This window comes from Mustela erminea, chromosome 4, assembly GCF_009829155.1.
Source record: "Mustela erminea isolate mMusErm1 chromosome 4, mMusErm1.Pri, whole genome shotgun sequence".
In the NCBI taxonomy this organism is placed as follows: Eukaryota; Metazoa; Chordata; class Mammalia; order Carnivora; family Mustelidae; genus Mustela; species Mustela erminea.
In genome coordinates this window covers 70,934,440-71,062,393 of record NC_045617.1, presented here as the reverse complement: position 1 = coordinate 71,062,393, position 127,954 = coordinate 70,934,440, and the positions used below count along the sequence as shown (strand labels likewise).

Below are 127,954 nucleotides of genomic sequence, written 5' to 3'. Positions count from 1 at the left end.
TATGAACTCTTAACCTTCTCAGCTTCGTGTTTCCGGCAGAGCAAGTATTTGAAAATAGGAATACACTTAACGTCTGTTGTGTAAGTGTCCAACATATAAGCAAATTAGTTTTAAAAATGATTTTCATTTTCTTGCTGTTGTTTTGTGTGTGTATTCCCTTTTCTTCTCTTTCCAGCCCTCTAAGATAACTCTTAGGCAGCTGAGCCAAACCCAGAGCATGTTCTCTCTGCTACTGTTGAAACCAGGGACATTGACTCTCCGTGGTTTGCAGATAACAGAATTATTTCATTTTGAAAAACTTTAAGCCAGTCATTCCTGCCAAGTCTGTGGAGGGTGAATCCAAGAGGCACTCATGGCTCAAAGCTGGGCCTGTGAAAATCCATACAGAACACATGGGTGAGCTGAGAGTAAGGTGTTTCTGGAATCCTTACCAGGTATTACCTCGGCCCATTGATACAATCCCTTAGGCAGGACAATTCCTTCTCTCGTTACTCCCCCTTCCTCTATCCTTTGACCACCTTTTCTTAAGGTAAGAGTCCGAGTCTCCTGAGTGCTTCTTGAGTCCAGAACATTTCCTAGCTCCCCTCTCCTATGTCTCTCCAGTGCAAACTTTTATAACCAGGCTTCCTGGATTGTCCTCAGCTAAATCATGCCTCACCTACCACCAGTGGTGAATTTTTTTTTTTTTTTTTTAGATTTTATTTATTTATTTGACAGAGAGAGATCACAAGCAGGCAGAGAGAGAGAGGAGGAAGCAGGCTCCCCACTAAGCAGAGAGCCTGATGTAGAAGCCGATCCCAGGACTCTGAGATCATGACCTGAGCCGAAGGCAGAGGCTTAACCCACTGAGCCACCCAGGAGCCCCCAGCGGTGAATTCTTTAAGGACTGAAATAATGCTGGCTTTTGGCATCTATACAGTTGTCTACATTTGCACAATTACTCGTTTTACATGTTTTCAGATTAGTTGAGGCACCCTAGGGAGTCCTTCTAATTGTACTGATCAATTACAAAATTGGTGGAGTTAATTTAGGGATATTTCCTAAAAGTGATTCCAGAATGAAAAATAATTTTTTCAATCAAGCCAAAGACTTCATAGCTGAAAAAGCAGATGTAGGCCTATTTGTGCAGACCCGATAAATATAGATAACTAGGGTAGAGTAGTTTGGTCTTTAATTCCTGCTTCTCTACCCCAAATAGTAATAGAGATGGAGGCATATCTATCCTTACCACGGGTCCTATGGATACACACATTTTATTTCATAGCAAAAATTCCTTATACCGTCTTTCTCATTAATGCCCTACATTTTTTTTCTTTTTGCTATTCATCATTTTGCAGTGAATCTTGTTCTCAAAAACTACCCAACCAGCCCCTCCGTTTTAGTCCCTTACTCTTCAATTCTTTTTCCATACTTCCCCTAAATTCTCTTCCTAAAATTCCTTTATCATTACAGTGAATTTTGTTAGGTGTCTTGGTAAGTCCTCCCAGGTTTCTCCTAGTAGATCTCCAATTATGATTATTTATTCATTCGTTAAATAGTCCATTTGCCCAGTAATACCTTGACTGGTCTAACTGGTCTAATTTCCCACACCTTCACCATTCATTGGTTAAGAGATGGGTATGTGACCCAATTTTAAGCCATAAAGATGCTAAGAAAGTTTGCAACAGATGTCAGAAGTGTTTTTCTTTTCTCATAAGTGAGAATTATGAAAAACACTAATGTCTCATTTTCAAACAGGTTAAGCATGCAGCCCTTAATGTTACTGGGAATCATTCTTCTACCTTGAAAAGATTGTACTTGTAAAGAACCAATGCTGGGGGTGCCTGGGTGGCTCAGTGGGTTGAGCCTCTGCCTTCAGCTCAGGTCATGATCTCGGGGGTCCTGGGATAGAGCCCCCCATCGGGATCTCTGCTCGGCGGGGAGCCTGCTTCCCCCTCTCTCTCTGTCTGCCTCTCTGCCTACTTGTGATCTCTGTCAAATACATAAATAAAATCTTTTTTTTTTTTAAAGATTTTATTTATTTATTTATTTATTTATTTATTTTTTTATAAACATGTATTTTTATCCCCAGGGGTACAGGTCTGTGAATCACCAGGTTTACACACTTCACAGCACTCACCAAAGCACATACCCTCCCCAATGTCCATAACCCCAACATAAATAAAATCTTAAAAAAAAAAAAAGAAGAAGAACAAACGCTCTACAAAGCAAAAGGCAGAGATGAAAAACCCAGGTCCTTGATGAATATCATTAAACTGATCCACCTACACAAATGTCTTCTTTACCTCACCTCTTGGAACGTGAGCCAATAAAATCTGTTGAAAGCCTCCTGCCTGAGATAAACTTTTTTTTTTTTAATTTCTTATTCAAAATCCTAAAATGATTAAGAAATAACTAAATTTCTTAGCATAGCATTTGGAGAATGTTCTCCTGGTCCCATTCACATTTGTACATTTGTTTCCCATTATTTTCGGGTAGGCATTTTACATTTAAACTACTAGATCTAACCATGTCGTTTGCTGTCCCAGAGCACAGCCTGTCTTCGTCCTCCATTTTCTCCTACCAGTAACCAACTCTTCCTTCAAGGTCCAGATTAAAAGATGCTTTATCTGAAGTGGATTTTCAGAATTAATATTTCAACCTTCTATATTTTCATACATGTCACATGTACCTCTGTGTGTAACTGTGGGTCCCTCAAGAAGCCGAGCCAAGATGAGATTAAATGTGCAACAACTTTATTAAGGAAAATATCTGAAAAAACAAAATAGGAAGAGAGCTGGACAAGACCGGGAGCCATCAGACTACAATCAAGTCTGACCCTGAGTGGAGAGAGAAGGAAGGGAGGAAGCTGGATGCAGTGTAGTTCTGTGGAAAGTTCAGGGAGGCTGTTGATGAATCCTCAAGCCAAAGTCTTCCCTTGAAGGGATCCAGCTTCTCCCAGAAGTGAGCTGCTTCAATATCATTGCCACCATCGGTGGTTGCCTAGGAGAAGCCTGTGGGATATGGGGCTTCAACAAAAGAGCTATGTGACTGTCAGGGCATAGGAGCTGTGGCCTTAGTCACCTATGCTCTCTGTGTCTGGAAGGGTAGAAGGCACTTTCCCATGGCTGCCATGCTTTTCATTTATCGCTCATTCGATCTTGTCCTACATTCTATCTGTCATGTAGATGAGTCTCTTCACTAGATAATAAATTTAAGGGCAGGAATTGGGTCCATCTTTGTTCCATTATATGTTTCACATAGTAGGATCCCAGCAGTTTGTTACTCTGTTACTCAAGCTGAATTCTAGAATATGTGGCCTCAAACTTCTGTAATAATAACTCCTTACAAAAGTAATAGGGAACAGGGCGCCTGGGTGGCTCAGTCAGTAAGCATCTGCCCTCGGGTCAGATCGTGGTCTCGGGGTCCTGGGATCGAGTTCAGTGTCAGGCTCCCTGCTAAGGGAGGGAGCCTCCTTCTGCCTCTGCCTCCTCTGGTGCTCTCTCTTCTCTCTCAAATGAAATAAAAAAATAATAGAGAGAATGCTCCCCTAAAGTCTATGAGAATTTGCTTCCAGGAGATATTAAATACTATTCCATGACTAATACTTTTAAAGAGAATGAACAGTCTCAGTCCCCTGGCTACTAAACCCTGCAGGTCCACAAGTCTTCACACAGAAGTCCTACTCTGAAACTTAAGGGCCACAAGGCAGGGAAGTTGAGTACCTGCTGACTAATGCCCCATTTTTCACAAACTCAATCCCCAAGGCCCGTGGATTCCTGAACTTTTAGGTTATATTTATAATGCGCTTGGGTTCTTGACTGGGAAAATAAATTCCTCTGCCAGGTTACACTTTGTACTAATTCCTCAACTTTCATTTTTAGGTGATATGAGAATGGATCTTTCAGGTACCTTTTCCAGGTAAAAATAAGTTAAAAGTGATTCACTAAAGGGGGGAAAGATTAGAAAAATCTGTGATTACTTAAGGTAATTAAGTATTATAATTAAGCAAAGAGGAAAACATGTAAATATATGTATTTTGGCATATTATTACACTCCATCTTAATAGTGTCCTATGTATCGTTGTTAATTAGGGTCAACCAATTTACTTATGGTTAAGATAATAATAGTAATAATAATAATAATTAATAATAATACTTATAAGTCAGGGTCCAGTAAGGAGGCAGAAACCTCAATAATTTGAAAAGAGAGAGCTTACTATAAAGAATTATTATTGATTTTCAAGGAAAACTATTACAATGGAATAAAGAGCACTTTAAAGAATATCCTGTAGGAGACTAGGGCAGGCTGCTCTGGAACAATGATTATTTGGAGTTAAAAGTAATCAAAACCCTGCAAATGCAGGAAAAGCTCTCTTGCCTCCCCATAACTGTCTGAATTTACATAGAAAAGGAGAGTTTGCACCAGGAGCTATTAACAAAGACTTCCCTTTACCTAAGAAACTTATCTGCATAATAGGACAACTTGTTTTTCCAAATACCTCCTTTCACCTTCCTGCTAATGAGATTTCTCCTCATTGTATCCTCAAACCACCCGCCCCCACTTAGCCCATACAAGCTTCCTGTTGCCTCTTTGCCTTTGGAATTTCATGTCTATGTGTATTTCCCATATGTACACCCATTAAATGTGATTTTCTCCTTTTAATCTGTCTCATGTCAATTTGATTCTAAGTCCACCTAGGCGGACCATAGGTCAGAGGGAAATTTTCCACCCTGACAACCCCTAGGCTGAGGGGGTACCCAAGGAAGGAGGTCCTCCCCGAGACAGGGACCCAGCCTTTTTAGGATAGCTGTTGCCCACTGGAGGGTAGAGGAGTTTGCTGCTCTTCCCAGGCCACAGTTAGTCCACACCAGCGAGCTGAGGCTGACGGGCATGAACCATAGGGGCTGGGATTCCCATGCTGGAAGCTTCCTGCAGCAGTGCCAATGGGCTAAGCCTTGTATAAGGATCTCAGCATTGCGCACTGGGATACTGACATTTGCTGGGAGGCTGTGTCCAGACGCTGCTGTTGAACAAAGTGAGACAGATACCAGCTGAACTTACCAGAAAAGTCACCTGTAAGAGGTACGGTTGAACTCTCTGAGCACCCACACAATCCAAGTAAATCCATAGGGTGAGGATGCGCCACTGAACTTCCTGATCTCGCGCTAGCTGGAGCGCCTGCAGAACTCATCTGGGAGACGTTGCCTGGAGATGGCGAGCTGCCCCTGGATGATGGAGAGCCTGCTCCCATGAACGCAGAACTCACCTGCTAACTCCTGGGGGTTACCGCTGTACTTACTGCTGGAAAGCCTAGTGATACTTTGGGAACATACTGCAAAGGTTTTTATGGGAATGTTGCTGAAACCCATGAGCTCCCCTTAAATGCTCTGCATGCCAGCCTAACACTGGAGAGCAAGAACACTGGAACACTCGCTTCCAGGAATCCACAACCCAAGAAGGGACCTCCCTACCTCCTGCAGTGTCCCTCCAGCACCCTCTACTGACAAAGCTTAACAGATAGCAAGAGACAAATGTTCCGGTGTCACAAGCAGGCAATGAAGGATGGATTGGGAGCTGAGAGATAATAAATTAATAACTGACTGGCACGGTGCTTTTGTCAAAATCACTACTTTATATTGAGATTATCTCTTTATTCATTTATCTCTTCCACAGGCAGCTGATGGGTGTCTCAAAGGTAAGGATAATTTTTATATTTTATGTGTAGCATTGGGCCTGGCACATACTGTGTGTTTAACAAACATTTGTCAAAATGTAGTACTGCATATATAAATATTACATCCTGCAATAAAAGACTCACTTTGTTTGACAAGCATTGGGTCTACCCAAATTTAATTGGCATGAAGGGAGACCATTACTTTCATTATTTGGAATAATGCAATAGTGTTAACTGACACATTGCTCACCTGTAAAGTCACCATTTTCTAAAAATGAAATTTTTGTAGTCCCTAGGAATTTTGGTTGGGATTTACTGACTGGAAATCCTCCTCCATGAATCACTAGAGAGAAAGAAACCTCTTCTCTTTATAGGCAGATTATTCTATGCAGAAACTTACTGAGAAAATGAGAAAAGTAATTATACTTGTAAGCTACATGATGTCCACCTTACATAGACACTAGTAAAATGGAATAATAAAAATAAAATGATTCAAATATATAACAGAAGTTCATTGTGCTTAGGTATGCATCAACAAGATCCATTTTTGGTGATGTTCTAATTAAAAGACTAATTTTGTCTTATGTTGAAGATAGTATCTGTACTCAATGAATCTGGGAGTTGAATTGAGAGATGAATTTGCTTAGTTAATATCAAGTAGTAAATCAGTGCCTCCTATAAAACAGGGACCAAAATATAACTAAGGTATAGACTTAGCTATTGTAGTAATGGGACCCAATGGAACCCCAAAAATACAATGACTCAGAAAAGATATAAATCAATTTCTTTCTGGTTTTTATGGGGTAGACTTTGTTCCATAAAGCCTTCCAGGACTCAGGTTCCTTCTTTCTTATTGTTTGACCATTCCTTAGAGTATGGTCTTGTCCCCATGGTAGAAAATGGATCAATGGCAAAAGTCAGACCATGCTTTTCTATCACACTGGCTTAGGGATTAAATGAGAGACACAGCAGCTGTTTATCACGAGTCCATCCAAAAAGATGATTTTGTAAATTCAAAAAGATGATTTTGTAAATCATCTCTGCAAGGTGAGTGTTTTTATTCAGTTCAATGACAAAGCAAAGGCATCTTCAGTTTCCCAGAGCAGTCACTTTTTAAAAATTTGAACAAAGATATGCTGTGTTTATATTGTCTTGAGCAGTGTCTCTTGGTTCTAGCCACCTAAAACAGAAAAGAAAGTAGAGGATAATAATTTATATATTATAATAGATACATATTATATATCTATTATAATAATAATTTCTAATTCCCTTGGAGAGAAATAATGTTGAGGTTATACTTCCACTCAATTCCCTTGACTAGAGACTCACATGGTCCTAACTCTTCAAGGCAGGATGGGAAACGTAGCCTCTAGCTGATTGGGGTTTGTCTTAAAAGAGAGGGCAGAAGAGAGAAAGAAATTTAGCAGTCTTTACTACACAGAAATCTTTATTCTGATAATATTAAAATTGTTGCTTAGTGTTAAATACTTCTCATTTTAGAAACATGTTGAATACTTCTGTAATATTAGCTATTCTGAATATGTTAAATGGTTAGAGAATTGAGGTCGGCCTTTATAGTTCCTATTACCATATTTCATTAAATTAATATATATAGTCCTCTAAAAAATATAAATCATTCACCTTTACACAATAAATTGTAGTAATGTGCCAGGAAATAAACAAGCATATTAAAAAATAAATTTTTAAAAATTGGATATTTCTAAAGAAACATAGCAGACTAGGAGCAGAGGTACAAAATTTAACTTGAAAGACAGAAATTATTTAACAACAGCAAAAAGTACACCAATATGGAGGAATGGGCTATAACATCATTCACTAATGTTTAAAAATTGTCATCCAGGGGAAAACAAAAGATATTAAGAACTAATAGGAACAAAGATACAATGTAAAAGTGTTTTAAAATCTCACTCTGATACAGTTAGTTTGAGTGAAAAAGTAATGACAGGAATAACCACAATTGAAAAAGCAGCATAAAATATTATACGATGATAGTTTAGAGACCTATGCAAACAAATGTGAAAACTTGAAATAGATGATTTTCTAGAAAGGTTAAAAAACAATAATTAATGACCCCAGAAAAGAGACAAGACCTAACAGATGAACAACCACACGAGAAACTCAGAAATTAATCAGATAAACTCCAAACAAAAAATGGTCCCATGGATAATAATATTTTTCAAACTTTCCGTATGCAAAGAATTTCAGTGTTATTTAAATTGTTTTAGATACAGAGAAAGAAGGAAGTCCTCTGCATTATTCAAGGTTCTCCAGAGAAAGAGAATCAACAGGATGTATGTATTAGTCAGCTCAGGCTGCCATAATTAGATACCATGGACTAGATGATTAACTAGAGCCTGGAAATCAGAAATCAGGGTCCCAGCACAGTCAGGCTCTGGTAAGAGCCCTCTTCTTGATTTACAGATAGCTGCCATCTTGCTGTGTTTTTATATAATGGAGAACAATGATGGAGAGAGTAAGCTTTTTGATGTTCCTTCCTTAAGGCCACCAATCTCATCATGATAACCCCACCCTCATGACCTTAATCTAAACCCTGTTACTTCCCGAAAGTCTCATCTCCAAATATCATCATAATGAGGGCTAGGGAGGGTTGGATGGGGCATACAATTCAGTCCATAGCAATGTACATGGGGAGGGGGTGAGAGAGGAGAGAGAGAAAATGTTAATGCCAAAATCCTACACAAAATATTAATATATAGAATTTAAGAGAACAGTAATGGTGTAAAATAATATAACCAAGTGGAGTTCATTGAATGAATGCAAAAACAGATCAAAAATAGAAAATATATTTAATCCCATTTATAGGTCAAAGGATAAAAAGAAAACAAATATGATGATCTTAATAAAAGCTTAGTAGGACCATTTTTTTCTGGCGGGAAAAACAGAAAAGGGGGTCTTAGGCGCCTGAGAATATCAAGGAATCCCTGAAATGACAGAGCTGGAAAATGAGACTCCCTAATTATGTGTCTAGTTTAATACAAACCAAGTTCACACCTGATCTATGTACAAAACAGATAAAAAGAAACACAGCAAGGGCTGTGATGATATAAAATAGCACCCAATCTCCAGACTGGCCCAAGAGTGGTGTGTGCATAGGGCAGACCATATAGCATCGCTTAGATTTGAAAACTGAACTGACAGTAGAACCACAGCCCATGGATTGCAATAGAGCTTTCAATCTGATGTTGACCAATTCCAGTCAACATAGTCCACAGGATTTTAAGAGGACCCAGAGTCTCAAAGCATAATGTTCAAAATACCCATGATCCAACACAAATTTATAAAGGGTGCCAGGAAAAGATACGTAAAGGATAATATGTAAAAGACACATAAAGGAAAAGATACATAAAAGATAATCATCAGGGACGCCTGGGTAGCTCAGAAGGTTAAGTGCCTTCGGCTCAGGTCATGATCCTAGAATCCTGGTATTGAGTCCCACATCAGGCTCCTGGGGAGCCTGTTTCTCCCTCTTCCTGCTGCTCCTCCTGTCTGTGCTCCCTCTCCCCGTCTCTTTCTGACAAATAAACAAAATCTTGAAAAAAGGGTGCCTGGGTGGCTCAGTGGGTTAAGCCACTGCCTTCGGCTCAGGTCATGATCTCAGGGTCCTGGGATCGAGTCCCGCATCGGGCTCTCTGCTAGGCGGGGAGCCTGCTTCCCTCTCTCTCTCTCTCTCTCTCTCTGCCTGCCTCTCCATCTACTTGTGATTTCTCTCTGTCAAATAAATAAATAAAATCTTTAAAAAAAAAAATCTTGAAAAAAAAAAAGATAATCATCAGATGCCAACCCCAAGACAATGAGATATTGGAATTAATGGACAAAGACTACGACTCAGGGATAAAACCAACAAGCATAGTGAAGTATGCAACAATGTGATGAATTTCAACTGCATATGTTAAGTGAAATAAGCCAACTCAACGGAGTGGGATCTGTGTGATCCCATTTATACGGCAGTCTGGAAATGCAAAACTACAGAGATGGTGAACAGATCAGTTTTTGTCAGTGGTCATCAGTAGGGAGTGGGATCCTCCACAAGAGAGGGGCACAGTGGAATTTTTTGAGAAATGGAACTGTTCTATGTGACTCCATGACTCTATGCATTTGCCAAAGCTCAGAACTAGATAGCAAATTGTGTGAGTTCACACTTTGTATATTAAAAAAAATTTCAAAATATTTTTAAAAATTGCTCTGTTTTCTCTACCCAAAGAATAATTTAACTGTAATGATCCCACCTGTCTTACATGAGAATATTGTCCAGAATGTTCATATCGCGTTGTTTTTACAGCTACAAACTGATCACTGCATTTAGTGTTTTATATACTCAATTTTTAATGATTTACCAAAATGTAAAAAATTTTTTTTTCCTTCTCACATCTTATTGCCTTCTGCAATTACTGTTCTTCTGAAATACTTTCCTTAAATAATTCATTCAACAACTTTTGTTAATAGTAAATTCCCTCAGGTTTTGTTTATCTTAATAGCCCTTCATTTTGACCTTACATTTGAATAATAGATTGAATCTAGCTTCTCAGTTTTTTTCCTCTGAACATTTTGAATATATTATTCCTTCTTTTTGCTCCTAATGATGCTGTTTGTAAGTCGGTTTTTGGTGCCTCAGTGCTTAACATCTTCTTGTTTCTGACCTTAACTGATTACTTGTTTGACTTACAAAGGGTGGATTCCTATGTACGTTGAATTTGGAAAACTTCCTTATATATATTATTTAAAACCTTGCCTCTCTTATATTCTCTGTAGTGTCTTCTCATGGAATACCAGCTACGCATATATTAAACATTCTTATTCTCTGTGTCTATTCACTACTCTTTCACAGCATCTCTTTTTTAATTGTGTTGCTTCTGGGATAGTTTTCTCAGCAGAATCTACCAACTTGCCAAATCTCTTTCTATACTCATCAATCTTATGTTTAATCCATTTAGTCATTGTTAAATTCCAGTGACTATTTCTTTTCTACAAACTTGGTTTTTTTCTTTATAAAATTTGTTTGGCAATTTTCATAGTGACTTGTATAGTTTTCTCATGTTCTTGTTTGTTTAGTTTATAATATCTTAATTATTCAAACATACCTAATTTATGCTATGTACCCAATAATCCTATTCTCGGGGGTAGGGTCCAGTCATCTTTTTCTCTGCTAATGTCTTTCATGGTAGATTGTGTCCATGTGTGTTTTACAATTTTAGATTGTGAGCTTATCTTCCCAGGACTTTATGGATGGTAATCCTTGTGACTTGATCTGAGGTATCTCGGGTTTATAACTAGTCTAGAATGAAAATTTATGTTGATTTATTGGTATATAGTTACCAGGCAACAGATGGTGGTAATTCACATCTCAAACTTGTGTGATCGGGTTCATGATTATAAATTTTCAAGGGATTGTCCATTTTTTTCAACTAGAGACTTAGCTGAGTTTTACTTGTCACCTACCTGTGATGGGAATGGGTAATTTTTAGTCCACCCTTCCCCATATGCGTATATGAGTTCTAACTCCTTATCCTTCTGTAGGACCAATTCCCTACATGCTATTTCAGTATGGATTTATGCTCAGTTAATTTCCAAGCCTCTAGTTTATCAAGAGTATAAAGGGTATGGGGATTGAGTATCAAACTTGAGTAGCAACTCACACTTACTTTTTTTGTGGTCAGTTTCCTTCATGTTTTTATCCTTTGAAGATTTTCCTCTTTCTTGTGAATATTGTTGTGTGTATCAAAATGATGTTTGCTATATTTATCATTTCTATTATATTTTATAGGAAAGATTTTCAGTTTATCTTTACTACCTTAATTTTCAGGAAGACTTTTTTATATGATATTAAAATACATTAATTTTCTCACATCTTTCAATCTCCTCAAAATATTTTGATATTAATTTTGAAGATATTTTAATGGTTCTGGTTAAAGATGAAACCATATAACATGACCAATAAATAGTTAATGTTAAAAGACTAAAATGCTGACATTAGGTTTATAAACAAAATGGTAATCTAGAATTTTTGCAGCTGATTTCTTTTAAAGAAAACTGTGAACACAGAGATGATTAGGAAGGGATAATTGTGTAAATAACTTGAATTCTTCTCAGGCAAAATTTTTCATTATGAGAGTCTAATTCTAGGAAGAAAATTGACATAGAAGTTTGAAAGTCCAGTGTGCTAAATTAATGGTCCTGGATGTTTGCTATGCATCATCAATTCTTAGAGACATAAAAATGATTTAGTTAAATTGTTGGCAGGGCTTCAAGGAAATGAGTAAATGCTTTTATGACTGATGGTAATATAAATGGGTACCACTTTTTCAAAGAGCAAAAGGGCAATATGTAACAAGATCTTAAAAATATATTTATATTATTAGACAAAAGTATGCTACCTCTGATTATATAGCTTTCTTCCATTTTTATCCATTCATTCCTTTCTTCCTTTGTTCATTGGCCAATAGTGTTTAGGGAGCCAATTATGTGTAAAATATTATGATTATTTGGTGAATAGAAAGATAATCTAGACATGATTCTTTCCTTTGGGAAACCACAGGCCTAATTATCTAACAGACTTCATCTCCTACCTTACACTCATACCCTGCCCCCAAGGAGAAGCATTACATACAAAGATATTAAAGGCTTGAAAATTTATAATAGCAAATTTTTTCTGTATAAGTTGCTCTATCACTACAAAGCAATACAATAAAAACATGCATAATGAATGTGTGGAATTCTGTTTCTTCTATGAGGGAGTAATAGAGTCAAATTAACTTCCAGCCATAAATATCTAAGTAGTTGAAGATTATAGGGGAAACTATTTTTAAACATTGGAAAACTGCCAACAGAGGACTGTAAATTCCGACCTGAAAAAAACTGATGTTAAATTTACCATCACCTGTACTTTCTGCCAGAGGTAATTCTCTGTAGCATAAGTAAGGGAAATTTTGAAAGGTCTGACAATCATTCTGAGTTGGGTAGACCAAGGTTGATGGTCTAAGAGGATGAATTGAATAGAATTCATGGACAGCTTACCCTAAAGAAAGAAGGTTCACACACAAAAAAATCTCCAGAAGTCTACAATAGGGAACCCTTGAGTCTTTATCTGAATACCAAGGTGTCCAAACATAGGGGGAATGCACCTAAAGCCAGACAAAAATAGCTTTCAAGAAAAAAGCAATTATTGAGAATTTGAAAGACAGACAATCCTCAGAGACATAGAGTCAGAAATTATTGAATTACTGAATGGAGAGTTCTCATTGAAAACATGAGACTAGAAGGGCTATATCTTAGAAGTAGAGTAAAATTGTTCTTAGAATAAAGTTTACTCTAAACTTAAAAGAGCTTAAAAACAAATCCCACAAGGAATAAACTTATCTAATGGAAATTTGACTGCTTTCCAGAAACTAATCAAATGGTGTTTAAAAAGTACAAAAAATCTAGTAGTCAATGATATAAAATTCATAACATTCAACATTTTCTCAAAATTAGCTAGATGTGAAGACGGAAAATGTAACTCTTAACCATGAGAAAGTCAGTCACTAGAAATAGAAAAGAAATGACAGAGATGACAGAATTTGCAGAAAATTATATTAAAGCATTATTGCAAATATGATACAAATGTTCGAATATGTGAAAGAAAGTAGGATTATGAGGAGGAAAGAAACTGAAAGTATAGAAAAACAATGAAATTCCTAGAGATGAGAAACACAATCTTTGAATTGAAAATACAAAGGATGGAATGAACAGCATATTTGACTTTGCAAAAATAAAAGATTAGTGAAATGAAGGACCTAGTGACAATCTATTCAAAATGGAGTACTGGGGTGGGGAGGAGGGTGAGAATGAAGTACGGAAAGATAAAAGAAAATAATAATCAGAGCACAGTGACATGAGGAAAACTATTGGTCTAACATTTATGCATTTTGAGTCCCAGAAAGGGCAGGATAAACAACAACAACAAAAAAAATCAACAAAAATTTCCAAATTTGATGAAAACTGTAAATCCACAAATCTAAGAAATCCAACAGACTCCAAATAGAAAAAAATAAATCAAACCATATAATATTATAATCAAATTGCTAAGAACCAGTGATAATGAGAATATCTTAAAAGCAGCCAGAAAAAAAGGCATGTTAGATGTAAAGGAATGATGATTAGAATTTCTGCAGACTTCTTGCCTAAAAACAATGTAAACCAGAAGATGATGAAGGGACATCTTAAAGAGCAGGAGGAGAAGAGGATACTGTCATCTTAGAATTCTTTACTCAGCGAAAAGTGTTTTCAGAAATAAAGGCAAAACTGTCTTCGGCTCAGGTCATGGTCCTGGGGTCCCGGGACTAAGCCCCTCGTTGGGCTCCCTTGAGCAGGAAGACTTCTTTTCCCTCTGCCCCTTACCCTGCTCGTGCTCGATCTCTCTTGCTTACTCTCAAATAAATAAAATCTCAAAAAAAAAAGGGGGGGGGCAAGGTAAAGTCTTTTTTACATGAGCAAAAGCTAAGAGAATTTATTGCCTGCAGAACCTCATTATAAAAAAATGTTAAAGGAAGTTCTTCCGGTAGAAGGGGAATAATGCTGGACAGAAATCTGGATCTATACAAAGGAGTAAGAACACCAGAAATTGTAAAAGTGTGAGTAAATATAAAACACATTTCCCCATTTAAAAAAAGAATCTAAAAAAAAATTGATGGTCTAAATAAAAAATAATATTGTGGGATTAATAATAGAAGTAAAATGTATGTAACAGCACTTTCCTACAAGGGCTAAAAAGGCAAGATGGAAGTATACTATAATAAATTGTATACTATACTATTATAGTATAAATAAGTATACTATAATAAAAGTATACTATAATAAATTGTTATTTGGAGGTATACTGTGACTAACTCTAGAACAAATACTTGAAAATACATTAGTGTTAATAGATCAATAGAAAAATAAAATGGAATCTTGAAAATTATTATATTAATCCAATAAGGAAAAGAGGTAAAAAGAAACGAAGATCAGATAAGACAAATAGAAAACAAAGGGGAAAATGGTAGATTTAAACCAATGTATTGATAATTTCTATAAATGTAAATGGCCTAACACTCCACTAAAAAGCAGAAATTATTTGATTAAATAAAAAAGAAGACAATAGCAGCAATGTCCACAATAGCCAAACTGTGGAAAGAACCTAGATGTCCATCAACAGATGAATGGATCAAGAAGATGTGGTATATATACACAATGGAATACTATGCAGCCATCAAAAGAAATGAAATCTTGCCATTTGCGACAACATGGATGGAACTAGAGCGTATCATGCTTAGCGAAATAAGTCAAGCAGAGAAAGACAACTATCATATGATCTCCCTCATATGAGGAAGTGGTGATGCAACATGGGGGCTTAAGTGGGTAGGAGAAGAATAAATGAAATAAGATGGGATTGGGAGGGAGACAAACCATAAGTGACTCTTAATCTCACAAAACAAATTGAGGGTTGCTGGGAGGAAGGGGTTTGGGAGAAGGGGGTGGGATTATGGACATTGGGGAGGGTATGTGCTTTGGTGAGTGCTGTGAAGTGTGTAAACCTGGTGATTCACAAACCTGTACCCCTGGGGATAAAAATATATGTTTATAAAAAATAAAAAATTAAAAAAAAAAAAGAAGACAATTACATGCTGAGTGCGAGAAAAACTTGCTCTAAGTATAAAGACAAATGACACTTCTCGTTTTCTTTTTAAAGATTTTATTTATTTATTTGAGAGAGAGAGAGAGAGTGAGCACCTGCACACACACAAGTTGGGTGGAGGGGGGCAGAGGGAGAAGCAGACTCCCTGCTGAGGAAGAAGCCTGATGCAGGGCTCCATCCCAGGACTCTGAGATCATGACCTGAACTGAAGGGTCTTAACCTTAACTGACTTAACTTAACTGACTGAGCCACCCAGGTGCCCCACAAATGACACTTCTACCAGGTAAAAAGTGAAATGATGAAGAGAAATATATATCATGCTAACATTTTTCAAAAGAAAGAAGAGATATTTTTCTTTTTTTTATAGATTTTATTTATTTATTTGACAGAGAGAGACAGTGAGAGAGGGAACACAAGCAGAGGGAGTGGTAGAGGGAGAAGCAGGCTTCCTGCTAAGCAGGGAGCCCAATGTGGGGCTTGATCCCAGGACTCTGGGATCTTGATCTGAGCAGAATGTAGACCCTTAAAGACTGAGCCACCCAGGCACCCCTTAGAGATATTTTTCTATTAGGTAGATTGCAGAGCATGGAATATAATAACCAAGGATAAAGGTGGTTATTTCTTAATGATAAAGAGAAATATTTTTATGTTTATCAAGAACATATAAAATTTTTGATATATTCATTTAAATACAGAACTTCAAAATGCACAAAACAAAAATTGATAAACCTGAAAGAAAAAATACAAAACAACAGCTATACTTCTCTTCCACAGTTGAGAGTACATAGACAGATGGTCATAAGGATACAGAATACTTGAACAATGCTATCAGCCAACTACACTTGACAAATAGAATACACATTCTTTTCAAGGGCAAATGGGACAGTCACCAAAATAGATTATATTCTGGGCCATATAACAAGTTAGTTTTCCTTCCTTCCTTCCTTCCTTCCTTCCTTCCTTCCTTTCAACTTATTTGTTTATTTGAGAGGGAAGGAGGTAGAGAGAGAACATGAGGGTGTAGAGTGACGTGTCGGGGGTAGAGTGGTGTAGGGGGCTAAGGTGGGTTGGAGGGGCAGAAGCAGACTTCCGGTAGAACAAGGAGCTAGACCTGGGGCTTGATGCCTGGACCCTGGGATCATGAACTCAGGCAAAGTAATAAATTATGGTATCTAAAATCAAAGATATTAAACTGGAAATCAATAATTGAAATACACAGATAGAATTTAAAAACACATTTCTAAAATTCTAATAACCCATGAAACAAAAAGAAGTCACAAAGATAATGAGAAAATTTTTTGAACAAAGTAAAAATTAAGATCAACATCAAAATTTATAGAATGTAGTGAAAGTAGTGCTTAGAAGAAAACTCAGAACATTATATGTTTACAGTGGAAGAAAAGAAAGATCTGAAATCAATTACCTAAAACACCACCTTAAGAAACTAGAAGAAGAGCAAATTAAATCTAAAATAAAGAGAAGTAAAGAAGCAATACGAATAAAAGCAGAAATCAATAAAATAAAAATGAAGACAACACAGAAAATCAATGAGACCATTATTTTTTAAAAAGATCAATAGAATTGCAAACTTCTAGATACATTATTTAGGAAAATAAAGGAGAGGTGACAGAAATTGTCAATATTCAGAATGAGAGACACCATTACATGTGCTACAGATATTAAAAAGGCAGTAAGGAAATATGATGAAAAATATAACACCAATAAATTTGATAACTAAGATGAAGTAAATTTGTTCATTGAAAGAAGCTAACAAAACCTACTCAAGAAAACATAGATTACATGAAAAGCCCTACAGATGTTGAAGGAATAAAATTCATGGTTGATAACGTCCCATAAAGAAAATTCGAGGTTCAGAAGTTTCTTGTTGAATTTCATCAGGCATTTAAGATACAAATAATCTAATTGTAGCAAACACTTCCAGAAATTAAAAGAGGGAGGAATGCTTCTTAACTCATTTTATGATACCATCATTATCCTGAGACTAAAATTAGACAAAGACATTATGAAAAAAGAAGACATTTTAATATCCTTCATGAACATAGACTCAGAAACATTAGTAGAATACTTGCAAAAAAAAATTTAGCAGTGTTTCAAAAGGCCATCATGATGCAAGTTAGGTTCATCCTTGAAAGTATGGTTTAGCACTCAAAACTCAACTTCACCACATTAACAAACTAAAAACAAACAAAACTGTCATTTATATACACCAAGAAATTCTTTGTTTTCTTTTATTTGATTTTATTTCATTTCTTTGGGGGAGAGAGAGCATGAACAGAGGTGAGGGGAGGGGAAAAGGAGGGAACAAGCAGATTCCCCACTGAGCAGGGAGCAGGGAGCAGGTTGCAGGACCTAGGCCCCTGGGATCATGACCTGAGCTGAAGGCAGATGCTTAACAGACTAAGCCATCCAGGCGCCCTAAGAAAGTCTTCATTTAAACCACTATTGTTCCTTTTATTTTTTTGATGACATGGAATGCTTTGGGAAAAATGGACAGACTTCAGCATGGTATAAAATGTCCAATGGTGTTTGTGTAAAAACCAGAAATGTGTATTGAATACATTAAGTACTCACAAAATTCAATAGAACACTATTTTTATTAATAAAATTCATGTGATTTTTAAATCAGTAGAACTTAAATACAGATGATAGCAATAGCTAAATCAAGAAAGGGGATGATACACTGCCCTCAACATCACTATGACCTATTATGACTCCTTTTTTTTTAAAGTATGCTATCTGATTTCTTTTCCATCTTTTTTATTTGGCTAAAATGATAACATAAATATAACTGATTTCTGGACACTTACAAAATTAGCAAATTTATGTAATTATTCATTACAGTTTTCTTTTTAAAACTCTTCTAAGTAAAATGAGATAATTATTTTAATAAAGTGCTTTATTGCTATGATTCCAAAGATAAATTGCCCTCAGAACTGGAGTGACCTAAGGTCGTCAGTCAAGAATTTTTCTGCACTGAGGCAGAAACTTCTAGAGATGGGGTACTGGGTAGCTTACAAAATAATTTAGGATGTCCTTATTCTATCTCACATCATGTGTAATGTCAGAGAACGAGAGTGAATTTCACAAAGGTATTAGGGTCACAATCTCTTCAGTCCCTTGAGAACTATTACCTAGAATGTGACATGTAAACAAAACATTAATTTCAACAAAGCACTGACTTGAGATGACTCATATCCTCTAGTAATTAAAAGAATTATTACCGTTTAAGAAAAAACACACAGTTGCAGCATTTGGGGAGAAATTTTATTGATGTTACCTTTTTTAGGTGGGAATCTATGTATGAAACATTGAGTTGTACATCATTATCACTATTTTATTATTATTACCACTTGAGGAACTACGCTTTTAAGTTGGGTATCAAGATGCAAGCTAACTAGATTCTCCCTAGTTGGTGTTTGAATCGGCGGTGGAGATACAACAGGTAGGAAAGAAAGCATAATGAGTTGCTTCAGATACAGAGGACCATGAGTTCCTGCTAAAATGCTTTATTGGTATTTGTTTGCAGAAGCATATATCTCCCTTCATAAATACTTTCCAGATGATTCCTCTTGGTCATAATCTAAAATATGCCCGTTTCAAGAAAAAACGTGAATGGGGTAATATCTTAACTAAAAATGATATCATACTGCCATTTATTAAGAACCTAAAATGTAAAGCAGGCTTCATATACAATCTATAACTACCACAGCATCCTCGCTAAGCAGATAAATGACCTTCCTTGCAGCAGAATGCAAATACTTCATCCATTCTGCATCTTGAGTCTTATTACAGTCTCTGCCTCCACATAACTAACTTGCTGTCCATTCTGTAACTTTGTCCCTGTGTTTCGCAGTCAGTTTCCTCTCTCCTGACTCAAAACACTGGCCCGGGATCTTAGTTATGTCTTGACTTATTTGTAGGCTCCCTTCAGTTACCCCTCCCAGTGCAGGCTTGCCCTTTGCTGGACTTTTCCCAATCACAAGTAGTATTTGTTCATTCAGTAAGCTGGAGGACAGGTCCGTCATCTGTTTAAGAAAAGTCAGCTCCACTCCTCCATTCCATGTGGCTCAGCAGCTATCTCTCACTTACCCTGGAGAAATATTAGAGGCCTGTCCCCTGGAGAGAAGGTTTCTGGACTGGAGACACCCAAGCACAGCTAAGAAGAAGGAGTGATAGAGTCCAGGTCTGGCTCCGCACTCAGCAAGGAGTCTGCCTGTCTCTCTCCCTCTGCCCTTCCCCGTGCTAATCACAAGTAGTACTGGCCATCCAGTTTACTGATTTGGCCTTAAAAGCAGTCCAATTAGAAGATATAAGGAGATTGGATTCCGAGACCTGGTTATTTTATTCTCCACTCCTGGAGTGTTGAAAGCCAGGCCTTTGTTCATAAGGCAGGAAGTGCAATGGCTTCCTTCAGGAAAACTTCCTGGCTCCAGGAAAAGTCCTAAAAATACCATCATTGTAGGCTCCATCATTAAAAGGCCCAGTCAGATCTCATGACAGGTGAAGTTCACAATTCGTAAGCCCCACACATGGACCCAGAGCTTCTAATCATCCCTCTCTCACCAACACGCACAGACAAGCAAGTGTTAACAAATCTGATATGAAAGATAAAGACAAAGGGGCGCCTGGGTGGCTCAGTGGGTTAAAGCCTCTGCCTTCGGCTCAGGTCATGATCCCAGGGTCCTGGGACTCGCTCAGGTCATGATCCCAGGGTCCTGGGATGGAGTCCCGCATCGGGCTCTCTGCTCAGCAGGGAGCCTGCTTCTTCCTCTCTCTCTCTGCCTGCCTCTCTGCCTACTTGTGATCTCTGTCAAATAAATAAATAAAATCTTTAAAAAAAAAAGAAAGAAAGATAAAGACAAAAGAAGTAAGAAAGGGGAGAAAAAGAAAAACAGAAACCACTTAAGAGACATATATGTTAAATAGGAAGAAAAAAACCTATCATTAATATCATCAACTGTGAATAACCTTTATGTAGTTTTAATAATATACAACACTGAATATCAATCCAAAAATATCAAGCCAAAATTAGGATACAAGAGTTTTGGGGTGGAGGGGATGGCGCAGGTATATATATGAGTAGGGAGCAGAGAAAGGAAGCCAAGTCCTCATCCCTTCCAGCGGGAAGTCAATAGGAAATGCCTAAAATTGAAAAATAGCAAAGAGCAGCAATATACCATATTCGCTGGGAGATAAATACCTAAATAATCAGTTAAAATTGGTGGTGGTAGCTGCCTTTAGGGAAATGACAGAAGGATGAATAGGGGACAGCTACTGGCCTCCATAACAAACCTCATGAAAACTTTTGTCACTTTCTGTACATGTATCACTTCAACATTTTTTTTAAATTAAAAATAGAGGACAAAAGAAAATAAATAGCAGCCAAAAGTTATGTATTAGTAAGAAAATATTTTTAGAAGTCTATGCAAATGTGATGTAGGCTTGACTTAAGATCATGCTGGAGGTCATCTCAGAAATGGACAGATGAGGGGCCTCTGGGTGGCTCAGCCGGTTAAGAGTCTGCATTTGGTTCAGGTCATGATGCCAAGATCCTGGGATCAAGTTCCACACCAGGCTCTCTGCTCAGCCAGGAGCCTGCTTCTTCCTCTTCTTCTGCCCTCCCCTGCTTGTGCTCCCCCTCTCTCACAAATAAATAAATAAAATCTTAAGAAAAAAAAAAACAGTTGAGCTATCAATTGATTTCTAAATTTTATACTATTGCAATCAGAAAAGATTTCGATGGATAACTATTTAAAAGTCATAGCACCTGAAAATCACTTAAATGTGGTTGTCTCTCTAGCTGGGGAGAAGGAAGCATCTAGGATGACTACTTGGTAGCTGGCTTGAGCAGCTGGGTGGCTGGAGGTGCCATTTGCTGAAGGAGAGGATTGAGAGGGAGAAGCAGATTTTAGGAGAGAAAATAATGAGTTTGTTTCTTAGGAACTGTTTAATTTCCTTATAAATTTTCAAAAAAAAAAAAAAGGTAGGGCTACAAAGTTTTTGGATATGAAGTTCTAGAGTTTAAGACCCAAAATTAAGCTAGAAATAGAGGCAGGAAAATTACTGACAAAAAATGATAAGGCAATGGGTGTGTATTTTGTTTTCTTGGCTACTATTTCTTCCTCTTCCTCAGAGGACCTTTGAGGACACTCAGGCCTTTTGGTAGGGACTCACTTTGCCCTATACCTACCACAAGCATGGGACCCAGACTGACTGTCCAAGTACCCCATCCCTCTGGCCACAGTACTTGGTTCAGGGTGAGCGTGTGCCAAAGTGAATTCATCAGAACTCTCTTGGGAAGAGCAGGAATAGATACAAGAAGAATGTAGGTCTCTTCCCTTCTAGAATCCTGGGCCTGTATGTCTGGAGCTGCCAGCGACTCTCCTGGCTGTTAAGAAAGCCTGGCTGAGAATGAAGACAACATTGTGGAAACCAGGGCCAAAGAATGGAGAAAACAGTTTCTTGCTATCACTAGTCACCTTCCTGGATAAAGCTAAGTTTCATCCTTGGAAATCCCCAGGAATGTGAGCTGACAATTTCCCTTCCTAAGAAGGTTTGGGTTGCCCCTGACAGTGTCTTGCCTTGGGGGCAGGAGTCGGTAAGGTTGCTATATAAGAACGTGAGGGGTAAAGTAGAAACATTATCGAGAAGAGCACCCTGAAAACCTTGGAACCAAGTGGACGAGAAGTTGCCAGGGAAGACAGAATAGACACTGCTGGGTAGATGACAAAGAAGGTAAGGCAATTCCATGAAAGTCAAGAGAAGACTGTTTTTTTTTTTGTTTTTTGTTTTTTGTTTTTTTTTTAAGATTTTATTTATTTATCTGAGAGAGAGAGAGCAGGAGCAGGGGAGGGGCTGAGGGGGAGGGAGAGACAAGCAGACACCCTGCTGAGTGAGGAGCCAGATATGGGGCTCCATACCAGGAGATACCATACCGAGATTATGAACAGAGCTGAAGTTAGACACTTACCCGACTGAGCCTCTCAGGAACCGCAGAGAAGACAGTGTTCTAAGAAGCAGAGAGAGATCAACAGTATTAAATACTGCCCACAGTCAAATCAACACCTTGAAAAATTAGCTTTGGCACCATGGAACTGCCTTGAAGATGTTGATGAGAACAGTTTCGGTAATGTGGAATCTGATGGAAATGGTTTGAGGTATGTGTAGGAGATAGAGAAATTGAGACAATGAATAGAGACAACTCATTTAAGAAGTAGATTTGTAGAAGAGAGATAACATAGATGCTAGCAAGAGACAGGTCTAAGCAGTGTTTCTTCTTGTTTTTTTTTTGTTTTTGTTTTAAGAAAAGAGAAGCATGAATATAATTAAATAGTGATGGGACAAACCTAATAAGAAGAGAGATATTGAAGTAAAGGGATCTAATAATTTGTGATGAGAAATCCATGAAACATCAGGAGAAGTGTGCTCAGGAGCAAAAGTAGAAGGGGCACTTAGATAAGAAGTCATGGAAGGGTACAAAGAAGTTAATTTTATAGGTTTGGTGAGAGAGTTCCTATCTTATGAATTTGTTTTCTTCATGAAGTAAGGCAGGGTAAGCTGCTGAAAACGAGGAGGGGTAGAACATCTGATTAAGGCAGACAAGATCTGAAATAGTCACTGGGCTAACAAGAACTGTTGGCAGGATTGTTGGTGGGGTTGAGCCTAGATAGCTTGAGTCATGAATTTAAAGAAGTAGGCTCTGCTGTGTCAAAGGAGTTGCTCCAACAATGGGGGGCAGTCAGGGTGCCAAGGCTGACATAGAATGGTAGTCACTGATTTTCTACAACTTGGGGGAAGCAGAATGACCTCCTTGGGCATGGAATTTCCTTCTTTAGAAAACAACCCATCTATTTTTCTTTTCTTAAATCTGAGGTTATGTCAGAAAGAATCAATGGAGCCTATTGGTTAAACAATGGGATAGAGAGTGGAAGGATAAATTTTACATCAGGAATAATGAAAATAGGTATCAGACAGTGAGCGATTTATTTTATGATTCATTAACTCATTTAATCTTTATAACAACTCTAGAAAGTAGGTTTATTGAGCCCATTTTATGGTCGAAGAAACCAAGACTCAGAATTAGTGGGTTGCCTAAAGTTTCTCAGCAGAAAAATGGCCGACAGACTGTTGCATCGTAATAGAAAAGCACAGTGTCTGGTATCAGACACGTATGTAAATCCAGTTACTTCACGTTCTTTTCCCCATGGAAGAGCTACATTTGTCATTGTGTTTGGTCCCAAATACGCCTTGGGCCTTGGCCTCCCCCTTCATAGGACCCCTCAGATCACAAACTTCTGTGAAGGAGGGCATGGTCACTGCTTCTGTCACTGGCGATCCGTGAGGCACTCAGTGCTGACATGGTAGGACGCAGAATCCTAAACATCAGCTCTGGGGACTGACACTTTTCATCCTTGGGTAAACACTTCACATCTCTTTTTTTTTAATATCCTTGAGACAAATGCTGATGCCACTGGATGCCATCAAGTTTTGTGCTTTGTGTCGCTGACACTGCTTCCTGGTGCACGGAAGACTGGGGATGTGGAAGCACTCAGGAAACAGAAAAGACAAATTAACCAGTTTGTTAAAACCTTCCTCTCAGATAAAAAGAAAGTGGTATCAAATACCCATATCTTTTCCTAGTCTTCTGCATTCATGGCATTCATCAGTAATTCGTTGTTGCACGTGGCATGATGGCAACATTTTGCAGTAGTAAACAGTATATATTACTCTTATATTCATGAGTGTATATATCTATATTTATAACCACGTAAGTCTAGACGTGAGTAAAGCAATATCTAAATTCTCTAAATGATGACTAGATGGACATTAAATGCAGGAATTGCAAAATAGTATTGTTCTTTTAAAAGTATTTAATGAGAGTTTATTAATTTTTACCAAAATAATCTAAGATTCATTTAAACAATTCACATTGAAATTTGTATTGTTATAATTTTGTTCTGCATTTTAGTTTGTATAGACCATTCTAAATACTTTAGAACAGAACATTTTTATAAAGATTTTATTTATTTATTTATTTATTTGAGAGAGAGAGAACTCAAGCTGGGGGAGGGGCAGAGAGAGGGACAAAGGGAAGGAGAGATGCAGACTCCTGACTAAACAGGAAGCCTGTCATAGGGCTCAATCTCATCACCCTGAGATCCTGACCTGAACTGAATTCAAGAGTTGGATGCTCAACCAACTGAGCCACTCAGGCACCCCCATTTAAATAAACTTTTATTTTACATTTTTAATGAAAATACATTCAAATTAAGTTCTCTTTGAATATAATTGCATTTTATTTCTTAAACCTTTAGGTTAGTGAGAATGAGTTCATGCTGAGATCATAAGAGAAATAAAAAATACCAAAGTAGAGCTCAGGGGGAAAAAGCTGAAAAACATAAAGAAATAGAAAATGTTCAAAGAGATAGCTTGCCTAGGTTTTTAAAAACTGGAAACAAAAGTGAAATTTATATTGATCATGACCCACATAAAATTTGCAAACAGGACATTATAAATTCTTTATTAGATTCAGATTTAATTGTTGACCAAAATAATGCAAATGAACTAAAATGTTTTTTTTTAAATTTAAAAAATATATTTTATTTATTTGAGGGAGAAAAAGCATGCGAGAGAGCACAGCAGGCAGGCGGAGCAGCAGGCAGAGGGAAAGGGAGAAGCTGACTTCCTGCTGAGCAGAGAGCCTGATGCAGGACTGAATCACAGGAACCTGAGATCATGACCTGAGCTGAAGACCAGCGGCTTAACCAATTGAGCCACCCAGGTGCCCCTAAAATTATTTTTACTAGACCAACAACTTGAACAAATCAAATGAAATCCTTGCAATTTTATATAAATTAGTGAAGATAGTACTCTAAGAGACAGTGAAAATCATTATATAATGGATAGACATTTATACAATGAAAATATTTCATAAAATTTTCTTTAATAACATTTACATTTTGTAAAATTTTTGTTTCATTCCCAAACATATAGACTGCACATTTTATTAATAACTTTATTGGCGATTCCTCAGCTGAGCAGTTTCTAATTAAAAATAGTCTAAGAGCTACAATGACCTGATATAACATTACTGCTAATAGAACACAAATTATGAGAAAATCCTGATTTTAATAACCAAATGGATATTTTTTTTCTGGAATGGAGGCAATAAATAAATTATATAGAATACTTAATAATGATTAATGAGTAATGAAATGTTTTCATTTTGTTACTCACTCAAATATTTCCAGCAATCAACAAAGCACCCAAACTTGTCTAATAACAATAAAATTACATTTTCTTGAAAGATTCTTCTCTTTCAGTTATATAAAATCATGGTTCACATATTTTGAAAAACTTTATTGTCAAGATATTTTTGTCAAGATAGGGAGTAAATATACTGAGCTTAACAGTTTGATAACTTGATTTTAACATTTAAATTAGTTACATTGTGTAAGGGTCTTCATTTGCACTATTTCCACAGATAGTTGAATATTTAGCCTTGGGCTAGGGACCGGTCCACAGTTATTAAGTCAGAATCCATTAACTTAACCACATTAATTTAACCATCATTAATTTAACCAAGGGATTCAGGAGAACTACCCAATAACCACCCTTAATACCGCACCAGGATCATTTGGAAAGCAACAATGCAAGCAAATTAACCTAGGAGATTCAGCTAGGGTAAAAGAAATCAGAAAGGAAGAAGGCATATAAGATGATCTCACAATCACTGGCTCACATCAAAACCTTCATGAAACACTGAATCAAGTTGACAGGACTCATCATAATTTTCACCTGGAAAAGGTTTGGGCAAATTATTTTTAGATCATATGCAAATCTGGAGTGGCAATAAGTTGCTTATTTATTTTTGTTATTATTTCCCCTTCCCCCCCAAAAAGAAAAGAGGGGTGCCAGGATGTGGAAGCAATTGTTTGAGGGCATGCTAGATGTGTCCTAGTGGAATCATCTTCTCATTGAAAAATACCCCAACCTCATCCTATCTGTAATGGAAATAGAGTATTTCTTTAGTGCATATAATGGAAAAAAATTACAGCTGTCAAAAATGATAGCCTGGACTACTCTTATAAAGCATTTCCTTAAAGCTGTAAATCACCAGCGTTAGCACAATGTCATAAATTTTCTTCTCATTCCTTTTCTATTCTTCTCCCTGTTTACATTTCCCCTCCTCTTTATTTCTTTTTATTGTTCTCCTTATGAATGTTTATCCATGCTGTCATTTTGAGTAATACTTCTCATTAAAAATTTAAACTTATTCCTCACATTTTGAACGCATTAGCCCTCAAAAATTTGGGGTCCTTGTGATATAGTAATTTCTGTTTGGATTTAAAACATGTTCAGGGGAAGGATACTTTCAGTTCTGGCATTTGAGAGAGTGTTTACCATGATTAAAACACGTGTGATGATATTTATTAGGATTTTTATATCAACATGAAAAAATAAGAACAAAGAAAACAAGAGCAGCCTCAGTGGAGAGCACTGGTTTAGGTCAAATAGACCTCAATTTGTGTGACATTGGACATTGGCTTAATCTTCATACGACTGAATCTTCTCATCTGCCAAGTGGGTATAATAATGCTCCAATCTCATAAAGATGTGAGAATCAAGGACAATTATCTGTGTAATGTACTTAGAACTGTGTGAGCTGCATCTGACCTTCTTTTATAAAATAAAGGAGTACCTACCCACAATAGAAAATGTAGATAAAATAGTCTTCTTCCCTTTTCTCAGCCATCCCCCACTCCATTAATAGTCTCTCATATGTCCTGTCCCCAGATTAGTTTGGGAACCAGTGTATATGCAGTCCTTTCTAAAACTACACAGAATGATCCCATACCCTTAAACCCCATCTTGTACTTTCGTCACTTAATATTTTATCTTGAATGTCTTTCTCCATCAACACCTATACATCAACCTCATTCTTCATAATAACCGTGTCATGTTGCACTCCATAAATGTACTGTAAGTCATGTAACTGATCTCTTTTGCATTTTTTGTTTTTGTGATTGTTTGTGAGGAAACGTCCTAGCAGTAGAGTTTCTGAATTAGTTCCTGTGTGTTTTTTACTTAAGTGAAGTACTTTGCTGAACTACCCTCCCAAAAAATTTGCACTAATTTACTTATTGATATTTTATGTATTTGGATACAGTCCTGAAGACATGTATATAAATATGTTGTTTGAAATAGGTTTTTAATAACTAAATGTACTGGGGATATAGTTTATGTTTTCGCAGGGTCCACGACCCTTTTTGATCATTTCAAAAAAATGTGGTTGATGTTCATTCAAGAAAATGGTCATGTGCATGCATGTTAGAGGAAACCCATCTATGGTAGGCTGAACAGTAGTTACCAAAGATGACCATATCTTCTCCTTGACTTTCACCTAATGAAACTTGTCTCTCTCTCTTGGACTTTTGACATCCCCAAAGAAGATACTGAATTTGTGTTGTGCTAAGCATTGTTTATGGTCATTTGTTATAGCAGCAATAGGAAACTAATAGACCATACATGTATCCCAGATGAGGCTCCAGTTATGTGGGAACTTGCAGTGTTAGAATAGATGAGGGCATAGTGTTAGAAAGCAAAATAAAACAAAATCCTTTAATACACAAAGCAGTAGAAACCTGAGCAGGCCACTCCATTTCACCAGTCCTCCCACTGGCATAGCCCTAAGCATCTCATTGGAACCTCCAGTGTTCCAAGAAGCAGATTAAAAACTACTTCTTTAGAAAATTAAATAAGCTTTCCTTATGATTTGAGAATGTATATATAAATCATATCTTTAAAAAAAAAACATGTATTTTTTAATTAGTTAGTATTATTGCCGGGTACTTCAGAGTAGCTACTGTGCTAGACCCCAGGACACAGCTCTGAACAAGACAGACTTAGTCCTGCCCGCACAGGTTACAGTATAGTAGTGAAGGTAGCCAGTTTCAATGTAATGTGACAAACGTTTTGATGGGGAAAGACTAGGGAGCTGTGTGGATGCATAAAGAGGCACTGTTGGTAGTCTGATATAAGGAAGCTGTAACATCTGGGGAAGGGACAAACAAACAAACTAAGAACAAGCAGAGTTACCCAGCCAAAAAAGGAGGCTGTGTAGCTGCAGAGGAAGGTGTGGGGTAAGATAAGAGGCATGGCATGTGGAAAACCATTCTTTTAGAAGGTACAGCATTTCTAAAGATATAAAAGTGAGAGAGTGGGATAAATTTGGAAAACTACAGGTAGTTCAGCATGGATGAAACATAGAATACCATGGAAAAATGGAAGTAAATGAGGCTGAAGCTCTTGAGGGGTCTTGCCGTTCAATCTCTAGTCCAGGCAGAGACACCCCAACAAATCTAGGAGGGAGATCCATTCAAATTTAGGAGATTTACCCAGGCCAGAATATGGAGGACAGATGAGAAGGCGTAACACTGGAGGTTATTGCAGGCATCAGGGCCAGAGCCGTAATGGCAATGGACATAGACCTAGGAAGATGAACTGAGTTATTTGACAGGGCCTGGTGATGGGTGGATATGTGGGGGATGTGGCAAGAAGAGAGAGAGGACTGTAGAAAGATACTCAGATTCCTGGTTTGACAAAAAAGCCAGGAAGCTTCCGTCCTTAAGTGCTGAATTTGAGGACCAGTAAGGTTTGTCTTAGAGGGGTCTAGTAAATGGATGCATAAATAGATCTTGAGCCCCAGAAAGTAATTTGGGAAGGAGCTAGAGATTTGTGAGTTACTACTTTATACTTGTTAAGTGTTAAGTAAAGTGAAGGGAGTGAATAAAATCTCCCAGGGAGAGGGTATGCGATGGGAAGAAGGTTTAGGACAGGACCCCGAGGAAAACAAATCTTAAGCAAGGAATGAAAGAAGAGAAGTCCACCAAGAGGCTGAAGAGTTGCTGTCAGGGAGGGAGAAAGAAAGGCAACCAAGTGTGAGAAAGTGGTCAGCCTTGCTGATGCAATGCCATGCAAGGTGTAAGTGAAATTGTTGCTAAAAATGTCTCTTGATTGTATGGCCGAAGAGGGTCTTAGGCTTCATTAGAATAGTTCAGTAGTGTGATGATTGCAACAGATTGAAAAGTGACTGGGAACATGAAATCCAGACCCACATAGAAGGAGGATCCTCAGATGAGAGAAGGAAACCTGTCCCATTGCAGAAGAAAGAAAAGATGGATACATGTGTGTTTTTATAAAGAGAACCTTTAGGCATGTCTTCAAGTATTAGAGAATGATTTTCTGATACCTAAATTATAAGAAAGAGCAATTAGAACTCTTGAGTTGTCTCCCAAAACAGAAACAGGATGAATGAGCAAACTAAGGAGGAACTTGCCAATAATTATAGATACTCAAAGTGGAAGGCTGGTGTTAGTAAATTGTTAGTTCTTGGTCATCTGTATGATTGAAGTGGAGACAATAGCTACTTTAATAAAGAGTAAAGAATAAAATGGAGGGTAGGGGAGGGTAGGAAAGAATTAACCACATGCTTTCAAATACTCTCTTCTGTCCTTGATATTCAACTCTGTAAACTACAGCAAATCTATTATATCTTGAGTACTGCCCCTCAATTCCTTTTTACCAGAGGACTGTCCAATTGATGTTGGTAAAAATTTCATACTGTAGACTCAGCTTCCAGATCCAGAGGCAGTTCCAAATATATCAGACCTCAGAACTGCACTGCCTCCAGAGGGGAGAATGGAATGAGTTTTTTGACCAATGCCTAGTTTTCAACGTGTCTGAATTGAGCCATGTTGGTTCCTGAATGGCCATGACTCTCCTCTTATTGTCATCTGCGCCCATTACAACTAAGCATCTTTTCATTTGTTACTGAGCACTTGCTATGTTTCAGGCATCATGTTAGGTGAAGAATATATAATAATGAATGTATATTCCATAAAGTTAGAGTTTTGTCTGAAAATAGTTCGCTAATGTATTCCTAGCACCTAAAACAGTACCTGGCACAATTCAAGTCTCAATAAATATTTGTTCAGTAAATGACAGACTCTGTTTTTAAGTTGCTTGAATCTAATGTATAAGACAAACATACAAAAATGACCATTTCAGGATAATGTTGCAAGTACAGTTATGGAAAATTGCACAGGAAGCACACAGAGAAGGGGCACCTTCATTGGCCTGGAATATTTGATTTGTTTTTTGATTCCCAATCAGCATTAAAGTTCAGCCTGACCTCAAATCTGTCAATATTTGCCATTCTTCTCTACCTGTAAAGCTGAACCATATCACTCTACCCCAAACCACTGGTTGGGATTCTAGTTCAATCAAGCTTTTCCACCATGATGACCTTGAATGGATATTTCTCCTAACAAGAGGTAGAAATTACATGTAGCAGGGCATAGTTTTTAGAGAGGTATATGTCAGTCACAATTGTACCTTATTAAACATTGTGCCTTGAACAGCTAGACAAGGTCTTAGAGGCCGAGGCATGCTGCCAAGACAGTGTCTCTAGGACTGTCTACACTTCTGCCCCCTATGCTGGCTGCCTTAGAATCCCAGTATGACTCACAAGGTGTTCAAGCAAGTTCTCTAGGAATTAACAACCCAGATGCTAGCCTAGATCATTCCCTCTCCCAAACGTATTACTACAGTACAGAAATGTCATCACAGAGAGTCGGAGAGAAGTATGCTGGAAAGCGCATGACTCTGAGCCCCAGAAAGCTTCTTTGATTCTTTTGTATAATTTTGGGCAAGTCACTTAAATTCTCTGATTATCCATCTCTTTCCTTTTTTAATTTTTTCCCTATTTTTAAAAAGATTTTATTTTTAAATTTCTACACCCAACATGGGGCTCATACAACCCTGAGATTAAGAGTTGTATGCTCTACTGATTAAGCCAGCCAGATGTCCCCCATATTTTTCTCTGTTTTTACATATCAGATTCACAGAAAATTTGCAAAATAATGCAAAATGTTCCATATACCCTTTATCTAGATTCCCCCAATGTTAACAGTTCCTAGTTTCTCTACCCTTTTCTCAGTCTGTGTGTGTGTACTTGTATATGCACATACCATACATATCAAATATTTCTGAAAAGGTTAAGAATAATTTGCAGGTACTATGCTCTCTTTCCCATAAATACTTTAGTGAGTATTTTCTACAAACAGGGAATACTTTGTTTTCAAACAAGGAATTCTTTAATTATAGCACAATGAACAAAATCAGTTAACAGCTGATTAACATTGAAACACTAGTTATTATATAATCTATGGACCTTATTGAGATTTTGTCAGTTGTCTCGGTAATTTTCTGTATAACAAAATAAAATCCCAGATTATATCTCTTATTTATTTTTTTAAAGTGAAGCATAATTGAGATCTAACATGATAGTAGTTTCAGAGGTACAGCATAATGATTCAACATTTGTACGTATTGTGAAACATTCACCACATTAACTATTTACCATCTGTCACCACACACATTTACAACATTATTTCTTGTGATGAGAAATTTAAGATTTATTTTCTTAGAAGCTTTCAAATTTGTGACATAATATTATTGACTATAGTCACCATGTTGTACATTACATCTCCATGACTTTCTTACTTTACAATTGGAAGTTTGGACCTCTTGATCTTCAACCATTTCCTCCACCCATCAACTCTCCTTCTCTCTGGCGATAACCAATCTTTCTCTGCATGTATGGGTGTTGTTTTGTTTTGTTTGTTCTTCTTCTTTTTTTTTTTTTTTAAGATTCTAGATAGAAGTGAAAGATGGTACTTGTCTTTCTTTGACTTATTTTACTTAGCAGAGTAACCTCAAGTCCCTCCATGGTGTGACAAAAGGAAAGATCTCATTATTTTCTATAGCTGATATTTATATATCTATATAGCTATATTTATATATCTATATAGCTATATATCTTCTATAGCTGATAAATATAGTGATATTTAATTGTATATGTATATCATATCTTCTTTTTAAAAAATATTTATTTATTTGACAGACAGAGATCACAAGTAGGCAGAGAGGCAGGCAGAGAGAGGGGTAAGCAGGCTCCCTGCTGAGCAGACAGCCCAATGTGGGGCTTGATCCCAGAACCCTGGGATCATGACCTGAGCCAAAGGCAGAGGCTTTAACCCACTAAGCCACCCAAGCACCCCCTGTATATCATATCTTCTTTATCCATTCAACTATCAATGGACAGTTGGATTGTTTCCATATCTTGGCTATTGTAAGAATATGGCAATAAACATGGAGAGCATAGCTCTCAGATTACTGTTTTTGTTTTCTTCAGATAAATGCCCAGAAGTCGAATTGCTAAGCAATATTGTTATTTATATTTTTAATTTTTTGAGGAAACTCCATACTGTTTGCCATAGAGACCACATCAACTTACATTCCCCTTAGTAGTACATGAAGGGAACTCCCTTTTCTCTACATCTTCATAACACTTTTTATTTCTTCTTGTTTTGATAATAGCCATTCCAGATGTGGGGTGATATCTCATTGTGTTTTCTATTTGCATTTCCCTAGTGATTAGTGATGTTAAACATTTTTTTATGTGTCTGTTGGTCATCTGTATGTCTTCTCTCGGAATATGTCTATTCAGATCCTCTGCCAATTTTTTAATCAGATATCTTTTTAAAAAAATATTGAGTTGTATGAGTTCTTCATATATTTTGAAAATTAACCCCTTGTTAGATATATGATTTGCAGATACCTTTTCCCATTCAGTGGGTTGTCTTTATTTTGTTGATGGCTTCCTTCTCTGTGAAGAACCTTTTTAGGCTGATGCAGTCCCATTTGTTTTAGGCTGATGTAGTCCCATCTGCTTTTTCTGGAGCCAGATCCAACAAAATATCATTAAGACCAATGTCAAGGAGATTACCACCTAACTTTTCCTCTAGGAGATTTATGGTTTCAGGTCTTACACTCAAGTCTTTATTCCATTTTGAGTTAATTTTTGTATAAGGTGTTAGATAGTGATCTAGTTTTTTTTTTTCTTTGAAACTTTGTGGCTGTCCAATTTTCCCAAAACGATTTGTTAAAGAGAACTTCTTTCCCCCATTGTGTTTTGTTGGCCCCTTTGTTGTAAATTCATTAACCATATATGCATGGGTTTCTTTCTGGGCTCCCTATTCTGTTCCATTAATCTATGTATCTGCTTTTGTGTAAATACCACACTGTTTTGAATACTGTATCTTTTTAGTATAGTTTTAAACCAGTGAATGTGATGCCTCCAGCTCCCCTCCTCCCTGTCCCAGGACTGCTTTCACTATCTGGGACCTACATCTGTTCCATACAAATTTTAGATTGTTACATTTCTGTGAGAAATACCATTGGATGTTTGATAGAAATTGCATTGAATCTGTAGATTGCTTTGGGTAATATCAACATTTTAACAATATTAATTCTTTCAAATCATCTTTTAAGTATCTTTCCATTTATGTGTGTCTTCAAATTCTTTCCTCAGTGTCTTGTAGTATACCAGCCTTTCAGTGTACAGGTCTTTCACCAACTTGGTTAAATTTATTCCCAGATATTTTATTCTTTTTGATGCAATTATAAAGGGGATTTGTTTTCTTAATTTCTCCTTCTGATAATTCATTGTTGGGGTATAAAAATACAATAGATTTTGTGCCCTACAACTTTACTGAATTCATTGATTAGTTCTAACTAATTTTTGGTGAAGTCCTCAGGGTTTTCTAGATTAAAAATCTTGTCTTCACAAATAGTGACAATTTTACTCCTACTTTTTCAATTTAGATCTCTTTTGCTTCTTTTCCCTGCCAGATTGCCCACATCATGTCTTTTAAATCTCTTTTAATCTGGAAACATTTCTGAGTATTTCTTTGAATTTTATGAAATTGGCATTTTTGAAAAATACAGTCCAGTTATTTTATAGAATGTGTCTAAATTTTGGGTTTGACTCTTATAACCTTAAGATTAAATCCAGATTATTCATTTATGGCAGGAATGCCATAGATGTGGTGCTGGTTTCTTCCTGGTGCATTATAAAGGAAGTGCATGCTATTAATTAGTCCCATTAGTAGTAATGTTAACTTGGATCTCTTGTCTAAGGTGGTATCTGCCAGTTTTCTGTATTTTAATTATATTATACCCTTTGCAATTAAAGATCTTGTGGGGATATCTTTTTCTCCTTAAACTAGATGAATCAGTTATTTTTATGATGGCTGGCAATAGCAATTTAAAAATCCTTTTCAATCCTTCTAGATTTATGAGTTGGCTTTCTCTTGCGAAGAAGAGTTTTGCTTTTTTCCCCAGTTTGCTTGCTTGCTTGTTTGTTGATTTTACTCATGGAATCTTATTTTATTAAGAGTGTATAACCCCAGGGTGCCTGGATGCCTCAGTGGGTTAAGTGGCTGCCTTCAGTTCAGGTCATGAGCCCAGGGTCCTGGGATCGAGCCCTGCATCACTGTCTCTGCTCAGCAGTCAGAGAGTCTGCTTCTCCCTCTCTCCCTCTGCCACTCCCCCTATTTATGTTCGCGCTCTCTCTCTCTGTCAAATAAATAAATATATATATATATATATATATATTTTTTAGGAGTGTATAATCCTTAAATCTGCTATCTTTATTTTGATACTCAAATTTTCCTGGATTTTGACAGTGGGAGCCCCTTCAGGCTGGTTCTTGTGTCTTGCTGATATCCCCATCCTCTTTTGGTTACTTTCTTATATTTTGGCACCACAAAATGTTTCAGGCTTATCTTATTCTTTCTCTGATCCAGTCCTTAATCAACCATTCCCTCAAAGAACATTGTTTTCTTTTAGTGAAGAATCGTATTTAGAAAACAAGATCTGGGCAGTGCCTGGATGGCTCAGTCAGTGAAGCTTCTGCCTTTTGCATGAGTCATGATATCAGGCCCCTGGGATCAAGCCCCACATTGGGCTCCCTATTCAGCAGGAGGCTGCTTCTCCCTCTCCCCCCTGTTTCTGCTCTTTCTCTCTCTCACTCAAATAAAATAAAATCTTAAAAGAAAGAAAGAAAGAAAGAAAGAAAGAAAGAAAGAAAGAAAGAAAGAAAGAAAGAAAGAAAGAAAGAAAACAAGATCTGGTGCTAAGTGTTCTCATTGCTATTATAGTTTTGTTGCTTCTAGTCATCTTAGGGGATAGAACTGGGAGATATACACATACGCATCACACACACACACATGCATGCACAGTTTATCATATCATATATACATACAGTGTGCATTTATATGCACAAGACATGCACATATACATATACAGACCCATACATAGCTATACCCATTCATATCTATTTATATCCCCATGAGTTCACACTAATATCTACAGTTCCAGTTCCACACATCAGGTTTTCTTCTATCATTTCCCTTCTGTATTTATTGTTATCTTCTACAACAGTGAGAAATCTGGCTTTTACTATAAAAAGTGTGTGTGTGTGTGTGTGTGTGTGTGTGTGTATACATATGTCTACATCAGGGTTTCTTCTATCATTTCCCTTCTGTATTTATTGTTATCTTCTACAACAGTGAGAAATCTGGCTTTTACTATAAAAAGTGTGTGTGTGTGTGTGTGTGTGTGTGTGTGTGTGTGTATGTATTTAATCCTAGAATATATAAAAAGTATTTCAGAATTACTAACCTATGTTTCTGGGGAAAAAAGCAGCAACTCTGGTCACTAATTAGAGTTTAATATCTTGCATGTTTATTTTTATATATGAATTTTATTGATATATTTTATTGAGATTGAGTTCCACTTATGAATTTGCATAGGGGACTGACAATTTCATAATGGTGAGACTTACCATCCAAGAATAAGATTGTTTCTCCACTTGTTCAAGTTTACATTTACATCTTTCTTTTTTTTTTAATTTTTTAAAGATTTTATTTATTTACTTGACAGAGATCACAAGTAGGCAGAGAGAGAGAGGGGGAAGCAGGCTCCCTGCTGAGCAGAGAGCCCAATGCGGGGCTCAACCCCAGGAACCTGAGGCTTTAACCCACTGAACCACCCAGGCACCCCTACATTTATGTCTTTCAAGAGTGTTTAAAATTTTGCTCATATAGGTTTTGAACATGTATTTTTAACTAGAGGGTATTAAGCTGAGCAAAATAAGTCAATCAGAGAAAGACAATTATCATATGATCTCCCCAATATGAAGAATTTGCGAGGCAAGGCAGGGGGTTGTAGCATTAGGGAAGGAAAAAAAATGAAACAAGATGGGATCGGGAGGGAGACAAACCATAAGAGACTTTTAATCTCACAAAACAAACTGAGGGTTTCTGGGGGTTGGGGGTAGGGATAGGGTGGTGGGATTATGGATACTGAGGAGGGTATGTGCTATGGTGAATGCTATGAAATGTGTAAGCCTGACGATTCACACACCTGTACCCTGGGGCAAATAATACATTATATGTTAATAAATAATTTAAAAAATCTATTCTTAAGTATTTTATCTTCTTTGTTGTTATTGTAAATGAGGTTTCCCTAATAATACCTTCTCTTCCTGACTGTCATTTTTATAAATAATTCTTATTGATTTCCATGTGTTAATTTTATAGCCTGCTAAATTCTTTGATTGTTTATCATTAGTTGTCTAGGGTTTTTTGGTTATAAGATTGTAACACATGCAAATAGAGATAACTTTTTTTCTTCTCCAATTCTTATACCTCTGATTTCTCTCATCTAATTGCTTGACTGACATTACTGGCACAATGTTGGTAGCAGTGGAAACAGTAGCCAACTTCTCTTTGTTCCTCTTCTGTAGTGTTCGCCTTAAGTAAGATGTTAGCTTTGGGACCAAGGAATGTATATTTTATCATATTAAGAAGGTATTTATCAAATCCTATTTTTTGACTATTTTTATCAGGAAAAGGTGTCAGTGGTTTTCAAGAGCTTTTCTTTTCTTTTCTTTTCTTTTTTTTTGACATCTATGGACATAATGATATAATTTTTCTTCTTAAAAATTTTGAATGGCACATTATACTAATAAATTCTCTACTTTTGAAACAACCTTCTATTCCCCAGATAAATTTTACTTGGTTGTGTTGTATTTTTAAAATGTGTTTTAGATTCTTTTTGCTAATATCTAGAACTTGTGTATCAATATTCATAAGTCATATTGGGTTGCAATTTTCTCTCTTTGTACTGTCTTTCTTAAGGTTAAGTGTTAATGTTAAACTTGCTTCATAAAAAATCAGGCTGTTTTCCTTCATTTTCTTTTTTTTAAGATTTTTATTTATTTGGCAGAGAGAGAGAGATCACAAGTAGGCAGAGAGAAGAGGGGAAGCAGGCTCCCTGAGGAGCATAGAGCCCAGTACAGGGTTCAATCCCAGGACCCTGAGATCATGGCCTGAGCCAAAGGCAGAGGCTTAACGCACTGAGCCACCCAGGTGCCCCTGTTTTCCTTCATTTTCAACGCTCTGTAACATGTAACAATGGAGCATTGGGATTATGTGATCTCTGAAGTTTTGGTGGTGTTTTTTAGCTCTCTAGCACAAAATGAGATCCGTTATAATATTTCCTTCCAGAGAGTTATGAAATCAATTGTTTTGATGAACTTGGAAATGCTTTGCAAATAGCACATCACTAGCCATATGTTAATTATTATAATATGGGTAAGAACAAAGTATAATGCAGAATGGGTAATTGAATCTGGCTCAGTTGGGAAAGAGATAGATACTTAAGAAGGTTTCATAGAAATTGTGTCTTAGTTCAGTTTTGAAATAGGATTTTGTTGAACTAAGAAGTAAATAGTCTAGGCAAAAGAAAGAGCATAAGAAAAGACATTGAGTTTTATGACTGTAAAATTTACCAATTTTATGATATATAGTAGTGATAACAATAGTTGACACTTTTACATATCGTTTCTTTGATTCTAAGTAGGAGATAGGGTGGGTGTTATCTCAGTCTTAAGGTCACAGAGAGCAATGATTTTATGAGTAAGCGACAGAACCTAGCACAGGTCCTAGCACAGAATGTGTGTTTAATAAATATTTGGAGCATTTTCTGATGATACGAAACTACAGTAGAATGTTCTGGGGATTTTTTTTGTAGTTCCTTCTGTTCCTCTATTATTATACATTTCATAATAAAACATTTATTACCAACATGTAGTATTGTTTTATAATACTATATTGTCCATTCATTATTTCATTTATGTTTACTTTATATTTACAACTAACCTATACCTCCCTTTGCTAGCTAGGCTACATATTTGCTAGTTAAACTTCTTATTTACAAAAACCCAATTTTCATTCTTGTATTCTATTTCCATCAAGTAGCTCATGAGTTTCAAGGGAAGCTGACACTCTTCTTCAACTGCCCTATTCTCCAACGGTGAGCTCAGATTGTCTTATGCCAAACAATGTATCCCATTGCTCTGGCCACAGTGATTGGTTCAAGACACAATGTGAGCCAATAAGACTAGAGATTTCTGGGAAAGAAACATCCTTGCTCTGTCCCACCGTGTCTAACAAGGAAGAACAACCAAATAGGAAACATGAGGTGAAACCTGACAAGAATGGAGCCTCTACAAGGGAGCAGATGAGAAAATAGAGAACAGTAAACTAAATGTTAAGCTACAATTTTAAGCTTACCTGAAGCCAGCATAGTTTTAGATTTTTCAAATATGTAAGTGAATAAATAACAATTTCCTTTGTGACCAGAACTCATTTGTAGGAAAAGTATCAATTGATAACCATGAAAAGGAATTCACATGACCAATCCAAATGACAAAGTCAAAACTTTGTACCACTTATCCAACCCTTTTCATTACATAAGTTGGAACACACACACAAAAATGAACATTTTAATTTAAACTTCCATAAAATTATCAAATCAGATTCTGTTTGGATTTTATAAGTGATCAGAAAAATACCCAAGTCTTTGTATTTCATTATATTTCATTTATACAAATACATTCTGTAAAAATTGAAGTGTGTTTAAGCCTGGCTTCATAGGGCCAAGCAATATATTTGTCCTCATAGCAAAAGAGAATCACATGATGATGACTGAGCTTCCCATGATGATGATGAATTTCACCTATGTTTATTTTAAACAATATGACATATAATCTACCTTGTTTGTGTCATGATATTTTGAAGCTGTATTTGGAACAGAAATTCCAAAGAATTAGAATCTTCAGTGAGTCGATAAAACTAGTAAGTTTTCAAATTATGACAGACCCCTGTGAATTGTCTTTTTATTATAATAGTTTGATCATTCATTATTAACTTTAGATTCACAGGCAACATTAGAAATGCTCTTTGAAAGAGGCTACCTGAGACTTAACTTCATATGCCCAGTCACTAAGTATTTCCATTTGAAAATCCTATTTTCATCAACCTCATAAATTTAGTCATTAAAGAACTTCATTAAGTATGTGCAATGTCTTGTGCAGGCTCTCAACATCATTCTCCATGGGGTACAATTAACAGGGAAATGGAGAGGCATAACTGTTGGTCAGGTTGTGGGGGCACAGTCACCTTCATGTGTTGTTAATGACAGTGCAAATTGACATTAATGTGCCATTTGGCCATGTCAAGCAAAATTGAAAATAGACTTTGATTATATCAAGTTTTTATTTTAGGCATTTACTCATTTAGTAAGAAGTTATGTTTTATAACTATTTAAATTTACTTTTCCTTGATTTTCCTTGATTTCTAATATGGTTGGATATCTTTTCATAGGCATATTGGCTTTCTTTCTTTCTTTTTTTTTCTTAACTTCCAGTTCATATTCTTTTTTTTTTTTTTAAGATTTTATTTATTTATTTGACATAGAGAGACACAGCAAGAGAGGGAACACAAGCGGGAGGGAGTGGGAGAGGGAGAAGCAGGCCTCCTGTGGAGCAGGGATCCCAACGTGGGGCCTGATCCCAGGACCCTGACCCGAGCTGAAGGCAGAGGCCCAATGACTGAGACACCCAGGTGCCCTGAGTTTATACTTTTTGTTCATTTTTTGTTAGGTTACTTGTCTTTCTTTCTTTCTTTCTTTCTTTCTTTCTTTCTTTCTTTCTTTCTTTCTTTCTTTCTTTCAAGTATGTGCAGTGTGGAGCCCAGTGCAGGGTTTGAACTCACAACCTTGAAATCAGACCTGACCTGAGCTGAGCTCATCAGTAAAATGCTTAACCAACTAAGCCACCCAGGTGTCCCTGAGTTACTTATATTTTCTTTACTCAAATGTACAAATGTTTTCTATATTCAGATACTATTCTTTTGTATTTTTATAAACTACAAGTAACTTCACATTGTATTATTTATGTTACTAGATACGTCTCCAGAGGCAAGGGAAACAAAAACAAAACTGAACTATTGGAACCTCATTAAGATAAAAAGTTTCTGGGGTGACTGAGGGGGCTCAGTCCATTAAGCATCTACTTTTGGCTCAGGTCATGACCATGGGGGTCCTAGGATTGATCCCTCCATGGGGCTCCCTGCTCAACGGAGAACCTGCTTCTCTCTTCCCCTCTGCCACTCCCCCTATTGTCCTCTCTCGCTTGTGCATTCTCTCTCTCAAATAAATAAATACAATATATTTTTTTAAAAAAAGATAAGTTCCTGCATACCACAGGAAACAATCAACAAAACCAAAAAGCAGCCCATGGAATGGGAAGAGATATTTGCAAATGACATATCAGTAAAGGGGCTAGTATCCCAAATCCATAAAGAATTTATCAAAATCAACAATCCCAAAATAAAACATCCAGTTAAAAAATGGGTAGAAGACATGAACAGACATTTCTCCAAAGAAAACATACAAATGGCTGACAGACCCATGAAAAAATGCTCAACATCACTCATCAAGGAAATACAAATCAAAGCCACAATGAGATACCACCTCACACTGGTCAGAATGGCTAAAATTAACAAGTCGGGAAACAACGAATGTTGGTGAGGATGTGGAGAAAGTGGAACTCTCTCACACCATTAGTGGGAATGTATTTTTTTATATTATTTTTTTAATAAAGATATTTATTTATTTATTTGACAGACAGAGATCACAAGTAGGCAGAGAGGCAGGCAGAGAGAGAGAGGAGGAAGCAGGCTCCCCACTGAGCAGAGAGCCTGATGCAGGGCTTGATCCCAGGACCCTGAGACCATGACCTGAGCCGAAGGCAGAGGCTTTAACCCACTGAGCCACCCAGGCGCCCCCATTAGTGGGAATGTAAACTGGTGCAGCCACTCTGGAAAACAGCGTGGAGGTTCCTCAAAAAGTTAAAAATAGAACTACCTTATGGCCCAGAAATTCTACTGCTAGGTATTTATCCAAAGGATACAAAAGTGTTGATTTGAAGGGGCACATGCACCACAATGTTTATAAAGGCACTATCCACTATAACCAAAACATGAAAAAGGCCCAGATGTCCATTAACTGATGAATAGAAAAAGAAGTTGTGGTATATATAAACAATGGAATATTACTCAGCCATCAAAAAATGAAATCTTGCCATTTGCAACAATATGGATGGAACTAGATGTATTATGCTGAATGAAATAAGTCAGTCAGCGAAAGACAAATGCCATATAATTTCACTTATATGTGGAATTTAAGGGAAAAAAAAGACAAACATAGGGGAAATGAAGGAAAAATAAAATAAGATAAAGACAGAGAAGGAAGCAAACCATAAGAAACTCTTAAATATAAGGAACAAACTGAGGGTTGCTGAAGGGAAGGTATGTGGGGGGATAGAGTAATTTTTCAGTGCCTTTTAAATATACTTCAGTATAGTTTTATAAGTTTTACACATAATTGTTTAGTTTTATTCCTGATAACTTAAGATTTTATAATTATATTATATTATTTATTTTGAGGATGGGGGAGGAGAAGTAGAGGGATAGGAAGGAGGAAAATCTTAAGCAGTCTTCATGCCTAGTGCAGAGCCTGATGTGGGGCTCTATCTATCAACACTGAGATCACAACCTAAGCAGAAATGAAGAGTTGGATGCGTAACTGACTAAGCCACTCAGGTACCCTGATTTTATTGCTATTTTAAAAAAGATCTTTATTTGAAATATTTTCTAATTGACTCTTAGAGCCAATTCATAAAATTCATAGAGCAAAAAAATTCATAAAATTTCATAAAATTCATAAAAATTCATAGAGCCAAATTTCATTAAAAAATGAATTTTTTTAAAGATTTTATTTATTTATTTGACAGAGAGAGATCACAAGTAGGCAAAGAGGCAAGCAGAGAGAGAGAGGAGGAAGCAGGCTCCCTGCTGAGCAGAGAGCCCGATGCGGGACTCGATCTCAGGACCCTGAGATCATGACCTGAGCCGAAGGCAGTGGCTTAACCCACTGAGCCACCCAGGCGCCCAAAAAATGAATTTTTTTATGTTTATCTTGTTTCCTACAACTTTGCAGTATTCTTTCAGGGGTTCTAATGGAGCTTTGTGGCTCCTAAAAATGAAAAGTTTTCATTCACTTCAGGTTCTTGGGGGATATCCCAAATGACACACCCTGGGTGATTGGAATGGGAGAAGGTAGATTAACCCTTTCATGGGACTGAGACAGGGAGGCAAGCCAAGGTCTTTAGAAGGTCCTGTACCTACAGAAACACTTACAATGACGGCCCATTGACCGCCCATTCTAGGTAGAGTGAAGCTGTTGATAAGCAATTAGATTTGTCCCAAATCTACCGGTGACTTTTGCTAACCTAGACTGTCAAAGGCAGCTTATTCATAGTTCTGCTCTTGGTGCTAACATCCTCCTTTATGACTGGAATTTTCCATGGTGGCTGAGATCCTCTGCCGGCTTTGGCAAAAGTCTTCCTGGCATTTTCCAAGACCAGAAGCAGGCATTAATCTACTTGGGAAAGAATAATCTTGCCCCAAAACCTGGTACCGAAGGATGGAATAAAGAATGGGTAAGCAGTAGTCACTCACTGGATCAAATAAATATAACAATTCCACAGTGGAAGGATGACACACCTTGGGTTAGAAAGCCCACCTTGGTCCTTGTATCTGTCTATAAGCAAGTACTTGTGTCAGTGCACTTATCAACAATGTCAAAAATGGTATGTTGTATTCAGTGCTTACCATATTGTACCATTCTGGTAGTATTTTTCAGGAAGTTTTAAAAAGCACCAAATACTAATTTTTCTGCCTAGTGCCAGCCCTCATTCTATTAGCATCTTAGTCACCTTATTACAGTACTTTCCTAGAAAGAGATGCCTATAATTTACAACCAGGTACCACAGACACCCTCATTAGAAGACTTGCTGACTACTTCGGATTGCTAGAAAAGAAACTGCAAGTCCAACTCGATAGCACCGATATAAATCTTAATTTACTAAAATTCTTTTTTAGTGTCAAATAAAAGACTGACAATATCTGATCTAAAAAGACTGTAAGAGCAAATTAAGAAAATGTTATAAAACATTTTGTAGGAAAGCAAAGATGGTAGTTATTACAATGGGATCAAATATATTTGCCAGTCTCCTCTGGAAACAACCAGTTAAAACCTAAATTATTCTCAGAGCTAATTTAAGTTCTCAAACCATTCAAGATATAGAATGATAAAAAAAAAAAAAAAAAAAAAAAAAAAGATATAGAATGATACACGGTGGTGAAAGCCATGGTGACCATAAAAATAGTTACATAATATGGTATGCCATCCCTCGTCCAATTCCTATGCAGTTTTTTCCATGACTCCGTTAATCCAATTGGAAGCTGATAGCTCGTAATACACTGTTACTAAAGTGCTCCTCACAGTCTGAAAACATGGTATTAGTCATCCAGGGGAAGATCAAGAGGACTTTAAAGGGAAGAGAAAGAGGAGCTAGGTTTCCAGATTACACATTTCTGTGATTTTTTTTTTTTTTAAAGCGTGGCCAGCACAGTTCCACATTTAACAGTTGCTGATACTAGACACTCATGAAAGGACAAAAAAGAAAAAAAAAAAGAGAGAGAGAGAGAAGTCAAATTTCAGTCATAGCTCCAAGACAGAAGTTACATTTTTTATATGAAGGAATATATAAACACCAACACATTGTATATGACTGAACAATGTACACACGGCCTTTGCATATACTGGCCTGGATGACAAACCCTGGGCTTTCTATACACTTTCTCCTTTGGTTCATCCTGAGTTCCAGCAAACTAGACTGGGTTCCATTCCTATTCCCACTTAGGCTTTGCTCATTTACAGTGCTCTGAAAAATGTAGTACATGATGGAAAATGAGTTTTCATAAGCAACTTTAAGATTGCTCGACAACCAGTACGTTCATACCAGACCATGGCGGAGAACATATTCTCCCCGATACCAAGATAGAATCCGGTTTGTATATTTCTGTCTTACTATGGAACTGATGGGTTACTTTAATCCTCTGAATTCTCAGTGCAATCAAACAGTTGATTACCAGAGAATTGTGGTCATCAGATCTAGTGATAACCACGGAGGGAAGCATGTCCTTTACCTCTAACACTTCTTTTTGTGAATGGATCTTTCTATCCTTCATAATAACTTAAAACTCAGCCTGATTGGGTCACCTGGATATCTCAGTTGGTTAAGCATGACTCTCAGTTTTGGCTCAGGTCATGATTTCAGGGTCCTGAGATCATTCCCCACATAGGGTTCCATGGTCAGTGGGGAGCCTGCCTCTCTCCCTCTTCCTTTGCCCCTCCCCTCACTCTTGCATGTGCAAGCTCTCTCTCTCTCTCGTGGGCTCTCTCTCTAAAATAAATTAATAAATCTTAAAAAAAGAAAAAAACTTCAGCCTGATTGGGAGTTATAATATCTGCAGATGGTACTATTTTCACCTTGTAAATGGAAAGGAGAGAGATCTACATTGTCTAGTACAGCTACCATTAGTTTAAATTTAAAATAATTAAAATTAAATTAAAAAAATCCAGTGCCTAGATCTCTGTAGGTATATTCGAGAGCTTAATAACCCCATGTAGCTAGTGCCTATTGTACAGCTCAGCACTGATCTAGAAATGTTCATAGAACATGGAAATGGAAATTTTTGTCATTGCAGAAAGTTGTTGGAACAAACACTCTAAAACATACATACAGCATTTCCTTTCCAGCAGCAAAATTTGGCCATGAGGAGAGATTCGATGTCTTCTGACGAAGTGAAGATTTTGCAAAGCCATGTAGAGAGTTTAGGGTGATAACCAGTAGGAACATGTGAGGAGAACAAAGGATGATTGTTCTCCAAGTAACAACATGGATTTTATTTTGATTGCTGGTATATATTCTCCATGATGAGAACCTGACTGGTATGTCGGGCATTTTGAGAGGCTCTGTGGAGATAAGGTGAGGAAGAAAAGAGAGACCTAGTCATTGGCAACAGATAGGGACAAGAGCCAAGATGTCTAACAAGGGGATGAGTAAGAGTGCTGTGGTGAGTGACACACAGCCCTCTTCTCCACCTCCTCCCCAAATCTCGTATAAAATACACATTACTCACCAATACCTTGGGAGTTGAAAATGTTTTTCTGAGTCTGCTCTAACATGAGTCTGATGAGGGTGTAATGTGTCCAATTATGTTCAGCTTAAACATTTTATTTTCTTGCTACTGGGTATCCTCTTTCTCCAAGGGCAATCTGTGGACGTCTTTTCCTTTTGACACTAAAGACTTTGGCTGGATCAGTACATTGATCAATCCCACCCCAGGTGTGCCGGTGTTGGACACGTTCCCAAAGTCTTCCAACATGCAACTAATTTGAAATGAACTTGTTTTTTTCTTCTCATTTAACAAATATTTATGTGCACATGATATGTCTGATACGTCCCCAACCCTATTCTAGTTGCTGGCTATAGGACATTGAACCAGCCATATCCCTGCCATCAAACAGCTTAAATCTCCTCTTCTTTGGGCTGTCATCTACTCAACAACAGTTAAAAACATAACAAGTGCTAAGTATGTTGCTTTACCTGTGCTTCATTTGATCCCTTCTAGTGCCAAGCATGACAATCCCAAGACCTAGCAAAATATTTGTGGTCTGGTTAGAGGAAAGGAGAGATAGCTGTGTAACTGGTGTCCTGTACCCAGCAGACATTTGATCTATATTGGTTGTTAAAGGCTACTCCAAAAGTAGGATTAAATGAAATTCCTCTAAATTGGAATTGGTTTACTGATTATCTTAATTTAGATCTCAATGATAGAAATAATTTTGTTGTAATAACTGAAGCATTGATATGCACTGTAAAAATATCATTTTAGTAGGCATATACTAAATAGTGTAAAAATGAAAATTTTGGAATTGGAGGAGTACATCAAAATTGGGACTATAGTCAAATACGGACTGTGTAGGAGTAGAGGAAAATAGACATATATTAAAAGTATAAAAATGACAATTTTTGTGTTGGAGGAGTTAGTTGGAGGAGTTAGTAAAATAGGGCTTTTGGTGGGAGAATAAATAAGTTCAGACTTTCTGAAAGGCAATTTGGAGATATTTTTCAGTAATTTAAAGACATTTATACCATATGACCTAATAATTTCACTTCTAGTGACCCAATTTAACAAAATACTGTGAATGCAAGTGAAAGTCTACCTATTTACTCAATGTGAAAGAGAATTATATAGAACTTAAGCATCAAAAAAAAAAAAAAGAACTTAAGCATTGATAATAAAGAAACGGCTGTTGGGGCACTTGGGTGGCTCAGTCAGTTAAGCGACTGCTTTCAGCTCAGCTCAGGATCCCTGGGTCTTTGGATCTAGCCCTGTGTTGGGCTCCCTTCTTGGCAGGGGGTCTGCTTCTCTCTCTCCTTCTCTCCCCCACCCCACTCATGTTCTCTCTCTAACTCAAATAAATAAAATTAAAAAAAAATAAATGGCTATATAAAAGTTTTTATTCACCTATATTACACACACATACACACACACACCAAATTCTGAATTGAGATTATGAATTATCTTTATTTTCTTCCTTCAACCTTTTATATTTTCCTATTTTTAACAATAAATAATATACTACATGATAATTTCTAAGAGTGCTAATATATGAGATATAAGAGATATACAGGAATAATAAGTGATAATGAGCTCAGTTTTAAATAACTATGATACCAGCTAGATTAACAAACTGACACTTTGTGCAGGTTTAATTTAAGGTAATTATTGGAGTAATATTTTTAATTCCTTCCTGTTTGAATTATTGGTCATATGGGAGAAAGTGAATATTCTTCATCAAAAGGAGACACAGTTCGTAATTAACTGTGTTTTTAAGGATGCTTTGGTCCTCTTGTTACTGAAGTACCAGAATATTTAGAGAGGATAAAAGAAAATATAAAAGAATACACTAAGATAAGTAAACCATAATACTTGGAAAATTTGTAACTTTATTTTCCTCTATTAAAAATGTGAAACATTCTCACATTTTTGCATCTTTTATGAAGCCTTTTTTATGTAGTAGAAAATTTCCATAGAAGAATTACATTATCTTCATATGAACCAAACTTTCTACCCTTTTCTGAGATTTTACCACAACCATATCTATGATGCTCTTGTTACAGATTTATTTACCTAGCAATTCAGGTTTCCAAGGTTTATGGAGCAACAACTTTAGGAAATGCCTTTGTTTTTCCTTAAGATGTTTGTCATAAAATTCTCTATCTCATAGTATATATGTTTGTATTTCTTTAAATAAATGAATTTATTTATTTATTTACTTACTTACTTACTTATGGTGAGGGAGAGAGGAGGAGAAGGGCAGAGGGAGAGAGAGAATCTTAAGCAGACTCCATGGCCAGTGCAGAGCCTGACATGGAGCTCAATCTCATGACATTGAAACCCTGACCCTGAGATCGTGACCCTGAACTCATGACCTGAGCTTAAATCAAGAGTCAGATGCTTAACCAGCTGAGCCACGCAGGTGCCCCATTTGCATTTCTGTAAAATAATCCTCATAGATTTATTTATTTTTTTATTATGTTATGTTAGTCCCTATAGATTTAGAGTGATAGCAAACAGCTTTTGAAATTATCAATTCAGCTGCTAGGGTACATTGGCTTTACAAAGCCAATTAAATTGTAGATCAGAGTAATCTTTACACTAGAACTATGAAAATAGTCCTTATTTATGTATATTTTGGGATCTTTATCAGCAAAGGTAAAGATATTGTTCATTCATTTGGAAAATAATTCTTTAAAGTAAAACATTATTAAAAGAATATGCAAATTGATTTACATTATACCACAGTGGTGTAATAACTGTAAAGGATGTTCATGGAAAGGTTATGCATGACATAAAAGTATTACCTTTTAAAAAATATTTAAGTAATTTCTGGGTAGGATTTCACCTTCTTATGATTCTGTGAGGGACACTGGAAAAGTATGTTATGTGGGCATGACTCTTGGTCTTTGAATTAATATAGAGTTCAAAGCAATAAAAGCTAAAGTGGATATTTAGTTGCTGTGTCTGATATACAATATATTTAAGCTAAAATATGTACTCTATATTTTTAATTTTTGTGTGTCAAGTTGTGTCATCAAATAGATAATGGTAATCATTTTAATGAGTAAGAGAAGAAAACCACAGATTATTCTTGTGATCAGGAGGAAAAAAAATAAAGAGAAGGATTCACACAATAGTAATTACCTGAGCAGATGGATTCCTAATCCTAGAAATAAACATGCTAATTAAGCTACACTACAGAATGACAAGATATTATGGTCTTCGGAGTCTGGAGAGATTGTTATTCTAATTTACTAGTGTAACTTAATTCTCAATATATTAAAAAGTACTTAATCAACCAAATCTTTTTTTAATTATCAAATTTACTTAGGCAGTTTTAATGTTTCTGCAAATTTCTTCCATGTGTGAGTTTCTATAGGGTCAGACTTTCTCATCAGTGATTCACTGTTTGATATTTGTATTTTTCAGAGAGCAGGATTGAGTTTTGTTATATATATAAGAAGATACTCTTTTCTGCATGCTGTTGGTGGGGTTTTAATTGAAGAATCAAAGATCATAATGCTGACCTGTTCATAGCTATCCTATGCTGCCTTCCTTTAAAGATGAAAGTCTCTATTAATAATAGGAATTTATAATCGTTTGATTTAGATGAGCTACACATCTTGTTACTTCTATGACTAAATATTTTGGAAGAGAATAATGGGAAGATTGAGAATAATGTATGGAAGACAAAACTTTGTGGAAATAAGTAAATATGAGAAAGAAGCAAGGAAGAAAGTATCATTATATTCATATTTACATATGCATGAATTGGTTTGAATTATCTAACCAGTAACTGATCAACACAAAGTTGTTTTTGGAAGGTTGTCTGGAATATATATAATTAGCTTGACATTTTTCATTAGTTGGATGCAAATCTTTATGGAAGACATAGATCTTTTTTTAAAAGATTTTATTTTTAGGTAATCCTACACCCAACCCCAAGATCAAGAGTCACATGCTCTCCAAATGAACCAGCTAGGCAACCCAAGAGAAATAGATTTTAGAGTAAAAAGAGTCATCTAGGAAAAAATTCCAGAGCTGGTTTAATTTAGTTTTTAATTGTTTCCCAAAATGTTAGTATGTGGAAATATATGGATGGAGGGGAAGTGGTGTATGTTATTTTCCTATCCTTTTTCCTATATTTATATTTTAGTTGTAAACATGGTATGCACTTCTTCTATATCAAAAGGTATTTTACCTACATTTAAAAGTGGTAAATATTTAAAACAATTAAGTAAGTGTAACTCGCCTCATTTTTAATCTAATTCAACAAGCATTTATTGAATAAACATAGGACTGGCAGTACAGAGCTATACAACCTTAAAAAATATCTGGTCCAACCACTTAGACCTTTTACTTCAACTGTGGCCCATGGACCAACAGCACAGGCATTTTCCAGGAATTATTAGATATACAGAATTTTAGGGGCACCTGGGTGGCTCAGTCAGTTAAGTGCCCAGCTCTTCATTTTGGCTGCACTAGGCTCCATACTCAGCTTGAGGATTTTCTTCCTTTTCCTCTGTCTCTCCCTCTATAAGCTCTCCCACTCTCTCTCTCTCTCTGTCTTTCTAAAATAAATAAATAAATCTTAAAAAAAGGAAAAAAAGATATACAGAATTTTCGGCTCCTTCCCAGCCCTTCTGCATAAACCAAAATCTGCATAGTAACAAGATTTCCAGGTGATTCAAATGCATACTAAATTCTGAGAAGCACTTTGTCATAAGAACACAATCTGAGGAAAGAAAGAGACACGAATATTTTTTAAAAGGTAATAACTTTACAAGCAATGTGCTACCAGAGAAACAAAGACAGTGCGACAGTAATAGAATCTAATTCTGCTTATAGAGATTTGTAATCATTTTAACTCCACTTTCTTCTATGTTATACCTTCCACAGGATACATCAGCATTTTCTAAGTGTGTCCCTGGGTCAAATACATCTGAGAAATGGTGCACAGCTTTGAGATGCCCTGTTCATAACAGTATGTTAAAGATTCTGAGAGGTCCCAAAATAAATGTCTGTTTTACGTAAACCCAGGAATCCACAATATACTTAAACAAGCAACTTTCTAGTACCACCTTGCATGGTACTATTAACATACTACAGAACTAGTGTTTTATGGAGAGCACTTTGGTAAACACTGCCTTTTATGAATTGGCAACATTTGGCTTATGAATACCTTACTAGGATTCTTCTGCTCTCCATTAACATCTCTTTTTCTTTTTATAGTTATCAAGGATCTAGAATAAATTCAATCTTGAATATAGGTGTGAACAAAAAATACAATTTAACTCCAACACAATGTATATAATAATATAGAAATTCTGAGGCAAATTAATTCAGCTGTTCTGTTAAAACTCATCCAGATCTGGATAGATAAAGTTGTCTTTGAACAAACAGTATGCAAAAGCCTGGCCTCCACATATCATTGAAATTAAGCCGGATCCTGCAAGTAATGAAAGGGGAGTTTTGGTTAACTACCAATAATGAATAATTCATTGGTGAGATTATGAATAAGAACAATTGTCATGACTAAAATAATGTTCCTGAAACTGACACAGCATTTGAAAGAGGGTAGTTTATAGATTCAGCTAAGAGACAGTAGGTATATATTCTGTGCTGATAAATTGTTGAAATTCAAAACTTCCTTCAGGGAATAGATGCGTGGTTCTGTCAAATTAATAGTAAGGAGCGCTTAAAACTCAGAAATTCAAAGGCAATGGAGTCAAAGCACATGCCAACAGTTTTACAATTCTCAATTCTTTTAGCTCTTCAGACATGCCATTTGTTTGTGTTGTTGTATTTAAAAATATTTCATAAAGTATTTTCTCTCTAATTATAAAAGGAAGATATGCTCTCCTCTAAAAGATTTTGAATACAGAAGTCTACCTACCTGGGCTGTTTGGTTGTATGAGAACACCTTTAGCTCTGACTTCATTGGCCCAATGATTCTCCTTTTTTTAAAATATTCATCCAGCCTAACAGGGCTTTCATAAATCTGTTATTCCTTGTGTGGCAGTAACAGTATAACTCCCATGAAAGGTAAAGGTCCCTGAGGTAAGAGCCCCTAGTGGATCAGAGGCTTGGCAAGACTGCACAATTTCCTCACACAAACGTGTACATCCAGTGTGAAACCAGGAGATAAAATGTCCAATATATTTAGTCACTATTATTTTGTATCTAAATTTTTTGACTCAAAGAAAATCAAAGAAGCTTACCTCAAACATCATTTGCCAACCCCTTTTTTGTGTAATCTAACCCTAGTTCTTAAAGCCGAAATAGTGACCAAACTATTTTAGCAAATTGTAGTGGCCACTCCAGTATGCCAACACCAACTCTCCTTGTCATCAAGGTGGCATGTGCTAGGTGACTGAATTGCCTAGGGCTTAGTAAATTTTGTGGTATTGTGAGGAAAATCCAAGGGATAAGTTGTTTTCATTTCTACTTATACTGGTAACCTGTCTTTCAGGTATCTTCTTTCTGATTCATTAAAAATGTGCATTTTGGAAAGCATCATGCAAAATAAAATATCAGTACATTCTACATGTGTTTCCTGTATGAACCAAACAATATTAGAGAAGAGTACACACGGGCACCTGGGTGGCTTTGTGGGTTAAGCCGCTGCCTTCGGCTCAGGTCATGATCTCAGGTTCCTGGGATCGAGTCCCGCATCGGGCTCTCTGCTCAGCAGGGAGTCTGCTTCCTCCTCTCTCTCTCTCTGCCTGCCTCTCTGCCTACTTGTGATCTCTCTCTGTCAAATAAATAAATAAAATCTTAAAAAAAAAAAAAGAAGAGTACACACTAAGACTTATGTATATGTAAGGGAAGTAGAACATTAACCTGTAGTGAAGGGAGCTAATGAGTAATATAAATAATACTGACCTATTAAACAGATAACTTAACTTTCAGGAAAACAATGTGGTGAAATGTTGCCTTTCCATTTCTCATCATTAAGCTTGACAATACTTAAATAAAAACTACTGCTAAATTTACTGAAAAGGGGAAATGTAAAAATATCTGTGGTCAATACCTAGCTTAAGCTAAAGAAAAAGCTTTAGAAAAGTCCACTTCAACTTGGTTAGTTTTGTTACTAGATGTATAATTGATGAATTCAGTTGTTCCACTTGTGGGGAGAAAAAAGTAAATGAAATTAAATAGTGCTGCCGTAAAAATAGTAACATTATTCATGTTGAAAGAGAACCAAAAGAATATGTCACAAATATATATTGTGTTTTATTCCCTATAATTGTAGAATTAAAATATATTTTATTTTATTTTATTTTTATTTATTTGAGCAGTCTTCTAGTCCAATTACCTGACTCACATAAAAATATTTTGATGCTCCCACTTTCCATATAAATCTTATGCTGAGAATAATATATACACATACGTGTATAATATATTTGGATATCATGTGTCTATACCTAAAGCAGCCCACCAATGTGATGTCAAGGGGAATTCCAACATAACTGGAAAAGAAAAAAAAAAGAAGGTGTTGTTCATTTTTTTAAATGCATTATTTTTTACACATGAAGAAATATTTGTTTTGTCAGATCATATCCACATGACAGAAATTTTTTTCACATTCATGAAATCAGCTAACCCCAAAGCTATACTTAGATCATAGTTTACAAAGTCATTTATTAAATAAGATACCTGAAACTCCTCCTCTAGGAGATGTTAGGATGTTATGAATTGTCAGGTTCTTGGGTCAACTCACAGAATTGATTTGAGTGTTATATAACAGATAATCCTAAGGCCATCCCGAATTCTCAACACCTGACTTTCTCTGGAGTTCTGAGCCACTTCACTCTGAACTCTATTTAGCTGTATTTATTAAGTATTTTCTATGTGCCATGTGTTAAACAATTACCTTGTAACTTTTCTGGGTCTGAAACCTATACCTTGTCTCAACCTTGAAGATTCAGCCACCCTATGCCTCAGAGCCCTTTTGCAAATATCCCATGGTCGTCTTTCATGTAAACTTAGTCCCAAAGTAAAATAGAGAAATTGAGATATGGGGTTTAGTAGTTCTGAAAGTTACTAAAAGGGAGTGTGTGTCTGGGGACAAGGAGATTGGTGCACGAGAATTCTCTAATAATAGTGATGCTAGGATATAATAATTCATTGGGAAATTGTGTATTCTTAAATTGAAGACTGATGAAGTCATAAGTAGACCACAGCACTGAAAAAAAAAGAGTAATTTAAGTTGCTAATAAATAAAAGTAACATTTAATTTTAGCTTGTGGTTGATTCCCACCCATCATTTGACTAGTACCGTTTTTTTTTTTTAAATAATGGAAGATAGGAAGGGAGAAAAGTCATGACAGAAGAGTAAGTTTTGAATAGATGAATGAAAGAATGGATTAAACTGTCATTTACTGAGTAATTATGATCTGCTTAGACACTATGTCAGACAATTTCTCATTCTCATGGAAATGTCCCTAGGTCTCCCTGCTTCATAGAGGAGGCAACTAATGTGAATGATGCTGTGACTTCCCTTAAGACTACACACTTCATAAAAAGGTAGGATTGGAATTTGAATCCATTTTCCTTTGACTCCAAAGATCGCAGGAAGAAATAAAACCCCTTGTTTAAGAACATAGTATTCTTGGTAAAATAACTATTGTTGGAAAGTTCGCAAGCCTGCCAGTATGGGTTTCCTTGGGGTCCAGTTCCCAGTCTTTGGTCAATTTCTGCCTCAAGGAAGGTTCTGGAAGAAAAGTATTCCGAATGGAGGCAAACTGTGTACAAGCTGATGACAAGTCGAACATGAGAGAAGAATAGGAAACATCTACATTCAGTACAGTTTTGAATCGGAAGATGCAGCCAATCAAAACCTCTCCCAGGAAGTATAGAACTTAGCTGGGGAGAAGGGTGGGGAGGGAGGGAAGAGCTAGCATCAGTTTTGATGATTAAGCCATCAGAGGACACTATGCTAACAAGTTTTACTCTTGTGAAGCAATTTAGGTACAAAATCAGATTTAACATATTTTCTTTGTTTATTTTATTTTGCTTACCAGCGGAAGTGATGACAACATGGAGAATAGTTACTGAAACAGCATAATCCCAGACCCATTCTTCTACAACTAGAATGAAGAGCAATCCGCAAACAAAGTAGGTGACTTGTGTTGAGACTAGAAGAACTGCAAATAGAATAAGGAATATAATTATTTGGGACTTAGAGAAACTAACAGTTCTGAAACACAATTAGTAAGATTGTGCAAAGAAATTTTGATAAGAATTTCCAAAATATCCCATCTCTTAACAACCCCCAAATTCGGATAAGAACTTTTTAACATATTCTGTCCCTTAATAATCCTTTGACTCACAGAAAAATTACAGTATATAATTTGTTTCACATTCTCTGTATTTACCATTTTTTAAAAATTTTATTTTTTCAGTGTTCCAAGATTCATTGTTTATGTACTTATCAATTTAAAGGTAAATACAATAAAGAAAAGTTGCTATGTAACCAATACATGCTGGTCTGTAATTGGATTTGCAACACTCTATTTAAGCTATATTAAAAACTAATGAAAAATTCAGTTCTGAGTTTTCAGAAATGAAAAAAGAAATGTAAGAATTCAATGACTTTTAACATTTCTTTGGTCCCAATTATTGCCTTTCTTGGAAACGAGTTCCTTTGTGTCTTTATAACAAAGCGGCATGTTCAGATAGTCATCTGGGACACATAATGAATAACCCTGGATGAAAGGAAGCCTCAAAAATGAGTTGTGTGGATGGAGACACTCTTCTAAATCCACTCAGTTGTCTCAGAGTGGTCTCCACAACATGTATCAAGAGCTAGTAACTTACAGGTAAGGACCACAAATCTCTAAGAGCCTTGAACATGTGAAGGGTCAATGTTTAACGTCTTGGCTTTGATATGGATCTTTAAGACTATCGTGGTTTCAAAGGAGAGACCCATCAAACATGTGCAAGATACATATGTGGCATACTATCAAGGTCCCTTTGTAATGACTTGACTTTCTGTAAAAATCACCTTTCTTTTTTTAATAATAATGCAGCAAATGATTAGTATATTCTTATAATTCAGGGATCAACGAATCTAGACAGGCAAACTCTCCATTTTTCAAAGCAAGAGGTAAAATAATAATATTCTATCCTTTTGTGCATAAATAATTTTATTAACCAGCAAACCAGTGATTGTTTTGTGCTGAGCTAGGCACTAACAAGGAGCAAGTCCCAAGTGCCATCCTTTTGAAAAGCCTTACAGTTACTGCTCCTCAATTTGATTTAATTTTACTTACCGGGTTTCAAAAAGTTGGAGGGAGAATTCATACCAACTTCTTTTTTATCATATGGGAAGAAAGTTCGGTTCAGCATGTCCTGTTCCCTAAAATTGAAGCTGTGGAAGGAACTCCATTGCTGTTTCAAACTGACACCACTTCCCAACACGTTTCCACTTCTACCACTATCAGTGGCTCACAGAGCCTCCAGATTATTATAGGGAAATGGAGATGCCTGTTTTATCAGGATTGACAGATTTTATAGGTTAACTCACAGCTGCTTGAAGACATTGATTTTAGTCTTGAACAAGCTGTATTTGCATATATTGATGAAAAAGGCTTATGCTTTGTTTATAATATGAAAGAAAGCATGATTTAAAAGAAGTAATACAAAATTTAAAGTCAGGATACCAGTGTTATAGTCTTGCCTTTGAGCTTAGGAGTTATAAAACCTTGAGTACAATTTTAACCTCTGGGTCAGTCTTGTTTTTTTCTCTATAATTGGGAAGTGGAGTGCTTTCTTATCTACCTCAAGAAATTGTTGGGAGGATTTTAATTTGAAATGAAAGCAATTTGTAGCCTATTTTCTGCCATGCAAAGGAAAGATATTAGTAATCAAAATGTCTTAACTAGACTTAAACTTTCCAGTGTCCTTGCTAAACCTATTCTCCTGGGTGATGAAAATCATTGAAACAGACAAGAAACTTGACCCTAACTACATGTCCAAGGCTCTGAGATTACTCTTACACTTTATCTCTGAGATTAAAGTCTAAATTCTCAAAGTAACAACTTTGAAGAGTTATGGCAGTTATCTCCCCAAGCCCAAAATTAAAGATCTAATGGGCTAAGGCTTTATTGATATCTTTGTACAAATGTTAGTGTTTTGTGAGAGGAGAGAAGAATATAAACTGTGCCAGACATCCTGGGATCTTCACTAATCTCCACTATGTAAAAACACAGCCTTTCCAATAAGCTGTGTCATTCCTATCTTTCATGGACTGACCCAAAGGCAAGAATTAAATACTAACAGTTGAGTTTTCAATCCCCTCCCAAAAAACACACATATAGCTCTTACTTAACTCTTTACTGTGACTATTCCCTTATCAACTGTGGACAGTTTTGATAGAAAATAAGTTAATTCTATCTTCAATAGGAAAGCACATAAAGAGAAACTTAAGATGGACTGTTAGACCTCTTGTGTCTCATTAGAATGAAAGTCTCTTTTTCCTAACATATTCCTTGTCTATCTAAAATTCAATTGATAATAGTACCAAACAAGGTTACCCATTTGAGGAGGTTGTTCTAAAGCTTTTTAATTTGAATTCAGTAATTTTAACTGACCAAGTTTCCTGTGCAAGTCATATTCAAAAATCTGGTTTCTCTGGCTTGAGGCAATTTTGTACATTTGCATATTTGTTCCAAAAAAAAAGTCCAGTGGTTTTCTAAAGAATTGTAATGTTTAAAAAGTCCACAATTTATTAAAAAAAAGAGTAGGAAGAAATTTGATAGACTGTTAAGAATAATTTTGTTTAGAAAGTAAGTTTGTGATTGAATTTCTTCTTTTTCTACTCTCTACTTGTGGGTATTTTATAAGCTTTCATTAATTTATGTGTATTATTTTATAATGGAAATAACATTAAAATCTCATTTTTCTAAAGATGGGATGAACTCACCATGAATCCCCCCAAACAAGTATGTTTGACATATATTCAATACAAGTAGCTGTTATTATTAACATATAAGATTTATGAATACAGTAGGTATTAATTAATAATTATTTTTAACCAATATTATGAATTTTAAAGAGATAAATTTTTTCTTAGTATACTCTCACATATTACTTTTCCTTTGGAACATTTCCCCCCTACTTTGGAAAGAAAAACCAAACTAAGCAGAAATGTACAAAGCAGAAAATGAAAGTCCTCTGTCATCCCAGCTGGGAGATAACAGTTTGTTGCATAATTCTCCAGATTTCTTACCACTGACACCATGTATTTTACTCCGTTCTACAAAAATGAATAATTACACTACACAAACACTATCGTCATCTTCATTTTCCATGCCATATCTCATGAGCATTTCTCTATATCAATATATTAAATCGGTCTTCTTTGAAAAATATTTAATGTACAAAAAATATACGTACAAGATCACCAAACAGAAATTCCTATAATAATTCTATTCATTTATTCCACTACTCCATTCTATCCCATCTTTCAGAAATAGCCACTTTAAAATTTGGGATGGCATTTTTCCACATTAATTTTTGAAGTCAGATATAAGATACAGATGGCTGAGAAAAAGGCTTGATATGTTGTAAATTTTTACAAAACAAAAAATATTTTGTTTTTTTGAGGCATTTAACTCGCTGATTGACAAAGATTGGAAATTAAAACCAATTACCTTTATAATTTGTGTTGTGCCATGAGGGGTTTGTTTTGAAATCAAATGGTGCCAGGACATCCAGCTCATATACCCTGAAGATGTTACAAATGAGAATAGTTTACTCCGGGGGAGGCAGTTCATAACTTCCCACATTAAGGCTTTGAATATTGCTCTTCACATGATAAGTCATTAGCTTTAGCCACATTGTGGCACATGTAGAAGCTGGCAGCCAAATAATCTTTTTAACTCTGTTGTCTTATTTGTCTAGTGAAGTCCCCTGGGTGGGGGGGTAGTTAGCCCTTAGCTATCATCTTGAAAGTCCTTTCCATCAAACACGGGAAGAGGACGTAACCCAATCCTGTAGCAAGAGCATCAGCCCGGGAAATCATCCAGACCCAGGTTCTAAACCTGATGGTGTTGTGAAACTGGGAATTCGGGCAAGTCAGTTCCATTAGAAGCTGAACTTTCATGTCTTCTCTGTAAATTGAAAAGGTTAATCTCTGAGATCTCTTTCGGTTGTAAAATCTGAGTCTATAAATATACACCCTCTATGGTGCCTGTTTGTAGTTGTGTGCAGCTGGTCAATCAGTTAGCTGCCTCCTGGAGCTTTAAGGCCCAAGAACTTAAAATTCCTCTCCTCTGACTCACGTTAACTACAAATCCCTGAAATCAGGCTCAGAGAGCCCTGAAGAGTCTTAGCTCTTCCCTGCTCCAGGCATGGCTTCACTGTCTCCAGTCCCAGGAAGAGCTGAGGCTGTATGTGAGCACAGATGCTTCCTCAGTGGGTTTGCCTGCAAGCATGCTGAAAAACATTATTCCCATTGCAAAACTTGGTATAATTATTTTTGGTTACTAATCTGCATATTGAAATCAAAGGGTCCTAACTCCTTTCTTGCACCATAAAATTAAACTATATAAACACTCGACTTCTGAGAAATTATTTGTAAATCTACATAATGTATTTCAAGACAATCAATTTATTGGCGACCTAAATTTGTAGAGGCAAAATGCAACCATAGCAAGACAAAAAAAAAAAAACTAAAAACGCTCTGAAAAAAATGCTTCACATTTACATAGAAACAACACTGAAAATACACATTTTACTTTGTCTTTATAGTAACTCTCTTTTGATCAATTACTTCCATTTGACAAATGAAGACAATTAAGAGAAGCTCTATGGCTTAGTTAAAATCTTTCCAGAAAGTAAGAACCTGGGCTAGAAGATAGGTCTCCTGATTTGGGTCCAAGAGGTATTTCCAGTACATACCAGAAAATATTTAAATTGGATGTAGATTATCTCTAAATCCCCTTCTCATTCAAATCTGCTCTGTTTCAATACCAGCTCAGGGAGTAAGAGCTTCACTTTCTTTCCATCACTATCTTCCAAAGAAGAGGAACAGTCCAACCACATCATTTCATGGTTGTGGCTTTTATCATTTCGAAGAGGACACATTTGCTATCTTTCCTTTAAAAAGATGTGAAAATATACCATTTTTAAAATATTGTACCGTCTAGTCCATAAAGGCACATTGGGTGTCAAATATAATCTCCTTTCAGATTCACTCTTAGCTTTTTAATTCTGTTGGAAGGCAACTTACTTGAGCATCATGCCACACGTGCCCAGAACTGCGTAGTACATGGTGTAGAAGAGGATCACACATACAAGAAGATTCTGCAAAACAAGCTGCAGAGAACACAAGCGTGAGCTCCAAGAGCCTAGGCTTTCTCTTACTGTTGTTGGTAATGAGTCTGACAAACAAAAGACCATGGCTGCCCAGTTCTTGGTGTTGGCTGGCTTTGTTTTGCTTGGAGACCCACGGGGTGGGAAGGACTTCAAAGTCCACAAGGAAAGTTTCTCTGACTGGAAAGGCTAGCGTGGTCCGCATTTGCACCAAGGATTAATGCAGTAGAAAAATCCGTATCACTTGCCTTCCTTCTCCCACAACACACTTCCTACATGCTAACATTTACAATTGAATTTGACAAAATGATCATAATTACAGCTATCATAATAGTCCAAATAGGAGAACAGCTGAGAAATTTTGAAAAGTATGAACAAAAAAGTACATAATAACACAGTAATAACGGAACCTGTGTGCAAGAGTTTACAGAGCTATTGACTAAAACACAATAGATGGTCCTAAAATGGCCTCTGCTACATATGAGACTTTGGAAGAAAGCATTGTAGATTAATGGGGACCAGATGGATTACTTAACAAACAGTGTTGTGAAAATTGTCTAACTTTTAGACAGAAAAACCCCATTAGATTCCAGTCTTGTACCAGACACCAAAATAAACTTGAAATGGATTAAAGGCTTAAATGCCAAGAGGTAAAATGGGATAAAATATTTGCAATATATATTAGGAGCAAAGGATTGATATCCACAATACATAAACACATACAAATAAAAAAAAGACTCACAAACCAAGAGAAAAATGGACAAAGTATATAAATAGGCAGTTCACATGAATAAACATTTAAAAAGCCAATAAACAATTGAAAATGTCTGAACCTCACTATTAATCTTCTGAAATATATTCTTATGAATATAATAAAAATGTCAGCATTTCACATGGAAATTTTCCAGTGTATTCTTTTCTCTTTTTATCTTTTCAAAAGTCTTCTTGTTTGGTCAATACTTAAACACTTTAGCATTATTCATTTTCTCTGAATGACCAATTCACCAAATTTATCAAATCTTTTAATTGGCCTGGGCACAGAGGAGCCCTCCACTAAATGCAAGAAGAGAAGAGAGTTAGCACAGAGCACTCCACAACCATTTGGCTGAATGGACCAAGTTTACAGACTTACCAAAACTTACTTCTTCCTTTTTTTTTTTTTTTTTGTCCTTATGGAGCTTATATTTTTTTCTCTTATTTTTTAAAAAAATTTTATTATGTTATGTTAGTCACCATATAGTAAGTACATCATTAGTTTTTGATGTAGTGTTCCATGATCCGTGGTTTGCTATAACACCCAGTGCTCCATGTAATACGTGCCCTTCTTAACACCCACCACCAGGCTCACCTAACACCCTATGCCCCTTCCCCTCTAAAACCCTCAGATCAGACGAACCATGAGAGACTATGGACTCCAGGAAACAAACTACTTTTTTCAACTATTTAAAAATGGGTGAATTGTCTGGCCTAAGCGAACCAGAGGAGATCAGGACTAAAAGGTTCTAACACCTTCAGGATTCCAGCCCCCCAACCCCTACACACCCCTGTTGTCCCTAGCCCCTCCTACTCTTTGCCTGTAGTCTGCCCTTGGCCAAGTCTCTTATCCTTTTGCCCATCAAGCTCATCCCCCTTTTGCCCTTCGGTATCTCTCACTCCAGGTTCCCTCCCTCATGACCCTTTGTCTCTTCCTAGCCTTATTCTTTTATTTATCCATTTATTTTATTTTATTTTATTATTTTTAGTTGAAATATATTTGACATATAATACTGTGTAAATTTAATGTGTACCACATGCTGATTTGATACATTTATATACTATAATTGGGTGCCATTCTAGTGATAGTTTGCACTTCACCCTGTCTCATAATTATATCTTTTTGAGGTTGGAACAATTAAGATATCGTCTGTTAGCAAATTTGATGATTATAATACAATATTGTTGTCTATATTTTCTTATTCTGTGCACTCAATATCTAGGACTTATTACTGGTTGCAAATTTGAACCCTTAACACCTCAATCTGTCTTTAAGACCTGCATAGCCTTGTCATTTCATGATGGCTGACACAATCCTTTTTAAAGGAATAAGTAAAAGGATGAGATCTTCTCATAGCTCTCTTTCTTTTATTAGAAAATAAAAATCTTTCCTAGAAACCCCCATCAGATGTCCCAATATGTCTCATTGACCATGACTTGGGGTCATGTGCTCACATCTTTAACAATCACAGACAAAGAGTAAAGGGGATTTAGAACATTGGGACTTTGCTCCCAGGGCTTGGCACCGACTGCTATAACAAAAATTATGAGCAATTATTAGCAAGGAAGGAAAAAGGGGAGTGGGGTCTACTACAAGGTAGGCAACTCATGATGTCTTCCAGGTGGTGGAATCAATATGGAAACATTGATTTGTAGAGAAGATTATTTAAAGGTCAAGAGAATATGTGAAAGTTTTACCTGAGTTGAAGTTTCAACTTCCATGCCCACATTTTTTTTTTAAAGATTTTATTTATTTATTTGACAGAGAGAGAGATCACAAGTAGGCAGAAAGAGAGAGGAGGAAGCAGGCTCTCCGCTGAGCAGAGAGCCCGATGCGGGGCTGGATCCCAGGACCCTGAGATTGTGACCTGAGCCAAAGGCAGCGGCTTTACCCACTGAGCCACCCAGACGTCCCTTCCATACCCACATTTAATGTGCCCAAATTCCCAACTGTAGGGATAAGAATCCGCCAATGGAAAATGGGTGTGTGGTAGGGAACAACACTGGTGCTTCTACAGCCTTAAAAGCTTCTTAAGGGTAATGTGTCTTTGGGATTGCTTTACTCTTTATTCTACATATTAACATCAATTTGTTTTTCTTTTAATTTGAGCATTAATAGCCTCTAGTTGAAATATTTCTAGATGATTCCTATATTTTAATTCAATCTAAAATAAGATAAATAATATATAGTTTCTATACTAATATACAAACATGAAATTATTTTTCTTTCTATGTTAATATCAAAATTTAAATATTTTAAAATATACTCACTTGCTTTAAAATTTTACTTTTGTAATCCAAATAGACAATTGTGATACATATGGATAAGACATTTGTAGCTATTATTTTAAAAATGAAATCATAATTTGTGGGAAAACATATTTATTGACAAATTTTACATATAGGTGTGTCTACTTTTCCCCCAAATTTACAAATCACTATACATAAATAAAATTACACATTATAAAGTTATTTTAAAAGAAATGCTTTGAAAAGTAAGGCCTAATTTTTAAAATAATTACTTTTTTTCCCACCTGAATACTATATTTAGATTTTCAAATAATAATTTTCCTATGAGCAAATTATATTGCCTCTAGTAACTTCTTCCTATAATCTATACTCTACGCAGCTTGCAAACGTAACTTTCTAAAAGGTAATCAGACCATGATATTCTCCTGCTGCATATCCTCTGATGGCCCCACGTCATCAGGATTCATTCATCCATTCTTTCATTTGACAAATAGTCACTGGACTGAGTGGCAATGCAAAGTGAATGGGATGTGGTCCCAAGCATGGAAACTCAGCCTAGCAGTGTTTTTCAAGTGGGTAAGTATCAGACTCACCTTGAGGACTGCTAGAACACAGATTTCTGGGCCCCAGTTCTGGAGTTTCTGATTCAGTAGGTCTGAGATGGGACCCAGAAATTTGTGTTTCTGACAAGTTCCCAGGGGATGCTGGGTGCTCTGTTTCTATGACCACACGTTGAGAACCACTGATCTAACAGCAAGAATGATGAGTTAACAGATAGCTACCAAAGAGAGAGCTCTGGTTGGGGGAATTGACAGAGTGATGCTTTAATATTTTATTTAGGCCAGTATAGCCAACATATTATACTGTCAACTCATACTAAAGATTAAAAATTATTAATGAGATGTTTTATGGCTTTTGTTCATACTACATTTAGAAACTCGGAGTACTTTGGACCACACAACTCAATTTTGACTAGCCACCTTTCAAGTGCTCAGTAGCCATGTGTGGCTAACAGCCACTTTTTTAGACAAGGCAATTCTAACCACTGCTATTGCCTTTCCTTCCAACATCATCCCCTCAAGCCCGTCCCAAATGGTTGATAGTGTAACTCTATTTGCTATTTATTGTTGGATTACTATGTCTCAAGCCCTATCACCATAATTTCTCAATTCATCCACCCTTCCCCATCCCCCACCATGATGTGCACACATGAAAAGCTTTCTGGATATGTGGAACTATCATCTGCATTTCACAGATTTGGAAACTGAGAGTGAATGGCCCAACATCATACATTTATTTAGTGACAGAGACAGAAAAATAATTGTATTCAACTACCAAAGGAAAGATAATGCTATCCAAATGACTGAATATATAACTTCATTATGATACAATTATTTTTGTACTTCAGGAAAAACTAATATACAAGAATCAAAGTTCATAGAAGTCTAGATATTTAGCAAGTGCCAAAATCTTTATTATTCCTTCAAAAAACATATTTGGATCCTGAACCAAATAAATTATAAAAAAATATGACATTTGGCTCTTTGAACTTGACTGAATATCTGATGATGTTAATATTTTAGGGTGTTACAATGATTGGAGGTTTATCATATGTAAATACAGATCATTATAAATGCAATTACTTTATTAAAGAGCCCCCATGTTGTTTTATTTATGCATAATAACAAAACTATTTTGAGAATAGAATATATATGCATAAGTCTGCAAAATGTGCAAATTTAGGATATGGTAAATACTTTATAATTTGCTTTCAAAAACACTGTCTGCTAAAAGTCATCTTTACACTGCCATCTTTTTTGATGCAAAATATTGTGATGCCATCTTTCCTGCCATTGCCCTAAAGACAAAGCATGTTTCTAAGGAGTTGAAATTAAGGAAGGACTATACCTACTAAAAAAGAATAAAACTCTTTTAGTTTGAGGTCTCTGAATGGCCCAAACCAGAACTAGTAGATCCGGGTGGTGACTCCTGGGTTTCAGAGCTTCCGTGGAGCCTGAGTGCCCCAGCTGCGTACCTCATTTGACTCTCCTGCCAGTTTCCAAACTGGTTTGACTGGTATAGGAGTGCTGACAATACTGACTCCATCTTTGGGTCTCCATCTTGTTCGTGCCTACCCAGGGACCTCCCTCAGGGCTATGTGTTCCAGGCCCTGTGGAGTGGAGGTTAAAACATGCCCGGACCAGAATGTGGGAAGGCTTGTTTGGATCTCCCCTTGGGTGCACAAATGGCGCCATGTTAGATAACTACCCTTTGCTCTATAAAGTCCGTGGGTGAAGGTCTGGCCTTGGTGGCACATAGCAATGTAGCATCTGGATTGTTACCCACCTGATCCCCATGGTCAGTAGGTTACCCAGCATAGCACTCAGTGTGAATGTTATAGAGTGGCTTGTTTCATTGTCGGTCTCAAAGAACCTGCCTGGTCTGGAAGAGACTTTGCTATTCCTTCTCCACCTTCTAACTCTGGGCTTAATTCAGAAAAGGAAAACCTGAGGGCACCTGGGTGACTCAGTTAAGTGTCAGACTCTTGGTTTCAGCTCAGGTCATGATATTGCGCCTGTGGGATCGAGCCCCACATCCGGCTCCGTGTTCAATGCAGAATCAGCTTCAGATTCTCTCTACACCACCATCCCCTCTGCCTCAAATAAGTAAAGAAAATCTTTAAGAGGGAAAGATAGGAAAATTTCATATTCGTTCCATTCTTCTGGAGTCAATAGCTACCTCTCATCCTTCTCTTCATTATTATCTTTTGAACATTTCTTGTTAGGTCATTTCATAACACCCCAGAGGGATCTCTTTCACATATCTTACGGTGTTTCTTCAAGGAATTAGCTAAAAGATATGGGGTCTAATTGTTCTATGATACTTACCCCATTTTATCTGGAGGAATGGGGTGTGTCCCGTATGCTCACTAATGACAGAGTCTGGTCTGGTTCCTGGCACACAGTTGACTGATTCATTACAGTATTAAGGGTTGAGGGAAGCATGGCTGATTTTCAGGCTGCAGATGAGTTAAGGAGTATCCATTATGACAGATCAGGCAACAGGGAACAACACCTCATATAAGAGCAGTCTTGGCTGAACAATAAGCTGGTAATCAGTCACCAGATAGTTATGGAGTATTGACATCATGCCCAAAGTTATCACACAGCAAACAATTAGAACAAGTAAATATATCCAATATTTACATGACTGTTTAAAGTATACATATATAGATTAGCTTACCCCTCAAAATAAGCGGTAAGATTGACCTAGGATAATAATCACCTCTTTTCAGATGAAGAAACAGAGGTTCAGAGAAACAAGGTGATGTTCGCAAAGCTGTCGGTGGAAAAGTTGCAATTTGGCATCATGTTTATTAACTCCAAGTCAGAAAGTAAGTACTGTGGTTCTGGTCATGAGGGCAAAACTACTTCACAGAAGGGAGATAACCTTGTCTGCACAATGACACAGAGCTGTTAGTAAGAATCACAACGGATTACACTCTTCATATTTAAATCAGTTCACACGAGCTGTATGTGAGTGGCTTTCAAATTTCATTATTCTTAAGAAACACCCAGTGTTTGCCTGTGAAAATACAAAATTCCTCACACTCCATGTCTGCTGTTAGCATTCTGTAGATACTGGGTAGAGCTCAGGTAACTGGATTTTAATGATCCTCTCAGATGATTCCAGTGCAAACAACTACTGAGGACGTAGGGACAAGTCCAAGTGATAAACGAACATGGGTTTCTCCTATGGTCTCCTCCTCAGGTAGAATTTCTAAACGGGAATTGGACGAATAGCTGGGAGACCCGGATTCCTGAGCAAAATGGGCAAGATGGATGAGAGAGAGATTTCCAACAGGAATGAACCAATACAATCTTCTACTTCACAGATAATAAGGAAATGCGCACTGAAACAACAATAAGACACCATTGTTCTCCTGTCGGCAAGATATATATTTTTTTAAAGAATCACTTGTTCTGGTGAATATAATAGACATTATTCTAGACTGCTGGTGTGAGTGGAATTTAGTACGAGTCTAATGGGAAGCAATATATCAATATGTGGTTTTCAAAAGTGTGATTCTGAACCTAAACACATATTTCTGGTAGGAAATAGAAAAGTCTTAAAGGTGTCTGTCTTTACATGGTGAAATCATTGATGATCTCTCACCCTTTTCTCTGTATTTTATAAATTTTTAATGGAAGATGGAGACCTAGTTTCTAGCAGTAACAACTTATATGATTATAGGAAAGTTACTCTGAGTAATGTTTTATCTGTAAAATAAGGCAATGGTGTCTTTAAGCCTTGGGGGCTCATTATTCTGTGGAATGTCTAATGTAAACTATGGACTATGCATAAAAATAGATATGCTCACAAATATGCAAGACGTGGTGTGCAATGTCAATGTTCTCACAGAACATCTGAAGTCCATGCATGGATCCCAGGTTAAGAATCTCTAATCTTGGGGCGCCTGGATGGCTCAGTGGGTTAGAGCCTCTGCCTTCCGCTCAGGTTATGATCCCAGGGTCCTGGGATCGAGCCCCACATTGGGCTCTCTGCTCGGCGGGGAGCCTGCTTCCTCCTCTCTCTCTGTTTGCCTCTCTGCCTACTTGTGATCTTTGTCTGTCAAATAAATAAATAAAATCTTAAAAAAAAAAAAAAAAGAATCTGTAATCTTAAAGGATAATTCCAAGTCTAACTAAGTGCACTTCAAATCCTAGCGGGGAGAGAGTATCCCCATTCCCATTAGAAGAACTAGAGACCATCAGTCTAGTCATCGTATCTACACCTAGGGCAGCTGCTGAAAACTCTAAAAACATTATCTGTAGCATTGGTACTCTAAGTCATATTTCAAATTTCTATATGTTCATTAGACTCCTCTAGTTGAAGGGATCAGAAAAGCTCACTCTCTTAATGGTGATAATGGAAATGGTGTCGGAATCAATTAAGGGAACTGTCTCAACAGCTGTTCAGCTGCACTTCGCTACCCGCCATCCAGGAGCCACAGAAACTCAGTAGTTAGGTACACTGTGGGGCTAGAGACTTAACATGACTGCACCGATTTTCCTTCTTCCAGTCTTTGTTTCTCTCTTTATTTCTTCTTTCAACTCTTCTCCCAGTTAACTACTTCTCTCTCATGGGCAAACACACAAAAAAAGAACTTGATTTGATAAAACAATCACTATCTGATATATGGCACCTGAGTTGGATAGAGCTAAATGAACGGGGGCTATTCCACCAATGACTTCACCATGGGTGGCCGTCTTTGAGTCAGCTGAACTTCTCTAAAGCACCAGGGATGTCCCATTAGAGATTTCACCGCGCACAAAACATGGTGACCTATGTAAAAGGCATCCCACAAATTGGGTTGAGGGAAGGGTCAGTACACCCCAAAACTTCTCAGAAGGAGAAGGCTGCTGGCTTATTTCCTGTTATAAACTATGAATAAGATAAACATGGGGCAACCAAGTTCAGATGTAGGCTCTTTATTAAAACTAGTACCATAAAGTTGGTTATGAGGATTGGGGTAGTTCTGGGGGTGGGGGAAGATGAAACAAATTCTCTTGTTTCCAGGTACTGGTTAATGGTTTCCAGGTATTGGTTAACAGTTTTCAGTCAGTTTGGGTCTTCAATACTTCTCTAATCTCTGAAGTTCAAAAGGATTGCAAATACTCTAGGACCTCAGTTGCCTTTTTGGTTTTCTAAATCCCAGCTATTATTAAAATAATACACATTCATTAATTCAGTCCCCAAAGTATTCAGTGCAAAAGATAAAAATATAAACAAATCTGACTTTGAACCTAATGGTCATTGTGGAAATTTTGGAATACATAAAAACATGAAGCACAAAAAAAGTGAAAATCACCCATAATCCATTATTCAAACAAATCTCAGTTAAATTGCTACTCGGAGCTGTCAGGTTCTTTTTGTCAACATCTATAGCTTCCAGAGATTAAAAGTAAGTGGAGGCTTTTACATTTCCCTACCATACCCTCCACTCAGTTTCTAAAACCTGCAAATCTGATAGGAACTATAAACATGTTAAGAGTGTTTGTCTTTAGATGCTGAAATCATGGATATTTCCTTCTTCCTTTTCTACATTTTATAAATTTCTAATGAAAAATAAAAGACCAGGATTCTACATTGTATGCTACAATCATAGCAAGTCATTCATTCTTAAAATTGTGCCAAATATACAAAAATGTATTAGCCAATAAACCTCAGGGTATTTATATAACCTGCTTTTGAAAATTTAGGGAGTTCCCACTCTCTATCAGCACTTTTGATAAATACTTCGTGTTTGTCAGATTTACTTGCAGGCTATCGCAATGATATCCCGAAGTCAGGATCAGTCATGTGGACCAAATCAGTCGACAAATTTCTTCATGAAGTGTGTGTGTGTTGAGGGAAGGGATAGTGCTTGTGGAGGTGGTGGGAGGGTGAGGGCAGGGACAGAACAAGAATATGGGATCTAGATCTGGGGTGCTCCTGTGATGGTATTTAGGTGGCCGAGCTTCCCAGATTCGGATATCTTGTTCACATAAGGGTAATGACACGTATTCAATTTTGCATACTTTGAACAATGCTCATTTCATCAGTAAAAAAATAAGTTCTTTCTTATGCTCATTGACAAAGTCTCTGGTATGGGTTTCATTAATAACTTTTCTGCTGCCTGAGAAGAGCTTCAAGTGTGGATTCCTGATAAGGATATTTCAGATGCTAATCAACAGCTAATAGAATGCAGATTGGCGTTAATCTACACACACATCTCTCACACTGCATTATACCGAAGTATTTTACATGAAATACACATTTTTCAAAATAAGTCTTTTTATTAATATTCACATTTTTGCCCCCTTAAGTGGCTTAAAATTTAACTACAGCCTTTGCAAAAATGTTGAGTAGGGATACTCTGAAAAGGTAATGTGAAATTGTAACATATTTATTTCTCAAGGACCGAAAGTGAAAACAAAATTTTCAGTGACCTCAGATATTTTTTTCCCCAAACTCTCAAGAAAAGCAAGGACAGTTCCTATATAATTACAAAATTATTATTATACACAAGAAATTTTATATGGATACACAATATTATTTACACAGAGTTCATATTCAAATTTCCTCAATTGTCCTCAAAATCTAGAATCAATTAAATTTTCACGTTAAGTTCAATTGTCATATCTCTTTAGTGCCATACATGAGATTTGTCTGATGATTTCCTCATGATACTAATGAAACGTTGAACAGTACATCAAAAACTAATGATGTATTACTCAGTGGCTAACTGAACATAATAAAAGAAAAAAAAAAGAATCTCTGGGGAAGAATTCTAATTGGTAATCTTGTATATTTCCCACTGTATCTCATGAGGAGACACATAGTATTATTTTGTCTCATCATGGGTGATGGTCAGTTTGATCACAAGGTAAAGGTGATGCTTGCTGATCTATTTTATTTTATTTTTAAAATTTATTTTATTTATTTTATTTTTATTAACATATAATATACTATTTTCCCCAGGGGTACAGGTCTGTGAATCATTAGGCTTACACATAGCACATACCCTCACCAATGTCCATAACCCAGCCACCCTCTCCCTACCCCTTACCCCCCAGCAACCCTTAGTTTGTTTTGTGAGATTAAGAGTCTCTTGCAGTATGTCTCCTCCCTCATCCTATCTTGTTTCATTTTTGCTTTCCCTATCCCCCAGGACTCCCCGCCCTGCTTCTCAAATTCCTCATATCAGAGAGATCATATGATAATTGTCTTTCTCTTATTGACTTATATTGCTCTGATCTATTTTAATTGCAGTCTTTATCCTTTGTTATTTATAAGTAATCTGTGTGGTGACACTTGAGATTATGTGAATGTCCTGTTCCCCCCTAACTTTTCTATTTACTGACTTTAGCATCCATAGATAGACTTTGTCTGAATCAATTATTTATGTTGGTGTTATAAAATGGTAATTGTCTCAAACTTTTTTTTTTCTACATATTAGTATATTCTTTTATAGAGAGATTTTCCTTCTTACCTTGAATTTGTGTATTTATTATTTATTCATCTATTTTTTTGTAATTTGTGGGGTTTCTTTATTTTCCATGTGTTATAACACACTAATGTCATGCTTCTTGTTGATGATGCTAAGATTGTCCCAAATTTGAGCACCTATATTTCTTGTGTTCTTTTCAGACATCCCCATCATTTTCTTTGTATGCCCTTGCCCTTGTATGTCTTCTGTCACACAACTTGACGTTCCAATGAGATAGCACCTTTTTAAACTATATTTCTTTTTTTTAAAAGATTCTATTTATTTATTTGACAGACAGAGATCACAAGTAGGCAGAGAGGCAGGCAAAGAGAGAGGAGGAAGCAGGGTTCCCACTGAGCAGAGAGCCTGTTGTGGGGCTTGATCCCAGGCCCCTGGGATTATGACCTGAGCCGAAGGCAGAGGCTTTAACTCACTGAGCCACCCAGGCACCCCTTTAAACTATATTTCTATATGTTGTCTATCTGTGAGCTTTCTATTCTCTTCCAATGACTTCTCTGTCTTTCTATCTATTCAGAGATCAATATCACACTGTTTTAATTATAGAAGCTTTGTAGTATGTATTAATATAGGTGCCCCCATGGTCCTTTGTTAGGGATACTATAGCTATGTTTTATGTTTATGTTTGTTTCCAAATAAGCTTCAAAATCTACTTGAATATCTCCGTAAAACAACTTTATGCTATTTTTATTGGGATAATATTAAATTTATTAGTAATATGGGAATAAATGATAGCTTTATAATGTTCACTCCTGCTATTCAAAAATAAACAAGATCCCCCAATTTATTCAAATTTACTTGTGTATCTTTCAAAAGCATTTTAATTTTTATTCACATACCTTTAACACACTTCCTGTTAAGCCTGTTCTTAAATAAATCCTGCTTTTGTTACTAGTGTTAACAGAAGATTTATCTTGTGGTATCCTCTAACTAGCTATTGTTTATGTACATAAAGACTTCTGGTTTGTGTTTTTAATACTGTATCACTTTACAGAATTTACACAATTTTTTATTATGTTAGTGCTTTTAGTGATCCTCTTCTATTGCCCAAATACACTACAATATCATCTGTAAATATAGTTTCACTTCTTCTACTCCAATTCTTATGGTCCCATTGCGTATTGCAACCTGATTGCATTGGCTAGAACAGCTGTATCATGAGACTCTTCATCATAGGAAACAAACTGAGGGTTGCTGGAGGGGCGAGGGGTGGGGGGATGGGGTAACGGGGGGATGGACATTAAGGAGAGCACATGAAGTAATGAGCACCGTATTATATAAGACTGATGAATCACAGGCCTCTACCTCTGAAACCAATAATACATTATGTTAATTAATTGAATTTAAATAAAAATGTTTTAAATTAAACATTCTAATAAAATTTATTATTAAAAATAATAATTTATTTTCAAATAGTAGTGGAGTTAGTGAGTATCCTTGCCTCCTCATTCTTGGCCTTACTGTGTGAATGCTTCTAACATCCTCCATCAAGGAATACACTGGTTTTAGGACTGCAACGTGTGTGTTTGTGTGTATGTTGTTATAGACATATTGTTACCAAAGAAGAAATAATCAGTTCCTATTTTATTCAGTGTTTTAATCAGTAATGGTAGTCAACTTTTGTCAAAGGCCATTTCAGCATCTATGAAGATGATTCTATAATTTTCTACTTAGATTTACAAACATGGTAAATTATGTGAATGGATTATCTAATACTGAACCACCTTTACATTTTTGGAATAAATATTACTTGCTCATATTGTATGTTATTTAGATTTTTACTTTTATATTCCTAAGTAAGATTGAACTATAGTTTATTTTTTGTATGATCTTTAAAAGGTTTAGATGACATAGTAATTCTTGTTTTATAAAATTATCTGTGGCTTTTCTTTTTTTTTCTATACTCAGAAATAATTTAAGTAGCATTGGGGCATATGATCTTTGGAGTTATGGAATTCACCTATGGGAATTCTGGGTCTAGTTCTTTTATAATAACTTTCTCTATTTATTCTGTGAAAACCGGAAATCCTTATGTGATTTTGCAGAGCAGAATGCTACCATTAAGTAGAAGAGCTTTACCCTTCTCTACAGAGCAAATATATGTATATTCTTCAAGGTCTAGTTCATATATCATATCATGACTCCATCCCTTACTGTCGGACAGAATCGATCCTTTCTTATTTCTTCTGCTTCCACAGCATTGTGCATATTTTTAATAGGTCTAATCACATTGTTTGTAGCATTCCTATTTAGAGAGGTTCCCCTTTCTCCAGATTTTCAAAGAGAGAGACATGGATTTAATCGTGTTTAATTCTTCAGCCTCAAAATTATTGTTCAGTTCTTGGTTAGTGGGCAATAAATATATTTTGATTAATGATGAGTGAAAAGAAGTAAAAATAATAATGAAATTTCAGTTCAGTATGATCTATAGGCTATTTGTAAAACAGGTAGATTCCAGGGTCAGAAACAGTAGGGTTTCTTTTCCAGTTTCTCGTTGGCAGGTCTTTGACATTGGTCAATTACTCTGTGTTTTGTTTTATTCATCTATAAAATACATATAAAATTTCATGGAGGTTTTGTATTCAGAACATGTGTAAAACTCCTAGCAGTGGCTACTGTATGTACTCAACAGATCATAACTTGCCCTATTACTCCCTGTGTGAAAGTTTACTTTTTAGTTCTTCAGGCAATTCCAGAGAAATCATGAAATACGGCTCTCTCACTTGTAGGACCACAGTGTCTGATCCAGACTTCTGATAGTTGTTCCCTTCAAAAGTATCTGTATGGATGAAATTCTCTAGTTCATGTCAGCGGTCACATGCAGGAACAGTGTTTCTCTGCCATTTTAAAATTCAACATTTGCTTTACAGTTGTAACTTTGCATTTAGTTCAATGTAGTTATGAAATATGTATCCTACTGGAGTTCTGAACAACAATACATTGTATTCTCAACAACAATTTAGCAGTCCTCATACCTGGGCTTTCTTCCCAGTTCCTGTGCTGTTTCCCCAGACAGCAAATTAATTAAATGGCCTTTGGCCATGGCTCTTTCCCTTGAGTCAGCTTTTCTCTCATTTAAAGTATATGGACGGGGGTATTTAATTAGCCCAATGCCTGGCACATGGCATACACTCAATAAATGTTTGTTAAGTCTTGGAATTCTCTTAGGATAAAGGTCACTTTTGCTATTACTATTAATTTATGAGTATCTGAATAGTTCCTGAGATGATGATACTGACAATGAGCAAGGACTTAAAGAAAGTTAACTCATAACTTACAGGGATGTATCATGAGATCGACTTTTCAGTAACTCACCAATTTTGAATGAATTCAATGTTGCCTTAATGTTCTATAGCTGTGATTTGACACAAAAAGCTCTGGGATTCTAAAAAATTGAAGACCTGCAGCAATTACCTGAATATTTACACTGGAAGGAGAGTGTGTATATGCGCGTGTGTGTGTATGTGTGTGTGTTTAAGCCCAAACTAAATATAGAGTCCCGATTCTTTATGTAAGCTACTTAAGGAAAAGGGTATTACCTTTTAATTTTTTTTCTCTTCAGTAAAAGTTATTATTGCTTGTTTAATTCCCAAATTCTATATAAATTATGAATAGTCTAAAATACTCTTAAAATAAATTTTTAAAAATATTTTCCCTGAAATAATGTTTTCACTGACCTAGAAAATTTTTCTTAGCTGTTGCCATACTTAACATTTCTAACTGATGATGTATGTTGTGATGATGGCAGTGAGCAGAAAAAGCTTGAGGAAACACACACAGAGCTGATATTTTACTAAAATGAATGGAGCACTAATTCATAAAACGTAATTTAATTTTTAAGTAAAAATCTGACTTTCCAGAGTGTCATTCCCTTAAGGCTAGATCTTTATAGGCCCAAAGCCTGTATGAATTTACACAGCTGCTTTGAGGCTTTGCAAATTTCCTTGTTTTAGGTGCTTTGATTTTTTTTTTAAAGGGGTATTTTTATACTGAAATAGAACACAACTATTAACACTAGCCTCAAGGGAAAAAGAAAATAACAAACGACCAGCTTAAAATGTTTCAATACTTCTCCTTTAAAATCTTGCACATCTTTTAGAGGTTGGAAAAATTAAAGCCATTCCCTGCCCCAAAAAAGAGGAAAGACAAACTGTGATGAGTTCAGAACCCGAGAAACTGAGGTGCAGGTGTTCATTCTAGAAGGTTTGCCTGTGAGTGACACAGGGTCTGCTAAACGCCCCTTATCTGAATGCTTTAGGATCTTTTCTTGGGCACCGGTGTCTCAAGATTGCCACTATCACCCCAGGATGCCAGGAGGGCTGCAGAATGTTTTCTGCCTTAGCTCCCAGCCAAAAGTGAAACGAGTTGCCTCCTGACAGAGACACCATTTATAGAACGTATTTGCTTACACCAGTGGGAGGCGGTTACGGGAAGCCAACGCCAAGAAGTCATTCCTCTTTACCTTGCTCGGAGCGACTCTGGTCTGGAGAGCCATGGGCGCATCCTTTGTCAGAAAGGTGGCGAAAGGCGCGCTCTTCCTACTGATGACATCTGGAAGAAGAGACAATTGCCGCTGTGAGCTTTTCAATTACTCCCAGAGACGAAGTGTGAGACGCAGCCGTGCAGGATGATTGGATTACACAGAATGAGACAGAAGCCATCTGTGAGCCACACGTAAGCTGCTGAGTGCCAGGACGAGCACCCTTCGGAGACGACCGAGTCCTCATTCCATTCGTAGTTTGGTCAAGTTTGAAAGATGAGTTGATTGTTTTTAGACGGCGTTGCAAATAGGAAGGGATTTGAAATACTCCCTGGCTGTAGGAGCAATGACTGTCTCCTACTTAAATTAGAAACATGGATTTTCGGTTAGGAGGTCCCGAGACGGTCTCCAAAGAATGCTGCTGGCATTCGTGTTGAAGCGTGGCCCGTTCTCTCGCGCGTTGGGCCTGCTGAGGAAAGAAATCATTCGCCCCTTCACGTCAGCGCAAAGCAATACATGAGTTCTGGTTTGGGGTTGAGAAAGAGAGTGAGCCTCGTGCTGTACAATAAAGGCCTGTACCCATCAGTGACGGGTTTTCACGAATTGCCAGGATCCATGTGATACTGGAGCCCTACCTCTCTGTGCCCTGAGGCTTTGGAACGAGTCCTTCACTTCCATCACCACATCTTCTGACTGGCACCAGCTTCCGACTTATAGATGGGGATTTATTGGTTTTGGGGTCCTTTACCAATGATAACACTTTCTTCACCTCTTCTCAACCAATCACATTCTGCAGTACATACCCCCATTCAGAAGAGCACGGGCTCTGCTAAAAGGGAAAAGATTGTCTTAGCAAGCCCAGGGTTTGGTACCTTTCTTATGGAAATATTGTTAAATTTGACTTTCCTGGCGCCTAAGTGGCTCAGTCCTTAGTTGTTGGCTTTCCGCTCAGGTCCTGAACCCAGGGTCCTGGGACTGAGCCCTGCTCAGCAGAAAGTCTGCTTCTCGCTCTTCCTCTACTGTTCCCCCTGTTTGTGTTACCTGTCGCGCTGTCCCTCTCACTCTGTTAAATAAATAAATAAAATCTTTAAAAAATAAAATAAAAAAATAAATTTGACTGTCATAATACATATATTATTAATATTATCAATGCTCTTGTATTAATAGGACTTGGATAATTCCTTTGGTCCATGGGTGCCCTGCACGTCTGTTTGCATTATGAGTTCTTGCAGAAGAAAGTCCCTTTTGCCTGCCAGTAGGTTTGTAATAGCTCCCAGGGTCTGCTTTCAGATTTTGGCAAATGGGGAACCCTCAGTCAAGGTTTGACTATTCCAGTCCTGTGCTTTGCCCTGCTGTGACAGCAATGAGTGAGGCTTTCTTCCCGAAAAGCCCAGAGAGAACTTCCTGGGAGTCACAGTCCAGTACAGAGTAAAGGACCTATGCCTCCAACACTTTCAGTGTTTTGTATACAATGCTATTCCATCAGAATTATTCAGAATTATCCAAACCTATCCTCTCACAAAGCTGGCCTGGTACACTAGGAGCCAACACGAATTTCAATAATAACCACTCCACTGGATTAAAATATTGAAACGTACTAATATTCTATAATGACACTAGGAGAAGTAGGTGGCCAGTGAAACATACTGTGTGGAGATGGTGTGTATGTGTGTGTGGTTCCACCTAAAACAACAAATATCTTTTATTTGAACTACTACTATGATCTCTTGTAAGCGGAGAGTATGATATAGAGACACACACACACACTCAATAGCTCTAACTCTGTTTTCCAAGTTTGCCATTAGATGGATAAAATATATCCACGTATATGTATTATAAGTATATGCGTGTGTATTCTTTCTCATTCATTCATTTCATTACATCCATGTGGAAGGTAAGGAATAAAATGTGGAAATCTTTTCACATTCTTGTATTCTGACTTGTGTCCCTTGTTATTTTTTCACGTTTGAAAGTAATCTTCGTGTCCCTTTGTGTAACTTGTATTCAGAGTTCTTTGCTGAAACCCGACTTAGCGATTTCCTTCATAGTAGAGACATTCAGAAATGTCTAGGTGTTAAGAAGATATTTTCAAGACAATGGTACCTAATTGAGAGCTGCTTTCTGATAAAGTTAGAGGAGAAAATATGTTCAGGTTCATGATCCTGAATCTTCTGGGCCAGATATGTTTCCAAATTCAGAAAACCTAAAATTTTAAACAGATAATAGAATCCATATAATACATTACATCATATGCCCAAGGGGTCTGGAACTTCCTTCTGTGTTCAAACACATTGTTTGAACAGCTCAATGTATGAATATTCACCCCACAGGGGATAAACAAAAACTGTAAATGATTTTATGTTGGTTTATGTCAGGTTTTGATACCAAATTAGTTCAGGTCAAGTAATATTCTACCACCCTAAGAATGCTAAAGTATAGTTTTCGGAAATTTTAAATTTAAGGTTGATAGATAACAAATTATAGACAAGTACCAATTTAATCATAAGAATCTGAAGACTGAAGGTTGCCTGTCTGGCTCAATCAGTGGACCATGTGACTCTTGATCTCAGGGTCATGTGTTCAAGTCCCACACTGGGTATAGAGATTACTTAAAAATAAAATCGTCAAAAAGAAAAAAAAAATCCAAAGACTGCTGTTGATGACAGAATTGCAAATACAATTTTAAATGATATGATGAAGCTGAAGATGCTGCTTTAACACCATCACATTATCCATAGGAAGTTAAAAAAAAAAAAGTACAATTCCTTTGCTCCCAGTGCCAGAATTAAATGAAACTGGTTCCCGCTAATGCTTCCTGCTCCTTCTATTTTAGCCAGCTTGGCTTTGGAAGCCTGGTGTTGTATATTTTTAGTTTGACTGATTTTCTCTAACCCATTTCTCCCTTTCACGGCCTCCTACCACATCTGTTGTTCAGCGTGTTCTTGAAATTAAAATAAAGTACTCTACAGGATATCTCTAAATCATAAAAACATATTAAGAACAAATAGGCTCTATTTTCTTTCAGGGAGCCATGGAAATACCAACCCAAGTTGAGGTAAATTTCTTTCTGTTTATAGCCTTCATGGAGTTGCCTTTAGGTTCGGGCCCATGTTAAAGAGAAGATATATGGATACATGCATAAGTACACACTGATTTCATTGTTTCAGATTTACTAGGTAACAAACTGTGTCTTGAAAGGTAAAGTCACAATAAGGGAGAGAAGCTCTAAGCAGTTATGGCACAGAATCCAAAAACAGTTGGCACGAGCAAGTTGTTATGTCCATATTTCCTCCCATAGACCTAAGCCAGGGCTACTAGTAACTGTAAACATGGACACATGAGTTTCACGATCTCTCGATTCCCTACTTTTAAGCTGGTTGACCACAGATCTGGCCCTACAGGACATTAAAGAGTGGAAGAACATTGGGAGGATGAAGGGAAAACATCTGGAGAGAAGATACATTGTATCAACCTGAAATAATGCCTGGAAAAGACACCTACAACTTAGGGCAAATTCAATACAGTGATTACAGAGTTAAAATAAATACCGAATGATAAACTTAGAGTCCTGACTCAAAGAATGGGAACTGGATCTTCAGTAGGAAGGGGCTCTGGAGCAAAGAGGAGGAGAGGGCGGCCATGCCGAAAAGAAAAGTGGAAAATACAGAGGAAGTGAAAGCAAGCCAATGACAGCGTCTTTGCCCCAAAGGGAAAGAGGCCGAGGCCACCGAGGAATGCTGGTTGCTAGAGGCCTCAAAGGATGAGCCAGAGAATTGTATTTTGGCTCAAAATAAAATAGCACTGTTCTGGAGCAGCGGCATGGTCGATAAAGTCAGCACAGAAGGAAAATTATTCTAATTGCAGTGTGGAATCAAAGACTTACAGAGAGGATAATGGTTGGTTTATTGGAAAAGGCCTGGGATTTAAGTTTGTTTAGATCTACAATACGTGAGGAAGATTCGATTTCTAAACACACGTTGGTGACAAAATGGGCTGTCCCAGTGAGAGGGGCTGAAGAAGAAGGCAAAACAAAGAAGAGGAAAAATGGCTTCCAGGTTTTGACAAGAAACCAAGGTGGTTGTGATGCTGTTGATAAGAATGCTGAGTGAAATAAGTCAAGCAGAGAAAGACAATTATCATATGATTTCAGTCCTATGTGGAACATAAGGAATAGCAGCGGACCACAGGGGAAGAAAGGGAAAATCGAATGGGAAGGAATCAGAGAGGGAGACAAACCATGAGAGACTCTGGACTCCAGGAACCAAAATGAGGGTTTGGGGAGGGAGTGAGGGGGTGGGGGGATGAGGTGACAGGGGGATGGGCATTAAAGGAGCATGTGTGGGGATGAGCACTGGGTGTTAAACACAACTAATGAATCGTTGAATACTACATCAAAAACTCATGATGTACTATATGCTTGTTAACTAAACATTAAAAAAAGGAGGGAGAAATTAAGGAAATATGAAATTAGAAACAATGTAGCAACGTATTGGGAGTCAACAGGTGACGTTTCAGGGCCTGGGCAGGCTCCAGGGGGCGTCAGAGTCACCTGAAGTGCTTATTGAAGTACAGGTGCAGGAAGTCGCCCTTGGAGTTTCCCATTCAGTTTCCCTCGGATGGCCCCAGGACTTGCATTTCTGGGTACCACATGTTGAGAACCATTACTTTAAACCACATACTCAGGGACATCTGGGTGGCTCAGTGAGTTAAACATCAGACTCTTAGGTCGTGATCTCAGAGTCCTGAGATGAGACTAGGTGGGGAGTCTGCTGGAGATTCTCTCCCTCTCTCTGTGTGCATCCCCTTGCTGTGTGGGCTCCCGCGCTCTAAAATAAATAAATACATCTTTAAAAAACCATCAATCAGTCATGTACTCAAAGGTACATCCAGCGATGATGGAGGCAAGGATGGAGGGCTGGGGCCAACGGCACAAATGTGGGAATTATCCACACCCAAGTCACTGGTGAAACTATGTTGTGGGGATTTCTGATTTACAGCACCTTCCATCATTTTTATGCTCTCTATCATCTGTTTCCTTAATTATACTGCACGCATTAAAGTGAAATAAGTGTTGGGTCTCTGGCAGCTGGAATAAAAGGGACTGAATGTTTAAGAAATAAAAACACTTGTTCTGAAAATAGACAAGGAGCGCAGAAGGGAAGATTCAAGCATAGCTTTTGAAGGAGGCGACAGAAAGAGATTCGGCAGCAAATTGCAATCAGGCATTTCATGGAGGTAGGAAGAAGGACCTCTAGGTGGTTGACAGTCTACTGGAGAAATGTCCTCTCCCTCTCTGTGAAAAAGCAAAAAGGCAGAAAGTTTGAAAGGAAAGTTAATAAGTCTACTTTGTATTTTAATTATTGTCAAGTACCCAGGTGCTTCAGTGAAGAGTTTCGTGTACATATAAATTACTTCTGTGCCCTAGCATATTTGCAGAAATCTAAATGAGATGTTGTTCCATTTAAAATTTAAATAACTCCCTTGAGAAAATGCCAACCAGATTGCTTCAACTAGAAGCCAATGCATAAACATGTATTTGTTATTTACTTGTTAATGTGTTCGGCATCTTTACGTATTATGGTCTTTTTGCAGAAATCTGAAGTCCTCTGTAATGTGATTTGATGACCCTAAAATGAAGTAGAAAGAACTAAGCAAACAATATTATAGTAGATGCAGGGGACTATAGAGAGGCCCCCCACCACCTGTGCATTTCAGAGGTAATGATTACAAAGTGTGCTACTCCATTGTTCCAAAAGAGTTCAGACATGCATCAGCTTGCACTGTTTGCAAAATGGCAGATTGTGATCCACAAGTGCAATTTTTTTTTTTTTAAATGGTGACTCAGCTGAGGGAAGTTCGCCTGAGACCTAAGAGCGCTGAGGGCGATTAAGGGGCGCCCTTGGCTTTGTTCAGCAAGCTCAGGCTGACTCAGCCTCAGTCCTGGCAAGGCAGCTGCTGGCAGAAGTGTACAGGCATTTTACTTGTTGTCTTCTGACTGGAACTTACCTCTTACAGGAATAATTTGAAGTTAAAATGGGGGTGGGAGGAAGTTCAAATTCAATACTTAGTCCTTGAAAATGCACAACTTCCATCCTCCAACTGGGAAAAAATTGGACTGAAGACAGATTATACTAAAAAAAAAAAATGCCCCTAGGGTTTCTTGGATATAAAATTGTTTTTTGAAAACAACAATATGATGAGTAAGAGTGAATGAATCAGAAACATACGGATTAAATTTTCCCAGAATTTGCATGGATTTGAAGTCATGAAGAAAAGGGCACTTGGCAAGATGCGTTTGAGATTTTACCCAACCAAAAACATTTGGGAAATAATGCGAGGTGCTTTGGTGGATGCAAAGTTGTGCCAAATTCTTTCATTTTTATAAACTGCACTACCATAAAAAAAAAAAGGAAGAAAAATGACCTAATTGTAATTTAATGAAGACATGGAAGACTGTCTGTAGAGCAGCGAGCAAGTTCTACAGATAATCACCCGCTTTCCAAGGGATTAGGCTCAGGGAGTTCAAGAGCAAATCTCAGTCAAACGGGGACAAGTAGTTGTGCGAAATACATATGTTCTCTGCCCACGGATACCCAGGAAATACACCTGATGCTGCTGAAACGGTTTTATTGGCGGGCCATTTTTCTCCCTCACCTATGTGAAATTAAAATCAATGATGAGGACAGTAATTGAAGCATGATTTGAAGAAAAACACATGGTAGTGTTTATCTGTATGTATTATTAGCATTTTTTTTTTTTTTAAGTACACAGCATGTCAGTCGCTGACAGCCTTGGGCTGAGAGTGCTGTAAAGGCCTTCTGGTACATCTAATATCAGGTAAGACAGCCAGATTTATACAAGCTTTGGCACTTCAGCAGTCCAATAAGCTTCAAGTTGCTTTATAAGCATTTACAAAATCATTTACAAATGATTTATGGGAAAAGTATGTTTTTAAAAAAACTCAGTTCTATTGTCTTCATTGTGTTGAATATTTTTGGGTCTTAGAAGAGTTCTCAGGGTAAGGTTTTTTTTTTCCCCCAGTGTCTTTCTCTGGTGGATCAGATAAAAACATAACAGTCATGTACGATCTTATTCATTAGCTACTTTCATGTAATAGCTTAGAGAGTGGCCATGTAGATAAAGACATTTCCCAAATATTCACTGTTTAGCTGAAAAAAAAAAAAAAAAGAGGTAAAGAAGAGGAACACAAGGCACAGTGAGTGCTTCTGTAGAGCTAGAGACCGGAAAGTATGAGCATCTTGGTAGTATTTAATCCATAGACTTAACATTTAAGCTTATACCACAGACACATGCAAAGATATTTGAGACATACACCTACTCCCGATTTGCTCTTAACTCAGGGTAAGGGGGTTCCTGATTTCCTTACTTTGCAGATGGGCTCTTGCTTCCTGGAAGGAAGGTTTCTATAGTCATAACAGCTATCATAAGCACTTCATTTCCTGATGAACAAGCTAATAGTAAGGGCAACTTTGAAGTGAAATGCAAGATGAGCTGGAGACTCATTCATAGAGCAGGTCTTGCTGGGATGTCCATTATTACTTGAGTAAAGTACACTGCTTGTGGAAATAATATTTGAAATAGACGACAGTCCCTCCGTCTGGCTTCTTAACTTGGGCAATATCATATGCATGGAAGGGGAGTTTGAAAGGGCCAACAGCAATGCAAAAATGGGGGCATCTACTCAGGAGATGTTAAGAGAGACCCAAGACGTAAATGTTGGGTTTGTTTAAGTCTTTCTGTACAGAAAATATCTATCCATTCAAAGGGGATTGGGACCTTTATGATTCCAGAGAGGAGGTCCTGAATGCTTCATGAATGTCCAAATTCATACATTCCACCATAATATACTATTTTCCTGCAAACAAAATAAAACCACAAGTGAACATGTATGTACCTCTTCAGACACATGATTTATTTTTCTCATTAAATGAGCACATTTTTACTATTTCTGGGACTTTCTGAATCAGTTTTACAATTTGCTTTTTCTTGTTTCCACATAGAACCCACAGGGAAACTCAGTTGCCTCACAGAGCTAAGCTATTGTGAACCCTAATACACCACTTTTCAATATATCAGAGATTTCTATTTTTTTGGCTCAAAGTCATTAATTTCTCCTATCAGTTTACTTCATTTTCACTTTCATCATTGGCCTTCACAATTGACTTTTTCTCCCCCCAGGGCCTTTTAAGAAACAGACACAATTTCTCTCTTTTTATCAGACTTCCTACATGTGCCATGTTAGAGAAAGAAAAGATGCTGTGTTCAGGTGTGGCTGCTGCATGAATGGCTGGTTGTCCCCTTACCAAAGTGGTCAGTGCATACAGGTGAACTCCAGAGCATCTGCAGCTTAAGTTGGGTGCCTCAGCCTAGAGGTCACCTCCTCCAGGGAGGCTTCCAAGGCCTACCCCAAGTTACCCAACTTCTTAGATATTATTTCTACGTGTGTGTTTCTCTGGTACCCTGAACATTGCCCATGATCTTGTCGCTGTCCATTGTGATTACCTGGTTGCTTATTTTTATACCCATTAGATTGTAAGCCCTAGGAAGGCAAGTACTGTGTCTGACCTAGTTTGTTTATTTCTATCACCAAGGCACATAGAAAGTTTTCCAGAACATAGCAGGAACTCAATATGTCCACATTACATACTGAGTTCCATTCAGATTTGTACAGTCCTTCAATAAAATGTGGTATTTGCTAAAGGACTATGTACATTTGAAAGCACAAATAAGATCAAGAATGTGCAAAAGTTGTCCAATAGACTTAAACATGATACAAAGATTTCCAGACTAAAGATATTCTAAAAACTACTTTAAAGTGTACCTTTCTTTTAGAAAAAATTTTCAACAATGCAACGATGTTTCTGACACAAGCTTTCATTTTCTTCTGTTCTCGAACATCGAATACTCTGTTGGCGGCTTTAGATGTCATTGAGAAACCAATAGACACTGAAACTTGTTGCTTTCCAAATGCCTAATGATATCCATCTTTGTCTTAAGGTACTCCATTCAAGAGACCCGTCCTTTTTGTCACCGATACCAACATTTTCACTTTTTCCATTTGCATCGTTTTATGAAATAATAAGGGGAAGGCCAGTAGATGATTAAAATGACTATTTCAACAGTGGTGGAGAGGCCAGAAAATCTCCAGGGCCAGAAGAGCTGAGGTCTGGGAGGCCAGACCTCTGAGAGCCCCCCACCTGCGGTCAGTCCATCAGCAAGAGTGTGCTTGCATATATCAACTTCCCCCCCCCTCCCTGGGATCACTCCGCAGACGACCGCCAGCGCCCCTCCCTCTCCTACTGCACCAATTTCCTAATAACTCCCTGCTCTGACTTTGGCCCCAGACAGTACCCCAGTTTTCACAGAGCAGCAGGAAGGATCCTTTAGAAATAGAACTCAAATCACTGGTTTAAAATCCTCCTTTGGCTTCTCGTCGCTTTTAGCACAAGGTTCTGATTTCTTATTCTAGTGCACAAAGGCCTCCTGGACTGGGCTGGTCTATCTCTCTGACCTCATCTTGTACCACCCGGTGGACTCTTACCTGCCCACTGGCCTTCATTTCATCTTCAATACACCAAGCTCTCCCCCACCTCATGGCCTTTAAAGTCTGTTCCTTCCACCTGTGTTTCCTTTCATTTGTGATATTTCTTTTTTTCCTCCAGATCTCAGGCTATGTGTCCTTTAAAGCAGCCGTCTGACGACCTATTTTGCATCTTTGTGGAGAAGTCACTGCTCTGTGGCAATTTTCTCTCTCTCTCTCTCGCCTTTTTTTTTTTTTTTTTTTTTTTGGTGATCATCAGTTTCCTCTCAAGAATGAAGCTCTTTTCAGAGCAGGAGCTTACGTCTCCTGGGGAAGCTGAAGCTATTGGTTAATGGGTAGTTCTCAGATTTTCTTTCCCCACACCAAAAGCTGATTACATCTTCAAAAGAAAATCATGTCAGGAAGATTCTAAATGCTAACAAACTCCCTTTGTCCCTGAGATGACCTTCTTCCCGAGTGCAGTGGGTTCTTGGGAAGATCAGATGCATAGGAAGTACTAACAAACGTGCTGCACGCCCTCAAGGGAGGAGGTGGTGGGAGTGGAGGCACGGAACACAAGCCGAAAACATTCGACATGGTACCTGATACATGGTAGGCAGCAAATGTTCATGGGCTCATGTATTTTTCACCTATTATTCCCTAATCCCTTTATTCATTTCATCGCTAGACGTGGTTCACCACACCCCGGGGGGCACCAGCAGCGACTGATTGTAAAAGGGACCTGTCTTCAGACAGGGATAAGAAATAAATCCACTAAAGCAGTTAAAAGGTAGAGAAGTTGGGCCTGGAACTGGCTGCTTTGCAGCTTTCAGTGTTAGGCAATATCAAAGGCGGCAAGGAACTTAACGGCCCGGAACTGAACATGCTCAACAGAGAAACTTTCCTAAGAAGATGAATTTGATAAAACACTGTTGGAGGATCTCAGTTTGTACTTGATCTTAGAATCACTATAGACTTTTCTGTCCTTACAGGTAAGAGTTAAATCTACAAATTTGCCAAATACACTGACAGTTAGATATCACTTTGCTTACTGTGATTGTGTATGAAGAACTCTAAAAATTCATGCTATAAAATAATAAATTACTATGCTTACAAATTCTAGGTCAGCAATTCAAGAAGGGCACCTTTGGTTAGTGGTTCTCACTTAGGACTCTCTTGTAGTTACAGTCAAATTTTGGTTGAGGTGATGGTCCAAGGTCTTCACTGGGGCTTGAGAATGTACTTCCAAGAGGGCTTCATCCTCCAGAGTGAGTAATCCAAGAGATCAGGATGGAAGGTACATCACCTTTCACGACTTCGACTGTCACCACTGTCACTTCTGTACTCTATTGGTCACACCCAGTCAGCCTGGATTCAGTAGGGGAGTAGAAGCTACTGGGGTGTGAATACCAAGGGTGAGAATCATATGGGGTCATTTTGGAAGCTGGCTAATGCACATATCATGGAATACTAACATTTGGGGTAAATAATATGACTTACAGAATGCCCAAGGACCAAAAAAAGATTTTTTCCATGACTAAAGTTAAGAAAAAATAACTGTAGCAATTATAGCAATTAGTAATATAATTTGTAACTATTGTGTATACTTTTAAGTTTTAAAATAAAAAATTTAAGGTAGGATTTTAGTTTTAAAATGAAAACATACGATTATATATGAGAATACAAAATTGTATTAATCATAGAAAATTCCAAATATCTTTGTAGACAAAATTATTATTAATCCATTCATTCATCCAAATTTATTGAATAACTGTTATATATACAGTCTTGTAAAAGCAGCAATGAAAGAAGGATTTCTTTTAAAGCAACTTAGGCCAATAAAGATATTGGTGCTTTGACCAAGAAATTTCAGAAAGGAATGAATCTCTGCATAGATCGCTGCCTTAAAAAAAAAAAAAAAAAAAATTCCAAGAAAAAAAAAAAAAGTTTTGGAACATTTGGATCCATTTCCTGATAATTTTCCACTATTCCTTCCAATGCAAACCCACAGTCAGTGTGGGGTGGGAGCCTGAAAACTAGGTTTCAATAATCACTAGGCTTGACATATACTTTGCTTTTTGTTTAGAGACAATATATTTTTATGTACACACATACCGGCATGCACACACACGCGCACACACACATACACACACACGCACATTCCCACAAAGTGCTGGGCTGACATGAAGTCGTGCAGCTGAATTTTGAACTTCAGGTTCTTCCTTCTGAAAATCAAGTCCAGATGACTCTAAAAAAAAGCTAACCGTAAGAATGAGAGAACAGGTTTTACCAAATTTAGAACCACTCAAAGCCTCACGGAATCCATGTTTAAATAAACCAAGTCTTCCAAATTTCTCTGGGTTTTGCTTTGCTGAGCACTAGTGGGCCCTTCCAGTAACTTAAAAGAAGGAGAGGAGGAGAAACAGCAGCAGTGGTTCCTGAAATAAGTTCTGCAACTTCTTAGAAATTGAACGGGGACGATAAAACACCACCCTGAGAACTTGACTGTTGACTTCACTCCCAGATACCGAAGGATTCAGTTACCCTTTAATATCTGAATAGCACCAAACAGGTGGGAGAAGGAGGATGTTTCTTTTGAGTTTTACCAAACCCAAAGCATTTGAAAGGTACCTGGAAATAAATGAGACCAAACTACCCCTGGATTTATAACAGATACTCTGTTACAGAGTTGGGCATATTCAAAATTCATGAAAGGAACCATTCAACCACACCCTTTGAGACTGCCGTGTTGCAGACAGGTGTTCCATAAACAAGTCCGTAAGCTCTGTATTTACATTTCTAGCCTGGTGTTCTTGTGAAATTCAACCATAATGGCTCTTGAATCCAACAACTCAGCAGAGCATAGTTGAACAGATACAAATTTACATAGAATGTTTTGTGCCAACACAGGATATTTATGTTTGAAGATAGCAATGACATTCCTGGAAAATATGAAGTTTTGCATAAAAACCTCAGGTGAGATAACACTTGATATACTAATGAAATTGAGCCGGCTTGAACTAATTGCTATGGTATAAATTCACATAGTTTCTTCATCATGGGCTAAAAAAATAATGATCTATTACAGGAAGTGAAACCTGATTGCATGAAACTGAACCCACGCAAAACTGAAGCTATTCAGATAAACAAAATTTCCTCCAAGAAGCACGACAGTGCCCTTCTCTAAGACATTAAATGTTTAATACTACATTTGAGATTTAAACTTACCCATCAGAAAATTTAAAAATAGGTACTTGGTTTACAAGAAGATTTTGTCCCTTCTTTCAATTGCAAGATCACTTTGATCTTCATGCCTGCTCATTTGGGGCAGCACATTTATTATGTAAGAAAGAGATTTTGGAGAAAGTTTTATTATTATATTCACCAGTCTCTTAGTCAATATTAATGTAAATGGTCATTCACGGACCTGGTCAGCCCCATGACTTACTGTACCTGACATATATAGTGCTAGTAAAAATGATTTGAGAAAGATTTTTCTTATTTTTCAGTTGCTCCAAAGTTTTGCTTTGAATAAATTATTAATCACTTAACTCACAGTGATGAGTAAGTTGCTCAGAGACTACTGAAAAGAAAAAAAGACTTCTTTCAGGATTTCCCCTTGGCCTTACCAACAGAAGAATGATGAAACAACAGAAACCAAAACCAAATCCAAACCAAACAGGTCACACTGAGAGCAGGCAAGAGAGGGATGGGTCCTCATTGCCTAGGACAGGTGCAAAGGCAACAGTGCCTGGCTGGGGTGGGAATCCAGAGGATATAGAAGCCAAATTTAATGGTAACTTAGAGTCAGGACTTAGAAAGAAATAAGACCAGGAAATGTGTCAAATTCATTTAGGAAGTTAGGGGAACTTGGAAATTCACAAAGAAGAATGTAAAAATCTATGCAAAATTTCACCCCTCAGATATAATCTTGGTTAAATTTCAGAGTATTAATGTAATGGTTTTGGTTGTTGTTTTGTAATAATAGAGATTATATTTTGTAACTTTTACTAAGGTATAATTGATGTATTACATTAGTTTCAGGTGTACAACATAAGGAGTTGATATTTGTACATATTGTGAAATGATCACTACAATAAGTCTAATTAACATCCATCACACACACAACTACAAAAAAATTTTTTTTCTTGTGATGAGGACTCTTAAGATCTACCATCTTAGCAGCTTTCCAAATTGCAGTACATGACTATTAACATATAGTCATCACAAATGTACATAACATCCCCACAAGTTATTTATTTTATAACTGGTTTGTACCTGAACTCAAATTCTGTAAACTTCTTCTTAACATTTCCATGTCCCAATAACTAATCTGTGTTTCCATACCACACATGGTATGGAAGTCTCATTCGCCTTAACAAATCCTTAATTGCTGGATTGACCACATAAGACTGTGGCTGGAACCGTTGCTCTTGTACTATTTTAAATGATGCTGTGATATGGATTCTTTTGTGTTTATGAATAAATCTTTGCATATGGTCGATCACTAAAAATGGAATTTCTGGGCCCATGGGTTTGCACATTTTCCAGACATCCATGGGGTACTGAGTGTTCCTCTAGAAAGACTGTAAAACTGATAACCAGCAGTACAGGCAAGGTGAGGCTGTTTTCAAACCTTTAGACCCAGTTCTTGCCTCAGTGGGTCTTACAGGGACAATACTTGGGGCCTAGAATTTGGGAGAAGGAGGGAAAAGCCCAGTTAAAATTGGCAATGTGTGCAGCCATGTTTTGTCCGTTTTCTCTGCTTATTTCATACCATCTTTTTCTCCTTTTTTAAAAATTTAAATTCAGTTAATTAGAGTGTATTATTGGTTTCAGAGGTAGAGTTAGTGATTCATCAGTTGTATATAACACCCAGTGCTCATTACATCACGTGTCCCCCTTAATGTCCATCACTCAGGTACCCCATACCCCCACTCCCCTCCCCTCCGGCAACCTTCAGTTTGTTTCCTATGATTAAGAGTCTCTTACGGTTTGCCTCCTTCTCTGATTTCATCTTGTTTTAGTTTTCCCTTCCTTCCCCTATGATCCTTGCTTTTGTTTCTTAAATTCTGCATATGAATGAGATCGTATGATAATTATCTTTCCCCGATTGAGACTTATTTCGCTTAGCATAATATCCTCGAGTTCTATCCACTCATAGCAAATGGCAAAATTTCATTTTTTGATGGCTGAGTAGTATTCCTGTGTGTGTGTGTGTGTGTGTATGTACCACATCTGCTTCATCCATTCATCTTTTGATGGGTTGATGGACATCTAGGCTCTTTCCATAGTTTGGCTATTGTGGACGTTGCTGCTATAAACATTCGGGTGCAGATGCCCCAGGTATGTAACCTAGTGGTGCAATTGCTGGGTCACAGGGTAGCTCTATTTTCAACTTTTTGAGGAACCTCCATACTTTTTTCCAGAGTGGCTACACCAGTTTGCATTCTCACCAACAGTACAAAAGGGTTCCCCTTTCACTGCATCCTTACCGACATGTCCTTTCCTAAGTTGTTAATTTTAGCCATTCTGACTGGTGTGAGGTGGTATCTCATTGTAGTTTTGATTTGTATTTCCCTGGTGCTGAGTGATGTTAAACATTTTTTCATGAGTCTGTTGGTCATTTGGATGTCTTCTTTGGAGAAATGTCTGTTCATGTCTTCTGCCCATTTACTGATTGAATTATTTGTTTTGTGGGTGTTGAGTTCGATAAGTTTTTTATAGATTTTTTGGATACTGGCCCTTTTTCTGATAAGACATTTGCAGATATCTTCTCCCATTCTCTCAGTTTTCTTTTGCTTTTGCCAACTGTTTCTTTTGCTGTGCAAAAGCTTTTTATCTTAGGAGAACACATTACACATAAGAGCACCATTGGGCAGTGCTAAGTAGCGGAAAGCAGGATAAAATTAAGCTTCATAATTTTTATCTTAAGACTGAGAGAGATTTATGGAATTTTTGAAGGTTATACAAGCAACTCAAGACATGACCTAAGAATAAAACATAGACTAGTGACTATTCAGATAATTATCAAACCAATTTTTTTCTAATAAAAGTAACTCAGTTTAATTTCTAGGTTAATTTAAAATTAATAAAAGATGTCAGATGAATAGCTCAGAAGATTCCTACCTTCTTAATCTATGATCCAAACAATAGCATGCTTCTAATAACATCATTCACAAGTGAGCTAAAATTGTGTCCTCTCCGTGGCCATAACTCAGAACTATGGCAGAATTATATGTGTCTAAGAAACTTAAGTCAGTATCTTGAGACTTTTTTAAATGCCCTGCTGAATAGAAAACTGGGGGTGGAGGGGTGGCACCATGGCAGGACAGAAGCCCTCACACAGGAAATGTAAATTGAAATGATTAAATCACTTTGGTCATGTTTAATTATCTGTGGTCATTTTGCCACAGATTATCTTTCTAAATTAACTTTCTGGCTTTCTTCATATATCACATAACTAGGAGGCAGCACAGTTTGAGGAGCACAGTGGACGGGGAAACCAGCGTTCTTGGCTTGACTACTAACTAACTCAAAGACTTGGGATAATTCCCTTAACCTTTCTGGTCTGCAGTTCCTTCACTGTCATGTAGCAACTTATATTTATGATAAGCAAAGACCACTAATGAATGTAGATATGAACCAGCTGAGCCTATATGGTGATAAGGTATTTGATTATGAAGCCTGATTGCAGGTTCAAGTCCCATCTGCCTACCGCTTAATAATCACGTGACTTCGGGAAATTTGCCTAACCTCTCTGTGCATCAGTGTCCTCATCTATAAAACATGAAAAGTAACAGCTCCTACCTCTGACAGTTCACGTGAGAATTCAGTTATAGAGTTCTTGCCTGTCCTATGGTAAACACCCACTACCTGTTGGCTGTCAATAATCCATATTCATCATAACGTGGCAGAAATTTATTACATAAGACCCTTCCATTCATGCGGTTTAGGAATCCTTTGGAGATTAATCTTTTTATTGCTTCTCTTTGCGCACTAGTGTAACTCAATGTCTTTCTAGCAGTAATGATTTTTTTCATTCTCATGGCTTGATCTTTATTTTCTGAATAACTTTTTTCTACTTACGGAGGCCTTCATTTCCTCTTTATCTTCTCATTTGGGATCTGCTTTCAGAAAAACACGAAAAGAGCTGTTTTTATTGATGATTTAATTATATTCAGTTAGCTCTTAAAATACCCTGCAAATGTCACGAGAGCCTCAAATTTGTTATCTTGGTTTTTCAAAGTTATTTTGAGTCACATCAGTCATTCTGTTGAATGAAAATTCAGATGAGGCGATCGACTACAGTGTTGAAATTTATCATTGTGTGTCTCCATTTGGGTCCTCCTCTAAGGGAGCTTAGTTATTAGAGAGGCAGAAAAACCTCATGACAATGTGATTTAGCCTGGAGAGCTCCTTCAGTTGCTTCCAGTGGTGAACTGGACTAACAAGCAAGACTTTTGTGTAAAAAGAATTTTTATTAGTATCCTAAGTTTATTACCAAATATGCAATTACTTTAGTTCTCATGTGATAAAAGCAAAATTAAATAAACATAAAATCAGATATGGCCTTGCACAGGCTATGGTATTTTCATGGTGGAAGAGTCTTCCATGTCAAGGAAAAATACGTAAAACATACAAGATGTTTAAACGCTCCGTTATTTCAGTTCATGAAAGGGTGACAAGCAATAAAATATATGCAAAAGAGCTCTATCTATATTCCCTATCTATGTATCCATCTATCATCCACCATACCAAAGATGCAAAGATTAATCAATCGCTATCTCAAATTTGTGATAGTTTAGGGAGTTGCAGTTTTTCTTAGATTTATATTAATAAGATAAAGAAACAAAACCATTCTTGGAAAAAATCAATCCTCCTTGCCCCCACTTTTTAGAGAAGAGATTTTTCTCCAAAATATTGTGATGCTCATTTTTAAGATGAGTTATTGAAGTGGTTGCAATTTATGATTATTTGTTTCAATCCAAATGTTAAAAGGGGTCGCTTTTTAACATACCTAAGTAAACTTGGGGATTATTTTAAATTTCAGATGTAAAAACACACAATGTAGGGAAATCAGAGCAATAACTAAATTTTAACATCAAACAGTCTGATGAGGATAGCACCTCATCAATTTGAAGTGTTTTCTAAATATGCAAAGTGATTGGGAGCCATAAATTACCTTTCAATCCCGGTTTTTGATGGCGAAGCGTTTCTGAACTTCCCGCAACAAAGGGGTTCATTTCAAGAATGAGCAATGTCTCCATTTCACTATATATTCTAATTCCAATCATGTCTGACTGTCCTAAAGTCAGGGGCTAGGGCCATGTTATTTTACTAACCCATGTTATTACCTTGCTTTTCACTAAGAGCCATTTCAAGAAATACTACTATGAGGCACCATTTCGGAGAGTACTGCCGGCCTTCTCTCCAACTGGCTCTTCATGTGAGGAAAGCTCTTCTCCCTCAGACATCTTTTTTTTTTCCCCCCTTCTAAAGAAAACAAGATTTTTATTTCTTTTTTTGCTTTGTCTTCCTGGAAGCTCAGAGGCAAAATAAAATATGACAGCTCTGTTGGATTTTAGGATATGCTTACATGTGTTTTCACGTCATGTTCTTTTCTTTATCTCCTGGATCCGTTTTTACTTCAGTATTTATAATTCCTAATTTCCTCTAAATATTTGCTGTATGCTACTTTAAATTCTTTGAGGAAAAAGGTCATGGCTGGATAGCTAGCTAGCTAGATATGATTGATAGATCTGAGGAACATGAGAGGAATCTTAGTTGGCTGAGGTTTATAAACAAGGAGGGAATGGGTTCTTAAAAGTAATATTTTATGCAGATGGCAAAAGTATACATTTGTTAATGAAAATGCAGACGAGTTAAAAACGAAAATAAAATTCCCACTATGTCACCTGCGAGAGACATCTGCTGCTAATGCTTTGGTGTAGTTCTCCTCAGTATGTGGTCTCCACACAGGATATGCCGCGGATGAGCACTCACTCTGGGCAAGCTCTCCACGTAGGCAGTTCACACACAGCATCACATCATCCTCACATCTTGGGGGCAGGTGCTACCCTCTTCCCACCAACCACGAATGAAGAAACTGAGACAGGCAGAGACTATATAATTGGCTCAGAGTTAATTATATTAACATTCCAGTTTGGTTCCAGGCCAACTAACCCGGAAGTGTGTGCCTCACCACTGTTCTGGGCTGTCACTGAGAATAAGTGTCATTTTTATTAAAAATCCCTCCAAGTTGCGTGGCTCAGTCAGTTAAGCCTCGAACTCTTGATTTTAGCTCAGGTCTGGATCTCAGAATTGTAGGTTCATGCCCTGCCTTGGGCTCCATGGTGGGTGTGGAGCCTACTTAAAAAGTAAAATTACTTCAAAGTTGAGTGTGCTGAGCTTCCTACAATGCACTTGATTGGTTGGAAGCTCAATTTTTCCTGAGATGAACCTAATGACATGGTCCTTCTAGGAAGATTCACCAAGTTGCATTATTGCGTATACACTGAGTTCCCGCCATGAACTGTGTTCTTTACTCTAAGGTTACCATGACTAATTCCCTCGTTATGTCTTACTGCTCATATGGATGCCTCGTTGCCAAAAGTTTCCAGACCACTGATTCCATAATGCTCACTTAGCTGAAACTGACTTCTTCCAATCTAGGGAAATATATATTCACTACATATGACAGACAAGGGCTAATAACCTTAAAAAACAAAAAGCACATGGTAATCAATAAGAAAAAAACAAACTCACTAGAAAAATTGGTAAGGGATAAAAAGCATAAAATAAAATAGAAAATACTACTGTTCCATAAACATACAAAAATATACCCAGTCTCACTTTCGGTTTTTAAAATAGTGAGAATCTGAGCTCAGCTTCCTCCCTTCCCTATTGATAAATTGGCAAGTAAAAGGGTGTAAGGGAAATAAGCATTCTCAGAAACCGTTAACAAGAGAAACTTTGGTGCAAACTTTTGTGAAATAATTTGGCATTATTTATTAAATATTCAAAGGATTTGCCTTTTGATCTTGCAATATAACTGTTAAGCACTTACACTGAGGCTATATTGCACATTTGCACAGAGATAGAGGATAAATTATTTTTGTAACAATTTGTATAATAAAAATCTGTAAACAACCTACCTACTTATATGTAGGAGATTAGATTTACAGATTGTGGTCATTCATACAATGAAATATCGCTCAGTGGTTAAGAAGGATTTCATATATATATATATATATATATATATATATATATATATATATATATATGACAAGATATAGATACACTATGCATGCCAAGCAGCAGCTTAGTTTAGTGATTATGAGTAGTTCCCAGAAGCTTAGTGACTTAGTGCAGACTCTGGAACCATACCTGAATTTGAATTCTGGCCCCACCACTTAGAGCTCGGATTTTCTATAGCAAGTATGGTAATCTCTGTATGACTCACTTTGCTTATCTGCAAAGTAGACACAAGAACAATCCCCATCCCTTACATTGTGATGAGGATTAAACAAGGCAGTGTTTGCAAAGTGCTTGGAGGAGGGCTTGGCCTTTACAGAGTAGAGAGCATTATACCATTTTTAAAAAATAAAATAAATACTGATATGGAAGGTTGTTTAAAGTATATGAAGTAGCAAATGAAATGAGACAGAACAATATAATTCCATATTTTTTTAAAGATTTTATTTATCTATTTGACAGAGAGAGAGATCACAAGTAACAGAGAGGCAGGCAGTGGGTGGGGGGAGCAGGCTCCCTGCTGAGGAGAGAGCAGGGCTCAATCCCAGGACCCTGGGATCATGACCTGAGCGGAAGGCAGAGGTTTAACCCTCTGAGCCACCCAGGTGCCCCATAATTCCATATATCTTTAAAAAAAATGATGGAGGTGGGTTACATGGTCACACAAGAACGCAATATTTCAGGAAACCACAGCCAGAAATGTTAAGTTTACTCCTGTGATATAGACAGGAAGTAGATGATCTCAGAGCCCTTTTATTTTCAACCTCTGTACACTTTGAAGTGCTTCTATTTCTATTTTGTCAGGAAATAAAAGAAACAGCAGCAACAGCTCCTGGAAGATTCTGAGAGACAGAGGCTTGTTTGCCCCAAGCTCACAAAGGACCTCTGCAGGGGGTAGGTTGAATGCCACCAGCCAGGCTCATATCTCACCTCTGACTCAGCCAAAATACCATCTCAGTCTTCCTATCTCTCTATCTCTGTCTTTCTCTCTCACACACATGGGCACACACACGCACACACATACACACAGACACATAGACGGACCTGGCCAAAATACTATCTTTTCTCTCTCTCTCTCTCTCTCTCTCTCTCTCTCTCTCACACACACACACACATTTACACACACGAACGCATGCAAACTCACACAAAAGCACGCACATGCACATGTGTTACAAAATTAGAAATAAGCACAATTTTTGTTCCTATTTTAAATTAACGATATTAAATTTTCTTCAAAAATGGGATTTTAGCAACTGCACCATCTTCTACCACGTATGTGTACCACACCCTTTCCTGAATGGCTTTAAGGAACTAAATCAGCCTCGTTAAGCAGAGAATCAAGTCAGGGTGTCCTGTGACCTGCACAAAGCATCTATGCAGCCTCTTTTTTCATTTTTTTTTTTTTTACTGTCCTTGACATTTTCTTCCTCAACATTATAAAAATGCAGCAAGGCTCTGGCAAGCTCATTCACTGTAAGGCACAAATTACTAGAATGGTGGAAAAAAAAACTGATACCGATAGGAGAAAAAAAAAAAAAAACCCACAACTCTGCATTTTAACAAGGAACAAACCATTAATCCAAAGATTTAATTTCAGTGGTAGATTTTCAGTAATCAGCAAGAAGAGTAAGGGAAGGATTGAGTGGAATGGAAGAAACATTTAGAGCTGCCATTAGCAGTTTGGACTCAGTAAATGTTGGTTGAATTGGAATATTCAGAGCCTGGCTCAAACAGGCCTTCACTCTGTCTTCCCTTCTTCCCTTTATTGTTGCAAATTACTACAGCATATGAACCGTAGGAAGTCAAACAAGTCACAACAATAACAGGAAACAATAGAGACTTCTGGAATATAAAATACTAGCTTTCCAATTTTGTCCACTCATGCTTTTTAGCTTTGTTATAACCTTGGGCAAGTTCACTCAGAGTCTCTGTGCCTCACTGTTCGCTACACAAAATGGTCTACCCTGCAAAGATGTCATGAGAAGCCATTTCCCAGGATACGTAGTTCTGTGCTTCTTGCTCTCATCCTTTCCTGAGCCCGGCTCACAGGGAAGGATGGATGTGACAGCATTTCAAACACTTGGCACTGAACATGAATGCAAATCTTGCCTTTAACCCATACCAACCACCTAGGTGGGCAACTTAACTTTGCTTTGCTAATCAATATGCATAGACTAAGATATATAAATTTATCTTTAACTTAATTGAATGTTAAGGGGCACCTGGGTGGCTCAGTGGGTTAAGCCTCTGCCTTCGGCTCAGGTCCTGATTCCAGGGTGCTAGGATGGAGCCCCACATCCGGCTCTCTGCTCCACAGGGAGCCTGCTCCCCCCGCTGCCCCCCTCGCCTGCCTCTCTGCCTACTTGGGATCTCTCTCTCTCTCTCTCTCTGTCAAATAAATAAATAAAATCTCTTTAAAGAAAAAAAAAATTGAATGTTAAGACCTATTGTGCGTACTGCCTAACACTTTCAAAATCATTGGGAAGAGAGTCAAAAAGATAAAAATACATTTCACATTTTTGAGAACATAGTTTGAGTTGGGTTCTTTGGTGGATTACTCCCTTTCATCCTCAAAATAGCTGTTTAAGTTAGGTACTTTACACATAGAAAGATAAAAGTTTAGAGCTTGCCCAAGTGCACACACCTCAGGAGGAGCATAGCTGGCATTACGATTCTAAAGCTTCAATTTGCTCCGCGCTGCCTATGTGATCTTCAGACGTCTGTAGAGGCACATACAAATTAAGCATTACTATTATCATATTACTAAAAAGGTTATAAAACCAAAGGAGTGTGAGTCACCCAAATGGGGTGACTCACCAACATCTCTATTGTGAGAACTTCTTGTTCTGGAAATCTTCCCTCGATATGGAAAGGACTAATTTATGATGAAGTGTTTCATAAAATAAAACCATGATATGTCAATGACTGTAACTGCGTATGCCAGCAATAGCTGGATTTTTCGACACAAAGGAGTAATTTTCTGAGAGGTATATAAAGTATAATTTAGATAGATATTTATATATGGATTTTACATATGTAGGATAATATGTACATGTATTCTATATTAGACATATATACACATATATTTACATATATCTATATACTTATATATATGGTTGGACTCTTCATACCTGACCTACTAACAGCTAAGACTTTTGTCAAGTGAGCTGTACATCTTCCAGCTACTTTCCTTGAGATCATCTTCGCATTATATCCATTCTTTACTTTGCCTTCCCAGTCGTGTTATCGCCGTGGAAACCAAGGAAGCACATCTCGCACACCTGTCTCCTCTTCCCCCTTGAAGGCGGTAAAATGCCTCAGCGTCCGTTCTGCAAACATTTCTGAGCTCTATCCTCACGCCAGTCGCCGGGCCAGGCCGGGCAAGGGGAACAGCCCCCAGGCAGACGTGAAGTCACTTCCGCTCCAGGCACTCGCCAGTGGAATGAGATGAGACACGTTGGGGTGTGGTGTCCGTGACCCAAGAGAACTGCAATGGTGAGGAAGTGAAGACGTCTGAAGACGGTGTCCACGGGGAGGGTCAGTGATTACTTTTTGAGAAAGGATGAGAAGACTGCTCAGGAAGTGGAGAGAAGGTACCAGAAGAATGTAAACTTTCAAAGGGTTGCAAGCCACATGGTTTCGTGGCTTGCTTTGGTGGGCTTTAGCAGGACAGAGATTGGAAAACAACCTCACCTTCAGGTAGAAATGCCAGGGCATGAAGGCATCCTTCCCATCTTGATATTGAGGTCCCCCCGTCGCCATGCTACTGAAAATATCCCAGAATAGCTTGTCCCAAGCCATGTCGCCTGGTCCCCCAGGTAAGATTCATTGCATCGCCTTGCTTTGCCTCGTGTGTCCACTGAGCCTTGAGCTATGTGGTGATCAGCGGGGGCCTGTTGTTCCAGTCCGATGGAGGGGGCAATCAACTCTGCCTGCCATTTGCTGGACTTGTGGCCTCTGCCTGTTTGTTTGAATTGTCTAATCTTTGCCTTTTGCATCACTGTAATGGAGATATTAATACCCATCTCACAATATTTGTGTGTGGGGGCAGTTAGAATTAAAGAAAAAAATATACGTAAAATATTTAGCCTAGTTCCTGGCATATAGCACATGGTTAAACATTGTATTTAATGTTGTTTTACTTCCACACACATGTCATCTTCCTGCCTGATTTTTTCCTAATAGTCATGGCTTCTCATTTTCTTTCCTTTTCTACAGCCTGACCCTCACCCTACTTGTATTTGAAACTGCCTCTTGACTCCCTCACACTAGCCAGATCCACATGTCCCTTAGCCTAGAGAAGCTTTGGTCCCTCGCCTAATAGGCTAGCTGTGTGGGCTGGGTTTGCCCTGCTCCCTCATCCCAGTATGAAAACCTGCTCTCAGGCCTTGTGTATATCCCCACTCGGGTATACTCCGTGGCTTTTTAAAAAAACACAAGATACCTAATAGGAATGTACTGACAAGGGGGAGCAGTCTAAGATCTCTAACTGAATGGAAAAAGTTCAGGCTGCATGGTAGGATCTCATTTTTGAAATAAAATCTACTTTATTGTTCAAAAATTTTTCGTAAGCATGTACTACTTTTACCATTGTGTATGGGGGTATTTTTAAAGAAATTGATATTAGTTACAGGCATTACAAAAACTCAGATGAGATAGAAAATACAAATTAAAATGGAGTAATGTTGGTAAGGAGTTGCCTGATCTCGTGTTTTCCCAAGTGCTTGTGGATGGCAAACTTGACAGATGTTGATGGCTTTTTTTTTTTTTTTTGATAGATGCAAAGATGAGCCTAGTCAAGTAAGTCAGAAAAGCACTAAGTTAGGTGAAGTCAACAGGTTCATTTGGTTACTCGGGGAAATCTTTAAGGCTCTCATGTGTTCATGTTCCCTGTGTCTGCATAGTGAAAGATGGGTATTCACAGCACCATCTTTTTCTATGGAATGAGCCCAGCATTTGGTGTTCCTTGGGAGAGGAAACTCCCCAAATTTGAGAAATGCTGACCTAAATTATTTCTCTCTTTAAATATCTCTGTTTTTATCTTTGTTCGCTTTTACTCTCTTTCCACTTACTCCCCACCAAGTATTTGTATCAGACTATTACACTTAAGCTCAAAACTTTGTCCACTTAATAACTATATTCAAAATTTCAGTGCCCAGTGAACCCAAAATATAAATAACTTCAGGGTGTTTACAATAAGCTCCAAACAAAAATCATCTAGCTAAAGTAAGTCCTCTTCTCTTGCTGGGAGAAATATCTCCTTTACTTAGGAGAGAAATTTTTATTTTTTTTAAAAAATCACTTTTACATTCGATTCTTAAATTTGGCACGGTCAACATTATTATTTGGGTCTTTGGTTCAGAGACTAAGCTGACCTTCAACAGCACTGAGTCCTCAGTTTAAAGGACATCATCATCAAGGGTCTTCACAAGGCCCTTTCTGGTGACGTTGGTTATTAATTTGTTCCTCCACTTATTCCTTTTTGTATCCATCCCCCAATTCCTTTTCTTTAATCCAGTCATTCTTATGCATATAAATATACTGGATACAAATTTGGAGGATTTTACATTTGTGTACATTGTAGATTGTTATATATTATAGTATTTTAATTTACAAAATGATACATGTTGCATAATTTCTTTCTGTCTTAACTTTTACACTCTGCACTATGATTTTGTTTGTTTGTTTGTTTTTAAGATTCACTATGTTGCTGAATATATACAGCTGTTACTTTTAACTATTGCATCATAGTTCATCATGAAAATTCATTCATTTTTGTCTATTTACTTCCCCAGTGATAGACATCTAGAAATCTTCCAGCTTCGTACCTCGACAAACAGCACTGTGATGATCATTGTGTATATCCCCTTGGACCCATGGGAGATTTTGGAGTGCATACCAAGGAGGAGGTATATACAGGGTCATAGGATAAGATATTCTGAAGTGTTGTTATATTGCTGGTGTGAATGACTGCACTTGTCTACATTCCTACCAGTCATGAGTGAGGCTTTATATGATACCACATTCTCTTTTATTTAAGTTTTTATTTATTTATTTTTTTAGTCATCTCTCCTCCCAACATGGGGCTCGAACTCACTGCCCAGAGACCAAGAGTCACATGCTCTTCTGACTCAGCCAGCCAGGCGCCCCGATACCATGTTCTTGCCAAAATTTTTCACTGGCCAGATTCTAATTTTTGCAAGTCTAATTGACATAAATTAATACCTCACTTTTATTTGCAATTTTGTGAGAATTATTCCAACCCTGCTGCCCAGGATTTTATGAGATTTTGACTGCATTAAATAGTCAAATAGGAACAACCATGAAATTCTTCAAGTCACACAGGCCAAAATGTGCATATGATAAATCTATGAGTGTTGCAACTATGTGTGTATATTTTGCTAAGCAATATTGAATGAAAAACAGAAAGCCACCACATTCAAAGAACATCTTAGTATTATTTGCTAAAAATTGAAATGTTCGTTTTATCATTCTCTACATTCTTCTTGTAACAGGAAATGACTTCTGAATACACTGCCTCATCTGTCATTGTCAAGGATTAAATATGAACCAAATTTGCAAGGTTTTTTTTTTTAGTTTGCTAGAGCAGAATAATGTGATTGTCAACACTTTTAAACATTTTATGACTTTGGAATCTTTCCTTAAAAAAAAAAACAACCCACATTGTCAAACTAATTAAAATTGGTCATGAATATTAATGTTTGAGTTGAAAACAACTGCCACTAGGTGGCAAACAATCTACACATAGAATTATACAAAAGAGAAAATTATAAATACACTATCATATATGCATATTATTCTAGGCAGTGAAAAAATATATAGTTAATACAGTATCTTCCAGGTATTGTTAATAATATCACCACTGGAACCATAAGCATGATGGTACAAATAGTAACAAATATTCTTGGTGAAAAATTAAGTGAAAAAAAATTTTTTAAGAGAATGAGACTAGCAGACAGTTAGCTTTACATCTAACATTTGTCCTTAATGTAGAACTGGCACGTGAACATTTATTATTTATCTTGTCTGTGCTTTCCAAGTAACACATCTCCCTATGGTTGAAGATACATTGATGATGAAACACTACAGCCCTGAATGACCTTGAACTTGTCTTAGGGCCTCTTGTTTGGTTTCAGGGTTTCTATATAGTTAGCAGATTTTATACCATGTTGCTTGTAGGAGAGGAGTACTATGAGGATTTTCCTTTCACCATTTGATTCAACCATCTTGGAAATGAGGTAGACAGGAAGTTTTGGTGAAGAATGTAGACTCTTGCTAGACTGCCATGTTTGAATAGTAGCACAACTACTGACAAGTTGCATAACTGTGGTAGATTGCATTATTCTTCCCAAATAATAATTTTCTCTTCTGATGAGAGGATGATGTTATGTTTCTCATCCTATTGCTCTTGGGCTTGACCAAGTGTGTGCTCTGGCCAATGGAATGTGAGGAAACACAATGTATACCATACCTAGCAAGCAGCTGTATGAGTTGTTACAGGTTTCCATCACCTCCCTTACTCATTCCCTCTACTAAGAAAATTGTATGTACTTACTAAGGGTTGCCTACTTCTTTAGCCTAGCATCTGCATTGAGAAGAGTCGTAAAGAAAAACTAAAGAAAATGACATGAAAGTACCAAAATATAATGTGAGTGAAAAATAAGTATGCATTGTTATAACCTATTGGAATTTTGAAGTTAGTTTTTTTTTTTTTTTATCACAGCATTACCTACTGAAAACTGACTATTACAATCACGTTGGGCCTCAGTTTCTTCACCTATAAAATGGAGCTGATAATATTTTTCATCTCATAGGTCTTGTGGGGAGATTGAATGAGCTAATACATATAAAGAATATAAAATAGTACATTGCATCATAGTGGATTGATATCTTTATTAAAATAGTCTAAATGTATATGCAATAAGAGCTCTCATTTATTGAATGACTTATAGTCTAGGAATGTCTTGCTTATGATTTCATTTAATCATACAATATCTTTCTAAAATTTTGACATTCTTGGTGGGGGCGGAAGGTTGCATGAGCTTGGGGGTGGGTATTACGGAGGGCATTTATTGCATGAAGCACTGGGTCTGGTGCATAAACAGTGAATGCTGGAACACTGAAAAGAAATAAAATAACAAAATAAAAACTAACTAAATAAATAAATATTCACTCTAAAAAATATTTTATTTATTTTAGAGAGAGAGAGCGCATGTGGGTTGGAGGGGTTAGGGGTAGCAGCGAGGGGGTGGGGCAAAGGGTGGAGGGAGAGAGACAAGCAGACTCTGTGCTGAGCATAGAGCCTGATGTGGCATTCCATCCCATGGCCCTGAGATCATGACCTGAGGTGAAACCAACAGTCAGCTGCTTAACCACCTGAGCCACCCAGGCGCCCCTAAGGTATTGACCTTCTTACTTTATAGAAGAGGACACTGGCAATCAGAAAGACCTCGTAATTCAGTGATTATCCACTCATTTGTGACTAAGGACTAATTTTTGGGTGTGCTTTTGCCCAGTCACAGACTTATATTTTTGGAAAATACAATAAAAATGAGTTATTAAAAAATATAATGAAATTAACAAATTTAAAAAGACATACAAAATAGAATTCCAATTTTTATTATTAGATTCAATAAATATGAAATTACATTTTAATTAATATCATTAAAACAGAATTTTTAAAAAATTATAAAAATTAGCCACATTATTCAGTGAAGATCAGTGACTAACATGGAAAATCACTATTTGACTCCTAATTTTGTTATCATTTCATAGTTGTAATTAAACAAAACTTGTGAATGAAAAGGAATTTCCCAAATTAAATATACATACTTTAAACTACATGCAGTTTCTAATACAATGAATAAGCTTGCTCCTTATTTGGTAGCTCATCTAATCTACTTTCATTTTAATAACACTCAGTAGAGTCACAAGTCTCACAGACCTGTGTTGATGGCAATGGAAGAAGAAATTTTGAGGCAATTTCAGGATATTTATTTTTGACTTTAATCAAATTGAAGCAAATGATGCAGTATATTTAGAATCTATATTTTGTCAGGAGGCAAATCCAACAATGTATCTTGAAGAGTTATGGTAGTTCCTTCGCCCCTTATCTGCAGTTTTGCTTCCAGTGGTTTCAGCCACCCCGTCAACTGCTGTCCAGGCACAGAGTATCTCCCTTCTGACGAATTGTCAGAAGGTCAGTAGAAGGCTAATGCTGCGTCACAGTGCCTACATCATTTAGATGAACTCCCAGAAGGTCAACAGACGACCAACACTACCTCATTATATCTATGTCATTTGCCTCACTCTATGTCCTCACGTAGGCATTTTATCATCTCCCATCATCACAAGAAGGGTGAGAACACTCCAGGATGGTATTTCAAGAGAGAAAGTGAGAGAGACCACATTCGCATAACATATTACAACATATTGTTGTGATTGTTCTCTTTTATTATTAGTTATTATTGTTAATCTCTTACTTTGTCGACTTTACAAATTAGTTTTATCATAGATGGGTATGTATAAGAAAAAAACATAGTGTCTATAGGGTTTGGTATTATCTGTGGTTTCAGGCATCTGCTGGGGGTCTTGAAACCTCTCTCCTGCAGATAAGGGTGGGACTATGATATAATTGAATTTAAATTATTTTTTTAATGAAATAAAAAAAATTCTACATTTAACACTTCTGGATTGCGGTTGACAAACTAACCCAAAAATACCATGTCATAACCAGGTCCTCCTGGGGACAATGAGTAGGCATCTTTGAGTTGATGTAGGGTGAATACATGTAAGATTCAGCATGTGACTTCAAGAACTAAACTGTTCTGGACTTTCTTCACTGAGATTCAGCAATACTCTCAAGAGACTGAGCATATTATGTAAACCGTACTGCACTTAAAATAAAAGCTAAAAAGAAAAGAAAAGAAAAAAAAGCAACAGAGGCACCTGGGTGGCTCAGTGGGTTAAAGCCTCTGCCTTCAGCTCGGGTCATGGTCCCAGGGTCCTGGGATCAAGCCCCAAGTTGGGCTTTCCTCTCAGCAAGGAGCCTGCTTCCTCCTCTCTCTCTGCCTGCTTCTCTGCCTACTTGTGATCTCTGTCTGCCAAATAAATAAATAAATCTTAAAAAAAAATAAAAAGGCAACAAATAAAAAAGAGACTGAACCTATTGATCACCCTCAAATGTTTTCTCCTATCGTTTTAAAAATTGTCATTCTATTTGTGTTTTTATTTCAGTTTTATTTCAGTTTTTTAAAATTGATATGTGATAGATATACAGCATTTTATTAGTTTCATGTGTAGGGCGTAGTGATTTGGTATTTGTATATATGATGAAATGATCACCACAATTAATTCTAGGTAACATCCATGACCATACATGGTTATGATTTTTTTCTTTGTGATGAGAACTTCTAAGATCTACTCTCCTAGTACCTTTAATATGTACCATACAGCATTATTAACTGTAATCACCATAATGTACATTATCCTTTTAAATATTTTAAAATCATTTTATTATATTGGATATTATGAGTCTTTTTAAATGCAAAGAATATCCATATATTGAGAACACTGACATTTTAAAATAAAACGGTTACTTTGCTCTTTTAATTGTATTCAATATAAGTTTTTATCAAAGAAATTTCATCTACCCATATAAATGTAAAAAAGTATAGACAAGCTCTTTCTTAAAATGTAAGACATTTTATTTTAATTTTTCTTAAATTACTTTATTTCTTTTCTTTTTTAAAAAAGATTTTATTTATTTATTTGACAGAGATCACAAGTAGGCAGAGAGGCAGGCAGAGAGAAGGGGGAGGGAAGAAGACTCCCCATTGAGCAGAGAGCCGGATGCAGGGCTTGATCCCAGGACCCTGGGATCATGACTGGAGCTGAAGACAGAGGCTTTAACCCACTGAGCCACCCAGGCGCCCCTTCATTTTTTTTTAAAAGTAGACTACACACCCAACATGGAGCTCCAATTCACATCCCCACGATCAAGAATCACATGCTCTCCACTCTGGAAAACAGTATGGACATTCCTCAAAAACTTAAAAATAGGACTACCTTGCAGTTCAACAATTTCACTACAAGAAGGGTACAAGAACACGGACTTGAAGGAACACATGCATCCCCATGTTTGTAGCAGCATTATCAGCAATAGACAAATTATGGGAAAAGCTCAAATGCCCATCGACTGATGAATGGGTAAGGAAGATGTGGTGTGTGTGTGTGTCTGTGTGTGTGTCTCTACACAAAATGTGTATATATATATAATGTATATATTTATATATATAAAAAGTGGAATTATATATACATATATGTAGATGTGTATATATAACAGAATAAACAGAACATTTTTTACATTTATTATAGAATATACATATATATATAAAACATATAACAGAATATTACTCAGTCATAAAAAGGAATGAAATCTTACTATTTTTACAACAACAGGGTTAGAGCTAGAGAGTATTATGTTAAACAAACTAAGTCAGGCAGAGAAGGACAAATACCATACAATTTAACTTATAAGTGGAATTTAAGAAATGAAACAGAGGAACGTAAGGGTGAAAAAAAGAGAGAGCAGGAAACCCTAAAACACATTCTTAACTATAGGAAACAAACTGAGGGTTGCTGGAAAGGAGGTGGGTAGGGGTGTGGGCTAAATGGGTGATGGGTATTAAGGAGGGCACTTATGATGAACACTGGGTGTTATATGTAAGTGAAGAGTCACTAAATTCTACTCTTGAAACAAACTTTACACTACATGTTAACCAACTTGAATTTAAATAAAAACTTGAAACAATAAGTACATAATATAATAATAAATACATAAATAAACAAAATCATTCAGTTCTTAAAAAAAAAAAAAAATCACGTGCTCTACTGACTGAGCCAGCCAGGCACCCATAAAATGTAAGAAAATCTTTCATTTTTCTCTTTTAAAATGTACTTCTAATTCTTGAGAATTTTAACATATATATTTATGATGCATATTTATTCTTGAAAATCTTGTATTAGTCTCTAACATTTTATGTATATAACATATTTTAAAATGCTATGAACAGAGGCTTTGCTAAAAATTCCACCTGGATTGAGTTATCATTATGATTTTTAGTGTATAATTGAGTCAAACAGCATTTATTATAAACCTTGATAAATATGCATAAACATTAACAAAGTTCTGGAAATAAATCTTGTAATGAGATAAATGAGACTTTATTTATGTATGAATATTACTTATTATTAAAAATGTATATTTCCAGTATTCATTGTTATAGATGTAAGCACTGAGAAACAGTTTGCCTGAATAAGTAGATGGAACTGGGAAAGAATTTGTTATGGCCCTGTTATTCAATTCTTTGAACTCCTTTTGAGTTACATAACAAAAATCCATAGTGATCTATCATCAAAAATTCATTTATAATGATCTATTGGTTAAGAACTCAGGTTCTCATTGAATTCTGATTTTAAAAAAATTAAAAGGGAACCTCTCATTTAGAAGGATTTGTTAACCAATCATTTGAATGATTCACCTTCTCAACACCACTAACTGATATTTGAAATTGTCCTCTTTTTTTTTTTTATTGCTGAAATTTTTTCAAACAAGGAAAATATAAAACAGTACAATTCAGTTCAGGAGAGGTGGGTCATGGGGGATTATAAAAGCATACTAGAAAATGGGAAAGCACAGAAGAAACTTTTAGCAGTTTTAAGGGAGCATATGTATAAAGTTGAAGATCTGGAAATTGATTTCCTTAAAAATCACGGGATTTTATATAGGCCTTGGAAAGTTTCCAGGTGCTCCCAGGTGTACACAAGCCCCAGTTTGAAGATTACTGCTCTATTGTCAGGAGTGTTCTTTCCCGAGATAGATGAAGAGGACTTTGCTTTGTAAGTTTATCAAAGTCCACTTTCCAGTCAATAGACTTAATATCATTATTTTACAAGTTGCTCTTTTGAGACAGAATGGACAACTCATTAGTTATTGTGTGTAAAGAGAAAGCTCTTGGTTAAATTAAGTCATATAAATGATCATGGTCTTGCCAAAAGACAAAGCCATCTTTAATTCTAAAACTACCTTTCCTGCTAGGCTGTTTAATCAGAGAAAACTTTTCTTTAGATTCTAAGGACACTGAACCACACAGAAACAGGTGGAAAGGTACTGAGAAAGCCTTCCCTGAAATCTCAGACTTGACTAAGGACCCCTGTTCTGGGTATCCATAACTCTTTCTGCAGACCTTTATCTAAAAAATGATATCAAAATCATTTTCTTATTATCTGTTTTCCCCACCAAATTGTGAAGTCCTTGGGGTAAAAGGATGTCATATTCATTTTTGAACTCCCAATTCCTTAACAGTACTTGTTATATAGAAGTTCTCAATAAAAACATATTGAAAAGAACCGCACTGAATGAGGTAGAAATCATTTATTTAAATGGTGTATGTGGGATACAGATAAAACTTCTCTGCCCTGAAATAGTAACTCTACCAGTTATTCTTTTTTTTTTTTTAAGATTTTATTTATTTATTTGACAAAGAGAGACATCACAAGTAGGCAAAAAGTCAGGAAGAGAGGCAGGAAGAGTGGGGGAAGCAGGCTCCCCGCTGAGCAGAGAGCCCAATGTGGGGCTCAATTCCAGGACCCTGAGATCATAACCTGAGCCAAAGGCAGAGGCTTAACCCACTGAGCCACCCAGGTGCCCCTCTCCCAGTTATTCTTAATTCCTCTGATAAAGCCTCTTGCATCTCCTAGAATCCTCATACTAAAAAATGAAATCTGATGAAGATTTAGCTAAGAAAATCATAACAGAGAGGAGAGAAATTACTTCCTACAGTGGGAACCATCTCTGTAACAACATGGTGGAGAGAGAATGTTCTAGGAGAACAAAGAGCTGGACACACCCATGACCAACAAGGTCAGAGATAAGATCTGGGATTTGATCCTATGGATGGTAAATAGCCATCAGAAAATACTAAGCAGAATATTGACATGATCTGGTTTGGTTATTAGAAGATTTCTCAGGCAGATATCTTTTCCTGGTTGAAAAAAAAAAAAAAAAAAAAAGCCAAGCTGGGATAATTATACAACTCTCCCACTAAAAACAGCCAAAGCTCCTGGAAAATTTTTTTAAAATGTCTTTAAAACACTGAAAAGACAATAAATGGGTAAAGAACTTGGAAACCAAAACCAATAAAAAATGGGAAACCTGAATGTTCAAGGAACCCAGTGAATTCCAAGCCGGATAAATTAAAAGAAGCCCATAGTTAGACATATCCTGCTGAAGCTGTAGAGCACCAAAAGCAAGGAAAAAAAATTCTTAAAGCAATCAGGAAAATTAATACATGCTAGTTTTCTTAGGGCTGCCCTAACAAATTGCCACAAATTGGGTGGCTTAAAACAACAGAAATTTAGTCTCTCCTATTCTGGAGACCAGAAGTCTGAAATCAATGTGTTGGCAGGGTTAATTCCCCCTGGGGCACCACAGGAGAATCTGTTCCCTGCCTCTCTTCCAGCTTCCAGTGGTTGCTGGAAGTCCTTTGCATTCCTTGGCCTGCAGCTGCATCACTCCAAACTTTGCCTCCTACTTCACAAGACAGCATCCTGTGTCTCCATGTGTCCTCCCCTCTTTTTCTAAGGACAAGATATTCAATTTAGGATCTACCCTAAATCCAGGACCTACCCTAAATCTCGTCTTGAGATTCTGAACTTATTACATCTGCAAAGACCATATTTCCAAGTATGGTCACATTCTGAGGTTCTGGATAGACATGAGATTTTGAGAGCCACCATTCAACCCAATATAGTTAGGTTACCTTCAAAAGAAAAATGGTAGACTGATTTTTCTACAGTAATAATAGAAGTTAAAAATACAAAATTATATTTTCACTATGCTGAAAAAAAGTGATTTTCAACCTAAGTGCAGTGAAAATATATTTTAAGAACAAAGGCAAAAAGAGTCATTTTCAGACAGATGCTGGGCAAATTTACTACCAGGAGACATTCGCCAAATTAAATTATGAAGGGTAAACTTCAGGCAGAAGGAAAATAGGCCTATGTACTGAAAAGAATGAAGAATGTAGATAAAGGTAAGTGTGTAAGTCTATATGAACAGTGACAATGTAAAATAATAATGATAATAATAATAATGGACTTTTTAAAAGATAAAAGTAAAAAAAATGACAGCTAAAATACGTGAATCAAGATGGGGTAAAGTAAGTTAAAATGTTCTAAGAATTGTGGATTGTCTGAAAGCAAGGTAAAAATAATCATTATCTTTTTTGTTGATTTCATGTACGCATTTTAAAATTTCTCAGGCAACCACTAAAGGAAGAGGGAAAGAGTGAATAAATTCCAAACAAGTAATCAAAAAGAATGCATAGTAATTTAGATACACACACTCTCACACAATCAATCCCAAGGCAAACTGGGAAAAAGAAAAAGTAAACAGAATAGTGGGACAAGTAGAAAGTACAAAATAAGATGCTAAATTTAAACCAGGTATACCAGCAACAATTCTGTTAAACAAAACTAGATAGAATGAACGAAAGGACAAAGATTGTCAGAAAAATAAGAAATACAACTGCATGATATCTGTAATGAACATAACTCAGATATATATATACAAAAGTTTGAAAATGAAGAGATACAAAAAAAGAAATGAAAGTACTTACACTTCAAACTTAAAAGCAAAGTGCATTATTAGAGAAAAGATGATTACTTCATATTTATTATAAAGTTTCACTTGCCAGGATGATATAAAAATTTTGTATTTGTCTTCAACTAATAAAAGAACATCAGACTCCATTTTTCGAAACAATAATTAAATGAAATAAAAAGAAAATCAATAATTATAGGGCATGATTTTAGTATACTTCTCAATAATGGAAAAACTCTCAATAATGGAAAAACGAAATGAGTGAGTATAAGATTTGAAAAATAAGACTAGTAAAACTGACCTAGGGCACAAATTCAAATACTACTGAATATACAGTCTTTTTAAGCACAAATGAACAATTTTCAAAAATTGATCATATATGGAGCCATAAACATATTTCATCACATTTCAAAAGACTATAGAAATAATCAAAAATGTATTTTTCTAGTATTTTCTGATCATACAAACTAGATGTCATTTTTTAAAAAGTGTATCTAAAATAGTCCCATGCTTATAAATTAAGAAATATCCTTTTACCAACCCATAGGTCACTTCTAAGTCTTGTAGGATATAATTAAACTTGTTCTTAGAAGAAAATTTATAACTTTAAGTGTGTATACTAACAAAATACGAGCTAAAATTTAATGACCTAAGTATCTCTTATAAGATGTTAAACACAATCCAAGCAAAATAATTTCAAAAAGGGAGAAAGATGAAAATAACAAGGATAAGAACAGAGATGAATTAAATAGAAAATGTATAATGAAGAGGATCAACTTAACCAAAAACTGGTTCTTTGAAAAGTTTAAATAGTCAGAATTCTAGTACTGCTGAATATGAATGTGTGAGTGTGTGTGTGTGCATGAGAGTGAGAGAGAGAGAGAGGCAGAATTCAGAAATTATTTCATCAGGAATGAAGAGGGAAGCATTACTAGATGTTTTATGAAGTTAATAAGAAAAAATTAGAACAAATTATGCCAATACATTTAACATTTTAGACAAATAGACAATTACTAGGAAAAAATGCATCTTACTAAAATTGACTAGAGAAGAAATTGAAAACTTAAACAGTTCTCTTATACAGTTCTTCTAAGAAATTTGAATCAGTGAAGACTTTTCCACATACACACAAAAAATCCCACACTCATATGACTTTTATGGTATGTTCTATCAAATGTTCAAGAACAAATCATTTTCGTCTTACACATAGTTTTACATATGAAAAAGATCCCCTAAATCCATTTAGTAGGCTAACATAACATTCATTGAGAAAAGAGATCAGCACACTACCAGAAATTCATGAATATAGTAAGAAAAATCTTTAAAAAGATAATAGAGCATAAAGAATTGAAGTTTAACCCACTAAAGTTATATTTATCTAACACTAGGAAATAAACAAATGCAATTTATCAGAAGTAACAAATTGAAGTATAATCACATGAGTATTTCATTTGATTAAAAATGTTTAACTACATTCAGCATTCATATATATATATATATATTTTTAAATACCACTTGACAAGCTAGTAATAAAGTGGAATTCATTAATCCAGTAGAAGGTATCTACTGAACCCTACAGCAAAAATTTCTAATGATGAAATATTAATATCTTTCTCTTTAAAATTGGGAATGAGATGAGAATGCCTGCTAGCACGACTTTTATGTAACATTTTATTGGAGATTTTAACCAGTACAAGTAGAGAGAAAATGCAGATATATATATATAAGTATTAAAAAGAACTAATACCACTGTCATATTTTCAGACAATGTAGTTGAGTAAACACAAAGTCCAAAGTAATCTAGTTATAATTTATTAAAATTAACAAGAGAATGTAACAAGATTGATGAATATAATCTAAATATACAAAACTGTATGGTATACTACTACATATCTGCAATAATCATATGAAGTGAAATTAAAAGATATAATTTAAATAATACAAAACATAATTAAATATAGAATTAAATATATACTATTATAATACTAAATTATTATTGTATTATAGTATTAATACTATAAATATAGTATTATTTATAGTATTATAAATATATATAGTATTATTTATAGTATAGTATTAATACTATAAATTATTAGTATTATAATACTAAAAGTATTATAAATCAATACTTAGAATTAAATATATTAAAAGATGTATACAAATTTATAGAATATTATTGAGCACAGTTGCTTGTTGGAAGGAATACCTTCTGGTTACAGTTACGACAATTTTGAACACAAAATGACAAATGACACGCTGATAGCAAAAATGTTAAAGAAGCGTGAGAAGTATGGAAAGCTCTTCTTTACAAAAGAACACTACCTAATTAAAAAAAAAGTGATGGACTTTCAAGTCACTGTTTTGTAACCTCCATAGTAATAATTGATCATCAGTGGATGCCAAAATCATTAGGTGAAAAACTACCAGGGAACAAAATATGTATACAATTTTATAATGTCCTCCAGTAGGTTTTTTATTAATTTCAAAGGAAAAAGTTACCTTTTTAAAGGTGAAATCTGGCAGACATCACCTTAATGAAGAAATCAAACTTGACATCAGCAATAACGAGACTCTGAATCAAGTGTGTTCTGAGGTGAACACTGAGGGGAAAACATCACCTCTCCCACAGTACTGCTGCCAAAAACCTTAACCAGAATCTAATTGTGAGGAGACAACTTATCTATGCTGAGGATTTATAAAACAATTGACCCAGGATCTTCAAAAGGTCAAATTTAAAAATGCCAGTGTCATGAAAGACAAAAGAAGGAAGAGGAGGAGGAGGAGGACAATGAACTACCTTAAACTTAATGAGACAAGACACATGACATTGTATGGTCCTGAATATTTTCTGGTTTGTTTTTTTTTTTAAATGCCCAGGCAGATATGGCATACCGTTTTGGGCTTGCCAGAGAAGCAGAGCCATTATGAGTGACTTACTATGGAGGTTAGACCTCATGCAATTCTGGAAACTAATGGAGTGTGGTGGGAGACGTACAAGAGAAGGTGCCCCCTTCACCATGGAGCTGCACATGCACTAACAGAAGCTGAAGGAGATCTGGCAGGAGCTGGAGGGGCAATGGGCTTGGGTGCTATCCCACACCAAGTGAGCTAGCAGAGCCCTGACAGTGTGTGTGAATTGCCACAGTGCCTGGTACCCAACACTGACCTTCAGAGTGTTACAAAATGGCTGCAGCTTCACATCTACTTTCCAAATCTTATGAAAGTTTCTTTTACAAACAATGCTAAATCAGAACCAAACAGAAAAGGGAATACTGAGAAACGTAGTTCATCTTAAATAAGTTATAGTACATAAAACTACCACAATCTACTCTTTACCAAGGTGGCATCTACATATTCCTCATTTGATCATACTTTTCTTACAAATATAGACAGTAACAAAATCCCACTTCTGCCTAACCTGATGCAAATATTCCCTAGGCAACAAAAAGGCATGTGGATTCTTTCCTAGAAGTCAATGCAAAGCCCTTTGTCTATCTTTGGGTGGCATTCATACCTCTTCTAACTAAGCCCCACTCTTTCTTTGATATCTTGTAATTTAATACTGAGAGGTAAGGTTAATTGCTATTGACACATTTTATTTTAGATGGTACAGGAGTGGTAGAGGGAAAAAATTCAAGCAAGGAAGAAGTACTTAAAACTATTATAGTCTTTGTTTTTGCAACTGGTCATGTGGTCATAACTGGTATGTATAATTATCTTCTTGTGGTCCCCATTCTCTCTTCTTGCCCTCAGCAAGAATTTCATGGTTCCTTGCCTGGTGGGTGACTCAGACCTTTATTCCTAAAGGATCTGACCCATCAATAGTCCTCCCTGTATTCAGTTGATGTAATTTTCCATTGACTTTATCACAGGATAGGGAAGTACTAAGAGGCACCCCTACAGGATCTCCTGCATCCCAGACATGCTTGTTCCAACCCCTCATGGTGTAGTAGCAGTCTTTGAGAGTTGAGATCAATCATCATAGCCATACAGTCATCTAAAACCCTAAAATTAATTTGTGTCCTTTGCATTAGTGACATAAAGATGTTAGCAAAAAGAATATTGATCAATCATCGTGGGTGGAAACATTATGAAGTGAGGGGAGACACAGGGAATGGAAACAGTGAATATAGAAAACATTTTAAAAGAAATTTAATAGGAAGGAGCAAAAAGAGACAGCCATAGTTACAGAGATATGAGGTCAAGGGAGATTGGAGTGTGTGCTTATGTCTGTGTGGATGCTTCTAAGTGGGAGCTCTTGATACCTCTCCCAGCTCAGTAAGTGTAGAACCATGCACTCATTTATTCAAACCATAAACTTGGGAATAATTCAAGTGCACTTCCTTTTTTCTACCTCTTATATCCAGTCTATCAGTGAGTCCTGATGTCTGTCCCTCCATAATAAACCCAAATAAAATCACATTTTACTACTTCCACTTACTATTCACTATGTGAACGATTGTAATAGCCTCCTAACTCCTTCCCTTGCTTCCATTCTTGTTGCTCATACCCCGCCCCCCAATCCATTCTCCACAGAACAGTCAGAGAGATCTTTTAGGGTATAAATCAGAACAGGCCCCTAGAATACAATAAGCCTCTTAATAGCCTTGCTTTGTATTTACCGACCAAGGCCTACACAGCAGTCCTTGATCTGGCCCCTATCTACCTCAACAACGGCAAATTCTACTTTCATGCTCCAACTAGTGTCCTTTTCTCTGATCCTTGACTATTTCAAACTTATTCCACCCCCACCCCCCACCTCCACTCTCAGTCTTTGCATGTGCTCTTTGCTCTGTCTGGAATGTTTTTTTCCCTCTGTGTCTCCTTACATGATTTTTTCTTAACATCTAGTCTCACTTCAAATGACCCTTCTCCAAGACATGCCTTCCCCCCATCTAAAATATCATTTTCTTCCCAATGCATCATCTGTTGCCTTCATAGCACATGTCACCATCTAAAATTATCATATATTGTTTTATTGTTTGTTCATTTTCTTTCTTTCTTTCACTGTATAATAAACTCCCAAAAGTCTAAGACCTGTTTGTCTTTTTCAAGTTCTAATTCTAGAGCTAAGAAGAGTGGCTGGCACATGATAGGTACTCAGTGAATATTTGTTCAAACAAGTGAATGAATAATTTCCAAAGGAAAAAAGAGATAAACAAAACAATGGAGGAAATAATTTAAATTATTAGGGTGTGGTGCTAGATGTTCTCCCTCAGATGCATTGTCCACCCTTCCTGGCATTGTTCTGGGTCTTGGGAAGCTGACTACCAGAGACTTCTACATGGTGGTCCCTCTGGTTAGTTTCTGGTTGGGTCGTGTCAGTAGTGGGTACTGGCGTGAGACTGGAGAATAGTTAGGTCCAGAGTATTCCTTCTCTATTTCCTGGTTGCTTCAGGGCCACATCTCTGACAAGGACTGAATTTTCCTAAGATGACAGTCCCCTTTACCCCACCATGACACTACAGTTCTCACTGAGCTCCAGTAACACTACTTCCAACTCTTGTTCCACACTCTATCATCTCTTCTATTTCCTAACCTTGCTAAAATTTCCATAAGTGGTCTCATTAAAAGTCTCTTTGTTAGAACCATTTAGAATATGCTGGATATCTACTGCCTGCCTTTCTGGACCCACTCCCCACCTTTTCCCACCATGTTTTGTGCCCTGGGAAGCTAAACTACATAGACTTAACTAATGGCATCCCTTGACCAAAGGCTTCCAGTTAAGTTCAGCTAAAGGGAGATATCAGCATAGGTATCTTAAGAGATATCTTAAGTGTGGGAGAGAAAGGAAGTCAGGGTATTTATACCTGCTCTCTATCTGCAAGGTTGTCTCCATATGAGTGCCTTCCCCCCTGCCAAAAGGACTTAGCTGTTGTCAGAAAGTTCACTCTCACATCCAAACTGTACATTCTTCCTTGCACCTTTATTTTTTTATTAACATACAATGTATTATTTCCTTCAGGGGTACAGGGCTGTGAATCATTGGTCTTACACAATTCACAGCACTCACTGTAGCACATACCATGCCCAATGTCCATAATGCAGCTACCACATCCCTCCCACCTCCCTCCCCTCCAGCAACCTTCAGTTTGTTTCCGAGATTAAGAGCTTCTTATGGTTTGTCTCCCTTCCCAGTCCCATCTCATTTCATTTTTACCCTCCCTTCTCCCTACAACCCCCTACCCTGCCTCTCCAATGCCTCATATTAGAGAGATCATATGATAATTCTTTGTCTGATTGACTTATTTCGCTCAGCATAATACTCTCTAGTTCCATCCACATCATTGCAAAAGGCAAGATTTCATATTTGATGGCTTCATAGTATTCCATTGTATATATATATATCACATCTTCTTTATCCATTCATCTGTTGATGGACATCTAAGCTCTTTCCATAGTTTGGCTATTATGGACATGGCTGCTATAAATAGTCAGGTCAAATGCTCCTTCAGATCACTACATTTGTATCTTTAGGGTAAATACCCAGTAGTGTGATTGCCGGGTCATAGGATAAATCTATTTTGAATGTTTTGAGGAACGTCCATGCTGTTTTCCAGAGTGCCTGCACCAGCTTGCATTCCCACCAACAGTGTAGGAGGGTTCCCCTTTCTCTGCATCCTTTCCAGCATCTGTCATTTCCTGATGTTAATTTTACCCATTCTGACTTGAGTGAGGTGGTATCTCACTGTAGTTTTGATTTGTATTTCCCCGATGCTGAGTGATGTTGAGCACTTTTTCATGTGTCTGTTGGCCATCTGGATGTCTTCTTTGAAGAAATGTCTGTTCATGTGTTCTGCCCATTTCTTGATTGGATTATTTGTTCTTTGGGAGTTGAGTTTGATAAGTTCTTTATAGATTTTTGGATACTAGCCCTTTATCTGATATGTCATTCGCATATATCTTCTCCCATTCTGTCAGTTGTCTTTTGGTTTTGTTGACTGTTTCCTAGGTTGCACAAAAGCTTTTGGTCTTGATGAAGTCCCAATAGTTCATTTTTTGCCCTTGCTTCCCTTGCATTTGGTGATGTTTCTAGGAAGAATTTGCTGCGGCTAAAGTCAAAGAGGTTGCTGCCTGAGTTATCCTCAAGGATTTTAATGGATTCCTGTTTCACACTGAGATCTTTCATCCATTCTGAGTCTTTTTGTGTGTGGTGTAAGGAAATGGTCCAGTTTCATTCTTCTGTACGTGGCTGTCCAGTTTTCCCAACATCGTTTGTTGAAGAGACAGTATTTTTTCCACTGAACATCCTTTCCTGCTTTGTTGAAGATTAGTTGACCATAGAGTTAAGGGTACATTTCTGGGCTCTCTATTCTGTTCCATTGATCTATATGTCTGTTTTTCTTTCTTTTTTTAAAATTTTATTTAAAACTTGACAGAGGGACAGAGACATCACAAGTAGGCAGAGAGGCAGACAGAGAGAGAGGGGGAAGTAGGCGCTCTGCTGAGCAGAGAGCCTGATGCGGGGCTCAATCCCAGGACCCTGAGATCATGACCTGAGCCGAAAGCAGAGGCTTAACCCACTGAACCACCCAGGTGCCCTATATGTCTGTTTTTGTGCCAGTATCATACTGTCTTGATGATTATAGCTTTGTAATAGAGCTTAAAGTTTGGAATTGTGATGCCATCAACTTTGATTTTCTTTTTCAACATTTCTCTGGCTATTTGGGGTCCTTTCTGGTTCCATATAAATTTTAGGATTATTTGTTTCATTTCATTGAAAAAAAAAGATGGTATTTTGATAGGGATTGCATTAAATGTGTAAATTGCTTTAGGTAGCATAGACATTTTCACAATATTTGTTCTTCCAATCCATAAGCATTCAACATTTTCCATTTCTTTGTGTCTTCAACAATTTCTTTCATGAGTACTTTATAGTTTTCTAAGTAAAGATTCTTTGCCTTTTTGGTTAGATTTATTTCTAGGTATCTTATGGTTTTGGTGCAATTGTAAATGGGGTTGACTCCTTAATTTCTCTTTCTTCTGTCTTGTTGTTGGTCTATAGAAACACAGTTGATTTCTGTGCTTTGATTTTTATATCCTGACACTTTACTGAATTCCTGTATGAGTTCTGGCAGTTTTGGAGTGGGAGTCTTTTAGGTTTTCCACATAAAATATCATTATCATCTGAAAAGTGTGAGGGTTTGACTTCTTTTTTACAATTCGGATGCCTTTTATTTCTTTTTGTTGTCTGATTGCTGAGGGTAGGACTTCTAGTACCACGTTGAATAGCAGTGGTGATAGTGGACATCCCTGATATGTTCCTGACCTTAGGGAAAAACTCTGTTTTTTGCCATTGAGAATGGTATTTGCTGTGGGTTTTTGCTGATGCTTTTATGATATTGAAGTATGTACCCTTTGCCCCTACGCTGTGAAGAGTTTTCATCAAGAAAGGATGCTGTACTTTGTCAAATGCTTTTTCAGCATCTATTGAGAGTATCATATGGGTTCTTGTTCTTTCTTTTATTAATGTATTGTTTCACATTGATTGATTTGTGGATGTTGAGCCAACCTGGCAGCCCAGGAATAAAACCCACTTGGCGATGGTGAATAATCCTCTTAATATACTGTTGGATCCTATTGGCTAGTATTTTGGTGAGAATTTTTGCATTCATATTCATCAAGGATATTTGTCTGTAATTCTCCATTTCGATGGGGTCTTTGTCAGCTTTTGGGATCAAGGTAATTTTGGCCTCATATAATGAATTTGGAAGTTTTCCTTCCATTTCTATTTTTTGGAACAGTTTCAGAATAGTATTAATTCTTCTTTAAATGTTTGGTAGAGGGGCGCCTGGGTGGCTCAGTGGGTTAAGCCGCTGCCTTCGGCTCAGGTCATGATCTCAGGGTCCTGGGATCGAGTCCCGCATCGGGCTCTTTGCTCGGCAGGGAGCCTGCTTCCCTCTCTCTCTCTCTCTCTCTGCCTGCCTCTCCGTCTACTTGTGATTTCTCTCTGTCAAATAAATAAATAAAATCTTTAAAAAAAAAAATAAATGTTTGGTAGAATTCCCCTGGGAAGCCATCTGGCTGGTTTTTTTTGGGAGATTTTTGATGACTGCTTCAATCTCCTTACTGGTTATGGGTCTGTTCAGGTTCTCTCTTTCTTCCTGGTTCAGTTTTGATAGTTTATATGTCTCTAGGAATGCATCCATTTCCTCCAGATTGTCAAATTTGCTGATGTATAGTTGCTTATAATATGTTCTTATAATTGTTTGTATTTCTTTGGTGTTGGTTCTGATCTCTTCTCTTTCATTCATGATTTTATTAAATTGGGTCCTTTCTCTATCCTTTTTTTATAAGTCTGGCCAGGCATTTATCAATTCTTATTCACTCTTTCAAAAGAGTCAGGTCTTAGTTTCATTGATTTGTTCTACATTTCTTTTGGTTTCTATTTCATTGATTTCTGCTCTGATCTTTACAATTTCTCTTCTGGCCTTAGGCTCTGTTTGCTGTTCTTTCACCAGCTCCTTTAGGTGTAGGGTTAGGTTGTGTATTTGAGACCGTTCTTGTTTCTTGAGAAAGGCTTATATTGCTATATACTTTCCTCTCAGAACCGCCTTTGCTGTGTCCCAGAGATTTTGAACAGTTGTGTTTTCATTTTCATTTGTTTCCATGAGTTTTTTTAAAATCTTCTTTAATTTCCTAGTTGATCCATTCATTCTTTAATAGGATGCTCTTTAGCCTCTATCTATTTGAGTTCTTTCCAACTTTCCTCCTGTGGTTGAGTTCTAGTTTCAAAGCATTGTGGTCTGAAAATATTCAGGGAATGATCCCAATCTTTGGCACTCGTTGAGACCTGATTTGTGACCCAGGATATGGTCTATTCTGGGGAATCTTCCATGTGCACTAGAGAAGAATGTGTATTCTGTTGCTTTGGGATGGAATGTTCTGAATATATCTCTGATGTCCTTCTGGTCCAGTGTGTCATTTAAAGCCTTTATTTCCTTATTGCTCTTTTGCTTAGATGATCTGACCATTTCAGTATGGGGGGTGTTAAAGTCACCTACTATTATTGTATAATTGTATTATTTATGTTTCTTTGATTTTGTTATGAATTGGTTTATATACTTGGCAGCTCCCATGTTAGAGGCATAGATATTTAAAATTGTTAGATCTTCTTGTTGGACAGGCCCTCTAAGTATGATATAGTGTCCTTCTTCATCTCTTATTATACTCTTTGGCTTAAAATCTAATTTATCTGATATAGGGATTGCCACTCCAGTTTTCATTTGATGTCCATTAGCATTGTAAATTGTCTTCCACCCTCTCACTTTAAATCTGGAGGTGACTTTGTCTCTAAAATGAGTTTCTTGTAGACAGCAGATTGATGGGTTTTGTTTTTTAATCCATTCTGATACCTTGTCTTTTGATTGGAGCATTTAGGCCATTTACATTCAGGGTAACTATTGAACGATATAAATTTAACGCCATTGTATTGCCTATAAGGTGACTGTTACTGTGTATTGTCTGTTCCTTTTGGGTCTACTACTTTTAGGCACTCTCTTTGCTTAGGGGACCCCTTTCAATATTTCCTGTAGGGCTGGTTTGGCATTCACAAATTCTTTTGGTTTTTGTTTGCCCTGGAGGATTTTATCTCTCCTTCTATTTTCAATGATGGCCTAGCTGGATATAATATTCTTGGCTGCATATTTTTCTCATTTAGTGTTCTGAATATATCATGCCAGTCCTTTCTGGCCTGCCAGGTCTCTGTGCATAGGTCTGTTGCCAATCTAATATTTCTACTATTGTATGTTACAGACTTCTTATCTCAAGCTGCTTTCAGTATTTTATCTTTGTCACTGAGACTTGTCAGTTTTCCTATTAGATGATATGGTGTGGACCTATTTTTATTGATTTTGTAGGGGGGGGTCTCTGTGTCTCCTGGATTTTGATGCTTGTTCCATTTGCCAAGTTAGGGAAATGCTTTGCTATAATTTGCTCCAATATACCTTCTGCTCCTCTCTTTCTTCTTCTTCTGCAATCCCAATTATTCTAAAATTTTTTTGTCTTATGGTATCACTTATCTCTCAAATTCTTCCCTTGTGGTCCAGTAGTTGTTTGTCTCTCTTTTTCTCAGCTTCTTTATTCTCCATAATTTGGTCTTCTATATCACTAATTCTATCTTCTGCCTCATTTATCCTAGCAGTAAGAGCCTTTTTTTTTCTTGCACCTAATTAATAGCTTTTTTATTTTTCATTTTTTTATTGCACCTCATTTATAGCTTTTTTATTTCAATTTGGTTAAATTTTAGTTCTTTTATTTCTCTAGAAAGGGATTCTCTAGTATCTTCCATACTTTTTTTAACCCAGCTAGCACCTTGATAATCACCATTCTGAACTTCAGTTCTGACATCTTACTAATGTCCATATTGATTGGGTCCCTAGCCATCAGTACTGCCTCTTGTTCTTTTTTTTTTTGAAGAGAGTTTTTCCACCTTGTCATTTTATCCAGATAAGAAAAGATGAATGAGAGAACAAAATACTAAAAGGGTAGCAATGACCCCATGGGAAAGAGGAAAAAATTTTAAAATGAATAAGAAAAAAAATTTTAAAGATTTTTAACTTTGAAAGACTAAAGAATCATGGGGGGAAAGCCATGAATTCTGTGTGTTGCTTTCCCCTAGCTCTGGAGTTCCACAGTTCTCACTGATGGGTCAACTTGGTCTTGGCTGGATGTTCTTGCTGGTCTTCTGGGGGAGGGGCCCAATGTAGTGATTCTCAAATGTCTTTGCCTGAGGCAGAATTGTATCACCCTCGGCAGTGGCCAGGGTAAGTAATCTGCTCGGGTTCGCTGTCAGGAACTTTTGTTCCCTGAAAGCTTTCTGTAGAGCTCTGGAGGACAGGAATGAAAATGGCAGCCTCCCAATCTCTATCCCTGTAGGAAACAAGAGCTCAGGGCCCCACTCCTCAGTGCACCCTCAGAGAACAGCACTCAATCACTTCCATCTCCCTGGTCTGTAGCTACACTCTGTGCTCACCTGGACTGTGACCGGAGCGTTTCTATCTCTGGTGCACAGCCCCATTTGGAGTCTCCAAACCCAGCAGATCCCTGCTGCATGTTCCTGCACTGCTCCTCCTGGAGAAGGATGGGGGGGGGGCGTCTCTTCAGATCTGCCACTTATGAGATCCCTGCTTGAAGAGTAGTGGCCCAACTGTGCCTCGGATTATGGTGTAAGGTAAGCCTGAGCTGAGAGCCCACTGCTCGGCTCCGTCTCTGCAGGCAGTTTCCGCACTCCAATACCTCAGAGCTCTGCCACATTCAGACACCCCCAGTCTTTCTGTGACCCTGTGGGTTCTGAGACCACACTGTCCCCATGAGAGCTCCACCTCCTGCTTAGCCTCTGGAGCAATGTCCCTCAGTGGACCAGTCTTCTAAAAGTTCCGATTTTGTGCTCTACTGCTCCACTGCTTGCCAGGAGTGGCCCCTCCCACCACCACCCCCGCCCCGCCCGCCTTTCTTCCCGTCGCTTCAAATTCACTTCTCTGCACATCCTACCTTCCAGAAAGTGGTCGATATTCTGTTCCTGGAATTGCTGCTCTTCTTCTCTTTGATCTCCTGTTGAGTTCGTAGGTATTCAGAATGGGTTTATATCTATCTAGCTGAATTCCTGGGACCAGACAAAATTTAGATCTTCTACTTCTCTGTCATCTTGTTCCTCCCCCTCCTTCCTTGCACCATTAGACCTAGAGGTGTGGAAGGCTTTCTGTGGCTACAAGTTGCAGGGTGTTGTTCTGTCCCTCCTTGTTTTTCCTAAACTATGCTCACATCTTCACATACAGTCCCTTTATTAAACTCTCTTCAGATTACTCGATTTAATTGTGCCATATGTCACCTGCCAGGACCCTGACTGGTAAATGATGTGAGGCTCCCCCATGACCACATCGGATGATGTCTCCCCCATTGAGCTGTCTGTGCATATTAACTTATTCAGTGGAAAGGACTGTGGTTGTTATTCTCATTCTTTCCTCTCCTGCTAACCAATAGTGACTAGATCAAACTCAAAGAACAAATACCTATGGGGAGAAGGGAGAGATGAGGCAGTTCTGCCTCACATGAGATTTCTCCTAACCCAGGTTCTGGTCCTTCAGTGTCACTGGACAGTGTAGCACGCTGTATGACATCTTAGTGCTCTACCTGCTGTGCTGAGCTGAAGGGAGGGTTGTTGCAGACCACAGGTCTGTGTTGGATGGCCATTTCCTGTTGTGATGTTGAGAATTTTCCATTATTGTCTGAAACTGCTTAAGGTTCATGCTGACTATAGTCATCAGTTAAAGAATGATGCTATTTGGTGTAGTGGTGTGAACATAGGCATCAGATACACCTGGATGTAAGTCGAGACTCAGTCAGCACAATGTGCTAACAACGGCCTCCCACCAATACTGCTGCTACCTGCTGAAACAGAAGGCCATCCACCCTGTGACAGGCAGAGCACAGTTTCCTTATAATTAGGACTAACTGCTCTCTTTCAGGATTTCCTTTGTGTTGTATCTGTTCTGCTCTAATAATGGGAAGGTCCAGTCTGAATTTGGGGGAAGAAAACAGCTTCTAGGTAGAACATTCTTTGAAAGTAGATTCTATCCACCCACCCCACCCCACCCCTGTTTGGCAGAAATCACTGACTGTTACTTCCTGTGTTACACTGTGGAACAATATCGTCTGCTTCAAGCAACCCAAGTCATAGCCAATTAACATTCATACACACCATCCAAAGGCTATATTTAGGCAAAGACTTGGGGTTTTATCAAATGTATGTCACATATGGGTCTTTTAATGTATACTCTTCCACATTAAAAAAAAATGTATCACAAGTACAGAGGGTCCTGGATGACATTCCAGAATGGAGCCCACATTGCTAAACTCTAAACACAGCTCACAGCTAAAAAGATGAGGAATGAGTAAGTGGAGTCAGTGTGGCCTGTGTCAGTCCCTTCTGGACTCTGACTCTGCTGGTTGTGAGACAAAGTTCAAAAGAGGAAATCTTTCCCTCTGACCAGATTTGGCATAACTGGAACTTCTTGTGTATCAACATTTGTTTAGATGTCACCTAACAAGAAGCCTGGTCCAGAAAGGTGCAGCTATGTGACAAAACTGGCAGGGACCTACACTCACACATTTCTGTCCTGCCATGCCTAGATTTTAACTCTAATTAGCACAACTGCAAAATGACTGCTCTGACCAGGCAACAGGTCTGCATTCTTGGCAGGAAGGAGGAAGGGGCAGAAAGCAGAGAGAACAAGTCATCTAAGTTTCCCCAAGTGATTTCTGATAGCACATCGTTGGCCAGAACTGTGCCACATGACCAGCTCTAGCTGCAAAGGAACCCAGGAAAGTATTATCTAGCAGAGCATATTCCTATCATGACATAGCTCTGTTTCTTAAATTACTAAAGAAGAGATGAGATTGGGACGGCAACTAGCAGTATCTGACACATGGTAACAATTTCTGTCCCTCTGTCTATTATACATTTTCTTCCATCTTAGTAGGTAGTCACTTTCTTCCTCTGGAAGCACATCTTATGTAACCTGGAACAATTACTCTCAGTAATTGTATGATACTACAATGTAGGACTTTTGTGTGTTGGGAGTGAGGTGGGAGTAGACTCTCAATTATAATCTAAATCAAGGTATCTTGTTATTTCTGGCCATTTATTTTCTTTATTTCTGCCCCCAGCCAAGTTCACTATATTATCTTTATACCGTTGTTATAAAATTCCAAAATATAAACAAAAAACATTTAAGAAAAGAAAATGATAATCACTAATAGCTCTGTTACTCTAATACTTCCACTCCTAACAGGCTTGTATTTTTTTTTTTTTTTTTTGCCAATATGTTTACCAATGATTTTTTTTTTATCAGAGTATTCATTGGATTTTTTATCCCAGTTTTCCAATTAGAAAATCATAGTCATTCTTCTATATTATTACAGCAATAATGTCATTATATCATAAATTATATATGTATTACATATACATGTATATATATGACTAAATACTAAACACCAATACATTCTATCTGATAAGATAGTTGACATTCAATTAAAGTAGAAATAATGTTCATCGCTTAGTGAGCACTCACCCTGCTCACTAAAGGCATGCTCTGAGCACACTTCAAATCCATGTTCTCGCTTATCCCTTCCAAGAGCCCTATGTACAAGGCACTATTATCATTCCCATGAACAAGTGAGGAAACTCAGAGATGGTTATGTCACCTTTCTTAAATCACACAGCTAGCGTTCATTTCATTTTAAAAAATAATAATACATATAATAAGAATGTTTAATTCTGACAACATATCATTAATGTAAAGTTTATCTCCAATTCTAACATCTTTGTGTTTCCCTGCTTCACCTTTATTATGGAAATCTTATTTTGAAGCAGGACACATAATTCTACTGGAGAAGTCTTACTGTGAGAGGCAAAATGTGCCTATGTGGTCACTTGGAAATTAATGATTTGAAAGTTATCCTGTAAAGTTAATGAATTATGTCTGTTTCATCCAATTGGACCACTATTATAACCAAATTTCTACATTACTCTAACGCATGAAAAGAAGTGAGTTGGGTAAAATCAGAGGGGGAGACAAACCATGAGAGATGGTGGACTCTGAGAAACAAACAAGGGTTTGGGAGGGGAGGAGGGTGGGGTTTGGGTGAGCCTGGTGTTGGGTATTATGGAAGGCACGTATTGCATGGAGCACTGGGTGTGGTGCATAAACAATGAATCTTGGAACACACAAAATAAAATAAAATAAAATAAAAAATTTTAAAAATTCCTAAATATTTGACAATTCTCTGTATTTCAGCTTAATCGTGTCACATTTTTCTGCTCTATTTTGCAGTATTTATTAAAATAATGATTACCCATATCAAGGTTCAAATAGTTTTACCACCTCCTTTTAAGACATAACATAAATGTATTTGAAGTATGGAGGTTTTGATGATTTTCACTCTTGTCAGAAAAGGCAGAGTCAAAAAAGTGAAAAAAAGTCAGCAAAGGCGGTGTCACTTAGGACATTTTGGGATTGTAATGCCATAAAGTGGAAAATTACCAAATGATTGTTGTGGGACGTTATCAGTACATTACTTTCATATTTTTCTTCATCTCTTTCATGTAACAAGAAAGTTCATCTAAGAAGGTATTTAAATGTTCTTATTCAAAATTAGGAAAGAGTAAGGCCCTCTTCTTGATCTTTCATTTAACTAAAACAACAACAAGAAAATGTGGTTCTTCTAAAAATTTATTTAGTTTTTATTTTTAAAAGATAACACATTCAAATGATTAAAAAAAAAAACTAAGAAAAAAAAAAGGCTTTAAAAATGCTACATTGAGAAGACTTCTTAGCACCTTGTCCTTATCCACCTCCTCCTCTGCTCCCCCTGTGGTTAACCACTTATACTAATTGCTGCTATTATTTCCTCTGTTTCTTACACAAAATGTGCCATATCATTTATCCTCTTCTGCACCTCGAGTTTCACATTTGGCACTATTTCCTGGAGACCTTTCCTTACCAGCGCATCTCACACTTTCTCATTGCTCTTTACAGCTACCTAATATTCCATTATGTGCGTGTACAGAGTTTAGTTAACCATACCTCAGCTGATAGGCACTCAGATGGTTTCCGAACTTTTGCTCTTGTAAACAAAGTCACAACAGTAAAGATAAACATAGTAAGATAATAAAGATAATAAATATTCTGGCATGGGTGGAGGAACTGCTGGGAGAGGACACTTGTAGGACTTCTGTCTACGGGAAAATTTGGCAATGGTTAGAATGAAATTCATATACACTTACACATACATGTTAACATTGAGTGCATGTATATGTCACTTTTAGGATTGTCGTCTTTAGATACACTTTATCGAGTACACAAGGACACATATATAAAGTTATTCATTGTCAC

General features: G+C 37.0%; 1 protein-coding gene across 2 annotated transcripts; it reads right to left on the bottom strand.

Moving 5' to 3' along the window:
- Positions 1 to 6,504: 6,504 nt before the first annotated feature.
- On the bottom strand, positions 6,505 to 75,881 carry TMEM244 (transmembrane protein 244). Of its 2 annotated transcripts, none has more exons than XM_032338343.1 (5): positions 75,559 to 75,881; positions 59,961 to 60,046; positions 58,381 to 58,454; positions 54,745 to 54,870; positions 6,505 to 6,836 (listed from the first exon to the last, which is right to left on the bottom strand). In XM_032338343.1, the coding sequence occupies exons 1-5, from the start codon at positions 75,589 to 75,591 to the stop codon at positions 6,829 to 6,831; spliced, it is 327 nt and encodes a 108-aa protein (XP_032194234.1). In that variant the 5' UTR covers positions 75,592 to 75,881; the 3' UTR covers positions 6,505 to 6,828. The 2 variants fall into 2 exon arrangements, with proteins under 2 accessions (XP_032194234.1, XP_032194233.1); XM_032338342.1 differs by lacking the exon at positions 6,505 to 6,836 and adding an exon at positions 53,046 to 53,193.
- Positions 75,882 to 127,954: the final 52,073 nt, after the last annotated feature.

Coding starts and splice junctions, on each gene's coding strand:
- TMEM244 (XM_032338342.1), bottom strand. CDS start 75,591: ATGGCTCTCCAGACCAGAGTCGCTCCGAGCAAG. Junction 60,047..75,558: donor CCAGAGTCGCTCCGAGCAAG/GTAAAGAGGAAT, acceptor TGTTCTCTGCAG/CTTGTTTTGCAGAATCTTCT. Junction 53,194..54,744: donor TGTTGTCATCACTTCCGCTG/GTAAGCAAAATA, acceptor TTTCTTTTCCAG/TTATGTTGGAATTCCCCTTG.